General features: G+C 36.2%; 17 protein-coding genes and 1 long non-coding RNA gene across 31 annotated transcripts; 7 read left to right on the top strand and 11 right to left on the bottom strand.

The window, feature by feature from the left end:
* The first annotated feature begins 322 nt into the window (after nt 1-322).
* Nucleotides 323-6,494, top strand: LOC143469862 (villin-1-like). Its single transcript, XM_076967722.1, has 20 exons — nt 323-596; nt 1,034-1,108; nt 1,200-1,278; nt 1,421-1,541; nt 1,707-1,917; nt 2,064-2,168; nt 2,357-2,451; nt 2,597-2,678; nt 2,774-2,875; nt 3,012-3,135; nt 3,346-3,431; nt 3,644-3,784; nt 3,959-4,138; nt 4,249-4,379; nt 4,458-4,634; nt 4,742-4,835; nt 5,089-5,229; nt 5,406-5,591; nt 5,870-6,004; nt 6,108-6,494. Exons 1-20 carry the CDS (start codon nt 519-521, stop codon nt 6,219-6,221), a joined length of 2,457 nt encoding a protein of 818 aa, XP_076823837.1. The 5' UTR covers nt 323-518; the 3' UTR covers nt 6,222-6,494.
* LOC143469864 (uncharacterized) lies at nt 5,998-10,864 on the bottom strand. Of its 5 annotated transcripts, none has more exons than XM_076967728.1 (10): nt 10,506-10,863; nt 10,045-10,127; nt 8,563-8,712; nt 8,227-8,448; nt 8,002-8,155; nt 7,667-7,862; nt 7,271-7,389; nt 7,086-7,198; nt 6,709-6,876; nt 5,998-6,194 (listed from the first exon to the last, which is right to left on the bottom strand). In XM_076967728.1, the coding sequence occupies exons 1-9, from the start codon at nt 10,605-10,607 to the stop codon at nt 6,726-6,728; spliced, it is 1,290 nt and encodes a 429-aa protein (XP_076823843.1). In that variant the 5' UTR covers nt 10,608-10,863; the 3' UTR covers nt 5,998-6,194; nt 6,709-6,725. The 5 variants fall into 5 exon arrangements, with proteins under 5 accessions (XP_076823843.1, XP_076823842.1, XP_076823840.1 ...); XM_076967727.1 differs by lacking the exon at nt 5,998-6,194 and adding an exon at nt 6,410-6,666 and having other exon boundaries at nt 6,755-6,876; nt 8,002-8,143; nt 10,506-10,864; XM_076967725.1 differs by lacking the exon at nt 5,998-6,194 and adding an exon at nt 6,410-6,666 and having other exon boundaries at nt 6,755-6,876; nt 8,227-8,445; nt 10,506-10,864.
* Nucleotides 10,865-18,332: 7,468 nt separating this feature from the next.
* LOC143469860 (uncharacterized) lies at nt 18,333-51,305 on the top strand. 2 transcript variants are annotated; one of them, XM_076967719.1, is made up of 43 exons: nt 18,333-18,546; nt 19,502-19,792; nt 21,846-22,061; nt 22,207-22,271; nt 22,836-23,019; nt 23,450-23,562; nt 24,230-24,325; nt 24,700-24,828; nt 26,215-26,343; nt 27,354-28,633; nt 29,518-30,443; nt 30,575-30,694; nt 34,549-34,642; nt 34,741-34,844; nt 41,829-41,950; nt 42,046-42,161; nt 42,294-42,523; nt 42,719-42,811; nt 42,921-43,028; nt 43,168-43,294; nt 43,498-43,666; nt 43,849-44,030; nt 44,210-44,392; nt 44,479-44,598; nt 44,717-44,848; nt 44,967-45,046; nt 45,175-45,325; nt 45,468-45,592; nt 45,669-45,756; nt 45,924-46,046; nt 46,239-46,396; nt 46,485-46,623; nt 46,783-46,867; nt 46,935-47,079; nt 47,294-47,507; nt 47,701-47,804; nt 47,890-47,944; nt 48,058-48,195; nt 48,400-48,502; nt 48,734-48,952; nt 49,373-49,510; nt 49,723-49,838; nt 49,947-51,305. In XM_076967719.1, the coding sequence occupies exons 1-43, from the start codon at nt 18,449-18,451 to the stop codon at nt 50,178-50,180; spliced, it is 7,842 nt and encodes a 2,613-aa protein (XP_076823834.1). In that variant the 5' UTR covers nt 18,333-18,448; the 3' UTR covers nt 50,181-51,305. The 2 variants fall into 2 exon arrangements, with proteins under 2 accessions (XP_076823834.1, XP_076823835.1); XM_076967720.1 differs by lacking the exon at nt 24,230-24,325.
* A 42-nt stretch (nt 51,306-51,347) lies between these two features.
* LOC143469863 (solute carrier family 35 member F5-like) lies at nt 51,348-54,908 on the bottom strand. The gene is made up of 11 exons (XM_076967723.1): nt 54,420-54,908; nt 54,127-54,285; nt 53,980-54,039; nt 53,731-53,869; nt 53,471-53,601; nt 52,943-53,112; nt 52,686-52,873; nt 52,436-52,595; nt 52,270-52,360; nt 52,020-52,165; nt 51,348-51,913 (listed from the first exon to the last, which is right to left on the bottom strand). The coding sequence occupies exons 1-11, from the start codon at nt 54,570-54,572 to the stop codon at nt 51,847-51,849; spliced, it is 1,464 nt and encodes a 487-aa protein (XP_076823838.1). The 5' UTR covers nt 54,573-54,908; the 3' UTR covers nt 51,348-51,846.
* Nucleotides 54,909-54,946: 38 nt separating this feature from the next.
* Nucleotides 54,947-56,579, bottom strand: LOC143469866 (alpha-tocopherol transfer protein-like). The gene has a single exon (XM_076967729.1). It carries the CDS (start codon nt 56,372-56,374, stop codon nt 55,532-55,534), a length of 843 nt encoding a protein of 280 aa, XP_076823844.1. The 5' UTR covers nt 56,375-56,579; the 3' UTR covers nt 54,947-55,531.
* Nucleotides 56,580-58,892: 2,313 nt separating this feature from the next.
* Nucleotides 58,893-60,764, top strand: LOC143468161 (peptidyl-prolyl cis-trans isomerase FKBP3-like). The gene has a single exon (XM_076965180.1). The coding sequence runs from the start codon at nt 59,803-59,805 to the stop codon at nt 60,463-60,465; it is 663 nt and encodes a 220-aa protein (XP_076821295.1). The 5' UTR covers nt 58,893-59,802; the 3' UTR covers nt 60,466-60,764.
* A 354-nt stretch (nt 60,765-61,118) lies between these two features.
* Nucleotides 61,119-62,973, bottom strand: LOC143468157 (alpha-tocopherol transfer protein-like). Its single transcript, XM_076965177.1, has one exon. It carries the CDS (start codon nt 62,564-62,566, stop codon nt 61,730-61,732), a length of 837 nt encoding a protein of 278 aa, XP_076821292.1. The 5' UTR covers nt 62,567-62,973; the 3' UTR covers nt 61,119-61,729.
* Nucleotides 62,974-63,937: 964 nt separating this feature from the next.
* LOC143468158 (alpha-tocopherol transfer protein-like) lies at nt 63,938-65,691 on the bottom strand. The gene has a single exon (XM_076965178.1). The coding sequence runs from the start codon at nt 65,678-65,680 to the stop codon at nt 64,844-64,846; it is 837 nt and encodes a 278-aa protein (XP_076821293.1). The 5' UTR covers nt 65,681-65,691; the 3' UTR covers nt 63,938-64,843.
* Nucleotides 65,692-65,703: 12 nt separating this feature from the next.
* LOC143468159 (alpha-tocopherol transfer protein-like) lies at nt 65,704-70,689 on the bottom strand. Its single transcript, XM_076965179.1, has one exon. The coding sequence runs from the start codon at nt 67,666-67,668 to the stop codon at nt 66,844-66,846; it is 825 nt and encodes a 274-aa protein (XP_076821294.1). The 5' UTR covers nt 67,669-70,689; the 3' UTR covers nt 65,704-66,843.
* A 3,853-nt stretch (nt 70,690-74,542) lies between these two features.
* Nucleotides 74,543-78,868, top strand: LOC143469654 (uncharacterized). 3 transcript variants are annotated; one of them, XM_076967412.1, is made up of 13 exons: nt 74,543-74,703; nt 75,270-75,426; nt 75,520-75,614; nt 75,763-75,951; nt 76,066-76,160; nt 76,231-76,296; nt 76,726-76,809; nt 77,566-77,622; nt 77,691-77,746; nt 77,843-77,960; nt 78,040-78,088; nt 78,204-78,376; nt 78,730-78,868. In XM_076967412.1, exons 1-13 carry the CDS (start codon nt 74,612-74,614, stop codon nt 78,759-78,761), a joined length of 1,263 nt encoding a protein of 420 aa, XP_076823527.1. In that variant the 5' UTR covers nt 74,543-74,611; the 3' UTR covers nt 78,762-78,868. The 3 variants fall into 3 exon arrangements, with proteins under 3 accessions (XP_076823527.1, XP_076823529.1, XP_076823528.1); XM_076967414.1 differs by lacking the exon at nt 74,543-74,703 and adding an exon at nt 74,791-74,950; XM_076967413.1 differs by lacking the exon at nt 74,543-74,703 and adding an exon at nt 74,963-75,118.
* LOC143469655 (sulfiredoxin-like) lies at nt 78,449-80,671 on the bottom strand. The gene is made up of 4 exons (XM_076967415.1): nt 80,502-80,671; nt 80,067-80,204; nt 79,183-79,280; nt 78,449-79,055 (listed from the first exon to the last, which is right to left on the bottom strand). Exons 1-4 carry the CDS (start codon nt 80,589-80,591, stop codon nt 78,944-78,946), a joined length of 438 nt encoding a protein of 145 aa, XP_076823530.1. The 5' UTR covers nt 80,592-80,671; the 3' UTR covers nt 78,449-78,943.
* A 346-nt stretch (nt 80,672-81,017) lies between these two features.
* Nucleotides 81,018-84,616, top strand: LOC143468280 (uncharacterized). Its single transcript, XR_013118984.1, has 2 exons — nt 81,018-82,501; nt 82,590-84,616. It is a non-coding gene; the product is annotated as an uncharacterized LOC143468280 (long non-coding RNA).
* Nucleotides 84,617-84,620: 4 nt separating this feature from the next.
* On the top strand, nt 84,621-95,114 carry LOC143468279 (tRNA (34-2'-O)-methyltransferase regulator WDR6-like). Of its 2 annotated transcripts, XM_076965393.1 has the most exons (20): nt 84,621-84,780; nt 85,137-85,237; nt 86,543-86,618; nt 88,329-88,419; nt 88,496-88,636; nt 88,734-88,902; nt 89,017-89,182; nt 89,356-89,502; nt 89,955-90,056; nt 90,195-90,392; nt 91,001-91,120; nt 91,276-91,464; nt 91,591-91,757; nt 91,976-92,072; nt 92,206-92,315; nt 92,460-92,648; nt 92,745-92,915; nt 93,064-93,154; nt 93,558-93,647; nt 93,878-95,114. In XM_076965393.1, exons 1-20 carry the CDS (start codon nt 84,711-84,713, stop codon nt 94,429-94,431), a joined length of 3,039 nt encoding a protein of 1,012 aa, XP_076821508.1. In that variant the 5' UTR covers nt 84,621-84,710; the 3' UTR covers nt 94,432-95,114. The 2 variants fall into 2 exon arrangements, with proteins under 2 accessions (XP_076821508.1, XP_076821509.1); XM_076965394.1 differs by lacking the exon at nt 85,137-85,237 and having other exon boundaries at nt 84,647-84,780.
* On the bottom strand, nt 93,512-103,417 carry LOC143468278 (uncharacterized). Of its 4 annotated transcripts, none has more exons than XM_076965389.1 (22): nt 102,542-103,415; nt 101,849-101,957; nt 101,540-101,611; nt 100,959-101,089; nt 100,753-100,853; nt 100,173-100,267; nt 99,845-100,044; nt 99,660-99,769; nt 99,241-99,399; nt 98,907-99,047; nt 98,125-98,250; nt 97,705-97,851; nt 97,419-97,615; nt 97,138-97,335; nt 96,794-97,021; nt 96,456-96,549; nt 95,748-96,134; nt 95,628-95,681; nt 95,067-95,277; nt 94,851-94,990; nt 94,706-94,772; nt 93,512-94,621 (listed from the first exon to the last, which is right to left on the bottom strand). In XM_076965389.1, exons 1-22 carry the CDS (start codon nt 102,730-102,732, stop codon nt 94,390-94,392), a joined length of 3,390 nt encoding a protein of 1,129 aa, XP_076821504.1. In that variant the 5' UTR covers nt 102,733-103,415; the 3' UTR covers nt 93,512-94,389. The 4 variants fall into 4 exon arrangements, with proteins under 4 accessions (XP_076821504.1, XP_076821505.1, XP_076821503.1 ...); XM_076965390.1 differs by having other exon boundaries at nt 95,628-95,672; XM_076965388.1 differs by having other exon boundaries at nt 95,628-96,134; nt 102,542-103,417.
* Nucleotides 103,418-104,250: 833 nt separating this feature from the next.
* On the top strand, nt 104,251-109,957 carry LOC143469748 (noelin-3-like). Its single transcript, XM_076967555.1, has 8 exons — nt 104,251-104,459; nt 106,419-106,574; nt 106,860-106,928; nt 107,409-107,525; nt 107,634-107,806; nt 107,890-108,112; nt 109,172-109,344; nt 109,555-109,957. The coding sequence occupies exons 1-8, from the start codon at nt 104,400-104,402 to the stop codon at nt 109,649-109,651; spliced, it is 1,068 nt and encodes a 355-aa protein (XP_076823670.1). The 5' UTR covers nt 104,251-104,399; the 3' UTR covers nt 109,652-109,957.
* A 1,234-nt stretch (nt 109,958-111,191) lies between these two features.
* LOC143469051 (chitin synthase chs-2-like) lies at nt 111,192-123,583 on the bottom strand. 2 transcript variants are annotated; one of them, XM_076966601.1, is made up of 31 exons: nt 122,881-123,583; nt 121,638-121,794; nt 121,303-121,515; nt 120,957-121,187; nt 120,667-120,772; nt 120,266-120,605; nt 119,966-120,192; nt 119,685-119,871; nt 119,363-119,515; nt 119,049-119,198; nt 118,805-118,978; nt 118,566-118,700; nt 118,000-118,208; nt 117,703-117,909; nt 117,273-117,396; nt 116,993-117,095; nt 116,744-116,911; nt 115,540-115,627; nt 115,250-115,403; nt 115,056-115,146; nt 114,639-114,930; nt 114,051-114,180; nt 113,744-113,849; nt 113,552-113,670; nt 113,339-113,436; nt 113,118-113,257; nt 112,956-113,035; nt 112,650-112,737; nt 112,342-112,481; nt 112,097-112,255; nt 111,192-112,005 (listed from the first exon to the last, which is right to left on the bottom strand). In XM_076966601.1, exons 1-31 carry the CDS (start codon nt 122,952-122,954, stop codon nt 111,726-111,728), a joined length of 4,923 nt encoding a protein of 1,640 aa, XP_076822716.1. In that variant the 5' UTR covers nt 122,955-123,583; the 3' UTR covers nt 111,192-111,725. The 2 variants fall into 2 exon arrangements, with proteins under 2 accessions (XP_076822716.1, XP_076822717.1); XM_076966602.1 differs by lacking the exon at nt 121,638-121,794 and having other exon boundaries at nt 122,881-123,029.
* A 2,628-nt stretch (nt 123,584-126,211) lies between these two features.
* Nucleotides 126,212-127,626, bottom strand: LOC143469520 (uncharacterized). The gene is made up of 3 exons (XM_076967254.1): nt 127,545-127,626; nt 127,266-127,410; nt 126,212-127,102 (listed from the first exon to the last, which is right to left on the bottom strand). The coding sequence occupies exon 3, from the start codon at nt 127,085-127,087 to the stop codon at nt 126,470-126,472; it is 618 nt and encodes a 205-aa protein (XP_076823369.1). The 5' UTR covers nt 127,088-127,102; nt 127,266-127,410; nt 127,545-127,626; the 3' UTR covers nt 126,212-126,469.
* Nucleotides 127,627-128,264: 638 nt separating this feature from the next.
* On the bottom strand, nt 128,265-135,160 carry LOC143469518 (chitin synthase chs-2-like). 2 transcript variants are annotated; one of them, XM_076967250.1, is made up of 22 exons: nt 134,987-135,160; nt 134,759-134,908; nt 134,494-134,613; nt 134,228-134,401; nt 133,942-134,082; nt 133,579-133,784; nt 133,289-133,495; nt 132,894-133,017; nt 132,634-132,736; nt 132,385-132,552; nt 132,111-132,198; nt 131,871-132,024; nt 131,486-131,558; nt 131,200-131,416; nt 130,995-131,124; nt 130,794-130,869; nt 130,618-130,691; nt 130,019-130,116; nt 129,812-129,951; nt 129,632-129,711; nt 129,240-129,356; nt 128,265-129,157 (listed from the first exon to the last, which is right to left on the bottom strand). In XM_076967250.1, the coding sequence occupies exons 1-22, from the start codon at nt 135,040-135,042 to the stop codon at nt 129,037-129,039; spliced, it is 2,817 nt and encodes a 938-aa protein (XP_076823365.1). In that variant the 5' UTR covers nt 135,043-135,160; the 3' UTR covers nt 128,265-129,036. The 2 variants fall into 2 exon arrangements, with proteins under 2 accessions (XP_076823365.1, XP_076823366.1); XM_076967251.1 differs by having other exon boundaries at nt 130,995-131,121.
* Nucleotides 135,161-137,465: the final 2,305 nt, after the last annotated feature.

The following is a 137,465-nucleotide window of genomic DNA, read 5'->3' as shown; positions in this document are numbered from 1 at the left end:
AAAGGGTAGTTGTTGGAAGAAGTACTTATCTTATATATAAGGTATAAGAAACGTCTTTGGTTTTTAAGGGACGATTAAATACACCTTGATGTGCTCGTAGTGTACATTTTCGTTTGGGCCTATTCGCTTTTTGGTACTACAGGTCAGAGTTCGTTTAAAACGTACTGCCGTTATAGAATTGAAAGAGAAATGGAAACATCATCGATGCTAATAACCCACAACCGGATAAGAAAGATCGTATTTCGTTGTGTTTCGCCTTAAAATTCATTTCCTAAATTGAACGCAGGTTTGTTTACTGAATGGGTTCTTTCTTTGGGTATTAGCTGCACCTTAGGATACATGAAAGTTTCCAGCTTTATACAGTAGTTAACATGTAATTATGTATTCAGTGGGTGGTAAAGTTTTTGAAGCGTTTATCTTTGTAGGCCTGACTTGTTCAGATTGTAACTAAAACTTGTCCAGATTTTTGCCTTATCCAGGATAAAAAAAAGTCTTCAATTGATTTTTTGCGCACAATAATGACTACAGCACCTGATAAGGAAGAATTGTTTGAAGGAATTGGACTCTGTAATGGATTGGAAATTTGGAAGCTAGAAGTAACCTTTTTCCATTATTGACATCTTGCTTGCTTTATGCTCTACCTTTTTGGTATCAATAGCTTCGTTATTGTAGTCTTATTAACCATAAACCGTCGACTAACTTAAAAAACTTCAAGAAAATGTAGCCTAGAAATCGAAACGCTTGCTATAAGGTGTCGTTATAGCCTATAAAGCTTACATTTGTTGAAAACTTTTTCCAAGAAGGCTTTTTTCATTGTACACTTAAGTTAGTTGCTATAAAGTTTTTGTAGTTTCGCTCAAACTACTTTGTGTTTCTTCAAAGGTTTTGCAGAAATACTTACAGATTACTTAAGTTTTTTTAAATCTAGGCATGCTTCAACTCAATTTTCACTGAAACTTAATAGGTAAACAAATAGGATATAGAACATCTTTTATAACAAACATTAAACCATTTACGCAACACTTATTTGCAGGAGGACGATATTGTTGAGATTGAAAAAGAACAATATGGAGAATTTTACGATGAAGAGACCTACATATTGTTACATGTAAGCGGAGATATCCAGACTATATATATTTTGTTGGCTTAAAACTAAAGGCCGGCCGTAAACATAAACTGCATTGTACAACTATTTTTAGACGACCACCACATCTTTAGGCTTTACAAAAATGTACCTTCACTACTGGCTTGGAAGTAAATGCGACAAAGAAGCCGAAAGTCAGTTTTATTTTCATCGCAGATCTGTTATTTTTTGCAGTCATTTTGCTGTTGTTTCATTGTTGAAAACACTTGCTGTTTTCCAAATATAGATTAATTTATTCATAATTACAATATTTTGTATCCACTGTACATTACTCAGGGGTCGTGGCGAACTTTTGCGGGGAAATGTCCACCAGTCTGCGCTGTGTTTCTGCAACATACAGGGAGACCCAAAATTGCGAGAGCGACCAGTTTGAGAAATACTTTAAAAATGGGATCGTGTAAGTGCAGTAAAAGACTTAGCTCATGCTCAGTTCTTTGCAACTAAAAGCGTCATACACTTAAATACTCAAGATGAACCTGAGTGAATCTGGGATAATACAGCTTGAACGCTCAGTTACAGAAAACTTACGACAACTTATTAGATATAATCCATAATCTGATAGGTATCTGAACGGAAAAATTCCAGCAAACGAGAATATTGCCAACTATGACGTGAAGCGGTTGTTCCATGTGGAGGGAACTATCCCTGCTCGAGCGACCCAAATAGGATATGATTGGGAAAACTTTTTGATGGATGACGTTTTTATCGTCGATACAGGTCACATAATCATTGTGTGGAAAGGTGACCAGATCACGCGGCGTCAAGGATCAAAGGTCAGTAAATTAAATTGAAACTTATGCGCCTTACATCAAACGCTTTACGTGTGTTCAGGTACCCTACTGTAGAGTAAATACAGACCTATATTATAAGTGATTCTAATTGTACTTCCAAATTTTCTGTTTTCTCCATTTTGATTTAGGCCAGATTAATCGCAAACAATATCAGACGTTCTGAGAGAGAGGGTTTGGCTTATCTTCACACCATTGAAGGTTTTGGTAGCGTTCACGATGTCTCAATTTTAGAGGTAAATTTATCATTTTTACAGTACTTCTGCGCTTTATTACACGGACCGAGGGAGATCGTTAGCGTTAACCAGCGTTTAGAAAATAATTTTTAAATAGCCACTTTATGTCGATAACCTCGGTAGTCAAAACAAATTCGATCATCATATTTTGCATCACGCCACAACTGGCAGTTTTAAAATTGTTGCAGCACTTTCTCGGGCCAAAGCCGGAAGAAGTAAAAACCAGTGAAGTTGTACAAAAATCTTCTGAAACTGAAGAAGATAAGGTTGTCACCATATTTGCGTGAGTAATGCCACACATTTTTTTAAAGTTCTATAAAAATCGATAACACGTTTAAGTGTACAATTTGTGAGCTCTGGTAAATACGCTGTTTATAAATTTGCAGTTGAAGTAAATTTAGTTCTAATTTTTGCTGAAACAAATGCAGATTAAAAAAGGGAGTGGATAATGTGGTTGAGTTAAATGAAGAAGAGTTGCCATCAATGAATAAAAGAAGTCTCATGAAGGATGTAAGATCTTGGAAGTTCTTTTTTACCCTTATTTTGTATGAAATAAACAATGCATTGAGTAGGCCATGTCAAACTGTTTACCATTTACGTTGCAGGAGTGCTACCTATTTGACGTTACGCACCAGAACAAGATCTTTGTTTGGAAAGGGCATGCTTGTGATGACCTCATCAAGGAGTTGCTATGGGACGTCATATTAGTAAGTTTAAAGTTTGATGTATGAATGATCAAACTCAGGAGTATAAACTGTAATTTCTCACATCACATTTCAGGTTTAAAATATCACTTTTAAAAGTAAAATTTTGTGAAGTATTATGCTAATATAACACTTAAAGAACTACATCAATGAAGCGGAACACTCTTTCAATGTCCAAGTGCAAATGCTGGAAGACGGAGGAGAGACAGAAGAGTTTACACAGCTCTTCTGTGATTGGGAAGTGGACGAAGAAGAAGTCACCAGTGGGTATTGTACTTTGAAAAACCATGCAGAGTATTAAGCACAGTTTACATTTTTTATAAATTCGATGACAAGCTAGAATAATGTTGATTGTTAATATAATAAAAATAGATTAAAATTTAAAATAATTGAAAAGTATTGTTTACCATAATTAATTAATCATAACTATAAAAAATGTTTCAAAAAATTCTCATTTGTTCTATAACTTGCAGGTATTTCAAAAATCAAGCGGTTTACACCAAGCGAACCCCGTTTTGACCAACCTTCAATGCCGGGAAATGGAGAAGGAACACTGGAGGTGTTTACTGGTTTTCCTTTGCATGAACTATATTACTATACTCTGCAACTTTAACTCTGAATCTGTTTATATTAAAACTCGACTTTACAAAACGCCTTAACGAACCTTTCAATGTCAACATCAAAATTTATTATCAGAATTATTATAGTTTTGTTTTGAAGGTGTCATAAAGTAACGTTGAATCACAAATAAGCTATGACAACATCTTGCAGGTTTTCCTGTGGGATAAAGGAAGTCTTGTAGCAGTAGACGAGCAAGATTATGGTAAATTTTATAGCCGCGAGTGCTACGTGGTCAGATTTACTTACCAAGATGATAACGAAAGAGAGATGAAGATCATTTACTACTGGGAGGTAAATCAGGAAAATTTTGGCACATATTTCACTTGCTTTTACAACAAAAGTAATATTAGGTCGTTTACTTTTTCTTCAAATTATCAGTTCATTTGTCTTTGAAAAATTCAAAGCATAAAGTTGCAAATTTAGCAAATTAGTAAACGTATAATTTATTGATTTATGCAAACATAGGGTCGTCGCTCTGGTGAAGAGACCCAAGAAAGTGAAGAAAATAAAGATGCTGAGCTTGCACAAAAGAAAGGTGTCAAGATTATTTCTCGTATTGGGGGAATTACCGAATGTAGAGTTGAAATTGGAAGAGAGCCAGCGCATTTTGTCGCATTTTTCAAAGGAAAATTTCGAATTCTAAAGGTATTAAGATTATGCTTGTAAACTAAAAACTACCATAACGCGCAAGACATTTTTTCTGGTTGTTTATGTCTGTGTTGATATTCTCTGCGATCTGTTTTATTGTACATAAGGGGAATGATGCTAAATCTACAGACAGAAGCAACGTTCAACTCCCTAATCCGAACAAAGTACAGGGCGTGTTCCTTTACATAATAAGAGGAACCAACGAATACAATACAAAAGCGGTGCAAGTGCCATGCAAGTAAATGAAGAAGTGAATGACTAATATTGGTCCATATCTGCTGATAAGGGTGAAACTAACATACATACTTGTTTGTAGTTCATCCTCCCTCAACAGTAACTATCCTTTCCTTTGCATTACGCCCACCCGGGCCTTTCTCTGGTTTGGAAAAGGCTGCATCGGAGACCAGAGAAACATGGCCCATCTCATGGCTGAAAACATGGTTGATGAGGAAAAAAGGTCACAGCTGCTGGCTGGAAATGTTGGAGATGAAAAGTTGGTTTTCATATGTGTGCTCTTTTATACATGACCTTACTTGTCCGGGCTTTTTTATTTTGTTAATAATTTTGCAGCGTTTTTATGAAATTGAAATTTACTTGCAGTGTCCTGCTTGTCCTTGAAGAGGGACACGAAACTCCATCGTTCTTTACAGTTTTGCAAGGAAGGAACAAATACATGAACGCCGTTATACCTGTGGTTAGTTAATAAAATGATGACCGAAATGCAACCAATCGCATCGTTGCAATTAATTGTACAAAAAGCTTTTCTCCAACGTTAAACCGGAAAGCTCGGCATTGATACAACTTACATATTTTTGTATGACAACAAATAGTGTTTCAAACCATACATTTTTTTTCGAAAGCTGTAAACAGTTTCGGAGACTGGTATAATAAAGAAACTCGGAATAGTTGTATTATTCAGTATATAGTGAGCAGAACATATTTTTTAGAAACCCGATGTCAAACATCGAGTTCGAACTTTTGAGTGTGACAAGGACAAAGATGGAAAATATCGCTTCCACGAGATACTTGGAATGACTCAAAAAGATATCCGTCATGAAGATCTTTTGCTGTTTGATATCTACGATGAAGTAAAGCCTATGAATTAGTGAAATAAGTCAGATCTGTTTGTCATGTAACAATAAAAATTGTAATAAAATTAGAAAAACGTTGATGTATTGGTAGTGACTGATACAAAATTGATCTTACATTCCAATTAGGACGTTTAAGGGGTGGTCGTACATGTGGTTGTGTATTGATCTTATAGGTCTACATATGGTTGGGAAAGAATGTAGATTCCGAATTTGCGACGGAATGCTTTCAAGTTGCCTTCACTTATCTCAGACGGACTCCGAAACGAAGCGACATGAAAACACCTGTTTTAGTTGTGAAGCAGGGATACGAACCATCTATCTTTACCCGCCTACTTCCTTCCTGGGATAGTGATTTTGAGGTTAAAATGCGAAGTGGTATTATATATGCTCAATATGACAATTTTTGGAGCCCCTTTTAAGAAGTATATAATGCATCTTTGATTTTTGTTGTTGTTTAAAATCGGATATTTGTAGAATATTTCAACTGCAATTACTGTATGTAGTTGTTGCTCTACTATAAGCCTAACACGACAATGCTTGTAAGGCCTATTATTTCCGGTGATGCAAGCAACAAAATATAACAGTGCAGCAAATAACTTCTCTAATATTGGTTAAAATGTCTTTACTGTTCTTTCAGCTTGACGAACCAGATGAACGTTTGCACTCGGGTGACCTGAAACGTCTTGTCACGAACAGGTATGGCCTTCCAACCTACTCGCTGGAAGAGCTGGTTAGCAGTTGCCCCGAAGGCGTCAATCCGCGTAAGAAAGAGGTAAATATTCCCGCATTTATATCTCCACTGGTTATGCATTTTGACAAACCAGGACATCCAAACTTTCTAGGTGATTTTTATAGCGCTTTTTTCTAATTCATAGAAATATCTGTCGGAACAAGATTTTCTCTTAGTCTTCAAACTGACCAGAGAAGATTTCTCGAAAAAGTCTGAGTGGTCACGAAACGAGCTGAAAAAGAAATACAAACTGTTTTAAATCGAAGCTTGCAATAACTTTATCTAAACACGATGCGGAAAATTCAACCGACATCGCGTTTTACCTTTCCTTTACGCTTTTTGCTTGTATAGGTGCTTCGGGTAAACGACTCTTAAGTGCTTTTAATAGCCTATTCCGTTATACGCTCCTAGTTATATAAGGGTTGGGCAAAAGCTTTCCGCTTGCTCATTTTGTGTACTTTTATTGTTATTTAGATAGAATATGGCGTCACTGCAACGTTGTATAAACTTTGAAAATAACCAAAAAACGAGCTATGATAATGGCTTTTGTCTTGAACAGATGCAGTGCTCATAGGACCTGTGTGCACCCACGACTGAGCTTAGTGTAGACTAGATCATGGAAACGCTGCTGTCTGTTTCTTTGTTACTGCGGTAATATGGTGACGTCACGGTATGAGTTGCCATAGCAATGGAGAGGTAATTTGCTGAAAGTTAAGAATGCAAACAAGAGCAAGATTGAGTTTTACCTGCCACGTGGTCTTGGCTAGGGCATGAAAACAATTTTCGTTTTACCTCCAGCTGCTATTGGCGAACCAGGGTCTCTTTTACTGCGTATCGACGGCGATGATCGACGAACGACGACTGGTACCCTCCCCGGGGGTGACATTTTACGAATGATGTTTGATTTCACTTTACTGAAAGATTATAATTAAAGGAGATTTTTAAAAAGATAAGAAGAAAGTGGTACCACAATTATAACCGTGCCTCGTTTTCGTCAAACAAATCAAACAAAAATTCGACAACCCAATTGAAAGTATAATTTTTATCGTTAAAATGTTAGCATTGTTAGAAAAACCCGCAGCCTTAATTCTCAGTTCGTCTTTCAATTTGCGTTTGCACTTACCGAAATCCTACTACAGATGACACAGGAGTACATACTTTGCTCTTTCGCTTTTCATTAACATCAGCACTCTGAGCTTTGCGAGGCCTCGGGCTTCTGCCAACAAGTTTCTTGTTCTAAAACAGTTGTGCAGTTAACTTACTGTATATGCTAAAAAATAAGTTAGAAGAAAGAGAGATTTGAATTACTTTATATGCTTTTTCGTTTTCGTCAAATGGTCGCTGCTTTGAAGATTTAATTATGACCGAATTGACTTCCATCGTAGATTTAGGCAGACTGGTGCAACCACACATCGGTGCAGTGTTCACTGTTGATCACAAGAACCAGAGGTAATTGTATGGTATTGTTTAGTTTTTGCCATTGACAGTGGGGAGAGAAAAGTATGGTGCTGGTCAAAAAAGAAGTTCACTCACAAACAATCAACCAACAGGAAAAAGCGGCAAAGCCCTGAGTGCTTCAAACGTGCAATATGTAAATTACAGTGGTGCTACAACGATGGAAGGTTAGTACGGCCACCAAACCCAGTATTTGTTTTCGGTGAACGGTAGGCTTCACGTCTATGAAATAAAGTACGTAGCCAATACCTGTAGATGAAACAGCATCGCTCCCTTTACTTGGCGCACCTTGGCCACGTGGGGTGCGACTGTACAACACGGGACCGGATGGACAGTTTTCGCTGTAATAAACCACAGGCGGAGACGCTACAGCTGGTTTTCCAGTTGAAGGAGGGCATAACTTTGGCTGTTGGCAAGCGCATTCTCTTGGCGTTTGTGATACGCTCTGACAGGGTAAAGGCAAGGCAAGGCATAAAGTTATTGTATAATTTGATCTTCAAACAAAATGCAAGTACTGCAGTTTATTTAGCGTAAATATGCCTCAGGTTTCATACCTATGCTAATGCAAAATAGAAATTGCATACATTTACCCGGCACTTCCCTTCAGTATGTTGTTTGTTGTTGTTTGATGCTGAAGAACACATATTTAACCGCAGCGCTGTCTGAAGCTTGGTGCCTGTAAGACCACTTGCACGCAACTCTCGGAACTTGCGAATGAGTATGTAACTATAGGAATTTCTACGTCAACGAAAATTGATTATCACGCTGATAGTAGGACTTTTTAACCACGATTCAGACATTAAGACTACCTATATAACTCCATATGTTGCTTGTGATTAAGGTGCGGCTTGAACTGATACTCTATGTCCTTTATCCCGTGAAAGAGCATGGGGAACTTCGAAAAATATCGAATTGGTGGATCGGATGCAGGCCGTCGAGATCGAGGTGACATTCTCAACCCAGCTTCAGCTCCAATACGGTGTGGAGAAAGTAATGCCGACGCGGTAGTGGTTGCAATACATCTAGAACTTCTGCAATGTGAGTATGCGAAATCAAATTCAAAACCTTACAGGACAAGAAATCTGTAAAAATTTGGTAGAACGTTAACATTTTACCAAAAAGAAGAATGCTATCTGGATACTAACTTGCTTTTACGAATTGACAAATTGCTTGCACTTGCGCTAGAAAACTTTTTTCGAGGTTTAGTCCCTGCATTAGCCGAATTCGGCCGTTCAGAAATATCTGCTGCAGTGCATTTGTCTTTCGAAAGCGAAGCGTTGATCAGTCGTAGTGTGCTGAAATTCATTGAAACAGCAATGTCTTAATACTGGGATAATAAACAAGCATGAAAGTGTCCAGCTGTTTAAGCTGCTCGCAATGCATCAAGCAACAATAAACTTAAACTTTGTATGGTGAGTCGTTACGTGGAAATCTAAACACATGCATATCTAAGACTATAGGGGTAACCTAACTTTTTAGCTTGAAATGAGAGCTACTTTTAATAAGCCACATAAAAATAGACTAGTAATGAAAGATTCTTATAATGCAAAATGCTTAAAATAGGCTATTTAATAACGTATAAGCTAGGTTTGTTTTACGTCGGCCTTTAAACTATTTGTCGATTTTGAATTAATATAGCCTAATAGTCGTACCGACGTACGAAACAGCAGAAAAATCTGCTTATGATTACGCCTATAAAATTGAAATACATAAACATAAATCACAACTGTTTATCATCGAAACAATTTCTGAATGGCTAGCCATTGATTTACTTGCTAATGATGCGGCCGACCGGTCGCATTTTTTCATTTTAAAATTGCTGACGACAATAAATACTGTTAAGAATGTAATAAATTACGTAGTAGGTTTGCAAAGTCATCTGTATAGCCATAAAGTGAAAGCTTCGCCGTTTGGATTTCTCCATGAAACTCTAACGTTGATTAGTTGGGTGCTGCGATTCTGCGAAGCACTGCAACTAATTCAAGTGCCATCGTTTTAGGCAATGTAAAATAATAAAGCCTTCAGCATATTGTAGGGGGTAAGGATGATGCTGGGCAATTTTAGCCGAAGGCAGTTTGCGTATGTTTTGCTTCTCAACTTTGTCCTATATCTGTGCTGATTTCTTTAATTTCCAAATTTATTGACAAAAATAAAGAAAACGCTTACTTAATTTGAGAAAACAAAGCCAATACAGTGAGTTTCATTATATTAACTTTTCATACCTCGGCGTTGTTTATCAACAAAACGATCATCGCAAGATTTGGTCAGCTACCACATATGTCAAGTTTAACCACATTATTGTAGGAAAAACAAACGGCTCGTGGAAATGCTGAAGGTGTAAGTCAGAAATTACGTGATTAGTAGGGTGTTTTTCAAAAGGTGGACAAAAGCGAGGCAAATTCATTAATCAGTTAAGTGCTCGCAGGTAAAAACGCAAAATGATGGACATACAAATTTTTATCAAAGGTTATCAACACAAATTAAAACAAAGAGGGCATATTCTTACAAAAGATTATACGAAAATAAAGATTGGCATCACCTTACCTACTGTATATACAGTACTTGTGCAGTCTAATCATGCTGCTGTATTGTGTACCTTGTATATTGTGTACCAAAGTTACCCTTACCTGTATGGCTTGTTCGCAGCGCATATGAGCTCCAATTCATTATCGTGAAGATTATTGCATACATCCCAACCTCTTAGATCCTCCTGAAAAAGTAGTCAATTATAACTTTTGGTCTAAGTTAGTAAGGGTATTTTTAGCATTTTTGTTATATTGATGATTATTATGCGATTTTTTGCGCTCGAAATGAACCAATGACCTTTACCCTTTGATACGCTTTACTGATCACGCATCTCGCTCGGGGGGCGGGTGATACAAACGAAAGAAGCACAGAGCCAGTAAGGTGCGGTAATGGTGAAGTTTGCTCTGCGTTTTTTTCAGTTGAGCTTGAGCTCAGGAGGTTTATTTTTATTACTATGTAGTATACGTTAGGCAGCTATCCGAGGTGCTTACGACATCGGTTTTGAGAGCTTAAATTAAACTAAATTGAGGATACGACTACGAACGTGACATTTAACACTTACTGGTAACTCTCCGATTTTGCCATGAGATGAAAATGCATTAAATAAATCCTTTGATAAGACAGTAGCATAATCTTCATCACTTGTTGACACTTCGTTATCCATCGATATGCTGGTCCGCTGCCGGTGTTGTTCGAAATTTCGAGTCTATTTGCTTACCAGTCGGTCTGCAGCAACACCTCTACCAGAATAGTAAAAGTTAGGCTACCTGTCTGACCTGTATTCAAAGTTACAATCTTACACTACAGATTAACACTTTATTGCTTTTATTCTCTCTTTCATACAAAAGATATTCTGCAAAAGTACTAATGGCGCTTGTAGGTAATAACCAGTCAAGTCAGTAAACAAACTAGAAGTTGCAAGAAACCCACAAACGTTTGCTGTTAAGCTTATTAGCACGTAATGTTTTTTATAGATTCTAAATTTTTTGTTTGATTTGTTGCTAAACTATGGGCAATTGATGACAATCAAACACCAGCAGAATTGAACAATTGTGAAGTCAGAGTCATTATTAGCCCGGTTTTCTTTTTCATACAACTTTGCCATTTGTTTTGTGAGCGACATCGGCAACCAGCCCAAATTGAGCACGATATAATTTAACCTTGTCGTTATTGAACCATTTCAGAGTAACATAGCTTACTTACTTACTTTGACACTTTTGCATTTTTAGCACGTTGCGCATAAATTAATTTCATAGATTTGAAACATTGCGTAATTATCGAAGTGTTTGCTTTAGTTTGTTGTAGGCTTGCAATAATCATGGTTAAACCGGTTTGTTGCCTGGTATGCGTGAAGTGACCGAATATACACAGCAAAAATGAAGTTTTTGCCGTTTTGTCTTGGTTTGATATTGAAATTTTCCCCGGATTCTACCTCATGAAGCAGTGTTGGTATTTTCTTACTTGTAGTTATTGCTCGCAAATCGCATTTTTAACTAACTCACACTACACCAAATCACGTTTTCGACGACGCCTGCAGCTTTTTCATTGCGATGGTTTATACTGATTTACATTTAAAAAATAGTTGCTCAATATTTTAAGTGTTTGAACAATTTTAAAGTGCGATTTGGTACGTTCTACTGACTGATAAAAACGTTTGCCCAACGTGATTGGCGTGCTTCGCAAATCACGTTTTAAGCGCACTCAATCGGGGATTTCTGTTTATCAATTGTTAGAAGGTATTCAAAACAAGAATAGTTTGCCACAAACGTGATACACAATAATAGTGGTTTGTTGGAATAGTACTTCGTTGCCCAGGACAGCTGGTTCGTTTGATTAAGATTGATAAGCAGACTAAACATTTAATATTGATAAAATACTTTTTCACTATTGCCAATTGTTGAAACGAAACATTAATACCAAATCGTCAAAACGTAATTTTAACGTGTACAGCCGTTTTGTAAAATTTTTACAGTATTAGTTTCCTAATCACGATTTTCCTTTATCGGCTGTTTACTTTAAAAGCCATGTCTTTACCGCGTAAAGTAGCTCAACTGATATCCATAACAACAAAGCTATTGAAGAAAAGCACTCAAACACATTCTGTCCTCCCATCAGTTGCCAGTCAGTTTTTAACAGCAAACATATGGTCGAGTTTATGTGCTACGTGACTAGCTGTAGCCTAATGTTAAAACTAGGTTTCATGTCGCTGACGATAATGTCAAACATGTCTTGTCACTCACCCATTTTTTTACACAAGAGTGCTTTATTTTAGAAGTGATAACGTCATTTACTGAATTTGGTTTGAAATTTAAAGTAAAAGTGAAAGTAAAGTAAAAGTGATGACATAATGTGATGATTGTTATTGTCATCCACTACCACGCTTGCTATTGAGCGAATTTCAAACTGCATTATAATCTGGCCTTTATGTAGGGAACATATTGGGGATTACGTAATAAACGCCTACCGAAATGCCCTTAATGATGGCGTTCAAGTGAATTACAGCCCAAAATGATTCATAAAGCATCTGTTGGTACGATGGACGATCAATTTTTCATAAGCGGTGGTAACGGGCGATGTGAACAAGCAATTGGTTTATAAATACCAAGATAGTGTTTCTTTACTTTTCTCTCATGGTATTAGCCTGCTGTAAAGTTTTTATTTGCAATGTGTACTATTTTCTTTTTTTGGAGTAACTTTTATTACTTAGAAGTTAGAACTACTGCATGGTGTGGTACCAGTATATAGTTTCACTGAATTTGTAAAAAATACTTTTAGAAAGCGACTGTTTCACCGAAGTAGGTCACGCAGCAAAGTGAGATTAAAATGAAACTGTAGAAAGCTTAGAATTTTTAGACTTTTTTATCTCGTAAAGTAGTGACAGTCTTATGAAAATTATCACTACAGTTGTCAATATAAAGTACAACGTACGTAAGTAACAACAAAAACCATCAACCATCAAGCTGAATATTGTTGCTCATATCATTCATTGTGATACTGTGCACAACAGCGTAATTACTGTTTACATCACTTTCGCATCGAATTTAACATTTAACGGACGGTAGTCAGACAGACGTCACGACATGGCAGTCTAAGGTCTGATGTGTATTTTACCTGAGTCAAGCTAGTCAACAGCGTCTGGCGAACACAACGACGACCACCAACAAACAAGTGAAAATACAAAAAAATGCCACTTTACTTTTGTATAGGTAGCGAACAGTGTTCGCCATGCTTTATTCGCTAGCTTGATGCAGGTGTGGATTTTGTATAAACGTTTCTTCGCTTTTTCACCGAGTTTGCAATACAGTGGTCAGTAGTCACGCTCTACTTCAGGTTTCACGTGGCCAACACCGCTTCAGGATTAAGTGAAAAGTCAATTTTTGTCGATGTGTTTGCATAGGGAGGATGTGCTCTTGTTGGATATAGGTCAACTTGCTTGCCAGGAATACACGGATAGGCGCCATTAAATTGCTTGCTTCCGTTTCAACGGGTGGCGCTGAGTGCTTAATTTTCCGATGAAGAAATTTGTGATGTCAAGTTTTCAAATTGCAGGTTTTATTCACACAAGCCCATATAGTCATATACCGAGTTCTTTTGGCAAATTATGGTCGTTTTCATTTTTGTATCTATGCACATTTGCTTTGACTTAGCTGTTGGTTGTGGTACACGCCGAGATAAGTTCTTTCTATTGGTTAGCTTAGGTCAGGTTAGCGTTAATAATGTAGGCTATAATTTTTTAAAAAGAAACGTAGGGTTGAAGTTTTCAAGAAACGTGGCCTTCAGTTTCTCAAATTTGGACCTAAAGTTTTCAGTTTAAGTTTTTTCAGAGTTTCTTAATTCATTTATACATTAGCTTGTTTAAACTAAAGTTCATTGCGCAATGACCGAAATAGCCGTTTTCAGTTAGGAATTTGAGTTTACAGCCAAATTCGGATTTACAGTTATACAATTTAATTCTTGTCACATTTAAAACCACCAAAAAAATCTTTTGTGCGAGTAAGAAGTAACAAACAAGAAAAGTTTGGAGTTGCCCAATACAGGGCAAAAGTTTCTTTGCTGTCCGGAAAGAAGCCTTTATATTGTCTTGTAAAGGTTTTCTTACAAAAATGCCTGTGCTTTGGTAAAGAATATATTTAACAGGCATTTATAGGCAGCAGTAGTGTTGCCAGAATGCAAAAGCAACATCTTTCATTCGGGTGAAGTATACAAATATATCATTTGCACGCTCATCTGAAGGCATGAATGGAAAGAACTGAATTGTGACGTAATAATCGTGCTCGATTCTGATTCTGATTTGGGCTTGTATTCGTATGCCCGTTGCTTGTCTGTTATTTTACTTGGCTGTATAGTGTAATATGCTATCAAATTGGATACCAAACAGCCCCTTAGCAACTTGTACCATAACAGACTGCTGCGTTACGACTTGCAGCGATAAGACTTGCCAATATGTGGCACGGATGGCTTAAAGCTCTACATTTAGTGAACCCTTAAACATGTCAAGTGCCTATTGAGTTGAAGCGGTACATTTGAAAGACTTTCACTCCCAAGAATGGCATTTACATCAGGCATTTGTCGCTGACTTGTGGGAACGCGAGACGTGTCTGTTCTCGTTATAAGAAGACTATTTTTGTATCATGTAATTATTATTGTGTCATGCTATATATTTAAAGAAGCTTTTAATGCAAATTGTAGTGTGGTGACTTTTTTATCTGCTGGTTGTTTATCATGGAACTGGAGATAACTCTACGTTGTATTGTTTGTGAAATTGTTGGTTTAAAGCTAAGGCAGGGGCATAAAACGTTTTTGAGCTCGTGTTATACAGTAGTTAACCCTAAAGCTCGTTTGTTTCTGTTTTCCACTTTCCATCTGACGTTGACGAACGACATTTATACGAGGTATCAGAGATCAAATGAGTTTATGGCCCAATGATTTGTGACGTACCATATGACGCGAAACGTTGACCAGCTTAAAAAATTGATGTGCCTTTCAGACGATTTCTGGTCCAAGGAAGAGAAACAGAGCTTTGTTGAATAGACATTTCAGTGCTTGTCGCGTGTGGATCAGCCTCGTTTGTCTCGGTTTTGTAAATCCCTAAGCGCGTTGATCAGCTGATTTCGAGCGCTTTTTGTTGTTTTTTTTCTACAGCCTTGAGGAGAAAATGGTTCTGACGTTTCGTTTGTGTTAGTGATCATGCGCTGTTGATGATTTACTAAGTATGCCTTGGTCTGAATTTCTAACGAGGGTTTTCGTCGCGGAGAGTAAACCCCAGATTTTTCACTCACTCCATTTAGTCCAAGTATAAGTCAGAGCTAGAAGTGTGTCATTAGTACAGTATTCAGTGCGTTTGAGTGTTTAAGACTTTGAAACAGTTAAAACCAATAATCCGATTCGCAGGAAGATTACTTTGTCAAATAGGTTCTATTAATGAGCAATTTGTTATTACCGGTTACAATGACTTGTAATTGCGCCAACGTGCACATTAAAGTTAAACTCTGCCATTCTTGTTGATCACCGTCTTTGGAGGAGATTACAATGGCCATTTATTTCGTAACACTCCTGTAGGCCTTGTGATCGGGAGAATTTTAATTGACCTGCCACTTTAGTGGCGCCCGAAGCGACTTAAGAATAGAATCATGTGTCCAACTCTTTTTACCAAATCATGTGTGGAATAACACCCTGGCGATAGCCTTGGCTGCCAGAGTCGTGTTTTATTGCCTAGAGATGTACTGGCATTACCGACCTGTAGCTAGCGTTGCTTGGTATCTCAGAACAGGATGATTTTACAAAATTATGCAGTAGAGCCTGTGTGTAAAATGTGCGAATGTGACGGGAGAGTTTGTCGCCAAAATATATACTAACCAGTTAACCACTCTGACAGAACAGACAGATTACCCCCTTTTAGTGTGTCAGATGCTTACAGAATGATGATTGCTTTCGTTTTTCACTAAGCTACGGTTCACTAGGGAATTGGCACCTGTGTTTGTTAATAAGCTTGAGCAGCTAATTGTAGGCTATGGCTATAGCTTAGTTCAGCTAAGTCTTGTCAGTTGTATGAGCCGTTTAAATAGATTGTTGATTGTTCTTAAATAGATGTAGGCGTAAATGTTCATTTTTTCGCGCTCAAATCTGCGTTTCGGTTGGTTTCAAACTTGTTTGCATAGGTGGCTGAATAACGCGTGTGGCAGCTAATATGGACGGATACTGTGGTCTTACAGCGATCAAGATCAAACTAAAGGTGGTTCACGTTATTAGCTGCTCGCCCTACTAACTTCAAATCTTTTCACGTTCAGACGTTTCGTGTATCAATTTCGAGGCGGTGCTATACATCTGAGTTGTTCCAGGCGGATCACATTTCTGTTGTAAATTCTAACGTAATTGTTCTCAACACGTGTTATTTTGAAAGATGATTCCACCGCCACCGGCGCATGTGGAACACTATTATGAATAATGTACCTACTTTTCTCAGCATGCCTGTACCTTAAGAACTTCTTGAAGGAGTTAGTTGCGTTTGCAGCATCGATGAATTACGCAGTAAAAGTTATCACCGGAAGCTTAAAAAGGAGTAGAAACGTCATTAGGAAATAGGAATCATTGTTGATTTTTTGCTTAGTGTCATTTTTTATTCGTAAGATTGCTAGGTTACATGGTAGTTTTTGGATTATTTATCGTAGCTATGTGTTACTTTTATTCATAGCGATACTTGGTTTGAAAACGTTGAGCAAACCTTCCATTCATATCGCTGGTCGGCGATATTCGCTGCATCTGTTGTTTTTCCTTGCGCAGTCATAAATATGCTTCAGCTTTTGTGAGGATTGCGAGCTTTTTGCCGACGGTGTAAATTCATCTTCAGTTGTAACTTGGATAGCTTCGATCAATTTTGCAGCCAGCTGTCTTTTTCATAAATAAAACATGGCACATTGGAACACTTGTACAGCGGTCTGCCCAATCAACTTTTTAAATGGATACGTCGGCACCGTGTGAACCCAAACACAAGCACCTATTGGTGTCATGTTGACGTATTGTTTTCGGGTTATATTAGGAAGGGTCAATCCCAAAGGCTTTGAACAGAAATTCAGCAAAACATGTTTTCTGTGTCGGTTATTACCGGTTAGATTTTATGTATCAATTTAAATTTGTAATTTAAATCTGACTTCCCTTTTCATCTTCCGGCTATATTATAGAAAAGGGCTGTATAATTTTCCTTGCTCAAGGGTTTTGTTATCAAGGCATACAGTAACGTTATTGAAGGTAATTATTATCTACCAACGTACTGTGGCATTAAGTTAATTTAATGAATTTAATACACTTGAAGCATCGCAGAATTGCCTCTTATAATCATTAATGGAGCGTTCAACGACGTGGGGGTATTTGTTTCTCAGCACTCAGTAGAGTGCAACATGGCATAGCTTTAACGAATAACCACGATGTGAGAATTTTTAGCGAAATATTGAGTGTGGTCATTGTAACAATACAAAAGAGATAATCCTGCTTCTAGAAAGGGAGAAACATTTAAGTCAAGTTTATGCTTGTTAGCTATGTTAGGTTTTTATTGTCAGTCTTTCAACCCTATGTACATACAGTATAGTGATTTGTTTGGTAGCGCTGGCAGATTTGCCAAAGTCCAGTCATAAAGCTTGATTGGATATACTTGGATGTTGTTTATCTGTACAAGTGATTTCCGAGTTATTTTGATAGCATGGACGCTTGATCGTTAAGAAATAGCACGAAGTCATGATATGTATAAACTTTGATTTGAAACTATTTGGGATTTAAAACCGTTTTTCTTTGTCTACAATGTAGAACAGGTCACTACTGTTTGAGTTTTATATGAGTATTGAAAGATGATTAGTAGAAAGTTTACAGTAGAACTTTCTCTATTCCACTTGAATAGAAAATATGTCTAGTGCTCTACTACGTAGTAACCGTGTTATTTTACTTACATCTAGCTGTACAAACATATCTTGTATCGACAAACACAACTACGAGTTATCCATCACAAGGACGATGAAAGCCATATACTGGTCAACAGACGTTTTACATAGTCTATGGTCTATTAATATTATTATTATATATATATTATTATATTATAGACTAACTAAACCATTGCTTTATGCTCTTAGTGCAGAAGACAATTTTGCTAGTTTTCGTAGGTAGTGCCTTTTAATAAATCGTTAAAAAGTTGACTGCATGTCTCAATCCTGCGAACGTATATTTTCACGTTCATATAAACGTCGCACCACATATCTTTATTTGCTTGCCTGGGAGACGCTGTTGTATAATCGTGGCACCGTAGTTGTCTGAGGCAGTTGTCTTGTTACCGGAAAAAAGTTATGCTTCGTTTGACAATGACCAGGTCATATTTATTGAAGTTAATTAAAAGCGCTCAATCTTGTCTTTGTTATTTCGTTCCTACAGGACCAAAACACGTAAAATTTTAGTATGACGAAATTGTAAGGATACATACAAGCTTCATACAGGCCAGAAGTGTTCCTAAATGATTCCGAAATCATGATACGAGCTGGCTCTTATTCTACTTCTGTGAAGCATCTGGATGGAAGGGAGGATTTTTCAAGGAATGGACTTCGGTCCTCCCAGAGATCTATCAGGTATGACGTCAGCGTGATGTTTTTACCAATACAACAAGATACATTTAGTTGATGTCGGTCATGGCGTACGATACAGCACAATAATTGTGTCCAATTTTCCTAAAAATGCTAAAGTGAATGCTGTAAAACTGTCAATATATACATTTATTCTCATAGTCATAACATAATCACTCGTACCAGGAAATAACGGGCTTGACCTCTTTACCGATAATCATGTTCCCTGTCACATTCGTACTTCCAGCCAACAGCATTGTTTAAGTTCGAGATTGCAATTCGTAGATTTCGGGATAGCGTCATGTGGTATATTGTCATTTACGGAAATACCTTTTCGGGAAAGCGTTATTTATAGACCACGAAATACAAGAATTGTATTTAATTACTTCAAAGGAAATTGAGAAGGGAAACATGCTTTGTTTTCACGTAATGGTGGTTTACACTTGTTAATTATTCCAATTTAACCAAATAAAGATCAATCGCTCATGACGAAATATTATCCAGTACAATCTTGATAAAGACACCTCATACCATTGTAAAGTATCAGCTTCGCACCTTTCTGTCAAGTCCCATATGCGTTTGTTTGCACGTTGCTGTGCTGTTGCCTTTGTGAACAATGCGAGCACATTAAGCCGTTCACGTCTTTTAAGAGATTCGGAGTAAAATTATGTCAATAATCGTCTGACAAAGAAAATATTTGCCTCTGGTTCCCTCTAAGCAATTTCATTTGCGCAAGGGCCTGTCATTAAACGCGTTTGTCATAAAAACGTTAGGTTAGATGGCTTTAGTTTCGACTTTCACTAAGATTAGTGGAGCCCAACGGGTTTATCGTTGCGGTATATTCCGTAAAGCATAGATGGCTAAGTTATTTAGAACAAATTTTAGATTTCATTTTTTGATTGATTTAACCCTAGGAGAAAGTTTAATAGTACATCTCGTTGAATTGTGTTATACCTTAAAGGACTCCTGGGAAAGAGAACGTGGCAAGCCAAGACCTTACCGACATGCAGAAGTCTGATAAGAAAACAACCACCAAGATGGGAGACTCTAAGAAATCCGATAAGAAGTCGGAAACGAAGATTGAGATAGCCAGTAAGGCAAAGAACAAATTTCTTGACAATCTCTCACGCTTTCAGAGGGAAACGAAGTCGAACAACTCCAAATCCTCATCATTTCAAAGATCCTACCGTAAAGATCCATATCCTGCTGAAGAAGCGCAGCAGCCAATGTCTAACTTTCGAAGATCGTACAGGTATTAGCATGCATTGTTAAAGATTACCTTAAAAATAAATGGTGATTGTCAAATGTTTGTTTTGAACATTTACGTTTACGTACACAGCATACATGATCGAGTGGGTTATAAATAATTTAGTATCACGATTTCTTTTGGTAGTATTAGTACGTTAAACGGCTGTATGTCAATTCAAACGTGCTGTTTGAATGCTTTGTTTTTCGAAGGTCTTAAAATGTTTCTTAAAAATGGTGTGTATATGTAATACTTTCATACGAGAAGTGCTGTTGTGCAGGTCAAGGGGTCGTGTCTGTCTTCTTTAAGTTTTATTTAATGATGTTGTTTCTTTTATAAGGACGTCATAGTGTCTTTAATTTAGAGACCAATAAAATCCTTGGGCTAGCTATTGCCTGAGTATAGGAACAACTATTTGTTCATTTCGTTTGGTGCGCTTTCGTAAATTAGGCATTGGAAGATATTGCTCTTCATTGAGGAGTTTGTCATCTGGCTAATGGTATACGCTTACAACCTGTGCCTCGTAAAGTGTTTCAAATGACTAAAATTAGTCATTTAATGTTGTGAGTTACGCAATTTCCCGAGAGTTGAACGTGGTTTCACTTCAGTGCGTGCTGTAATCTGATCACTGATTTACTTCGAGATCGAAAGCCCACGTTTGCCACCAAATACAAATAAGTCTATTGGCGTCAATAATTCAAACAACAAAGTCTGTGAATCAAGCTCGATTAATAATTAATTGAACATACCTGTACAAAGCAGGTTTGTTTTCTACTTTTTGTATTTCGCGGTACACACAAATTAGATGAAAACAGGACAACGGAACACCGTATTATTGAAGTAGAACAAAGTGGTAATTTATTTTTATAAATAACATGTATAGTTATAAGATAAACACCCAACCTAGAACCTACGATTTTTTTTAGAACCTACTCACCTTAGTCGTAGATTTTCACTGTATAGCCAAGAAAATTCTTCAAAACTACTAACAGCCGCATTTAAGATGCTTTAAGAGGGAAAAGGCTTCTTTATTTACTGCTTCACGCGCATTGATGCCGGTCAAAACGCTTATGGATTAATAACGCAGCATAATGTCCAACACCAAAACTTCACATCAAAATTTGGGTCAAACGTTTGCAACGAGCCAACGATCCTTCTCTAGCATTTTACCACATTTATAATTTGTTTTCCGCTATTGTTTTTATTGTTGTCATAAACTTGACACCAGGCCTTGGAATCGTCTCTCCATGCCCTCAATTCTTTAGGCTTCCTCCTACATTGTTTCCCACAAATATGGTGATCATATAGAAAGAAGACAATTACTTCTACTCAATATAAAACAAAACTATTGCTTATTTTAACACTACTGTTAAACACTACTACTGAAATATTTTTACATGGACTGTTTTTGAAATTTTGAAATTTTGAAAAATGTTGGACTGCAGGCAGGATGACTTTCAAGCTAATGTTCGTTTTAAATATTGTATTTTAACCAAAGCACGGGTCGGTTCGCTGGATGATTTTCTACTGTGTTGTGAGAGCGTGGGGGAGAAATATTTGATATTTTAGTCATGTGGGTCATGTGCCGATGAAGGTAACAGTCACATCGTATTTTGTGGGCTTCATGCCAAAGTTGGCGGCGTTTCTAACTTGATTATTATTAACATCTTAATTATTTGCGGCGCACCTGCAAATATTTTACGGCACACGAGTACACGGTTTTGAAAACCACTGCTATAGTCTAATAATATAATGTCTCAATATCAACAGTATATATATTTCAAACTGACTTTTACTGTTGAATTGTTGCAAATTGCAGATGTTGCATTTTCTTTTACATCTGTTGCTTGCCTTGCTTAACAGCTGCAGGGAATATGAATTATTTAGTTTCCCATGTGTAAGCATGCAGTTGAAATTTTAAATTTCTCTGAAATGAAATTGTCAAAAAGTACACTCTTTCTTTAAAGGTTCAGCATAAGTCTATACATAAATCGTGCAATGTCCTCAACCGGGTATCTGTGACAAGCTTTAATTTCTGTTCCACAATGTATATTTTTAGGGTGCCATCAACGACCCGGCAGCCCAAGGGTCAGAGCCGCTCCCTCCGGCAATCACTGAGGAAGGAACGAATCAGTGACAGCATCGCGAAATTTGAAAGACAATCATCACAGGACGCATTACGTTCTCAACGTCGAGAAACCAATCGGGATGAACTTAAGTCTTCTCTACCGCCATCTGGTGCTGGGAAGATTGCTGATGATGGCTCTAAAACCAGGTATTCTTTCTATACGGTTAAAAAGTAAACTTTTTTGTTTGTTAAACTGTCATGTTATTGTTTTAAGTTTTTTGGCGATGCGTTTTCTATATGCCTTTAATATAGTGGTTATGCCTAATGTGCTTATGATTTTAATATTCGAAAGGACTGATATAGTTGGATCAAAAACGTCTTCTGAAAACTTGGAAACTACCTCGCCATCAGATTCATGTAAGCTGAGTTTGTAGATATGTACAGCTAACAGGTTACGTAACTATCCCATATAATATATGGTAGTATAACTCGGGGAGAGCTTAAATTGCTTTTTTATACCAAATCGTTGCAAGAATGGCGACAACTGCAGAGAACTTCATAATTTATTGAATACTGACATGTTTCGGACCTTAAACTGGTCCTTCCTCGGAGTTCGGACCCCAGTGTTTGTTTTCGTGTTGCGCTACCTGTGGTACAATCTTATCTCTGTGGATGATGTGTTTTCTCGTTTATCACACCTTGTCCTTTATATACTGTACTTAGTGCATTCAGCGACTTACTCTAAGGAAGGACAAGTTTAAGGTCCGAAACATGCCAGTATTCAATAAATTATGAAGTTCTCTGCACTTGTCGCCATTCTTGCAACGATTTGATATAATATATGGTGTATAGTATCCTGTAATCCTATACTAATTCAAGAAGTGTTAAATCCTGGAGTAATCTATAATGATTTGGTATATGCAACACATTGCAATTACCCTATATGGCGATTGCAGTCTGTTACGCTTTATGACATCACAGTTGCAAGTTCAACGCCAGCGGGTTCACCTGAAAATTCTGGTGATACAAGTTCTATTCCAAGCTTGCAACGCAAACAGTCACGTGCCGAGATGGCTGTTGAAAGACACAAGGAGCGCATGCGCAAAGCATCGACATCTTCACCCACTTCTGCATTCACAAGCAAACCGCCCATGACAGTTACAAAGTAAGTAGTATTTGTTTGAAGACCAAATAAAACTTTGGTCATAAATCACGGGTCATTTACGGACTGTAGAAAGCCTATTTCTGTAAACATTTTAAGTGGAGAATGATGTTCGTTACAGTTATAGTTAGTGATAAACATGCAGTGATAGTTTGTTGCGCGTCTTTCGCATTCGTGGTCTTTCAATATCACGTGTATTGGGTTGGCATCTTAAAGGAGATCTGACGACAATTACAATAAAAGTTCGCTTTTGAGCTTGTTCGAACAAAGTTTGTCCTGCCCACCTGGTATTTACGTTCCTATTGTTTTCATTCAAGTTACTGGACAAAGTTTTGGTTACCAACCGCCATAACTTAAATCTCATTCATTCTTCTGTGACTTGCGGTCGCTGTGTCAAATGTAACAACCTTATTCATATGTAAGTTTTGCTTAGATCGAGGCATCGGCATGGCAGTACGGATCCAACACTGGACGTTACAAGTCCAACAAAACTCACCGAACACAGGGACGACAAACCACCCAGTGGATCTCATAGAACAAGAGACGGTATGTTTGCGTTGTGCATGCGCTTTGCGTATTTCGAACTAATGCAGTTGTCAAGAAAATTGGTATGGCATTTTGGCATGTTATAATAGTACGTGCTTGTCCCATGTTGTCTGATGACTTGTCTATTCATAGTCTTTGTTTGGCTCGTTTGTTAACTTGTCTTTAGACTATTACTGCGTCTTTACTTACTCTAGCTTAAAAGTTGATTTTTGATAACGAAAACGATTGGTAATAATCCTGGTGTTGTTTCTAATCAAAGCGTAACTCGAAGTGGACCGCCGGGTAATTGAGTGGGAAAAATCTCTGCTTGCCTTGTTAAAACCAGCTTCGTTTAAAGTGGGGTCACGATGTTTTTTTCTTCAATTACAAGCCGATGTCTTGTATTAGAAGGAACACTTCACTGTTTGCATTATGTATAAGAGTTTCAAATAATTAACATAAAGACGTAAAATGTAAGTTAATAGTTGAATGAATTTAGAAGTTGCCCAAAAATTCATAACTAGGCTTTCCGCTTTCCATCAGTTCCAGGCTTTCTACTTTTCAACTTCAGCCAATTGTAACGAACTACGAAATTTTAAACTTTCCCGTGCTTTAACATTCCTCTGCATTTTGCCTCCTTTGCTTATCTGGTCTGTGCCCTTTCCAACCTTCTCTTGATCTTATTCAGACAATTTGCCTAGCATGGAAATGATTGACGACGAATGGCTCAATTTTATGGATCCTTCTTTAAAAATGGTCATCGATTCGTTAACAGCAGTTGAAGGTGTTAGCATGCTTATAGATTCATAAATCAACACAAGCATGTCAATATTGTGCAACTGACCTCTCCTGGTCAATTGTAATAACTGCGTGTGTTTGACATTGCACTTGAAGCATGTGCGAGTTTCTTTTAGCACGGTCTTGAATATTTTTTATATCACAAACATTGTTTTGCATGGATTAGCGACATTTTTCTTCCGTATTTAGGCTATTGTCACACTCATGATTGTCCGATACGGGGCGGTGTTGAGCAAAGCGAGATTTTTTAAGCTGAGAAAATGCATGTGTTTGAAACTCACCAAGTTTTGTTCACACACATGAGCACTTCAGTTTATTCAAGTTCAGTTTCACTTTAACTAACTGCATTTAATTTTGAAGATGTACCTAGAACACGCTCCAGGAAATCACCTACAATATCCAACAAACAGGACCTTCCCACTGTGGAGCCTGTGCCAGTTACAGAAGGCGCGTCACTTGATGTGACAACGGGTACACCAAAGTCACCGGGTAAAGCATATTCATGTTTCATTAATACATTAATAATGTTATCATTTTTCTGAAGTTCCTTGTAATGGTAACATCGTATATATTTTTGGCCCGAATTATATACAGCGGAAATCCGCTATAATTATTATGGTATCAGTTTTACCGACATTGGACAATTAAAACTTTGTATAAACTCGAATGGTTCACTTCAGCTCGGAGTTAATGAATTTTCGCTACAATTGTGGCAAAGAGTGCATTTCTATATATTGGCAAGACTGTTTTTACGTCGTTGACGTATGCCAAACGACTTCACGGTCATATTTTATTTATGATTAGGCCATTACTAATTCAAGTTTTTCGCACACAAAATGTGGTGTCACGGTGGCGATAGTAATTTTATATCTTATGGTGGCAGAATCAGTTAGAAAAGGTTCTTTCTAAAATGTGCTTATAATCGGCCAAAAACCGATTTCAGTCGAAGGTTAATTAGTCTTTTGTGATGTCAGATCTTTTAAATCTTTTGTCTAGTCTTTTCTAAACTTCCACAAGTGTCATTATGACATCTAAGTACGCCCTCATTTCAATTAAGCGCCGCTACAGTATTTTTAACATAGCGCCAAGTTAGCGTTTCAAAGTGATGGTTAACTCTTTCGGTTACTCAAGCATAAACAGGAATATTTGGTAAATGGTTCTCTTACCAGATTTCGAAACAGAAGTGACAGATTTAAAAACAAACCTACTTAGTTTTAGCGTTAGCATCGTATAATCATTGATAGATTACGCTAACCTTTCCTTTTTAGCCAAAATCTGGCTTTGCTTAGTGTTACGCAAATAAATTGCAGCGTTTAAGACATTTTTTTATACTTGAAGCGTTAAATAAGAAGGCAGACTACATTAAAGGGTTAATATTTTTCATATTTGTTGGTTTTTGCCAACGTAATGTGATTTGTAAATAGCCGAAGCTCGTAATGACATAATCACCGTGCTTCTGGCTCTCATGATTACTGTACATTTAAGTGCGATCACGTATGCTTTGCCACACACAAACACACAGTAGCAATACTTAATAAATAGGTTCAGAATAGGTTTGCTGACTTTGAAATAGATTACTGTCTAGGCTTAAGTCAACATAGACGTGAATAACCAGCGCCGACTATTCATCATTCAAATTGTAACGGAAGACTTATCTTGCATAACCTATAACGTAACGTGGTTACAGCAGTAAAACTGAAATCAAGTGACAAGAATTATATTTTTACAGCACACAGTTTAACTTAAGTACTCATTAAACCGGTTTTAGAGCCTGTTGGCCAGTCGTTACTTTATTGAGTCAAGAGCGCAGAAGCGCCGTCTGTTTCAACCTTGTAAGACAAAATTGAGCCTGACTCATAGGCGTGATCTATGTAGACTTGGACGAAAATACATTTTCGCATGTGGATATAAAATCCCCAGCCATAACGCGCAAGTCTGCTGCAAAGCACGGATACAAGCGAGTCCGGACAGCTGCAGCCACACCAATTTCTAACAACCATAACGGTAAGTAATTTAATGTACAAATGTGTCGGGTTTGAAAGCAACCGAACTTCAGGTAGAAAGGCCGTAGCATTTGCGTTATATATTTTATCTAAATATCCTGTACTTTATTATAATATTTCATTGTCATATTTATTGTCATAATTTGAATTTCGGCAATTTCTTCCGATTATCGTGTTGAAGTTTTTGTTTCTCGAGCAGAAGTGCTATCGGCTATTGTTACATTATACCTGTTTAAGACAATCGATGGCTTATTCTTAATGACGCAGCGAACAACCTTTCCGATATTATAACCGTAACCCAATAGCTTACACTTCTGGAAGTCCCGTATATTGCGAGGTATAATAAAGGATTTCGTGTCATAATGATATCACCCAGACGAAGAATGTTGTTGTTTACGTGGTTCCATGTCTTTTGTGCCGCACCTACTGTGTCGGTGTACACTGTACAGTCACATAAGCTCTATTTTTGTCTGATTGATCGTAATAAGCTTCTATTGGTCCTCAATTGCAGCAACGTCATAGTCATTGGTTATCAGTAGGCGTAGCTTTACCGTATACGTCCACCAACAGACAAAATGTTTTATACATAAGGCCGTCAACATCATCGTCGCCCGATACCAGCTGTAATTTGCGGTGTGCTTCCATAAAAGCCCTTGCCAGTACATTATCTTGTTTTGTTGGTGTGGCTTTCTTGACGACGGGTTTGTTTTGGTTAAACGGCTTACGTGACATGCGAATAGGCCTCTGTTTGTTTACCATTATTAAGATTTCTCTTGTATCGTTTACGTTTCCTTTCCAGTTACGCGTCTGTTTGACCCCTGTTTGTAACCTTACGCTTTTCAGTTTTTACTAATCTATTTCTGAGCCCTGCTGCGGTTTTGCTTATACAGTATTCAGGCCAACAGTTCACGGCGTATCATAGCATGTTCATTCATTAATATTAAATCTTGTTCAAGTTTCGTGTTCTACACAGGCTAAGGATCGTTGACGTAATTTACTTGTATGTTTTAGCTACTACTGCGACCGCCACAGCGGGCGAGACTGGTGATTCATCGTCATTTTCCAAAAAGCATCATCATTCGGATGATGTAAGGCCCGCGGAAATCGAAGGGTTGTTTCAACCGCTCAGTGACATAGCTGAGCCTGAGCGCTTCGTGATTTCTAACGACTTCCAAACGCAAAAAGCTGGGTTGAAGGCAACCTCAAAAGCCGACCTTGTTATCTCATTACCTCCCGCGGTCAGCAAGAGCAGTCACACCGGTTTGAATGAAAAAGATATTTCATTGAAACAAGGTCAGCCAAGCCCTCCCATTCAGACTGTAAAAGAGAACGGCCTGTACGACAACGTAACCAGATCGACTAGCCAACTACCAGAAGAGCTAGCGGACGGTTCTATAGTCACAAAAAGACGTTCGCGAAGACGCAAGCGCGCAGAAGCAAACGGTGCTGATTCCGACATTAACTACAACGCCGACGAAGCCATCAACACGTTCAGGCGTTTGTCCGAGGAAATAGAAACTATCAAGAACCGTGGATTTAGGCAGAGCCTGGCAGACAGCAGCAATCGCAAAAGCATCATCGCAACCACAACGCCGAGTTCATCTCAAGTTGAATCCACTTTGGACACCAAGGGAAGTCCAGCGGATGTCATACCAGAAATAGAGCTCCCCGAGTCAATGGTAATATCTCTTGCTTCGAGCAAACCAGTAACAGGAAGTAGTTTGTCAACCGGAAATACGTCACAATCAAGAGAAAAAAGCAAAGGGGAGAGCGCAGCGCCTACCCAGTTAGCTCACATACGCAACAAAGAAGTAGAAAAGTTCGAGCCTAAACAAATCTGTACTGAAAAAACGAAGAAAAGCGCCGACACCGCTTTAAATTCCCCAATTGAGCCTGTTACTGTATCGATTCCAGAGAGTACGAAAACAGCTGAACCCGGCGTAACTGGAACAACCGATTTTTCTCAGCCCTTTTCGTCTGAAATAGACTACTGTCCCGAAAGTCTTATTATTACTGCTCATGTACCAGCAGCAACACCTGTTCCGAAGAAAACCGTAGAAGACGAGGGCCAGCACGAAACGAAAGAAATGTCTGTAGTGGCTAAACCTATTTCAACCCAAAACAGCGGATTTTCAAAGTTTCGCCGCTTATCTCAAGCGCAGCGTAAGGAGAGACTCAGGCAAGCTGTACTTAAGTACAGAGCGGATTCATCTTCATCTGATAACGATTCGATCTTTTCTGATGCTGACAGCGATGGGAGTGATATTGACGTGGCTTGGCTCGAGGACGGGGTAAGTTATGACTACCTTTGTGTTGTGCTCTTTATGTGTGTTACTCATACGAACCGGTATCTTTATGACGTAGACTGTAAAGTCAACTTTATATTCATTCTATTAGGTGATAATTTGCTAAAATTGATTTGCTTTTAAGTCCTGTTTTGTTTGTTATATTTTGTTATAATGAAAAGCTTTTTCATCAAAACAACCCTACACGACTGAGTTTGATGCCCTGTACAGTAGTCAGTATAGGCCATACTCATACACTCTTCGTGCTTCAAATTAGGTAAACACAGGACGTAAATAAACCTAGCTTGGTGTGGGTACCGTTGTTAATTACTTCCTGGCATTACCTATGATGACAAAATTACGATGATGCTACAATCAGTGACATGTTTTATTGTCGTTTTTATGGGTTCTTCGAATGAATTAAGCAGGAAATTATGTAATCCTTACTAAATCAAAACAGTGCTTACTTAAGCATTATCACTTTTACACACCTTCGCTGATCACATTTTAGCAACGTATTTAATTTCACCACTGGGCTATTTTTCATTCATTTTCTGTCACTTTATGTGAGCGTGCTCTACTTTAGATAGATTTCAACATCGTGTCATATCACGTTTAATTCGGACATTCAGAAAATGTCTGACTTGGTAGCTACACGTATAATGTAGTTCAATTCGTCATGTGATGCGTTTTGTGCTGACTGACTAGCTAGAGCTTACATAACATCACTTCCCTGATTATTCCAGTCCACGTTGACAGTATTATGTTGCATGAACGGTTTTCTCAAATTTTCGCTTCCTGATTTATCAGTTAACGTCAAGGGCCACTTGTTTTAGCCATCTTTGTCAATCACCGCCCTTGGACGCTCACATCTTCCTGTTGTTTTACAGGCGAGCGACACCTCTTCCTCTTCGGCTTCCAAAGGCAAGAAAACGTTGCCTTCGTCTACTTCCCTATCTACAAAGGAGCGCAGCCACGTCCGTGATGACGCCATCGCTTCGTCATCGAAGTCGAACACCAATAACAACGCGTCTACGTTGCACGACACCCCTAAAGTCGGAAACATGAAGGCAATTTGGGAGACCAAATCGGAGGAGAAACGAAAACCAGTCCGCTCTTCATCTCCTCCAAATGATCTTATTGAGATTCGGGGTAAGGTCGGGGAAACGAAAGCGGCCTGGGGCTCCCAAACCACCCCCGATTCAACCCCGGTAAAAGAACGTCGTCACACGTCGTTCGAGGAAGAGAGTCGAGATGAAGATGCAAAATCGGAGAGTAATGATGCTGATACTCCGAGCGTGGGATCGATGCGCTCATTGTGGGAGAATAAGAAAACGAAGAAATTGACCGGATATGACGCAAAGAAGGATGGTGCTTTCGATCCCCAAACAATGGGTCGATTGCATGGGGCAAAGGCACTTTTTCGAAATCTTGGAAAACGAAACGGGGATGATTTTGAATCACCTCGGAGAAGCAATCTTGAACTTTCGTCTAAAAGCGACACTACCAGCGTCAGCAATGTAAAGGATGTGTTTGAGAGCAAGGCACATTCTCCGGTGGTGACCCCTAAGCGGACACCATCAAAACTCCCCAGTAAACCCGAAACCCCCGTGAAAACCCCAACCAACGGCCACGGCGTGGATGACGCTTTCGAGTCCGAGGAGAGTTTGTCCGATGTACCCACAATATCGTCTACGTCATCCTCTGATGACGAAGAACCAGCACCTGCCGAACCACAAGTAAACAACATGCGAGCAATGTGGGAAAGGAAGACAAGCCAGAGAAGGCAGGAGCGCCCAGAAGTAACAAGAAAAGTGTAAGTGTTCGGTCATAGAAAATGTGCCGTTTTCGCTTCTATAAGATTTCTTCTAAGATCCTTTATAGTCTTGCTATGTACTTGCAGGACATAGGCCAGGGTGCCCAGTTAACTGAATTTTTTTATTCCAGGTCGCTTCAGGATCTAATTAAGGAAAGCGTCGCAACCGTCGAACCGGATTTAGCCAATGTACATGAAGCTGAAGACGTCTTGGATAAGCAAGCGACAGACGACGAAGATGAAGACGAAAGGTAGATAGAAAAGATACTAACACTAACATTGTTAGTCAGGTTTAGTTAGACAGTTGAGGGTCTCGCGGATTAGTCTATTATATATCTCATGCGTTTTCGTACTTTTTTGCTGCCATATCTTTTGTGCAAACGAGTTGTTTTTGTTTTCCGCTGCGTCATCGTGATTTCAGTTGAACTTTGACCTTTTCCATACTCAAGTCGTCATCATGCAAGCTTAAAGACGTCTGAGGAATAGTAAAACGACTATTTCATCCTCTATGTTTGTAATGGAAAACTCCACTGGTTCTGTACAGCATGTCACGTGTTTCAGGCGTGCGACAGCGCATTTCAGCCAGTTTTCTTATTAACAAATCCGGGATTTGTTTTTAAATTTATTCAAAATTATTTGAAATCCCCCGCTTCTAAAACCTCTACCGGAAACTGACTGGCCGTCATTCAACACAATCCATTTGTCGTATAACCTTATTTTCAAAAACATAAAGAACGGAATAGCTAAGCAATGATATGCTTTGCATATTTATCATGTACATATTGCCTGTATTAACCGCTATGCCATCCCACCGAAAACTTACGTTTCAATGCAATTTACACGCATTATGTTACTACTTACTGTTTTTCAAGTTACTTCATTGTCGTATTGTACAAGTTATTACGTGGCAGGCCCGTATAGTGTACAGGCTTGTGACATCGCTTTCACAACGCTATAATCACTTAACCGTTTCCGCATCACGTTTTCGAAGCAGACTTTGACTCATTAATTGAGAGATATGAAAATACGACCTCGTTGCTTTTAACATATATAGGTAGAAGATACCTAATTTTTGTCTTGTCTAATCTCCAGTTTAGAACCTTTCAAATTGCTAACATTTTTATAACACGTTGTGCAAAAGTCAACATACATATTGAAAACTACATAACTAGCCCGATGGCCAATATGTACAGTGTATACATACTTTGTTATAGAAGTGATGTCTGCAGTTGCTGTAATCGTGCTTTTCTAGCCTTTTAGCCCCAACATATTTTGACTGGCAGTGTTATACCTATAATTCTACATGATACTATGATTATTTTTAGATTTCAACGATATTCGTAGTGGGTGCAATCATCTGTTCTTCACTTAACTAATTTTCCATGTAAATTACAAAATCAGGTAGTTTTCTGTGAACGAAAGTCACTTTTTCTGTTAATTTTCATCACTTTGCTTTTCGATGTGCGTTTGTTTTTTCATCAATTCCCATTCCTACCTTTGAATTGTGACCAAACCAAAATCCTGCAAAACATTCTTTCGTCGCCCAGTCTACAAATATGTCCAGGAATGCTTGTAAACCCGGAAATGAACGTCAAAACATTCTCACAGCAAGTGCGGCTTGGAATTGAAAATTCCACATTACATCAGTTTCCTTGTTAAGTGTTACAAATTACTATACTTGTGAATTAATTGAGTATTGTTGTTCAGTACGCGTTCCATTGTGATAATCACTATTTAGATTGTTCGTAGCTTCAAATCCAATCAAATTGCTATTTTTTTTAATGTGCAGTTCTGTTTTCGTTCGCTCTATGCTAAATAGTTTCAGTGTCGTTCGCTTGTTGTTACATCCAACTACAGTATGTCATACAATAAAAAAGAACCAACGGTCTTGCTTACGACACTACTTGAATGCGTAGAAAGACAGGCGACAGGATAAGTTGAGGTTACGGTAATGTATTCAACATGGTTTGGCTTAATATAATGTAAACTTTGAAGTTGGGCATTTTCCGTTTGTACCTTAATTTTGACTTGTTTGCTCCCTAGCGGGTGGACGTATACCTGTGCTAACCGCTTGGTAGCGCTAACGAGATGCTTAACCGGTTGACTTTTTACGGTGGAACAGAAAAGCTGCATGGTTTTGAAAGCTAAACAATTGATTGTTGCATTAAATAAAAGGCGTTTTCATGATATTTTAAAGTCTACAAACGCCTAAGCGAACATCAGTCGCCAGCGGAGCAAATTCACGAGCCAGTAGGCTCAGGGTTGAAATCGATCTTGCTGCTGTTGGTAAAGCTTGAATGGCGCAAAGGTTAGCGCGATTGACTCCTACGTTATGAGTTGTAAGGTTTGATTCTGACACGAGTTTGAAAGTTTTATCTGGCTTGAATTGTTATGAGTTTTTATAACAAGGTAGTGCCACAGCACACGCAGCAAGAGCATATTTTTGCGTAGATATCTGAAATCCTGGGTTTACACGAACTAACCAGATTCAAAAAGTAAAACATCCATCAGTCAAGATGTCGAAGCTGTGCTGGATGAGATGTTACTAAAGGCACTGCAAAGCTTTGGGAAGAGGCTTCAAATTAGTGTTTGGGAAGAGGGGCGTCATGTGCATGCGCGATATTATTTTTTTAAATCTAATAAGCCGTGTACATGTCAAGATGGCATGAAAATACTTTCCGTTTAACGCACCTACCAATTATCTTTAAATTACATTGAGTTGTTCAGTTTTCAAGAAATGCGTTTTTTTAGCTCTACCCCATATTATGAGCTTTTAGCTCTTTACCATGGTATACACGATATCTTGATCTTGGCCATCTCTTAGTAAACCCGATGAAGCAAGCTTATGCTTGCGAAGACATTTTAAAAATATCTTCTAGTTAGATAATGTTGGAAACGCATTTTGTTGTGCAGTTGTACAATGTCAACAGTCTACAATGGTCAAGCCTGGCCATAAAGCTTTTAAAAAACCGTAATATGTGCTAAGATGAAAAGCACGGAACCTAGACCTAGAGATGCCGCATTGAAAGCTTTTAATTTCACGCTTTAAATTGCCATAAGAATGGTATACAGTTTCCTAAACGCCATAAAAGTGGTCCTGTTACATTGTAATGAAGTTCGCTCCATTCCTATTCTTTTGTTCATACGACATCGACACACCAGTTTGCTCGTTGCGTTGTCAAATCTTGTCATATACCTCTTGTTTGCCTTGCTCGCAACCAATGTTAGATGAGCGGTACTATGGTCAAAATTGTCATTGATAATTAATTAAGCAATTGATGTTAAAAGCGCTTGGGTTCGTATAACATAGATGTATCTTAACTTTACGGTTTGTTTGGGTGTAGAGCACTGATAGCACATACTGTAGCTTATAAGTTGACAGAACAGCATTAAATTTGATTTTGCGTAATTGATAGTCGATCTGCTCAAACTAAGACTTCGTAACACTTCTGGAAGATTTAGCTGATTTGCTTAAGGAGTTCGACTGAAATGGCGACATAACTAACCTATTAAGATTTGAGGAAGTGTTAAACATGATGGAAACTTACCATAAGAATATAACAGCCTTCCTTACAACCAAGGCGTTCCCCTTAACCCGTATCTTTACATTATCAATAGCTCTCGTGTGTTGATGAGGAAGTTTCTACAGATTTAAGAGCGGTTTGATATCGACAATTATTTGAGAAGCAAACACGAAATACCATGTTTAAACTGATCGCGGATGTGATCTATTATTATCTGTCTGTGCGCTATGGCCAACATGACAAACAATAAAAAATCTAAAGTTTTAGCCTTTTGTGGTTTAAAAAAAATAAACGCCAAAGTGGATAAAGACTAGACCTAATGCATTTTCACTGTGTCAGCTGTACTGCTATAGGGCTTCTTTAATCAATACACAAAATACTAAAAATCTTTGGTGCAGAACAAAAATTGTATTTTTGGTAATAAATTGTAAAAAGAAACGATGGACGATACAACACAAATACCAGTTGCACTTACCAGGCATGTGGGTTGATTTTGCATGAAACAGTTTATTTTGCACAATATTGTTAAGGAAATCAGCAGTATTCTGTTCGATGCTCTAAACTTTCAATTTTAATTTCAGTCCACCTGCAGTTCAAGATCAAGACGAACTTCCGCCAGCAAACGTTTCTGTGTTCAAAAAACCAGCAAAGCCATCACAAAAGTCAGCTATACAGGTGAGGTGCATGAATTTCCACATCGACAGAATAATGAAAGCATTGTTTTAAAGTGTTTAGTGTTTACCAAAACCTATGACGAAAATTGTCAATTTTAGAGTAAAATTTCGGCCCGAAAGAAGAAACGCACTCAACGATCGATGACGCAACCAATCACGGGTGATGACGTCACTACTGCAAAGGAACGAGTTCGTGAACAAACGTAAGTCTCTTGCTTCTTAATCATAAAATAAAATGTGTCCAACACAGCTAAAACATGGCCCCAAACATAACCACTTTGGCTGGGTAACTTTATTTACCTATTTCGCGTATAACTAACGTAATTGCTACCAGCCATTGTTGGTAGTGATCCCACCGAATCCTTTAACAACCACTCTTATTGTGACACCTTTTCCAAATATTGAAACCTGATACCTCGTCGTCGGTATCGCGACTGTTTTCAAACACTTCAGATCAACATAGATAAAGATATGACACTGAAGTGTGTGAGACTGAATTAGGGTTTAGGTGTGGGCTAAGCGAGCAAGCACGTAATCCTGATACTGTGCGTCGTGCAAGGCGCTCAAATTTCTCATGTTTCTACGTTTGCAATGTTTTAATTAGACTGACCTAATTGTAACTCGTCAAGTAACGGGGCTCAATTGAAAAACTTCATGGCGGTATCAAATAAATTCATTCGGGTTCGTAAACTGTATTTGCCAAAGTACTGTATGTGCCCCTGGTAACAACAAAACCCTGATTAAATCCAGCAAAGTCTTTATACATTTATGCTTTCTACTGTTAAATGTTTCCAACAGTGAATGATTTAACGGTGTTTTATTTTCGCCAATCATACCCAACGCTTTGTTGTAATGACGTAATGCGCTCTTCAAAGCACTTGTTCAATGACAAGCGATTATATGGGGTCGTTAACACAAAGCACTTTTTACACCCTCCTCGCTTAAGGTGACGTAACAGGCCAAATATAGGACCCTCTCGCTAGATGTAAAAGTTAAGAGAAGTGTTTTCCACGGTTCAGTTGGCTTTTCCTGTGCATATTATTAAATTTGGTCAACTTTTATAGCACTATGTTAGTGTCAGCGTATGTTAAAATCACATTGTCTGTGAATTTATGGTATCGCTGTTGTAAAACGTACGTTGGTAAACTTTCTCCCCTTCGCTGTTGTCACTCGATCTTGTTATAGCTACCCATTTTGTTAGTTATTAGTGCTGGCGTTGTAAATAGATTTTGGAAACTCAACTGTCGTTTGTTCCCATTAACCAGTGCAAGTTACCCCGATGAAGCACTGTATTTACATTTGTATATGAGCTCGCATTGTCCTACAATCGCTCACGTGGAGTACCATTTTAAGTCACGTGGTATCATTTGAATCTGTTTGTACTGCGCCATCGAAACCCACACACTTGGGACAAGGGGCCTATTTAGTCCGTGTTTTAGGTGTTGTGGAGGATGTCGTATTATGCGCCGGAAGCATTGGGTTATGAATATATTATATTAAGCAGACAGTTGCAGCTTCATGTATTGTACTTCAAGTAACGTACAGATCAACGTATAGATCAGTTTTCAGAAATCACCCACGACGTTTGGTGTGTGTTTAAAAAGTACTGTTGATCATAAATGAAAAGCCTCAGACACTATAGTGTCAAATTTTGCTCTAGGTTTTACAACATGCTGCACTTTCCAGAAGGTGCCATGTTATACTTAATCGGCCCGATTGAAGCAAGGTGTGCGGTGTTGTCATTGCCTGTCAGTCCGTGACTGCTAGTTTAGCTGAAAACTTTTAATAAGCGTAAAACTTTTCCGTGTTTACCAGGGACGTGGCACAGCGATGCCGCAGCATTCAGCAATAAGACGCTCAGCTTCCAACCCGGGATGTTTGTGTTTAATCAGTATATTGAAGGCAGAATCTACCCTGGGTCACAATAACTTCAGCGTTATGGTGTAACAGATTTACGTATTAATAAGTTAGCCCCCCAAAGTTTTAGATTCTTTTTGTCTTACTCTAAAACGTGGGCAAACAATCTGACGCAGATTCATGTGAACAATGAACGTTGCATATGATTTGGCTTCTTCAATGCTTTAGAGCTCCAACACAAAGCATTACTGGATATGCTTCGTGGTCAAGGTGAAGTGATAGCTCAAACTTCGCAACTCGACTTTCTCACCAGTCTTGTTATCGTGGTTCGTGACTAATTTTAATTATCTGCCAAATGCAACTTAATACGGCGTAAACCAAAACACTCGACCCTTTATAAAAGAGACAAGAGTGAGTCACAAGGTAGCACCGTCCTTAATCCTTAACTGAAGATCATTTCGTTAATCGTTTCGGCAGAGCTGGTTAAGTGGACTCTCTTTTGCGTGTATTTTGGTTTTAAAAATAAACGCTTTCGTCATCCACAGACTTTGTTATGACTAACGTCACCCATATTTGTAAACAATGTTTATAGCCTGGTATAGTGTCATGTTTTATAGGGTCAGCATTTATAGAAATTGACAGATATCGCATTTAATTGGCTCCTTGAAGGTGAAACTATAGATAAGAAGGCGTATATTTTCTTTAGAATGATATTTACCAACCAACATATGACAGGTTGGAATACAAGCCACAACCAACTGTAAATGGAATTGGTTCGTTTTAAGAAATTAGCGATCACATAATACCAGCGAAAGTAGGAACCGTTTATATGAGACAGCGTTTGATGACGAAAATTAGATTAAAGATTAGACGATCAGTTACCGTTGTTAACTTTCAATTCAAACACTATAAAGTAGACATGCTTGTAAAGTATAATGTACCAGAGCAGAAAACGTAATGCAATCTATCACGTTAACCGAAGTTCGTTATTTCGAAGTGAAATGCTCGCCTTCTGCGGTTTAATTAACAAAATTTGGTGCCAGCACGGTCGTGTTTTCATTTCCCAGTTTGCCGGACAGAGCTTTGTATTTGTATTGGTTTAGTTTAGGTTGACCTTGCGTTACGGTTTGCAATATATTGATGCAATCCAGGGCTATCGAAATATTTTGTTTAACCTTGTCAGCAAATGCTTAATGTGTACACAAGCCTACAGACCCAGGTAGCCCCGAGGGATCGTGTTACGGAGTAATAATTTCTTTCAGCTGTCACTACCTGCCTTTCAGCTGATGATATTAAACGTGCAGCTTTAGGGTAGCATCAGCTATTCCCAATGAACCACACTTTAAGTCCGTTTTTAAAGAATACAATCGTTTATTGAGAGTCTTTTTTTTTAATGTGTCTGCAGTTTGCAAAGTGAATCACGCAAACGATTAGCAAGAGGAAAACGCTGTGATTCAGGCGGTAAGCTGTAAGTGCAATATTACCATTTACTCTGAGCTTGCTTGGTCTTGCGACACCCATGCTTATACGTTTACGTATTACATTGCGCATGACATTTGCTATTGATAGCGCCAGGTGTGCAGGTTAGACTTCAATCGACTTCCACCAATTGATAAGTTGTGCAAGGGCAGTAACTAATCTTACCGAACGCTAGCAAATTCTTACAGATTTCGTTCGCACCGAAAGATTACTTGCGCTAGTATCACTGCAATGAGTAATTAAAAGAAGTATACAAGTTACTTATGCACGCATGTAAACTTGTGTTGTTTTTGAATGTTTGGCGAACCATTGCACTACGGTTCATCGGCGAAATTCTTAGTCTTGTCTTGAAATTGCTGTAAAGTTATGTTTCGAGAGAGACCCTTTGGACACTTTTTCTATTTTTTGACTTACCTTGACAATAATTACCAGTGGCTTGTGTCAAACACAATTTTCTTGTACGTGGCGCCAGTTAGTTGTTTATGAATTTAAGTACAATAAGCTTTTATCGAAACAACTGTTTTGATGTTGTAATTGAATTATGTTTAAGGAGGGCTTCGTCTGCTAATAAAGGCAATCAGTGTCTCTCAGATGACAACTTCGCTTATGTCAGAAAGGGCTTTTAAACCACAGTAGTTGTTGTTATGTTACAGCTATTTTATTTAAGTTAGAAAAAGTTTAGAAGGGACTTGTGTCGCCGTACATACGCTTTACGTAACTTTAATGTAACTTTGACGAAGGTTAGCTTCATTTAAACTGTTGCTTATGAAACCAGGATAGTTTACTTCAAATCTTGAAAGGCGCCCATATAATTTCATCAAAGAAACAAGATTAAAGCGAGAACAAGATCAAAAATATACGACCATCAAGGAAAGCAATAAGACCAAGAGCATATTTAGGGTTGTTTAGTATGGAAAAGATACAATAGTTTATTGCTTTGATGGTTTTATTCAGGCTATTTCAACTTATTCCAGTGAAGTTACAGTATTATTATATTCTTGATCGAGAAAACGCGTCTTCATCTTTGAGCTGATGGACAAGACTAGTTTTGGTTGGGGGCGTCGTTGTAAGTTAGTGGGTGCTATATAGCAGAAAAGCTCTTCATCAGGTCGTCACAGAAACGTTTTGTTTGGTTACGCCCCGTTGATGACACAGATCGTTAAATCTATCATGCTTCGATATGACTTTATGTGACAGCGTCTGATTCGTGGAACTCCAACGACGATATTGATAAAAAAACAAACAAACGACGCTTTTTGCAATCGAGTTACGTCGATAAACGGTAAAAACACTTTTGCAATGTTTTTCAGTTATCTTTCCGCTTTCCAGTGAACTAAATACCCTTTTTCTAATAATAAACTTAGCGAATAAACGTACGTTACCATGAACGATTGATGCTTCGCAACCAGATACGTAATGAGCAACGTACGTTTATCCACACTTGTTTACCGACTGTATTTACCGTTTACAAAATAGCTACCTGTGAATCACGTCAGTTTTCGAAAACCGTAAAATCATGTTTTTTCCGTCACACCATTTTAGATTTTCCCGACGCCGTGGAAGGAATCTAATAATATAATAGTGGGACCATCGGCATCCATTTAAGCTTGTTATGTTATTTGATTAAAGCTAACTCTTCAGTGTCAACTGAACGCGCCTTAAAAGCACTCGAAAGCGCAAACATAAACTTCCTCGTATATCATTATTTATCGCTTCTCAACTTATTGTATATACTTGTTAATATCACTATAAGCTATTGTTAATGTTTTGGGTCGAAGAATATGCGATTGAAAATATGTTCTCATTTTATCGTGTAATATCCAGATATTGAATCTGCCGATATGACATTGGTGAATAGCCGGATGGCCTGGTCGACTTCCTGCCTAATATGATCGACTTCAGTATTATAAGTTTACGTGTTTTTCTTTTATGGCCTATGGCGTGTTTGTTTTCGAAAATCTTATCGACAGCGGATGTAGGCACTTTTACGAACTTTTTTCGTTGCATCACGGACGCTTGTGAATTTTTGAAAAATTCTTTCAATATTATTTCCATCGATAATGAGTTGCGGTTGAGATTAGATGTTAGTCCCATTGCCGACATGTACGATCATTTAGATTTTAGACGATTACAAAAAGTGGCGTTTTTACCACAGATTATAGATTTACATACTTTCCTGATATAATAAGTACACTACGAAGGTTATTTTCGTGTTGATGGCATGATAGCCAGGTGCTTAGTTTTAGTGCCAGCTATTGAAACAGTAAGAAACGTTTTGATTCATGTTGATGCTGCGTTGTTGTACCAGTATCAGAAAAATCTACTCAGACAGACGTAGCACAATTTTGATTTCTAAATTACATAATTTTGCGTGCTGCGTAGAATTACGCAATAGTGGCAGCGCAGGATACTTTTACGACCAAGCGTAATAGCATAGTTCACCTAATTGTCAATATGAGTTTAGTTACATCAAGTGCAGCATTCTCACTATAGTTGTAGTTTGTACTCAAGTTAGGCTTTCTAATCCCAAAAGAATGACAAATTTTATTGGCGCAAGGCGTGTCAGCCAAGCTTAATTAGATATTCTGGTTGCAGTCTTGAACTCACTTGTCCCTTGTACCATAAATAGCGTGAAATTTTGCAAGAAAAAAGTTCTTGTTCGTCTGTCGAATTGCTCTAGTAGCTCTTCTCATAGACGGAAAGTGAAGCAGACACGTTTGAACTTGAGAATTATGATGAGTTTAAATAATGGTTTTAAACCATTTATAATCCTTGTGGAACTTGTTGCATGCTTGTATCAGATTTTGCTTTAAAACTGCTGTAATGGAATGATTTGAATTTGCCTTAATTGCTCTCACTGGTGACAAAAACCAATGAATAATTGAAGAATATAGGATCGTAGAAAACGCAGGTAACGATTTCATTTTTACCTTTGCGCAATTTACGACTTTACGTCTCTCTAGCAAATTTGTGTTTTTAAGTTATGCAACTTTCATGGAGCTGTTTGTGCTTATTACAGTTCTTGGTATTTAGAACTTCTATTCTGGCGCCCAAAATGTAAGTTGTAGTTAGGTTGTAGAGCTTCACATAGGCTTGATTAGTCGGGCTAGTATATTAGAAACACTAGAATCCAGCTGGCTAGCAATGTATAAATATGTGTATGGGGCTAAGCTATTACTTAAATGGCACTTTAACGTGTGTAATACACTCAATTTTTATATAAGCAACTGTAGAGACCTCATTTCGAAAGAATAAGAATAAGAAACTCTGGTGTTGGTTCGACATACGTTAAGAAACTTTTTTCGTTTGTTATTTGCGCAGTGTTTGTTGCGCGGGTTTTAAATACGACATGTATAAAATTGTCTTACTATGTTCATAAGTTTGCAGTAAACACCAAAGGACGTGAATGGGAATCAACTGAATGTAGCTAATTTGGCTTTAATTTGGTGGACTTTGATTAAAAAAATTTCATACTGTATCTTGACAATAATTCAAAAAGCTCTGTGAAAAACTTTAATATGAAATTTGTGCCTAAAACTAGCAGCCAAGTAACTAAACGCTTTAACACAAAGTTTTTTTTAATAAAAGATATGTGTTTTGTGTTGTTAATTGTTACGCTTTTTGTAGTTTTTATGCTTTAGAATAGTAAAGCCCTTTTTCTGTAGACAACGAAGCTGCCATTGATGGGCTGATAGTTAGTGACAACTTTGCAAGCTTTACTGCTGTGATACAGCAAATTAACTTTATAGCCTAGGTTATTATTGTTATTATTATAGAATAATTATTATTATTTATCAATTATAACAATGCAAACCATCGCGTTTAAAGTTAACGATGGCGTGCTATGGTAGGGCGACACAAGATAATAAAGAGAATAAAAACGAGGAAGAGGAGGAGAAACCGCTGTCATTCGCAGATCGTCTTACTTTCTTTAACCAGCTTGTTTCAAAAGCACCACCAAGTCCAGCACGAAGTAAGACCCTTTGCATAAACATGCTCAAAAGGGGTTACCTTTTTAACCCCCCCTGTCATTCGTGTTTTGTAACATTAATTGATACATTATTGTAGAATCTTCCGGAAGGTCCCGGAATTCATTGAAACGCTTCCAAACCCAGCCAGTAGATCGCGAAACCTTAGAAGAAGCTCAGAAGCAATACCAGGAAAAGAAAGAAGATCTATCACATGTAAGGCATGGTTTTTCTGCATAACATTGTTATATTACATATGTCTATATTTATTGTATCGGTTTTGGAACAAAGTTTCACGACGTTTTCTCTTTTGTCAAAATGTAGTTTACTAATATGCGTGCTTTACAGCTAAAAAAATCGTCCTCGATCACTGAGCTCGCTGAGGAAGACAGTGAGCAACAAAAAGACATTTCATCTACAACTGAAATTCCAACTGCTCGGCCCACTCGATTATCGATTGACAGTTATCCCGCCATCAGAGAACGTATTTCAGTCGGGGAAGTTCCCGAAGATGAGACATTAAAAGCTCTGTCGAGTGAAAACGAAAAAAAAGTTGGAAAATTATCCCCAGTTGTTACGTAAGTATTGGACAAATTTCAATGCATAATCCTATACGGAATTTACAATCTAGTTCAAAATTGTATACTATAACACAGTGCATTGTGGAATGATAGTTTTATACAACTACATTTCATAACGAAATAATATTTTCTCTGGTAATGATACTATTTTCGATTTTCAGCATTTAATTTTTTAATTCTTATTTTAATCAGGAGGAAATTTAGCCAGGATAAAAGCGAAATTCCGCCTTCCCCATCGTCGCGGAGACGTTCAAGAAGTCCGGACGTTCGTCCACTCTCCTCAGAGTAAGACTTGTCCGCACTCTGTCTGACTTGCTTTGCAATCACTAACACTTTCCTTTGTTTTCACTGACTTGACTCTTCCTTGATTGGTTTTTGTCGAAACTTATTACAGGCGAAGAATCTCAGACTGCTCTTCTGTGTCCTTGTGCTCAAGTGAAGGCTCAGACATGGGCAAGAACAGAGAAACCGAAATCAAAGCAACTGGTTCGATTCATGACAGGTGTGATCTAAGATCATGAAATTCAAAAAAATTCCGAAAATTCAGTAAATGAGAGTGAATTTTAACCTTGAAGTATGTTTTGAGTTTTCTGTTAAGTAATGCGTTTGATTTTGAAAAGTTGATATCTTTTTCTACTTAGATTGAAACGGCTCAACAAGAACCAGGAGGAAGGATGGAAGAAGAGAATAAAAGAAGAAAGGAAGACTGTCAAGTCATCACTGGGGGATCGGATGGTGCTGCTCCAGGAAAACGAAGAGAAATGGAAGGTAAAATAATAAGATTTCAGAAATTGAATTCAAGTCACGGTAATTCAAGAATAAATCAAGAAGCCAAAACATCGTATTATAGAGTTTTGTTATTTTCTTCATTTTGAAAAATATTTGATTAGTTATCGGTAGTTCTCAATTGGTTGGTAACTAAACATGTATGACAAGTTAATATTTTTAAATTTTCAAATAATTTTTTGCAGAAAAATAAACAGTCCGATCCCAAAGAGGTCCGAGCATCAGCGGTGAGTAAAGCTGGAATCAGCGATCGCCTCAACTCAATCATGTCCAACTCAGAGAACTGGAAGAATAAAACAGGACAACAGAACGATGCCTCGCAGTTCACTGTTCAGGCAAAGATCGCGAAGAAGGGTAACATTTTTGTTTTAATTTAATGTTTGTCAAAATATTATGATAATTCGAAGTTGTTAGGAACATTTCAGTATTCAGTTGGTATCTGTTTTATGAAACAATTATTAAACAGAATAAGCTAAGAAGTAAACGTTAATATTAATTACACATCAAAAATAATCACTCGAATGTTAATGCTGTAGACGGGCAGAAGTTGATTCCCATTGTTCCATCACCATCCATGAGGAGGAGAGTCCTCCCTGTGCCTGTTGTCGAGCAGCCGGCGGTTACCATCGATGACGTCAAACATGACGCACCAGGCTTGAACAAATTGTCTGAGGTGTTGAAACTTTCACAGAAAGGTCTTGAACCAGAAGTGATTAAGGTTAGTAATAGAGATTATTTCTGATTTGGTAGAATTTTAATATTTTCTGGTGTTCGGACCTGAAAAGTAACCATTGAGATTTGATAGCTGTCTGTTTACTTTAGTCTGGATGCTCTCTGCACTGTTTAACATTTATCCTAATACTTTTACTTTGCCGTTTTCTTGTCAATCACGAACAGACGACTGAAGAGTCAACTACTGAAATACCTGATCTTGTGGATGAAGATTTCAAGAACTTTTTTGCCTCTGAAATTGAACCTCTGAAGCTAAATGGAGATGCAAATGGACACTTTGATCCGGAAGAATCTGAATCTCATGAAGTCCTGGAATGGTTAGATGACGAGGAAACTCACCACAACAAAGTAAAACAAATCAACCCTCATACCATTTCCTGTAAAATAGCTACGGGGCTTAGGTTATTTGAAAAATTGTTGGTTTTAAATTTTAGCGGAATGCGGTATTGAATGACATCGGTCGTTTGAAAGCGAGCGTTAAAAGGAACACAACTCGGAACAAACGATCCACTCGAAATCCTGTCAAAGCTCTCGCTGCACGAGCAGATATAAAGGTAAACGCTATCTCCAGTCCAGGTTCAACTCACTGTTTTAACTTAACATTAAGTCCAGTTGACTTGGCAAATTGTAATATGCTTAACAGCACTTTTTGACAAAAAATCTTCTGTTCAGCAATCATACACCGAGCAACGGTCAAACGTGACCAAGCTTGAGCAGCAGAGGATTGCGAGCAAGTTTGGCCACGGAGCCAACTTCACAGCTGCAGCACTGGCAGGTCTTGCTAATAAAGCTGACTTTAGCAAGGTATAAAAATTTCCCTGCTGACAGTCAATGTTTTAACATATTAAGTGTATGTAGTTCCGCCTCAGTTACCTTGCTTTGAACATCATGTTATTTGCGTTTTCGACTTTTCTATTTTAAGGTGAGTCTGCGAAGCACCAAGAAACAGCCAGCATTTACCGCCGGTGATCTGCAGCCCTGGAAAGATAAAATGTTGCTTAGGTTTGTCAAAACCTTGTTATAAGAAATAACAGTAGTTACGCACTGCCGTACTGACTAACAGCTGCCGCCTGCGTGAAAGTTAATTTCGGTAGATGCATATTTTGACAATATTCTTGGTTCCTTCGCAGAGTGAAAGGGCGCCGACATGTTCAAACAAGACTTGTCGAGCCCGTCAGTAAATCCTTGAACAGCGGTGACGCGTTTCTTCTCATTCTGCCTGACAAACTATTTGCTTGGTTTGGCGAATTCAGCAACGTTATAGAGAAAGCAAAAGTACAGGTTTGTATCGATATTTGAGTATCCAAATACACGTCGCATTGGTTTTTGCTGAAAGGGTCATAGAAGTTAAAATTTCGGTTCGCGAATACCTTTATCTTAGCTGTTAAGAAGTATTCGAACGATCTTTATTTTTTAACTCCAGGAAATTGCTGACTACATCATCCACAAAGGTGATCTCGGAAGCAAAGCAACATCACTTACCACAATTAACGAAGAAGCTTCGTCCAAAGTCACGGCGAGAGAATTTTGGAATTATCTTGGTGGCAAGTAAGACCGCCTATGACGTGGATATTGTTCGTCCTTTATTTGCCGATGTTGAAACCATCCCAATGTTTTCTTTCAGGTCAGAGTATGATCCATCCGGCGGAACTGACGAGGATGAATTGTTTGAAGTCAACGCAGAAGCCACTATAAAGACGTATAAGCTGGAGGTAGTGCCACTTACATTATCGTTCAGAACTTCATTGGTTTCTTAACAACTAACTATCACAGTTTACGTAGATAACTGTCAGTAGTTGTTACAAACCTGCCAATCACACATTTCGAAAATAGTAAAATAACAGCGGTATGTTGAAGATCTTTTACCTATGTTTTGAAGGATTCCAAACTTGTTCCATACAAACAATCGTGGGGCAAGTTACCCACCATGGGACAGCTTGCGACAACTGACACTTACGTCTTCGATTTTGGCGCCGAGATGTACATTTGGCAAGGAAAAGAGGTGGGGAGGGATTTGTTGTTTAGTTCACTGATTAATTATTATCATTTAGTGATGACTTGTACAAATTTGTCAAATCACTAATTATAAAATTAGTCGTGTTTAATACTTTTATCAGCAAAGTAACTTGCAGGTCTAGTAATATAATAAGAATATAGATATGTCAAATACTTTCTCCTTTGTCCGCAACTTTAGGTTTCGTTCGAAAATCGCCAGCTAGCCGTGAAACTTTCCCGTGCTTTGTGGGATCAAGGTTACGACTACACTGAGCTCGGTTTTTGCCCATTTGTCTCTTCTCACCAAAGCGAAACCAACCTTAAGGGATCAAGACCTGAATGGGGCTTGTTTGCAAGGTAAAGATTTTCTTATTGTCATATACCTTACTACAAACCGAATGAAAATTTATCAACCTGCAAACTCACAAACCTTCACCTTTACCAGGGTCAACGAAAATCTGGAAACTGCCCTGGTGCAAGAAAAATTTGAAGATTGGTCGAACATCCATCGTGAAATCGGTGACAATGAAGAAGTTTTGAAAGAAACGTCGAGAGGACATATCGCGTCTGAGATGAAAATCAAGGTAACATGATTTCCGATGTAAAACATTCCATAAACACTAAACACAAATAACTGGACATTTTAACTCATATTTTACGAAAATTCGTCAGCTGCGACTACTGAAGACATGAAGATTTCTTTTATATTTATATTTAATCAATGATTTTATTTTATGCGTCAGACCAATATGCAACCTGACCTGACACCTTGCGATATACAAGTAATGCGAAAAGAACATGCTGAACCCTTGCCGCTTGTCTTAGAAGGTAAAAACTAATTCAAACTAAGTTTTAATTGCTATGTAACTAAGCTAAAGAATCGTTTTATCAACAGGTCACAATATTAGAAAGGGTCACGGTCATATATACGATGACGACGGTAGAGGCTTATTGGTGGTCACCAGCTCTGTAAGTGTCTGGCATGCTACAGACAAAGCCATGGAGCCCCTTGATGACGAAAACAAAGGAGTTTTCCACAGGTAAAAGGCGACAGATAAACGACGGCTTTTGATAGTTATTGCTGATCCATTAACCAGAACGATTAATGTGGAATTCAAATTAAGGTTTTGCGTTACTTTTGTGATATGTGATATATGAACGTGATATTTCAAACAGTTTTGTAAAATTTTGGGTTGTATTGCTTTGAAACAAGCAGTGTCAAATGCTTTGTTATTGCAAACTCTTGTTTTACAGGGGTGGAACATACGTCGTTAGATGGCGCTATGTAGTATCAAGTACAGGGCGGTGGTCAGCTGAGAAATCGAAGACAACCGGAGATTTGAAGAGCGTTCCAAACGGCCGGGAACGAACTGCTTACTTCTTATGGACCGGCCGTGACTCGACTGTGAACGAAAAAGGAGCATCTGCACTTATGGCCACCGAAATAGACAAAGAAGTCGGGCAACAGGTACATACTTTTAAACTCTCCTTGAATACTAAGACCTACACTTTGTCCGTAGACAACGCGCACAACGATAAACTATCCCTAGCTTACATTCGGCGAAAAATGTTTCAGCAATCGAAACTCTAACACAATAGAAATCGTGATTGGAAACTACGGTTTTCAACTCATACTTTACCATTTTTCTTTTTATGTAAAGATCATTGTATCAGAAAGCAAAGAACCTCCAGCTATACGCCAGTGTTTCAACGGCGGCATGATAGTCATGGATGGGAAGAAGGGATCCAGGGAAGGATTCTATAGGTAGGTGCTTGCTTTTAACACATTAGCAACATATTTATTATTTAAGTATATAAAAGCCGTACATTTCATCACAATTCTCTTCCAGCTGGAAGTTATACAGCGTACGAGGAACAAGCGAAGAGGAAGTCGCCCTCCACCAGGTATACTCAGACTTGTATCCGCTTTCTGTTATTGTAGTAGATACATTGTATATTTAAAAATATCGTAAAGAGCAAATTTTGGTCATTAAACACAACTGTTATCATGCTCAAAGGTTCCATGTACATCTGCGTCTCTCAGATCGCGAGGATCATTTGTGGCACTGAGTGCTCGAACTGCAAACATTGCCGTATGGCATGGCTGCAAGTCGCCTGCTAATGTTAGGAAAATAGCAGAGCACGCTGCAGAACAGGTACATTTTCAGCTCTATTTTAAACGTCTGTTGTGTTAGAAATTCAAAGTCTTTATTAAACTTTGAACGCTCTGGACTCAGCATGTTGTGAGTTATATTCAGACATGTTGCTTATACTCATTGTTTTCAAACGAGTGACGACTCAAAACAGACTAGGTCTATAGGGAGAACTTTATATCTTATTCTGGCCTATGCTTTCCGCAGCTGAAAGAGCAGAAAAAGCCTTGCCTTGGATTCCGACTAACTTGTAAGTCGGTGAATGTGAGCACATGCGAGGAAGGGAAAGAAAACGACCACATTCACGAAGGTTAGTTGAACAAAAAAATGCAGACAGCAAAACTGTTTTCGGTTATCCGGAAGTTTATTCCCATCGGAATTGATTAAATCTCATCGCAGTCGTTATTGTTTTGCAATCCCGGACTAGAAATCGAAACCTATTACCTGCTACTACTATCAGCATAGTGGTCCCGTTTCTTGTAATTTTATATCATCAAATCTTGACGTTTCACTTCGTAACATTACAACGTATAATTTACAGCACTTGGTCGTATACGGCGCAGCAAATATTTGGACTTGCTCGACGCGAAATCAAAACTAGAATCGAGCAATTTACCCCGTGCGTGGAATCTACTTTCTTCAGCCGACAAATTCGTTGCCCGAGAGCTCCATCCATTGGACGATACGTTCGACGAAAGCGAAGAGAGACTCTCCTGCTTCCCATATGTGCAAGAGCAGTTGAACGATTTGGATAAACCTGGTAGATACTTTGGTATAATTAACATTGCGATTAGTTGAAGAAAAGTTGTTTAACTGCACGAAATCGACAACACCAAGACAGTCCGACACGACAAACTGTAACTATACAATGGTCTTGAGTCTTGACTCTTCATACAACTGGTGACAATTCTTCGCCCCGTAAGTCACATAGTCGTATGTCTTGCAGCTCAGCAAGTAATGCATTTTCCTTGATGTATTGCTGATCATGTTATTTTTACGTTTCGACGTTAACTGCTTGGCATAGAAGTAAGGCAACAATACGAATGCGGAAATAAAAACTATGCTACATACAAACCGGTTATCAATTATTCTGCGAGATACTGCGAACTGTGAAATGTAGCTATTTACTTTTATTAAAAGGCTTTTATTTAAAAAAGTTTTTATTAAAATCTTGTATTAGCTTTGGTACTTGTCGAAAGCTGTGAAGGCGTGTACTTATGGCAAGGGTTACCCGGTGAAGAACTGAAAGGTTCAGCTAAACGACAAACTGACATAAACAGACGACTTGCAATGGAAACCACCGTTAACTATTGTAAAGGTACGTAACCTGCATTCGAATGTATTGTAATTTCCTAGTTGCTTGATACTGTCGTGCTACTGAGAGCAACAGGAAAGCAAATCTTTGAAATAGACATTAGTCTTGTCAAATGCACGCTGTGAAACTATTTTCTAACACATACATAATTGTTAAACTGTGAATATCAATTAATTATTCCTGAACCGCACCATTGTGCAACGTTGCATTGACAGAATACCGAACCGCTTGTACTCCTACTCTTATCAACGAGCAGCATGAGCCGTTAGAGTTTATAAATGCATTTCCAAGCTGGAAAGATCCTGAAGCAAAGATCCCGTTCGAAGAAAAGGTGATTATGAAAAGAAAAATCGACTTGCTTTATTTTAAGTGTCTGCTCTACGACATACCTGTAAGGACGTGCGTAATATTTTACATTTTCTCTTCCTTTTTTTTATAGCGAGCGAAGAAGCCTCTCCCAATCAAAGACGCCCTGGCCACCTTCACTAGATTGACCTATACTTTGGAGGAGTTACGCGCCTCCCCGCTCCCAGAAGGCGTTGATCCGAATCATTTGGAAACTTATCTCTCCGCCAAAGATTTTATTGATCTTTTTGAAATATCCAAAGAGGAATTTTACGGTTTACCTCCATGGAAGCAACAAAATCTCAGAAAAGAGAAAGAGTTATTTTAGTCACGTTGCTTGCCATTTCTCTCTCCAGAAAAAAGCTAACTGTTGCATTGTAACTGGCTTGCGTAGAATTTACTGTTTTTCGTTTCTCTTTGCACCTTTTGTTGCATATAGGCCTGCTGTACAGCGTTAATCCTCACTACTGCCGTTCATTGTTCCTCCATCAGTCCCATCACAGCATGCAGTTCCCAAAAGACTGGTTTAATGCTATCTAAACATACAACTTGTCGGCCATTTTAACATATTGTCGTCGTCACTATTGTTGCTTTTGCAACTTAGAATTGGACTTCAATTGTTCTCTTATAGGAAAATGTTTTCTTTTCTTTGTTTAGCACTTTCGTAATATTTGCTGTAATACATTACAGTATGTTTGTGCAAGTTGGCCTTGTTGATGCTGGATAATGGTTATTACTGTAATTGTTTGAATGTGTTTTGTTTGCACTAAAGTTGGTAAGGGCATCGCAGCGTTTCTATTTAGTAACTTTGACTTTACAAGATTCTTGGTGTGAGTCATGCATCAACCCTTTCAGTGCCTATTACGTATATCTCCACTGCGCTATATTTAGTTGACGTCAATGTCATTTATCCGACATGGAATGGACATCTGATATAAATGCTCATTTATTTCTTGATCCCTGAACATCAGGGAGCCAAAAACTGCCTTAAAGCCACTTTTGTTCTTGACAGTTTTGTTCTTTCTTGCACTTCATGAGAAATACCATTTGCTTTTAGGACAATACTTGTTGTGAGGGTATATGACAACTTTTCTAGTTAATACTCAGCAGTCTCTGGAGTTTAACCTTCAGTAGGAATGCTTTCTTGTTCAATATGATCAAGACGACTTATAAAATCTGTTATGTACATTGTGCCAGTGTTGCTGAGCGCAATATTCGACGGAATTTTGATAAGTCTGAAAAACAACGGTGTAAATCTCGAGACTCTACTGTAAGTATATTTTCGTATTTTTACGTTGTTAACGGACAGTTATTTTGTGCAATCATTGAAAGCTAGTTTAGTTGTTGCACATAACTGTTACTTGGACTTGGTGATTTGCATACTGTTTGCTGCATTCTATATATTCTGCCTTGTACTGTGCGATTACCAATAAAGTATTTTTCAAAACCTGAACCATGAATTCTCATCGTCATGCGGAAAATGTCACATCGTCTGTCTCAGTACACAATTCGCGTGTATTGGCGGCATAAGCAAAAAAGTACACTAGAGATACATCGTATACAAATGCAGTCAAAAGGCATTGGTTAATGTATCATACAAATGCTAATAAAATGGGCAAAGAAACGCAACATGTACTGTGTCTTAAACCACTAAAATGAATAAAAATTATAACACTTCACTACATACTCCATTACACATCACTTGTCGATGATAAACTGTCCAGATAAATATGTTGTAATAAGAATACACACGCAACTGCAGAAAGAAAAATAGTAATAACTTCTAAATACAGTACAGTATATAAAATTGTAAAGCAAAAAAGCGTCATACAATCACGACAGTGATTTACCAATACATAAAGTTGCTGGTATAGTTACAGCCCAAAAGTAAAATATATGAGTTCGTAACAAATAAATAATGGTATCGTTGAAAGTTTTCCAACTTTTTTGTGAAGTCTATGAGAAATTAACACCAAACACAAACAAAAAATGTTTCATGTTTCAGAATCATGATTGAACTGAGTTAAAGGTATTTCTTGTTCATTTCGACATTCTTTTTTTCTAGATAAATGCAACTAAGTTAAGACAATAAAATCAATTTTAACCTCAATATTTCATGTGCACAGTACACACCGGTTTCACAAATAAATTGCACAAAAGTCCTCACTTTTTTCTGCAACAACAGCAAAAACACTTCTTAACACATGTCCATACAGGATCATTTTTTGGATTTCGGTGTGATAGATACGCAACTATAATAAAAGCTAAAAATACTGGTCCAACTCCAACGTAGAACAACCACGAGTAGTGAGCCTGCACAGATAAATAAGTCCAAATATAAAGGTTGCTGCTGTATATTCACTTCAAACGTCACAATATGCTCACTTTACTTTTTCATACAATAAACATTTGCTCACTTTTCTAAATATTATGTCGACCAGAATGCTTAGTGGAAGTGTTAGGCTCAGAGACATGGTACCTATCAGTGAAGTGGTGGCCATGCATCCCCTGTTTCAAGAATATACTTTACTTCCATTCACAACACTCAAAAACCAATAACATTTCGAACACAAATATCCTTACCAAAGCCACAAAAGCTCAGAAATCACAGTTCCTATAAGCCCATTTATAACTAACACAATTGCTGGGTATTTGTCTGGCAGCTGAAATTTTTCAATAGAAAGGTAATGCAATGCCACCATCCCTGGCCACAACAATGAGAAGGAAAAGAGTCCAACAAAACCTTTTTCAAAACAAAGCAATGTTTCAGGAATGCATATCTTACGGTATATTGTATGGAAATATTCCAATAACACAATGACAACGGACATACCGAAAAACATCGGAACACTTAGCTGACCCTCTGGACCTACTGACTTTTTGAGGAAGACAAGGTACAGAGCATAACAAAATGCTCCAAGAAGAGACCACATTGCACCAGAGACCACGTTGTCTGAGGTTACAAGTTTTTCGGGATCAGAATCTTCCGCACCTAACGTCACCAGAACAACTCCACCAAATCTAAAAATGATTTAAAGTCAAAAGTCCTTCAAGAAAAATAAGATTTGTGCTACTGGCTAAAAAACTTACGATACTAAAACAGCAAGAAACTTAGATAAGGTCATCTTGTCAATAGGGCCCGCGGGAAACATGGCAGCAAGAATTAAGGTAAATATTCCAGATGTTGATGACAGTATGTTAACCACTGCAACTTCGGCAACAGCTAATGCCTCTTGGTATGAAACATTGCCCAAAAAAAACTAAACAAAATATTTGTTTTAATTTGTTTGCTGTAGCAGTGTATACAGTAGGCTTCTATTGGTTTACCACAATGCCCTGGCTTAGGTAGTTGAACAAAAAGTTTATGTTATTTACACACAGTATTGCTACCCGCTCAGTTAAGTCTAGGAAAGCAAATAAAGAACACAAGCAGATAAAGGGTGTAAGTTACAAAGAAATGGCGATTTAAAGAATGCATGTTACGGTGCACTAGCGCAGTGCTGTATGTTACAATCACACAAACAGTCTACCACCATGAATAGGATAGAAGACGTCATGTTCAATTTTCCTTTTTATAAAAACGACATCACACTGATTGCAGTTAAAAAAATATCTTACAATTGCAGTAAATATGAAGCTTATTCTGATAACTTGCGGCAGAGTTAAATTTCCTTTTTTAACTTTGCTTAAAAACTTGGCACGTAAAGCAGCAGCGTAATTCATTCGAGCAATCTGAGCTTCATCTGTATCTGCGAAATATAACTTATCACTTGACCATAATACCATCATTAAGTCAGGCTGGTAAAGAACAAAAACAGATAAAAATCTTATAAGTATTGCCACAGAGTCTAGTATATTTAAACATTTTGATTAATTACCTTCAAGATGTTTCACTTCCATAAGATGGTTAAACTTGACATGATTACCCTGGATTGGGGACTTGCATTTCTCACTGTCACTGCAACTTTCCCGTTCTGAAGCAGAAGGAATTTTGGCAGGAACATAAATCGACTCACTCTACAAAGCGTATGTATTTAATTAAGCTCGAAGGTTGACACCCAAAAAATACAAACATACCACAAACTGGCAACAGATACAAGCATACAAACTTTAATGTGAATAACTACCAGTGAATTTCTTGATGAGTATTCCCCATCATCAGTGTCCTCAGTGTCGGTTTCACCAACCTGATAATAATATAACAAAAACGCTAAAATATAACATATTACACCGGTAATACCTAGGACAGAATATAAAGTTTCAGATGTTGTTACCGGCTGGTATTGTCCAGGATAATCATCACAGGCACAGCTGATGCACTTCCGCCTCCACGGTGCATAGAATATGAATCCCAACAAATATATGGAGAACATGGATGTTTTAATGTAGGTGCTCATGTAGGGCTTGTCATACTTAAAGTCTTTGAACAAATACTACAAAAACACAATAAAAGACAGTTTAAATTTTTCTTAGTTAAAGTCAGGTTTATGATGAACTATTACATTATTTTAAAGTATATATCAACACACAGATATCACAATAATGTAAATTGAAAGCATAGAAGTACCCTTGATGCTTCAGATGAAGAAACCCATATGACATCAACTAAAAGTAGGGCTATAATTCCAAATGCAAATTTTGTATTCTTTTTCTGCTTTGCAATTAATGGCTGTTTTACAGCTTGATTATTTATATTAGCACTGTCACCTTCGTCATTCATATTTCTTAAGAAACATGATAAACCTGAATTTGAGCAAATCAATATACTGTTTACTGTAGGTTGTTACAAACAACATCATAATTTTAGTATAAAATTTTCTAAAATTAAATCTGAACTTATAGGCAGTGACACACAAAAATATATGCAAAGCATTTGAATACACCTTATGGTTTTGCACAGTTTAATTATGATTTTGTTTTAAACATACTATATATATATAATATTTGAACATCTTAATTCAATATTGCATCAGCCCTATCTTAAATAAAGTTATACTGAATTATATTGTCAAAAGCACAGTTGAGTAATATTACTATTTATTACAATTACAGGAACTATTACAGGAACAATTATAGGAACTATTTATTACAATTACAGTGCTCATAATAAAAAGCTTCAAAAACAAAATTACGTTACATTACTTGCATAATCCAAAACAGGAATGTAAATATAGAAGAGCATGAATGTAAAACTAAAATGAATGTCAACTGGATATTGACACACACAAGTATGGGTGTTGGCTTTTGCTGTAATAAAAGGTTGTACTATAGCTACTTAATAACATAATTTTTAAAATCTGAACCTCTCAGGCTGAACCTCTAATCAAAATGTGTTTACTAAATAGTCCCACATTAAAGCAATCAAAGTGCTTTTATTATATACTTAAGTTGTCTTACATCATAGATATTTCATGCAAAATGCCTAATAAGACAAACAAAATGCTTGCTGGGGATAAAACGTGCCGAAGTAATCAGATTGTCGAACAACAAAACGTCGAATTAATATATAAATTCAAAATCTGAATTACAGAATATAAAAATGTACAAAATTTTGTCAGGACAGACAAAAATGTGACAAATTAAAAAAAACGAATTAGGCAAGTTCTACTGTATACACTGCATGATATAGTCATAAAAAAAGTAAACCTGGTTTCTCATAAATCACCAAGAGACAGTATTTTACAATGCCGTGTCCTGGGGCATATCTTCCATCAGAGTTTCACCCCAAAGCTTGGCTAAGCCATCTGGATCAGGCCCAGTACCATCAAGATATGGTGGCAAAATTGAAGGATCAATAAACTCATGAATTCCCTTGAAATTAGTTCCATGAAGATGAATACGATCCAATAGCTTCTTTTTCAAGAAGGGTCTAACTATCGCCATAATGACATCATAAAATGTGCCTTCATTAACCACATGAGATTCTTTGTATCGCATTGGCATAGCTTCCTGCCACACTTTTGTCATCTTCCCCAAAGCCAACGGTGATATTTTAGTAAAAAATGTCATATTAAAGTTTTCTAAATCTTTAATAGTAGCAATGCCATTAATCTGAATTGCTTCATCCTCTAGCAATTTTTCCATTGAAAAAACACCATAAGCCATAAAATCATAAATGTCCATATCCTTGTCAATCAAGCCATGTCTTGACAACATAACAGCAGCTCCATTTTTAGCAACTCCAGGTAACATCATCATCACTTCTTTCTCAATAATAGGAGTAAGAACAGCTGGGTTGTTCACTTTTCCAAAAACTTCCTTGAATTCTTTTTTCACATTGTGATAGTTTTGCAATACGGTCAAAGCTTTTTTTTGATTAAACTTTTTCGCTCTCAAAAATCTAAGAAAAAATTCATCATCCTCCCGAACCAGAGGTCCAAACTTTTCTGCATCATAATTGTTTCTTAATTCGTCAATAGCTTGAAGGCGCTTCTCATTGTCACGTGGCTCATTCAACTCTTTGACAGCTTTTTCAAGTAGCTCTGGGCTCAGTGTGCATTCATATCTTTTGATACAAGACATTTTAAATGCTTATACTGTAGTTAGATATACAAACTACAGAATTAGCTTACACCTAGCTTGTAGTGCAGCCAAATTTTAGAGTACCGTACATTATCAGTCTACTTTATTACGGATAGAAAAGTTTATTAAAAAAGTTTCTAGTCAATTCTGAAGTTACAATTCATATCAACACTGCATGTTATTGTGTTGTCAAATGTAATATGAGTATTAGTTACTATTAGATGTCAAGGGGGATTGTGTGTTGCAAAAGCAAAGCCCGACTATCTGACATAAAAAATATTTGTGATTGTGCAAAAGATTTGTTGTAATATCCCAATATAAGTGAGTAGTTTGGCAGTAGGCACAATCTTTTATGTAGAAGTACCAGTATACAGACTTCAAAATTTTTTTTAAGTGGTATACAACTAGTGTTGCATGTAAACTGTTATTTATACATTTACCTAATTTATATACCATACAGTCATAACTTTGCTTGCAGCAAAGAAAACTTATATCACAACTTGTGCATGCTTTACAAATAAAAATTTGTGTTTCTTTTCAGTGTTTAGTAAATTGGAATCGCAAAGTTTCGTTTTTGTACAATGACTGCCACTATAATTTTATCAGAAAAAAAACTTTTCTGTAGCAATGTAGAATTTTTTTAAGAAATGTTAGGCCTATCCTTGGGTTGTCTTATTAACGCAAGGTAAAAATAAAAGAGAGAGAGAATTTATTTTGCTCATCAAATCAGACCTAATAAACAAATTACAGAAATTAGCAAACATTAATTGTTGCTTAGCGTGGGGCGGCTGAAGAACTTGTGGTCATCGAAGTCTATTCTATATCAATCAAAGTCTATTCCCATATTCTATGACAAATCAAACTAAAAAGGCTTTCCTATAGCCTATTTGCATAAAATAAATATTATAATAATAAAAGGTACAAAATAAATAGCCTATATATAACGAATGTTACAAGAACATTCACCTCAATAGCACTTCACCTGCAGCAATTAAGATCTCAAATGTTTAGTAAACGATAGCAAAGCGCTTTTGGAAAACATCAGCTTCCTGTGCAACAATCGTTCTTCTGATTATGATGATGGTGCCTGTCAAAATCACAAATCAGCTACTGCATGACGTCACCAATGGCTGGGTGCTATATCCGCCATCAAGCGCAGGGTGCTACTAAAACCAGCAGGCTACAATTGGTGACATCACGAAAAAACTTTGGTATGTGTTCATTAAAAAAGTGCTACGAAGTCAGAGTGATTGAGTAGCTGATTACTGATTTGGAGAAGCAGCCTGGTCGTAATCAAAAGAAAGGTTGTTTTAGTTGTACAGCAGTCTGATGTTTTCCAATAGCATCCTTTTATCGTTTACAACTTGATTAGCAGGCTCCTGTAGGTAATGTGAAACGCTAGGCTACTGTTGTATTGTATTGTTCATTATTCGCCATTGACTGTGTGAAGCGAAAAAATAAACACCAGGGTGTGATTGCTCTAGTAGAACTTCGTTATTGAATGCTCCTGAAAACTGGACAGCTTATTGTTTGTTTATATGAAGGGGTTTTCATTCATTCACTTTTGCCTTAAATGTGGAAGCAAAATTGTGCTGACGGTGGTGGTTGTTGTCGCAAACATATAAACTATAATAGGGGGGCAGTACCGCGGTACTATAGTGTCGAATTACTGTACCGCTGTACTTGTTTAGTACCGATACCGGTACCGTCGGTACTTTTGAAAAAAAGTGATGAATCTCTGTATCGAATTACTTATTTCAAGAAATTTCAGTCGGTCCCGGTACCCGGTACTTTTCATGTGATTATTTCAAAATTTTAACAAGTATGTTTTCAAATATACATGTTAATTAATCTTTATTACTAATTTTAGCAACTGTTGATCTTTTTTAATCGAGAAACGTCAAGTAAAATTGCGAACGATGAACGTCACATATGTTTTAACCTGAAGTAACCTTTACCGCGGCCGCAAATATTGCATTTGCTGTAGCATCTTTTACAAAAAAAAATACCGAATAGTATTTTTTTAAATAATACCGAATACTCGAACCGTCTGTACATTTTTTGCTAAGTATCGGTACCGTTACGACGGTACTTTCAAAGTACCGACTGCCCACCTCTGTAAACAATACTGAAATAGCGATGAAATTTACCACAATTCAGTCAGGCAAATGGAACCGACCTGTGTTTTGTTTGGTACGTAAACATAAATTAACCTATCCTCACCTACATAACCAAGACCAATTTTAAAAAATATTATATTTCAAAAATTAATGCACGCTTTTCTTGAAATTCACATGAGCCACTCTCTCTGTTGAAAAACTAAACAGCTGTTGATTATGTGACCAACAGCAGCCTGTCAGTGACTGAGCAGCAAGCAGTAGCAGGCTGTTTTTAACAATAGCGCCCGCTCTTTTGTTTACGACCCTCATCGATGGTAGAGATGAGTGCTTTTGGTGAGACCAGGTGGCCAGGAGCGGCAAGCGCGAGATAAAAGTAGCAAGTTCAGTTCATTTGGGGTCATCATCTCTGTATCGACTGGACTCGCCTGGCAACACTGCAGACCGAATGATTGAAAAATATGAAGCGCAACTTATAACTTTTTTGAAAAAAGCATGTGTTTCTCGTGGAGGCAATGACATTGTGTTTGAACATCTTAACTAAATGAATCAGTACCAACGTTATGAAGTTACAGAGTTATAGACTAAGCACTTAGCCAAGTTTAAATCTGCAAAGATTGTGCCTACTTAGTCTGCACTGTCTTAGTAGATTTCAATACCATACCAAGAGGATGGTGCCAAAAAAACTACCAGTAGGCTACCCTGTCTGCGTGTTGAGTTGTTGGTAATGCTTGCTCCTGTTCAGTAGCCTAGTCCTGATAAACAGATTCCGAATTATGATAATATTTAAATTTGAAAACCAAATAAATGTGTTTATCGCAACTTGCATAAAGGATTGTGAAACCAAATTATAATGTTTGATATATAATTATAATGCTTAATCTTTACAAATGCAAATTTTCCTTGAAAACTAAAAAAAGTCTTTGACTTTTAGCATTATGAGCTACCAGCTGGACTGCAGAGTATGGCCACTTTCAGCAAGATCTTAGGTGCAACAAACAATTAAAAATGACAAGTGTGGTGTGTAAAGATCCTCGGACACAATGAAAGTTTGACTTATTCAGACTTTAAATCAAGTGCACAAAAGTTCTGTCCAAGTCATTAAGTGCTAAATAATGCGCTATAAGACCGGCACTGAAGCTCATGAGAAGCAGTCCGAGTTCAAGTATGCCAAGCTCTGTGGCCTGGGCTATCAGTACACTGCAATCTGTTTCTTTAAATGCTTCATGTGTGTCCAACAGTGGTTGAATTTAAAAATTGCTGAAAATCCTCATTAATTGTTTTATAAATACAAGTAATATAGCCTAAATTATGGCAGAAATTGATCGACCTTGGGACGATGCCACAATTGCCTCTGAGCAAGTTGGGAAGAAAGACGTTATCCAATTCCTTCAAGCAAATGCTGCTCAGCGATTTTTAGCCGATCAGAAGTTGCAGGGTAGTTTGAAGAATGTCGTGAAAACTTCCAAAAAGGATAATCTTGTAAAGGCATACAATGAAATGTTTGCCAAGAAAGCTTTCAAGGGATCAGAATACGATGTACCAATGGAAAATGTTTCAACTGCAACTGCTGCTTTGACTTTGGGTGAAAAGAAACAAAAAAAAGTTGAAGAAATTGAAGTTGAAATTCCAAGATACAAGAAGACTGTTTTAAAAAAGGGGGACAAAGCAAATTTTCCAAAGAGGGGTGATAAAGTTGTTTGCTACTATGTAGGAAAATTGGCAGATGGCACTGTGTTTGATAGTCTACAACCAGGATCTAAGCGTAAAAAAAACCAGCCTCTGTCTTTCAAGGTAGGAAAAGGCAATGTGATTAAAGGATGGGATGAAGCTTTGCTAACCATGAGTGTTGGAGAAAAGGCAGAAATTGTTATTGAACCTGAATGGGCTTACGGTAGGCATGGTAAACCGGAAGCTAAAATTCCTTCAAATGCTACACTAACTTTTGAAGTTGACTTGCTTCGTATTGATTAATTGAACATTGATTTTTGCGAAATCATAATGTGCACTGCCAATCTTATAAGTCTTGCTCTGAAAATTGCAGTTTTTATGTAGTGCTTTATATGATACTTTTGTTAAAGTGTGTCAGTTTAAAGCAGTTTGCATTCTGCTAATCTACTTGCTGAGTTTTTAACCAGGCTATAATAACTTGTGGTGGACCATAAAATTATGCAAACATCAAAGTGTCTCAAACTTTAGTATATCATGGTTTAGAACATTTCCTGGCAATAATATTATCTTCACTCGGTGGTGGTAAATGTTGGTCAAAACTCTTTCTGTCTCATTGTTTTAGGCAAGAGAAGTAATGTTGCAAGAGTTAGCGACAATTGCAATCAATCAGGATAATTTAGTATCCTTAACATTTTAAATACTTAATATATCATTTTGCAGCCAGTTAATCCGAAATTCCCAAATACTATGTGATATTTATGATGACGTGGCCTTGTGACTAGAACATCAGCCTTACATGCGGCAGGTCTAGTGTTCGCCTCCAGGGCAGGTTGTACCAAGACTCAAAATTGGCGCGCATACAGTTGGAGCAAGACATGCAATGCATAAAGCTACCAGTTGATTAGCCACCTGCTATAGCTTTGTCTATGTGGTCTCAACACAGATAGTCATAGGAATTTTGACTTCAAACGATGTTTTATTATGCGTTAAGTGCAGAATAAGGAAAATATATATATACTAATATGTGTCATTTAATCAATCAAATCAAAATCTCCATCGCTCTGTGAAAAACAGACAATTTGTTTTAAAGCAGTGAATAATTACAAAGTAATGCATATATGTCTTTAAATAAAATATAGATACGACAATGGTACTGGGACGGGAAAACTTGAGTGAGCATCTGTCATTACAATAGCTGCAAGGCATAAACGTTAAAGTTTTGTGCATCAGGAAAAAGGTGGTTAAAAGTAAATCTTATATTGTTATCATTAAAGTTTCCAAAAAATTGAGAAACATGTATGATTTATAATCGACCTATGGACGGTGTATGATGCAGTTTTCGACAATTTGTTTTAAATATTTACCTACAGATATAGATTTGTACATTTCTACCATAACACCTGAATATGCAATTCTCCTACAGTAAGACAAGTAAAATGTAACTAGCTTTTTAATGTTAACTAAGTCATTCAAACATGAATTCACAGAAAAGGAACTAATTTCAACGAGGATTTTTGCTATATACACACCTTACATTCAAAGAGCATACTTGTCATTTTAAATTTTTCTACAAAGCAGTGTCCTTGGTCCAGTCTTCGGTTAGTTTCTCAATCCACCACTTTCCTGTACTTTCACCATCTGGACCTGTTCCACCTAACTCTGGTGGTAAGACTGCTTGGTCGACAAACTCATGGAGACTATTTATTTTAGAACCATGAGTGTGAATGCGGTCAATAATCTTCTGCTTGAGAAAAGGTTTAAATAAGGCAAGTATAATATCGTAAACCTTTCCTTCGTTCAGGATATGAACTGCCTTAAAACGAAGCGGCATTGCATCCTGCCATATTGAATTCATGCGAGCTAGTGCAATTGGTGATATTTTGAACAGCATGCTAATACTGAAGTGCTCCAAATCTTCAACAGATGCCAAACCATTAATTTGACATGCCTCACTTTCCAACATCTTCTCAATGGTCAAAACACTGTATGCCATAAGGTCATAGATATCAATTTCTCTATCGAGCATACCTGGCCGGTACCACATAATGCCAGCTCCATCCTTAGCTTGGCCTTGAAATGTTAATATAACATGGCTATTGATGAGAGGCTCCAACACTGCTGGATTGTGAACTTTGTCAAATATTTGATGAAATTCTTTTTTAACTGAATGATAGTTCTGTAGAACTGTTAACGCTTTTTTCTGGTTGAACTTTTTGGCTCTCAGAAAGCGAAGTATAAAACCATCATCATCTCTGATCAATGGACCATATTTCTCTGCATTGTAACTGTTTTTCAATTCATCGATAGCTTTGAGACGTTCAGCATTGTCACGAGGCTCATGTAATTCAGTGACAGCTTTTTCCAGAAGCTCTGGGCTTAATGTGCATTCATATCTAGTTGTCATTTTAATTTTAAGTGAACTGCATAAGAAACACAGTAATAAATTACTAGCAAAACACACTTAAATGTATCACAAAAAAAGCTAATTATCTATCCAGGCATAAAGAAAAATATATAATCACACAAAGCTTAATTACCAAAAGCAGGCTGTGGCTTTCAGTACACAAATATATATATATATTAGAAACAACCATTTGCTACATGGAAATTATTTGAAAACAGACACAGTTTGCTAAAATTTGAAGAAATAGTTACCACCAACAAAACGGCATTATACAAACAATATGCATAGTTAAACTGGAAATAGGAATTTCATAAAGCACTATGATTTATTTTGCATGGCTTTATTAATTAATACAAAAAACAAACTTTTAGTATTTTTTCATCCAATGTTTGTTTAATCTGCAAAAGCTCCATACATTTAAAACTTCATTCTTGATATTAGAATATTATAATTCATGCAGTAATATATATATAAGGTTGTATTGCATAGTATATATAATATAGTTTAATTAATCCAAACATAACAACAACCACAGTTCATATTTATTTGTCCTAGCTAGGGTTGGATTATCCGGATAACGGTTAACCGATTAACCGCAGTTTTTTTTTCTATCTGATATCCGGATATAATTCTGCCGGTTAACCGGCTAAAAGAGTATCGTTGCTAATGCGTTTTACACTTTTTAGTAAGTTTGAACATTCTTTGTTACGTAGAGGCTGACTCCCGCTGAGCGCAATTAAACCTTTGTTCACACTTCTATTGTCTTATACTTTCAACTACGGTACTCGTAAAATGCACCAGTGAAATTTACTATCACGTTACAAAGAAAGCATAATGAATGATTCTTTTAATAGAAGACTGCATTCTCATGGCAAGGTAAATTAAGTCTGTGAAGTGTCAGTTGAAAAGCTTTGACTACAACCTAGTTTGAAGTGACTAAATTTAAGAGATGGAATTTCAACGTTTCAAACGACCTGCCAACCTTCAGACTCTCTATGAAGTGCTGCTTACTATTCAGCCCACTTCTGTGGAAGCAGAAAGAGCATTCAGTGCATGTGGAATCTGTTACAAAACTCCGGTCCCGTCTACAGGATTCCACAATTGATGCATTGTGCTTTATAAAGAGGGCGTTGCAAAAGCAGTGAACATTAAATTTGCGTGATTTTTCTCTTATTCGCTCGTACTGCGCGTGTACGTAGATCTACAATAAAACTGTGTAATGATTTTACAATCCATTTTTCATGCAAACCTCGTGAATTCGATTGTCTCACTTAGCAGTTATTATCCGGTTAACCAATTAGATTAATTCCAAATATACGGATATATCCGTTATCCGGATAGTAAAAATTATTGATATCCGAACTAACCCTAGTCCTAGCAGGTTCCACAAAAAATTCCTATGGGCCATATAACACTTAAAAATCAGTTTTTTTGACTTTATTGCATTTTTAAAGATAGGCAGTTGTGGTACAAAGTTTTATTTCTCAGGCCTAAAAATATATCCTAGCTTTGCTATCCCCTAAAAACATGCAAACATTTAAATAGCCAAAAAAAGGAAAAATATTTGCAAACTTTGACAAGGCTAAACAAGTATGTATCTGGTAAGCCATGTGATTTTTACCCCAGTTTAATACCTACAATCACTTGCATATGTTGCTTTGTCAACAGGAGTTATCCTTGGTTGTAATAAATATTTCAAAATGATTGATTACGGCATTTTGAATAACTTCTTCGACTATTGCTGTTTCTGTACCATTTTCTGCAAACAATGCATTTATTTCTAGCGACAAAAAACGCTTGCTTGAGTTCAAAGTGCCGTTGTTATTGAAAGAACAAAAACAAAGAGTTAATGAGCTGTACAAACTAAGTGGCAAGACAAGTGAATCGTGCTTGAATACTAGTGGACTGAGGAATTGTTTTCTTAACTTTTTCACAAAAAGAAATGTTGACGTTAACTTGACCTAAAAAAATTATTTTGGGTGATTTGACACTGCACTTGTAAAGCACAATCAGGCAGTCGTGTTGGAAAGTTTCAGGCGACACCTCTCTGATCAACGAACCACACATATAGCATAACCTCTGTATTAAACCAACTATTGCCATTATGCAATCTAACGATTACATATACTACAACTCCCTACCAGTAAAGGAATTAATGTTAAATTGCTTGTGTCATACAATCAAACAGTACAAACGAAAATTGAAAAGTACATAACTTGTTACAACATTGGTTACACACCTCATATTTATTTAACTGCACTTGCCATTTTGAGAATTTTACAAAGCTGTGTCTTTGGTCCAGTCTTCGGTTAGTTTCTCAATCCACCACTTTCCTGTACTTTCACCATCTGGACCTGTTCCACCTAACTCTGGTGGTAAGACTGCTTGGTCGACAAACTCATGGAGACCATTTACATCAGAGCCGTGTGTGTGAATGCGGTCAATGATCTTTTGCTTGAGGAAAGGTTTACACAAATTGAATAGAACATCATAAACTTTTCCTTCGTTCAACAAATGTATGGACTTGAAGCGAAGAGGCATCGCATCCTGCCATATTGAGTTCATGCGAGCTAGTGCAAATGGTGAGATTTTCAAAATAACCCCTATGTTAAAATTCTCCAAATCCTCAATATCATGCAAACCATTAATTTGACATGCCTCGCTTTCCAACAACTTTTCTATGACCAAGATACTGTATGCCATAAGATCATACATGTCAATATTTTTGTCCAACAAACCCATACGAACCCACAAACAACTTGCTCCATCTTTGGCCAGACCTTCTAATGTTAAAACAACTTGGCTATTGATGAGAGGCTGCAGAATTATTGGATTATTTACTTTGATAAATAGTTCGCAAAACTCTTTTTGAATAGCATGATAGTTCTGTAGAACTGTTAATGCTTTTTTCTGGTTGAACTTTTTGGCTCTCAGAAAGCGAAGTATAAAACCATCATCATCTCTGATCAATGGACCATATTTCTCTGCATTGTAACTGTTTCTCAATTCATCGATAGCTTTGAGACGTTCAGCATTGTCACGAGGCTCATTTAGTTCAGTGACAGCTTTTTCCAGAAGCTCTGGGCTTAATGTGCATTCATATCTAGCTGTCATTTTATTTTTAAAATAGCTGCATATCTGACACAATCAAAAATTAAATAGTCACAATTTTCTTGACTAACTTTGAAACAATCCACGTTAAATAAACTTTGTTAATAATAACAAATATATAGGTATACTTTTTATTACATACTATACATCATTCGTGCATGGTGCAGGCATTTATTAACAAGTAGCAAGTGAAAGCAAACAAAAAAGAAAAGGTATATGCTTAGTACATAAGACTGCGGCTAAACAGGCAAGTAATTTATTAACTGGAAACAAATATTTACTCATGTGAAAAATATAAATCGGCAAGTACATCAATCAGCATTACACCTGTGCCAAGCTACGATGGGCAAATGGCTGTGTTTCAAAAGTCCACATACAGGTAAATATGCGGCACATCAGGATAAATGACAAACAAAAGTAAAAAAATTTTTTAAACCCACACAAAAAAATAGGACAGGGCGAATAACATGTTTTTGTTTGACTAGCTAGGTTGTAACACAACACTCACTACTTATTAGTTACAATACTGACAAGAAAAATGCTTTTATTATTTTCAGTATATGACCATAGTGCAAAACTCGAGGTCGGTCAAATATTTTTGTCTTTTAATATGATACTAGTTACCAATACAACTACACGTAAATATTCCGCAACCTTGTTGTTTTTAATAATTAATCAATGAAAGGTAAAAGATATTTGTATTTGTATCGAATGAAGCATAAAACACTGATTAAAGATCACACCCAGTGAAACACTATTAAATTATTATTTATGAATGGAAGAATTTACACTGTGATACCTCTCATGGAATGACAAGTGCAATTACATTAAAAAGTTGAAGTCATCATATAAACAAAAAATACCAATTTCATATAATAACTTGTATATACTTTGTGCGAATCTCAAAACAAAATCTCAAATGCAAATTTAATCTAATTTCAGAATAAAAACATCTGAATCAAAAGTAAAGAAAAATAAGCAAACCATAAATTGACAATCCTAAGCTGCATTTATTGTCTAATTTCATAATTTTACAGCTACAGAAGGAGTAAATGATTATAGACACATAAGCACCTGGCACAGGCACACGAAAAAATATAACTTACCAACAGTGTTTTCAATCTATTACATCTTTGACTGTCCAATAATGAAATTACTACTTAAAATTATTCTGGTTTCTGCCAGTTTTCTTGAACCTTATTTACCCATGTAGTAGCAGCAGTTTTCATATCTGGCCCAGTACCTTGAAATTCAGGTGGTAGTAAGGCTGGATCTACCTCAGCATGCAAGTCAGTATAGTCTTTCCCACACAATTTAATACGTTTTTTCAATTTTTTCTTCATAAACGGTTTAAAAATTGTAAACACAAAATCAAACACTCTGCCCTCATTAAATAGGTACACATTTTTAATGCGAACAGGCATGGAATCCTGCCAAAGCAGATTGAACTTTCGTGCCCCTTTTAAAGGCATTTGAAACACAGGACGTAAGCTCATTTCTCCACAATCGTCTACAGTTAGGTTTCCACAGATTTGATACTCTTCATCTTCTAGCATTTGTTCCACATATAATATACCACATGCCATTAACTGATACATAGAAATGTTCTGTCCATATCGTGGCCGATATATAAGAATGCCTTGACCATTCCTTGACTTTCCGTTAACTGCATACATGAAACCAGTTTCCATCACTTCTTTGAGACATTGAGGTTCTTCAACCATGGAAAACACTTCACGAAATTCCTTTCTAATGGAGTGATAATTTTGCAAAACCTGTAAAGCCCTTTCCTGATTAAATTTTCTTGCTCTAAGAAAACGTAACAGAAATGCGTCATCACATCGAATGAGGTCTCCATATTTTGAAGTGTCGAAACTTTCTCGTAAAGTATCAATTGCCTGTAATCTTTCTGCATTATCCAGAGGTTCATTGAGTTCTTTTGCTGCTTTTTGTAGCAAGTCATCACCAAGAGAACATTGATACCTTGCCATTATTTCACAGACTTGTATGTATCTAACCTAAAGTGAAGGTACGAGATTGGCAGAAATTGTTAAACAACCTGACTTGAAGAAAGCACTAGGCTAACGAACAAGCTGAAACAAAGCACCCTAAATACCGTAGAATCCGCTGAATATGACCACTAACCGTTTGATATGACCAATTTGATACTATCCCGAAATTTGCCATATTAAATTCTCTGTTTACTGTGACCAGTCTTCGGATACTATGATCATTTTAGCCATCTTTTTCAGATTTTCTTTGCTCAATTTTTCGTGTCAGTTATGAAACTTGAAAGTGACAATTGTATCACATGTATTCTCAATGCACCTAATGACATTCACTTTAATGTTGCTGTTTATGAAAATGACATAAATGATGAATTCAATGTTTTTTGTCAGTTTGTGCATAACGGCATCAAGCTATCGATCTTGGTGTGATTAAATGATATAGTTTCAGTTGTTGTAACCATACGGATATTATGACCAAACAGTTCTGGTACCAAGGACATCATAATAAGCGGAGTCTACTGTACTTGGAATGGTATGCAGAGTTGATAACCCATAATGAGTTAAACCCAGACATGGGTAACTGCTATTGTAAAAAGAGCATTGCTCACGCTGATCAAAAAAAAAGAGCGTGGCTCGTGCTCACATTATTCTATAAAGAAAAGAACGTATTAGTTTTGTCACTCACACTCCCATTATTTTTGGTAATTAAACAATATTTCCACTCCGGCGCATCTTAGGACACCAACCGCATTCTTATGTTGCAAACATCAAATGGGCATTGCAAAATGTGTGTCTAATTTTGGTCACGCTTGCCACAAATGAGTAATAGGCAACTAGAGTATTAAGAGCCTTTTAGAATTGAAGATGCCTATGTTCAACAATTTAATATTCTTCACTTTCAAAGAGTGTTAAATGTAATGAGCAATAATTAAAAAACTTACGTAACAAAGCTGCTGTTATGAACATTTGGTACATATTACGTATGTTTTATTGTTTTATGTACACAAAGCCTCAAAAACTATCTTTTTATCTGTATGTATTCGCCGTGTAGACGTAATTGAAACGCGTGCAATATCTGCACTTGGCTCATGGCACACAGTGCCATTTTCCAAAACCGGGCAATTGCAGATTGTAATGTGACAAAATAACCGTCCTTTGATAACTATTGCTACGACCATAAGGGCAGTGACACTGCTAAACTTTGCTTATTGTATTGTAGTCTCTTAAACAAAGTGGTTATCTGGCTCAGGTTGTAAGTTCTCACACTTCTCTGGCCCAGCGTGAAAAACGTTTGGTGACACCTGCAGTAGACATTTAGCGATAATCTACCCACGACACTCTGAAACTAAAGTACCGTATTTACTTGTTTGTAAGCCGCGCTTGATTGTAAGCCGCCCTTGTTTGTAAGCCACATGTGATAGTGTTAAAAATTTAATGTAAGCCGCCCTTGAAGGTAAGCCGCATATACCAACTGTTTACACGCAAAGCTGAAACTGTTTAAAGGTTTATTTAACTTTCACGCTCATTATTGTCATTGTAAGCCGCCTGTAAAAAAATGTAAGCCGCCTTTGATTGTAAGTCGCCCTTGAATTTAAGCCGCAAACATGATGAAAAAAATAACTTTGTAAGCCGCGGCTTACAATCAAGTAAATACGGTAATGTAATGTCTGAAGATCTGGATGCTTTGTAGCAATAAATCTACAAAGTGAGAAAGTGACTCTTTTACCGACAACCGTTTACTGAATTTGAAAAATGATTATATGATAACAGGCAGTTTCCAACGATAGGGTTACAAGTATTGTTATTGCGAGAGGGAAGCTTTGCCTAATGGTTATGTAAGGGCTAGCATACTAGACCTTTATATTAAAGAAAATGAAAAACTCAGCAATATACTTGTAATTATTTTCATTTGAATGATGGGAAATTATGAAAATGAAGTGTTTGAGAGTTATGCCTTAAATGCTTGCAATATAAAAAAATAATCAAAGTGGGTCGACAATTTCCATTGTAAAGATCTAAAAAACTTTGCGACCCAAAAAAATGACAGGCGTAATTCGTAAAGGGTCTATTACACCTTGTATGGACGATAAAAACTGTGGCGTGGCGAAGAAGCAAATATTGTTTTGCACCTGGTGTAAATATCAGCTTCAACCTTTCTTAGTGTGGCACCAAAAAATGTCACAAGAATGACGAAAAATAAACAATATCATACAATAAAATACAAATACTGCAAGTGCAGTGAAATTCCTTTTCGGCCTTAACTTTCATCTCTTGACAGTGACAAGACATCTAGTATACAAGTGCACATACACAAGATGCGTTTGTATGCTATTAGTCCCCAGGTACTCAAATTTTGATGTCATCTGCTTACTGTGTACACTTGTATACCAGACTGCAGAGTATGGAAGTTTTCGCCAAGATCTCGGGTTTGCAAAAGCAAAATTCCGGGGTACAAGGAAGCAGCTGGTGTATACTGCGACTTGTCGCCCAAGGCTGCCCAGCGTTTGTGCGGACAAGGTGCGGCCATATACAATACAAATAAGGTAAAAAATCATTGTTTACCGTACTTTGTTTTGGATATATCGGTTTTACACACTAATGTTGCAGTATAAATCGGAGCAAAAGTTTGTATCTCCTTTTTCCTGGAGATGCTGGCTTGTCCTGGTGTACAATGGCGTTACTCTGCAGTCTGGCTTGTATACTAGAACTCAAAGATTGATCTTAGAATTGGCTCCATTTCTTAAAATATAAATTAAATGCGGTAAAAAATTGTAGAGTTTTAATACATAATTAGCAGGCCCTATCTCGTTTACACCACTACCATTGTAGCCTAGTGCTTAACGCGATAAACGAAATATCAGAAAGTTCTGCGCTAGAAACTATCTAACAAAAAATGGTAACGCAGCAAACATTGTGTATATACGGATTAACACATATAGTATAGGTAACGCAATGTGACAGTTTAAAAGTAGCCTAATTACCTTTACTTAAATGTTAACACAAGACAGACAACCACAAAAATCTGTTTTGGAAGTGGAGACAAAAAATTATAAATATGGCAGGTGTTTCCCCAGAGAAAAAATCAGTCGTGGTCATAGACATCGCAATCTAAAGTGTCACATTTTGAAGTAGGCTAATTTTTGCATGTACAATGTGTATGATTGTAACTTTGTTGTAGATATCAACACAGGTGGGTAGTATCTTGGTACTATAGTAACGAATTACTGTACCGCGGTACTTTTTAGTACCGATATCGGTACCGTCCATACATTTGAAAAAATACCGAATCTCTGTGCCGAATTACTTTTTTTAAGAAATTTCAGTCGGTCCCGGTACTCGATACTTTTCAAGTAATAACTTCAAAATTGTAACAAGTATGCCGAGGTGGGCAGTCGGTACTTTGGAAGTACTGTCGGGAACGGTACCGGTACTTGAAAAAATGTACCGATAGTTCTGGTATCCGGTACTGTTTTAAAAAATTAGTTCGGTACTTTGTCGGTAGGTCTACTTCGTCGGTAGGCCTACTCCGTACCGGTACTTTTCGTGTAAAAGATGCTGCAGCAAATGCAATATTTGCCGCTATTATGCCTCAATAAAGGTTACTCCAAGTCAAAGCGTATAAGACGTTTCTCGTTCGCAATTTTACTTGACATTTCTCGATTAAAAAAGATCAACAGATGCTACAATTGCTATTAGGGATTAATTAACATGTGTTTTTGAACACCTACTTGTTAAAATTTTGAACTAATTACACGAAAAGTACCGAGCACCGGGACTAACTGATATTTCCTGAAAAAAGTGTAAGAAGCTAGCATGGCCACTAAACCCATAATTAATTAAATCCAAAAAGCATAAGTTCAAAGAAGCATAAGTAAGCTGAAGAGCAGGTGGTGTGTTCAAGTAACAGATGAATGAAAATTGCTTCAATGCTGTACATCAGTGGATGTGAAAATAAAATCAATAGTAAAAGAAATACCATTATGGCAAGAGCCGGTTTCTGGAGGCCATAACACTAATGAAGGGCGTTGTTGATGAGCTCGAGTTTATACAGCAAAAATGCACATTAATGATAATCGTTGGAAGATGTGATGACATTGCTGCTTGTTGCATACTACATTTTTCTCGTATAACGCCTCGGACTAAAGTCTTTATAGTTTACAAAACTTTTATAGTTTAAATGATTCCTTATAATTTGTACTTGCTTTCCTCGGAAAATGTCACCACGATAAAAAAGCGTTTTGTACAGTATAAAAATATACACAAGATGCCACATAATGGTTTGGAGTTTCTGCATTTTCATTGCATGTAAGTTAAGAAAAACAAGTTTTGGTATAAAAGAATTTTTATATTGCCGAATTAAACTCTACCTAATCACTTCTAGCAGCTTCAGTCTTCAAAGAAGAGCTCATGCTTTAAAAAGAAAATGCAATGTATTGTAGCCTATTGTTCCTTTATCGCATTTTACTGTGCGGAGCAATAGTTGGGATGCTAACCGTTGTAGCACAATAAAACACATGCTCACGAACAGTTAACGAGCAGGAAAAAGTGGCAAAGCCCAAGGATTTAAAGCAAACAAGATAGCAATAATTCAATTGAGCTATAATATGGTAGGTTAGCATGGCCACCAAACTCTCAAAATAATTCGTAGGTTTAACGAATTTAAGGTTAGAATAACACAAACCACGAAACAACTACACTGTTGGAAGATGTAGAGGACATGTTCCCTAACATTAAAAACACACATATTAAAAGCCAAAATAAATACAGTCGACTCCGCTTAATTCGGACACTTTGGTTCCGCTCACTTTTGGTCGAATTAAGCGGAGAAACGGCTTTGTCCGAATTAAGCGGAAAATCGATTGTTCATTTCATGGTCATGCGTAAAGGCAAACAACGCATTTAAAATACTGTAGTGTTGCGTAATAAATGAATTGCACCTGCGCTATACTGCAGTAATTGGCACTGATCGCATAAAACGCACAAGAGTACGAGTAAATGAGTACCATAAAACGCACATTCTGAGCCGCTTCCTCTCTGTCTGTAAACCTCGTCCACGAAGCATAGTCTCTTCACGTACTTGTTCACGCAGATTTGCATCATTTTTCTGCCAATCTTGCAAAGTACGTTTTGATATCTCCACCAACGCAACTAACTGCCGAACTGTCAAGGAAGCGTCGTCATTTTTATCTTCGTTTACTTTAGTGAGCAATTTCACTTTTTCTTCTAAACTTTTCTGTACCATTCTGTTCTACAAGATGGTCGCAATGGTACCGAAGTAAAAGCGACTATGAAGCTGGCACGGCGTTATATGAATTCATTGTCGATTGTTACCGCATCAATCGTCATTGTTTCACCATAATCACTCATAATGCAACTGCATCTTGTGTTAAAACCAACCAAGTACTGTTTATTGTTTCATAACCTAATGATGTAACGATAGGAATTGTGAACCTGTGTCCGAATTAAGCGGAGAATTGTCCGAATTAACGGGAGTTTTTTTACGTTCAATTTTTACTTTTGTTCCGTTCCCGAGCATTTTGGCCGAATAAAGCGGTTGTCCGGGCTATCCGGTGTCCGAATTAAGCGGATTCGACTGTATATAAAGTAACATGGTTAGATTAAAATGACAATGAATATCTTAAGCACACAACAAATGGATGTTTAAAGAATGAGCTCATTTCAAACAATACGTAGTAGTATTGGCTACGACAATTGCAGGTATAAGTCTACATTTTGTAACTTATAACATAATCATCAAGTACAAAACCAGTTTCGGATAACAGCAGTCAAGTAATCCTTCTTCAAAGCGTAGATTTTTACAGGTTAGCAAGCATATAGAATTAAATAAATGCTTACTGCTAGCATTATAATTTATGAAAGAAAATGATATGTTTGGATTGGACAGTTTGCTGTTAACCAATGAGAAAAAGGAAAGTAAATCGTTCTTTGTCCACATAGATGTTCGTTTATTCGTTGTTACGTATCAGATATTGTTTTTATGTAAAATGGCGTATGTAATCATGTTGTAGGGATTGATCTTGCTTGCCACTTGATTATAACAAAGGCAATGCGGCTGACTCACAACATCTCGGAGGCTACAGTGTAATCGATCGTAAAAGACTTTTGGGAGAAAGCATGCAGTTAACCACACTAAAAACAGCTTTTAGGACGAGAATAATGCTTATACAATAAAGCCATAAATCTAAGCATGTCAGACGTTGCATAAGAATATGCTTACAGGATAAGGTTAAAGGTTGCAATGGAATCAATACTATTCAATAGGCCTATATTCTTTTGTAGTACGCATGAAACCGAGGATATTACGACCACTGGGCTATGAGCTAGCCTAATCGGTACCAGTAATTGCCGTAAAGATACGAATGCTTCAGTAGTACCAAGTAGGCTACTGGCAAATGTTAGATTTTTGTGTCGCATATTAACATTAACGGCAATTAATCGCCCAACATCAGATTTTTCCACTCAAAAGGTTTGTAGCTACACAAAAATTATTACAACTGCACCATACTCGATTCAAACATCAACCATGTTAATATCTTATTGTGACGGCGTAATCGAGCATCCCATTAGTTGCACATTTACCAAATATTTTTGGTAATAAGTGTTTTACAACCCCATATTTATAAAAGAAAACTTCGGTGCAGCCTACTAACGGACAACCATTTGATGAATTTTTGGAGTTGACCATCACTTTAATTTAACCAAATCGCTCGCTATGTTAATTGTAACAAACAATGCGCCCGTAAGAAATCACGGTTTGGAACCAGCTTTAATAAAGACCAACAGCAGAAATTAATTTTTAATCAACTTGATTTTCCAAAATTTTTTGTATGGTGATTTTGAAGCCACGTTAAAAAAAACGAACGCATATGTTTTTTTCGAACGCATCAAGTTGTTGATTACAACAATGACTTCCATTTTAAGCAAAGTGCGAGGCGCGAGTTTTGAAAGAACAAAGTGTGTTGCACGTGGACAAGCAAGGATGGAAAAGCTGCGCAGGTAAACGAAGTGCTAATTACTTGACGATCAAAACAGCTAATTGGACGGATTTTGTATTTTGAAATTAAACGCAGACACCATCCGGTTTGACTTAACAACGTGTGCCTTTAATTCAGAAATAAGAAGTCATCAGCGTTTGACCGCTTCAATTAATTATTAATGTGGTGTTTATGCTAGGAAAAAATAGACTTTAAGCAAAGTTTGAAAATGGCAACAAAAAGCAAGGTCTATAATAGACATATTACCGGTAATGAAAATGTTTTGACTTCGCGGCATTTAACCATGTATTCTGGTAACTAAGCAACGCCAATAGGCCCTGAGGCTGGATAAAACGCGTAGCTGTTACTTGGTTTGAACGAAATTGTCTTCCGATGGACATCAATAATAACAGCTTTCTTTTGTTTAAAAACAGCAGGTTGATGAAAATACTTCAATTATATCAGCCAATTTAGTAACTACTAAGTTTGGTTTTATTACATACATGCTTTCCTTGAAGTTATAAAGAAAACTAAGAGACTGAGATTAATTAAAACTGGAGTATCATTCATTCTTTCCTTTTTAAATAGAAAACGAATAAACACATCATTGGAGCAACTCCGTACACTTTTGCCATACTCTGTTAATATGAAGAAAGATATGGCTTCTCTTTTAGAACAAACTGTGGAGTACATAAATATTATGCATACAGTTCTCAATGAAGACAAACCTGCTTGCTTAAATAAGGTACTGCAGTGAATAATGCTCAAGTCCTTGCTAAAAAGCTGATGTATTTAATTGATACTCTTCTTGATACATAAAAAAATTTCTTTTCTCCAGGTATATCTTGCTTATCGACAAAAAACAGATGAAATTGAAAGTTTCCATAAAACATTTAAGAAGTCTATGCCTAAAAGAATGAAGACGGATTTGGGGTATGCCATGTCAATAATTATCCAGTATTTTTTGTCATTTTAGTCTTTATGGTAAAAGTAATTGTTAGGAATTATTTTTTTCTTAAGTCTGCTTCATAGCTCACCGCATTTTTTATAACATTATAAAATGAACATATTGCTATTGCAGCTGCTCTTGGTCTCAGCCCTGCCATCACAGTTACCCTGGACCAATCATCCCTGATATTGACATTGATCCATATCTGAAACATTCCTGTTCGACTTCCAGCTATTATGATCAAGCCCCACCAAGAATTAACGCATGGCAGCCACCTCAAAGAGTTTCAGATTCTTTTCTTCAAAATCAACCCTGCTTCAGGTCCACACTTTATTTTAGTACATTACTCCTAGCTCTGATTTCTAATATTTTGCATTAAATGTTTTCATATTTTGGTTATGTGTTCCAACTTTACTCCAATCAATTTTTATATAGTGGTCAAAATCAAAATCAGTTTCTCTCCATACAACACCATTCTATGAACCCAAGAGCACCGTACTATACGACTTGTAATATCCCAACAAAGCAATGTAAGGAAGTGCAAAAAAAGGAAATCATAATATGATCATCTGCTTAACTCGTAATATATTCCTTTTTCAGTGGAAGTAGGTACGTTGCTTGAGAGTACTCCAGGAAGCAGTAGTTATACGGAACAACAAGAAACTGGTACGCTTGTCTGAGATGTGCTAGTCCTAACTTTGTTTATTGGTGTGAATTTCCAAGTAGTTCCACATCTGCAATATGCACCAATTTTGTTAGAGCCACTTTGCATCCTAGACGACTGCTGTGAAAAGTGACTAAATAAAATAAATAAAAAATAAAACATAATAAAAAATAATAATAAAACGATGTACAATAAAGTTTCTAACATTAAGTTGCCGAAAAAGAGTAGTCAAATTTTCTGGACTAACCTGTTCAAAATTAAATAGAGATCAAAATTAATTAAATCAAAATTGATTTAAAAGAAATTTCCCGAAACGTATGCATTTTACAAGTAATATTACTTGTGCAATGAGTTTCTGCAGTCGTTGGATTATAATTATTATTTTGTATTGTGTTTTCTGGAGTTTGTATTATAGTACCTATTGTTTACAGGAAAAACAAATATCGTAGCGAAAATAAATCCTTGGCAATCTGCAAATTCTTTTACATTGCAAAAAGAAATGCCATTTTACGATGGTAAGTCAATTTAGAATTTAACTTATTAGCAGTTACTGTATTTTGGTTTGAAATTATAAGATTTACTTTGTAATGTGTTGGAAAACTTAACTGAATCAATAGAATTAGCGAAAGCAGTTGTTCAACGGATACGATTTTTTTAAATTACCAAAATGCTTTCATTCATGAGATGTGTTTCACGAAAAAATGCAAGTTGCAATGATTTTTATTAATTTGGTTAAAAACAATTTAGAATCATTTTGTAATTATGATTTATTGGAAAATGTAATTTTAAGTCTAACATATCTTTGATAGTTTAGGTGACATAATAGCATAATAGACTAAAGTTACGATTTTCTTGGTTTAACTGATGGATGGGCGATAGATGGGTACATTTTTTTTATGATGTACAATTAATGATTTTTAGAGTGACTTAGAAATAAAAAGCGCCTTTTGCGCCCTGGGCAGGCAACGATAAGTTAACCGAAGCTTCGAAAAAAGTAGCTTAGTGTTAACTTCAGTTGTTTTCATGTCGTCTAGAAGATGAAGACTGCAGCAGAACTTACTAAACATGAAAAGGTCCATGCAGACGTATTTTAAGCGTTTGCATAGACGAAACTGATTACGTATTAATTGCTACTTGTACCAATATTGATTCGTAATTCTTTGTCGGCGAAATAGGCTCCGTTATGCAAAATTTTCTGCAGTTACTTGATCCGTTGCCAAATAACAAATTTTTGCAGCTCCATAGCGCATTTGATTTTGTTCGTATTGCAGAGAACAATAACTCAACTGACTGCTGTGAGGGGCCTGCAACAAATTCGCCTCATTCTGGTCGGTGATTTGGTAATATTGATAAGTGATTTTTTAAGGTTGAATTTTAAAGATTGCCCTTGGCTCAGATTTGAAAGAAGAAAAAAATTCACAAGCTGCAGTGGCCGTCTCTTCAGTTACACAGGTAGAAAATATGAATATATTTATAAAATATGTAAAGTTTTAATAAATTTCCTTGTAGTTGCAGTTATCAGTTTAGTATGTTGTTGTTAACTTGAAGATACCAGCAATTACGACAAAGTATGACGAAAGTACTAGCATTCAAAATGCTACTTGCGACATTACTAATGTTGCCTTGGCTACAGGTATCCTCAAGTCCCAGCCAAGTCCAAAAACAGGTTTGAAGTTTAAGTAAAAAAGGCAACGTTCTTACCACATTATTAGGTCCAATATATCATCTTTTTATGTTTCATTTAGACACACATGGCTCTCCTGAGATATACTTTACAGGTGGCCACAGCTGCAGGTTTGTGTGTACCTGTTTCAATCTACAATTTCCTATGACAAATGTGTATTTAAGCAGGGTACTACGCAACTTGTGTTGCATGTTTGGTCAATTATTGTTTAACTTTCTTTTATAGTGCAAGTGCTAATCCTTATCCAGCTATTAGCTCATGGATGACGTCATGTCCACTTCCATCAATGAGTTTAAACCAGAATTTTCAAGTGGTAACATCTCACCCACCAACTTCATGTGAAGCAATAGCAACTTCTGAAAACACTTCAAGCACTTTTACATTTACCCACAACACAGGTAGCTTTCTGTAGTTTATGTTACTTACCTGTGGCTTTACATGATGAGTGATGACACACAGTTAAGTAAAAATGCAGTTTTTCCTTTCATTTTAATATGGGTAATTTTTTTTGTAAAATAACAAAAAAAATTTGTAAATTTACACCAAAGTTACTGAAATTTGATAATAAAACAGCATGATTCACTTGTTGCAATGCCTGCCAGACAAGCCTCAACAACATTACTATTTGTGTTTTTGTATGCTAAAAGTATAGCAATTGCAGTTACGTACATCTTCGCCAAGCAATAAAATACAAATAGAATCACATTAATAACCCAATGATTGTTGTAACCAAGTGTTAAATATTTTTCAGATCTAAGTGTGGTAAGCCATGATGGAAAATGACAATGCAATGTATACAACGTTGATGAAACTTTTCTTCCAACACTACATTTGTTTTGATTGCTCTTTTTGTTTTTGCTAATTTCTGTTGCATTTGCCGTTTCTTTTGCTGGGTTATGGTTAACCCAAGTCTCTGAGTTATACTTAGATAGGTTTCGTTTTTTCCTGGTTGACGCACTTTGTTTTCACTTCAGGTCTGGTGCCGATGAGCCAAGATATGTTTGCAGTGATTCAACAGTTGAACTTATTAGTTTCACTTTAATATTTTCACGCTTTAATCTCACGTGTGCCTCATATCTGTAACAGAATTAGAATTTAGTTATTCTAGCACAGGTATATTTCCATTTTGTTATTAAAATAAACATAACCCAAAGAAACTTTCTGACCTTTCAATGATTATTAATTTTTATAACTGTGCTTTTACCTGTGACATCCCCCAAAAGAGAAATAATAGTTTCCACCTTCTCTTCCTTGAATCCATAGCACATCAATGGGCGGAACCTGTTGCTCCGTATTTGGATTCTGAAGATGCAAGCTGGTCAAAACAATTTCCACAAAGTATGACATACAGTCTTGTAAAAGCTCAAAGAAAAATGTACTATAGAATAGAAATATAATCGATGGTGAAGTGATTCTTTTAGACGCATTTTCCAAAGACTGGATTTGAGTAAAATGTCCAAAGTATCTCAACTTGACTCTATGTTATGACAGATGTGACAGCATAAAGATACAAATTCAGATCAATTCAATTCATAAAATTACCAGATTCAGCTTGCAGCATCTTTAGTAAAAACAAATTTCACCTACATTTGGGCATCATCAGTCTGATAAATTGAATTAAAAATAACCAAAATAACTGAAAATTAAAGAACCAAAATTAATAAACTAATGAAAAACTATATATACTATATCTGCTAGCAAAGTTAACAGTTGCATCCCGCTCAAACAAGAGTGGGAAATGAAACAGCTTCAAAAACTTGATGCGATACTTTGTGATTTTTTTTCTAAAATATACTGAATTTTGTCTGGATGTGTATGTTTTAATGAATTCATCCATTACAATGCTTTGAATTGAACTGACCCAAGTAGGCTCAAATATGAGACAGCCATTATATATAATAACTAAACACAATGCAGAGTGTGGCATAAGCAAACTTTTTAAAATTAAAGGCCTGTACTTAAGTTAAAATTCAAATTGACTAATTGATTAGATATCCACTTGACTCAAGTTGAAAATGACTTGGTTGCAACTCAGCAAAGAAATGTTTAACATGCTATTCTATTAAGCAGTAATTCCAAACGAAATACCTCCAATGTGTCCATCAGTGATTTAACCTTATTTTCATCCAGTTCTGGTGGAAGAGGTCGAGTTACATATTTAATAGGCATCGTGTAAAACTCCTTCACATGATCACTATGAATGCTTACCATATTTTTTTCATCATCCTAAAAAATACCAAAATTCCAATATTTTTTAAGTGCATATGGGAACAGGAGGCGGATACAAACTCTTGAAAAAATTAATCGTGTTTTGGTACCAAAACCACGCCCTTCATTGATTAGGTTGACATCATGTATGGGAGTTAAATCGGTTACTACTTTACCTGTTAAAGTGAAATTTATAATACAGAAACGCAAAAAGCAGAAATCGCAACCGCTATTTTGTGTTCGAGTCCATTAACGCAAAACATGTATCAGTTTAACAATAACAATTAATAACTTATCATTATTTCATAGCTTTACCTTAAACGCCATATTCATCCCAGAAACACAAGAAAACGCCTTCAAAGGAAAAACAAGACTTAATTTGTAACTAGTTAAAAGTCGATTCATTAAAACTTTAGCTAATCCATCTTTATGCGCCAATGGTTTTTCCAAAGTATTGAAAACAAGAATGTTACTTTTTGATAACCTGTCTCAGAATGTATACTACTTAATCAGCTGTTTCTCTATAGAAATCTGATAAAATGTAGTTTGTTTTTTTCTGTCGACTTTCATTAAACGTTTTACTTTAAGGTGCATAAAATATTTGTCATCATGCACAACATCAATAAGGCATCAATCTAAGAGGTACAACAGATGGTATTTGTTTTTATCAAACCTCTTTTTTTCGGTTTGCATTTAGTTTTGGTGTCACCTTTTCTAAGTCTCTATAATTTTAAGTTCAGCACCACGCGTTGGGGAAATTCCCCAAATCATTCTCGACTTCTCATGGATTCCAAAATGAGACCGAGCTGATTGATTCCTGAGGTTCGGAGTTTGACTGTCTGAGGGCCTACGCGGCTATGCATACTTTCTGAAGTCGGCCTCCTTTGTAGGTTTTGTAGTTTGTACCGGAAAACACTAAGTTGGTAACTGTACTGAAGGACCTGACTCGCATGCTTTTGTGAGGGAATAAAACATGCTTTAAGAGAATGTAAGGTTATGATTTCCTACCTACTGGTTATCTCTTGGGGGATTCGTGGGCCTCAATATCGTGCCCTCTTTTGGTCACAGAAAAAGAAATTCGTGGTGTCCCTGGACTTCTTTTGTGCGGTTTTATTTAACCATCCATTTGTTGTGCAGATCTTTGCTTATGGTTATGACTCTTGTTTTAAGCCGCGCGAAGAAGGCATTACGGTGGTGTAATGGTTAAATTTTGGGCTTGTATGTTATAGGCCTCGAATTCGATTGTTGCCGCTGTTTTAATTTCTTTTTGTTTAAATTTATTTTTAATTTAATTTAGTTATGAGAGGTGAGAGTTTTGGTCGGAAGGGATTAGTGTTAAATTAATTTGGACTTTGAAAAAAAAATGTGATTTTTAATTGAAAAATGGTGTTTATTTCAATTCACAGGCTAACTTAGTAATTTAATCACGAGAAGTGAGAGTATGAGTCAGAGGGGATTAGTTCTAGGTTAATTTACACTTTGGAAAAATTAGTACGTAGTTTTAAGTTGAAATTAGCATACATTTCAATTTACTGACTAGCGTAATTGCCATTTACCGTATTCGTATTTTCTTACTTCGGTAAACGGCGCCAATAAAACCGTCTACTTCACCCGCCACCATTTTCCAAAGTAAGAAAATACCAATTGCGTAACCAGCTAGCCGTTTGTCGAAGTAACTTTTTCTAAATTTGGTAATCGGCTGCCGGTGAAATAGATGCTGCCTTAATAAATTTGAGTATTTTATACTTTTGCACTCCAAGTTGAAGGCTTGAATGGGAAGGAGTTATGAGTTAATAGAAAAGAAATTATGACAAACTAGTTCCTCAATACTCGATCCTGATATGGGAGTGCAAAAATAAAGGAGACCCAGCTATTCATTGTCACTGAAATTAAGCAATGTCACTTCACGTATTTTATTTCGATTGTTAATGCCTGTGTTTTTAATGTTAGGAAACATGTCCTTTACATTTCCCAATACTGTACTTGTTTCGTTGTTTGTAATATTTGGTGTAAATTTGGTAAACGTAGAAACTATTTTGTGGGACAGGGCCTGGGTTCCACTTGTAATTTGTGGTAATTATCAGTCTAATCTTGAAGGTTGGTTGTGGGGTTCCGGAAGAGTTATGCCATTTGCAATTCCAAAGGTTTGCAGATAACCCCAAAATCATCACGATGACTGTAACTTTTGTATGACAAATATTGCAAAGTATCGCAAGATCAAGTGAAGAAGAGCACTGACTTATCCAAGTATACCTTCATCCATCGCACCTGTTCGTCACAGTGAAACTTTACCAGTTCCAAATCCACCACCAAATGTAAGTATTTTTCTGTTTAACAGTAACCTACATGCTGTGTATTTTTGACCCATATTCTACATCTTATGCTTTGTATTTGTTATTTTAGTTTGAACTTAACGCCGAATGTGAAGAATTGACATCAAGTGCAAATTCAGACACTGATTCTCAATACACACAAGCAATGAATTCAGAACCTCATTTTCCATCTAAAAGGGAAGTAGACAATTTAATAAGCGATCTCAGGCTAATGAAATCCGAAGAAATAATATTAAACGAGTTGAATTTCCTCGGTGATGATTAAAAAAAGTATCTGGCTAACTGCCTACAAGGAAAGGCACTTGTTCTTCTATATTTATTTTGATGTACTTCACAACCTGTGCTATTACAAAGATGCGAATGGTTTGTTTAATTAAGCTGGAATAGAACATGACCTTGCTCAGAGGTGACTTTTTATTGACAGCTCCAGCAAAAACTTAAAGCAGTTTTACTTCACTTATCTGTCGATTTCTCTTGCTTGAAACTCAATATGATTAAAAAAAAGACTATGAAATTGTCAAACTTCCTAAAATAAACTGTTCTTAATTTAATCGGTACATTCTGTATATTACGTAGTAAATTTACGATGTTAGATTTTTTGGTTGGTTTGTCAGGTGATTATACCAAATACTCATGTTTTCTTTGCTTGTAGAACAGCAGAGCTGATAGAGAGCACTACAATAAAATTCAGTGGCAGCTAAAGGAAGAACTAATGGCAGAAAGCTAAAATGTCATCAAGGAGCTACTTGTAAGCCGGGAAAAATTTTGTTATCACCTCTTGATAAATTTAAGTTTAGCAAAGAAATTTGTTAAAGCTTTGGATTACAAAGAAGAAACTTTTCAAGAAGTCAGGGAAATGTTTCCAAAATTGTTAGATGCCAAACTAAAAGGAGAATATTTGTTGCCATGGAGGAAAAATGACTGAAACAGAAAGAAATGTGTGGCAAGCATTTCCAGGTATACTTGACAGCTTTTTAGGAATCAATAAAGATCAAAGTCACAAAGAAATAGTGAAGAATCTTATTACCAGCTACAAGGAGATGGGATCTTGCACGTCTTTAAAACTGTAGTAAATTTTTGGGGATTTAGGGAGGAATATGGTGAGATGTTTCATTTCACCGAGATATTCAACCAATAGAAAGAAAGTATCAGCACACTGCAATGATGGGTGGTTACATCTGGTTTTTGATAAGAGTAGATACTTGTTGTTATAAAAGAAAAGCTCGTTCAACAGTTTAATTTTGAAGTTCTTCATTCTCTCAAAATAGTGTGTTTTGTTATGTTTGGGAGTTATGATTAGCGAAGTGCTGTTTAATTGTGACTTTTGTATTCAAATAAACCCAAACTTTATGTCATGCCAACGTAATGCTTTTAATGTATATAAAGATTAGGGTAAACACTCATTCTGATACCCCGGTAAAGTGACGCACGCAACAACTTTTTGTACCAGTGGAATCTAACACTTCATACAAAATTTCTAGTAGGATTGTCTATTTGTATAAACCATTGCATATACAGTACTTTAACAGTTACGTACTGTAGTTGTTTTTGACCCATTTCTGTTTTTTCACTGTGACATCAAGTTTTTTGTTAGTTTGTGCATTTCTAAAGTAACCTTTTTTAAATAAATACAGTAAATTTTATTGTCTTGTGATTTCATTTCAGTGACGGTGATGATTGATTGATGATGATGATAATCCATTTTTTGTTAAACCAGCCTGAAATGTTTGATAGGACCAACTCATTTTTATAGTAGTATTTTAAAACTGTATGTCGAGTGGAACTTTTCTCGATTGGGTTAACTTTGTTTTGTCAATATCTTGAGATTATCTTGTTTTTACTTGTTCTCTGATCATTGCAGTTCAGCGTTTGTCAACTTTTCCCTATATTCCAGTTTAACTTGTTAAAATGTATATTTGTAATTCTATCCTAGTAAGCCTTTGATTTTCTAGAGTTGTCGTTAATTTTGCACTGAAGAATTATGCTAATTTATGGCATTACTGTTCTTTTTAGTAGATCTTGTTTCTGTTAAATGCTGCACTGAGTTTTTGTGTTGGTATATATTTCGTAATCTGTCAAATATTTGGTTTTTTACAGGCAGTAGTTTTATTGAAGATTTTAATCTTGCTTAAATGTATGAAAATAGTCTATTTCTGGGATAACACAAGATAAATATATAGTATGCTGCATCATGCTTTTGGTGGTATATCAGCACTTGCCTGTTACAGCTGTAAAACTCACTGGAGACTGGCTTTTTGCTGGTAAGTTTGTTACATTAATCAAAAATGTGGGTAAATTTTGAAAGCTGCTCATTACCCTAAGTTCATTTTAAGTTAGCAAAGGCTAACATTTTAGTGTTTACTGTTCAAACTTTTACTTGGGGCTAACATCCCAGAGCGGAAGGTTAAAAAGGTTGTTGTTTAACAGCATAAGGTATAAGTTACTTTAATACAGCCACTATAACCAGCATATTCGTTTAGATTTGTGCAGATAAAGTCATTTTTGAGTCATTGTTATTATGTTGCTGTGTAGTTTGAGATCACTGTTATCATTCCACAAATTTTTCTTAAACATATTGTCCATTTGTGAAGCTGTTAAATGTTGTGATATTTTTTAGCTGAAGGTGGGAAAATAAAGGTATTTCATGTCAACAAATCATCAAAAGACGCTTTTAAAACAGTCACTGCTTTCAAAAAATCAGTGATTCATGGATTTCAGGTGCAGTAAAACCCGCTTTATAGAGCATTGGTTTTTAAGGCAAACCACTTTTTAGAGCAGTTTCAACTGATATGGAATGAATGATGCTTTTCCTTTTTTAAAATCTTTGCTTAATAAAGCAGTGCAAGCACTGCTAATTAGAGCAACTTGACACATGTCAACACTTATTTGTCACGAAAAGTGGTCCCTGTTCTTAAAGCATGATCACGCTGTGGACTACCCAACCAAATGCAAAGTCAAATAGTTAAAAATTGACCTTTTTTTCTGAACACTAGTAGAAGCAGGAACGTACAGTACAGTAAATACAGAAAATGACAATAAAACGCTGTTATTTCAAATCATGGGTGATTACCCTTTTATACACCCACTTTTGCATTGAAAAGGTGTACCAAATCGTGTTTATGGATCCTAGCCAAAGCCGAACATTTGCAAAAGAGAACTGATTTATTTTAGCAAATCATTCAATCTAGTATTGCAAGTATTTCTATCGCAAAAACTATTGAAACGGTGCTTATAAACCGAGGCTTATATAATTAAAGAAAAACGTTGTTCAATAGTTAAAACTTATATATACTAAATTGTAACTTGCAAAAGAAAGGTACATAAATGTCATACTTTGATTTCCTGTTACGTACAGTAGAGTACGTACATACTTAACAGAGAAAAATTCTGCTTATGAGAGCAAATTTTGCTTTTCCAGAGGGTGCTCTATTAAGTGTTGTTTACAGTATAACTAATACTGTATTTTACGTTGCAGTTTTTCTAAGAAATTTTCGAACAGCAGGTGATAGATTATACTGTTGTAAAGTTTAAATTGTACTGTATTATACATACAAGCATGTCAGTATTTATACATGTTTTGGATAATATACCTTTCTCCATATAAATTAGTGATTCTCATTCATGTTCTTTAAACGTCCTTCTACACTCTTCATTTATTTTGAAAACTAAAATTTAACCTGATTATTTAACAAATATGTTCATATATATTAATATCTATATTTGGATATCTTAAAAAATAGTGGCACCAGATTTTAATCTTTTAAAAAATTAAAATCAAACCCATTAATATATACCATCTCAAACTAAAATCGCATTAAATCAAAGCTAATTTTTTTCACTTCCTATGAAAATTTGCTTTTATTGCAGATGCTTTGTATAAATTGTCCTGCCAATGCTGAGACAATTTTTAACAAGCAATAACCAATCTGGTGCTTTCCCCTAAAAAATCCAATCTTTGAAGTTGGCTTTCATGTTAAAAAAAGTTAAAAATTGTTGTAGATTATTTTATTTTGTATAATGTAGGACTTCAAGTTTTGCGGTAAAAGTTATATTACTGCGCACGGTGGGAAGGAGATCTGCTCGCTAGAAATCACAGAAGGTATTGAAATGAATGTTAGTGTATTTGTATTCCTGTATGTATACTCACAGGTGCTGACTTTCATTTTTGCACGGTGTGGTGGTGGCATGGCAACTTGCTGTCATCAACTCGAAAAAACTTTCCAGCCAAGTTTTAGTTTGACTGTTCACATGCTTTCTATTAATCGTGTTTTTTACGTTAAAGTAAATAATTGCCATGTTGATAGCTGAATATTCAGAAAACTTTATTATGTATGCATTTTCATTTAAATTTCAAGTTGTTGCCTATTTTCTAGGTTAGATTTTTTGACGGTTTGCGTTTTAGTATGTTTTTAAGATCAACGTGGCATATTAGCCAGCTCATGTTTTTTCTTGCAACGAAAATTTTGTGTCGTAAAGATTATTATACAAGACAACTGTTTTCCATTACTTGGACATTATTCAAAATTTTTGCATAGAACTTTACAATTGTTAGCGATGCTAAAATGTTCCATGTAAATGCATCTGAGACAATTAAGACAAAACAAACGCTCAAGACGTGTTTAATTTTACTAATTGTTTTTCTTAATACCTCATGAAATTTAATAGACAACAGCTTTAGATTGCAGGTGGTTGACATCAGGGCTGACAATATGATGCAAAGTTTGCAGTCGACCAACAAACGTTTGCCTACGTATCCACCACCGGTCAATTAATTGTAGGTAGTAAGCCAAAGTCGCAAGTTAACTAAATTGAGTACGTTTGTCTTTTTTCCTGAATTTTTTAGCAATATGGCATGCTTAGTTGCGTTGTATGAGAGGAAATTTAATTGAAGCTCGCCCAAACCTTGTTTATATTGAAATGAATGTTTGACAAGGTCGAAAACTCAAGCGAGACAGTTCAAAATGATGTCATGAATCATAATTAAACTAAATGATAACACCTTAATCTTTTTGTAAAGGACATTACCGTATTGAATCGGTTACAGTGACTTAAGGAATATTGACCTGAGCACTATTTATCGTATGTGTCGAGTTTGGATTACTTCAGGTCAAGCTCGCATGTAACTTCATCTTAGAACATTTTACACTTTACGGCTTGAAACTTTGCCGAAGTCTTTAGAAACCTATTCTTTAAAAAACAATAGTAAATCTTTTGTTTTACTTTTTTATTTGTGACAGTCACTACTGTTGTTTACTTTGTAGTAAATTTTGAACATCGAATCATTCTCGAATCAACTTTCTTTATGAAAAGTTTGGCGTGAAAACGAAAACAGTATAAAAGTGGTCCCAAGAAACAGTGCACATTTGACACAATCATCCGCCTGACACAAACAAAGATATTCACTGCTAGCTAGCCAAAAGTTATATGGCTTGGCCTAAATAAAATACAGGTAGTAGTAGTTATGTGTTACCTTAGCCTCCCCGGAAAACAGTTTACTTGATGCTACACAAGATTTGTTTGTGTCAAAACCAGTGCACCGTTTTGATCTACGCTTTATGTTATCTCATGGCAAAGAGTACTTTTACTCATGTGAGCATGGCCACTCTATAACCCTGTAAGTCAGCACCTATATGTTTACTTACTCTTCGAATTGTTTTTAATAAATAGGGTTTTGTAAATATTCTTATTTTTATTTGTTGCATTAAGGTGCATCTTTTATACGTCATTTTTGGGTGTCAATTGTCAATATTTTTGTTTTTTATGAAAAACAGAACTGTTTTAATTACTTTTTTTCTCCATGATGTCATAGATACCAAGGATGATTTGAGCCTTACAGTTGTGGTGGATAATCGCCATGAATTTGACGACTGGATTCTAGATATTGCATGTATCAGCACCAGGTAAATATCATACCATTAGAATTTTACGAATTTTGATATAAAACTAAATGGTTAATGTAAGTTTCTTTTTTTATAGCTTTAATCAGATGAATTTGGCAGTTGCGCTTGCACACAATTCTGTTGTTCTCTACGATTGGTGCAGAAATCAAATTCTGAAAGAAGTTCACTGTGTTGAGAAATGCATTCTCTATTCAGCCCATTTTGTAACTCACAAATGGTGAGTGGTCAATAACAACAAGTAATAAAATTGTGTTATTGAAATTATGTGAAGCAGTAATAAATCCTAATTGTCATACTTTTTGTTTGAACTTTAGTGACAATGTATGGGACAACTTGGTGCTGTGTGCTGGGACTGTGTTTAATCAGATCGTGTTGTGGAAACCATGTAGCAAGGCAAATGAAGAGCAAAGGGTAGATGTCTTGGAAAGAATATGTGGCCATAACGGTGTTATTTTTGATATTTCATACGACACTACATTTGATGTGAGTAATAAACAAACAGGAGTCTTGCTCAGTAGTCTTTGAACAAATTTAATTATCAAGTTGCTACATTATTAAGTTGTTCATTTTTCAACACATAACTTTTCTTGCATACAGCTTTTATTCAGTGCCTCTGATGATCGCAGTATAAGAGTTTGGAGGTGTCCTGCCTTGGGAAAGTCGTTTACTCATAATTTTGCAACAGATCACTCAAAAACCATATGTTTGGGTGTTATGTATGGACATGAAGCTAGAGTATGGAACATGAAATGTTATGTAAAAGGTACGAAAAGGTCAAAAAATGAGTTTGATAGTTTAGTAACTTTCTTTAGAAACAAAATCTCTATTAAAATTGTACATGTTTGTAGCATTAAGATTTTCTTGGTTTGACAAATGAATATAAAATCTTCTATCAATATTACTCTACCTATTGGTATAATGTATTTGGTATTGCAGATAAAGAAAAATATGTTGTAAGTATTGCTGAGGATGGACTTTGTATCATTTGGAAACTGATGTTTTGCAAGGATGAACTGACGTCAACAGTAGTTAAAAAAACTGATTTTCATGCAAATCTTCTAAGCCTCAGTCTTGATGACACTGGTAATTTGCTTTTATTCAACCTAATAAACCTTTTAAGGATACGTGCAGGAGTAAAACTTAGATGGTTGCAAACCAGTTCATGGTTTCTGCCACTCCGTTTGTAAAGCACAAAAAAACAATTTTCGAAATATTACTCTTTAAACGATTTCTGTTTTTATAGTTTCCAGTAGCACAACATTGGGGTGCCACTCAAAAACATAACACTAACAATGAAAGCTCATTTAATTTAACTCTCAGTAACTCAAAATTTTGAATAATTCGAAGAAACACAAATGATAGTATGATAGTCTTTGTCTTCGGATTGAAGAAAGTCTTTGCATGACTTAAATGTCATATATGTATACCGACTACCAGTCAGTGTAGCTTCTGCTTAAACATGTCCCTTCTACCTGAAGCTATTTAAATGTATTGCACAGTAATGCCATATTTATATCACAGTTAATTTTATACAGGAAAATATGCCATTGGTGGCTTTGATGGATCAGTTCGTGTATTTAATTTTGATTTGCATTTGCTACCTATACATTCACGTTCCGTTTTTGAATTTGACAAAGGTAATGCTATAATATGTCGCATGAATATGTGTAACTGTGCTTTGTTTTACTAATCAATTGCCAAAGTTCTTCTATTACTATTATATATGACTTGGAATTTATTTAGCTTAGGATATTGAATTTTTGAATTTTGTTAAGAAACTTGGGGTGTTGCGAAGACAATAAAGTTACTCACCAGAAATGGTTTTGCATGCTTGGTTCATACGGATACTGGCTGTCTCTTATTGCACAAAGGAAACCACTGGCAATTGCTTCAACAGAACACTGAGTATGGTTCATATGCAATAATGACTGTAGACGGAATGGAAAAATATGTTGCAATTGGCAACACAAAAGGTATATCTGTTATTTGTGAGCAATAATTATGTATAATTGCAAGAGATTGGCAGATATGAAACCAAGCTTGAATCGATTCACCGAATATTTTGTGAGTGGAAGATTTGGGTGAATATAGCACAATACTTATAAATTCATCAACTTCAGTAAAAAATGACAATGCAACTTGGTGGCCTTGTTTAAGTAGGGACAGGTCATTTAGTTTGTCAACTTGTCGTCAATCGCCACTTAATTATGTTTTCTGAATCAAAGCAAATTCTATAACAATTATTTCATGTTTTAAGCCAAATTGGCAGCGTATTGATGAAATTTTATTGTTTGATATTGATGCGAATTAATTCAAGATATATTCATGTCGACCTACATGATCGTATACATCATAAGTTCATGTTTACATAAACTTAACCAATATTTCTCGTGACGCTTCCTTAACGGTGACCTATATTTAGGTATAAATTATAAGTGCGCACCGAGATATATAGGCAGCAAAGTGCATTTTCCACTTAAAGTTTAAATGGCTGGTCATACTTGTGGCATGTAGTACTACATTAATTAATTATCAAATGCTAATAAGAAAGATGCAGAAATCACTAAAAGCTGTATTTCAGGTTCTATAAAGGTATTGCAATTAAAGGACGATCACACGATTTTCTCAACTGCAGAACTTTCAGAATTTAATAATAAAGTTCTGAGCATAACTTGGTACCAAGATTACCTGTTTGCATCAGGTAATTGCCTTGTATTACTATTGTTATTGAACAGGTTTTATTATTATGCAGTAAGTTTCAGTCGTTTGATGCTTATGTTGATAGGATGTTTGATGTAATTCGATCAAGGTTTTCATAATACACAAGAAACTATATTAAAATATTACATGATTTAGGGCCGGATGGCACTGTAAATATATATACGGTTCGTGTTGTGAATGGCGAGTTATCTGTTAAGCAGTGCGTGAGCTTTACTTTGCCGCAAGCAAAACACAGATGGCATACGGCCACACTAATTCTCAGTTTTGAGCCCATTCAGCTTATATGTGGTGATAGGCGGGGTTCTATTCATCATTTTGTTGAAGGTACGACGCGTTTTATTTTTTCATTGAAAGACTTTTGATATATTTATTGCTGCAAATCATTCAATGTTTATATTGCTTTCGGTTTTATGCTCTCTTGACCAGCTCTGAATTTGTATATCATGGCAGGCACAAGTAACCCAGTGAACACTTGTCATGGTGTTCATGGAAAGCTTGGTGTCACTTCTCTGCAGCAAGCCGGTCGGCTGATAATTAGTACAGGAAGAGATGGTCACTGGAGGCAATGGAGAGTTGATGATGAGCTCAGGCTCTTACGGAAACATCGTACAGCACAAGTATGTTGTGTTGTGGGGTGTGCTTGTAATTTCTGCTGTATGGGCTCCAAAAGACAAAAATTTGCATGTGATGCAAAATGCCTTGCGGCAGAAAATATATGCCTTTAAAACCATCACCATTATTGCGTGTTAATCAAAGAGGGAATATATGATTAGTTGATTACATTACTTTAAAAGGTATTTATACTTAGCCGTGTTGTCATGGATAAATGCTTTAGGGAATGGAGTGGCTTGAAGGATCATGTTTGATAGATCACAAAACTTATATTTATGGTTTCCATGGAAATAAGTTTCTGGTTTGGAGTAAGCAATCAAGTGAGAACTTCTTTATCGGACCATTTTTGGTGTTGCTTAAAATACTATTTGTTAACATCAAATAAACATAAATTCAAAAATTAATTTTGCTGTCATTTTTTATTTGAAAACATGTTTTTGCTTGTTTGGTTAGGAGATGAATTATTTTCTGTTCTCTGTGGTGGTGGTCACAGATCATGGGACTTCTCTCCTGTTCAATCGAAATTTGTTTTCCTCAAAGCTGGACGGCTCAATATTGTTGATGTAACTTTTAAAGCCACTCTGTTACTTCTAGGACTTTTCCACCTTGTTGTGGCACTGCCAATTTCTGCAAACTTCCTGCATTTATTAGCGAAAAAAAGTAGAATCTTAGTGCTATGCCTGTTACTCACTATTCTGTTCTTACAGATTCCTTACCCAATACTGAGTGAATCTATTATCAACTATAGTCTTCATAGCCAACAAATCAATTTTGTTTGTCATTTGATGTGCATGGAACATGACAATGAATCTACCCATATACTTGCTACATCAGGGGAAGACACCAAAGTGATACTGTCAGCTTGTATTACTAAAACTACCACAAAAGAATCAATGGTGGATTAGAGTTTTTGTTTTTCTTTGTTATCATACTTCTAACTTACTTTTTGGGAAATCTTTTACTTCACTTGCCTAAATTTGCTTCGCTTTTAGCTTAAGGTTCTACAGGTTATTGATGATCATTTGTCAAATGTGAGAGCCATGGACACATTGACTATTGCTGAAAAGGACTCTTGTAAGCAAGTGATGCTTTTTACTGTGGGAGGTCGTGCTTCATTAAATATATACATGATAACTGTGTGGAAAAACACAGAGTTAGAAAATGTATGTTTAACTGCACAATCATTGTTTGCCATTCATGAGGTCTATGCATTTATTTGCATGAAATACTGACAGTATAAGATACTGTTTCTATCTCTTGAAATGATTGCTAAACTTTAATCTAAAATTTAATTAAAACATTGTCTTATAGTCATGCGACGTGGATCACCTCGCTTCTTTTGAAAGAAATATTTCCTTATCAGTTGAAATGAGATTTATGTCTATAGCAGCATGGGAAAATGGTAGGTCTATTTGTTTTTATAAAATTGACATTTAAAACTGTCTGATTAGTAGTAAATTGCAAGCATGAGTATGCGTAGAAACACATTGTTGTACTTCATCGTTATGCAAATCTTAATAAAATCTGATAAACTTTTATGAAAAGTTGTTATTTTTACACATGAAAACCTGGATGATGTATGACGATGTGCAAGTCTTTCAAAGCGTTTGGCACATATTTAAGCAATAAACACTGAACAGTCATATGCTTTTGGTACAAATCTCACAACTAATATGTTGTACCAATCTCAACTCTGTGTTAACACTTACAATAATCTATTAATGGCTGCAATGGTAAAATACTTTAGTTTGCTAGTTACTTTTTTATGTGAATGATATGGTTTATTTCAAGTGATTTATGTGCAGATGAAAATGGTGAATGCATGGTGGTTGGCTGCTCGGATGGAAAATTACGTCGTTTAGCCAGAACAGATACAAACAGTATTGAGATAATAAGTAAGAAAATAGTGCAAAGTGATAGAAATGAAATGTTTACAGTGCATGACAGTAACTTTAAAAAGTAAAAAATAAAACATAAATAGTGTTGCAGTAGAATCAAAACAATATTGGTTAATACTGTATATAAATCTGAAAAAAAGCAAATGTGTCATATCATTTTGGTAATTCTATGGTGAATAAGTAAAAAACTTTTAATTGGCATTTAATAAAATGTGTATTGATTTCAGATGAATCTGAAGAGTATCAAAATTGCTTTCTAACAGTCAAAAAAATGAAGAATATCATTGTGGGTGGATCAACTGATGGGAACTTATATCTTATGCAAACACAAATGAAGAAAATAGCATCGTACAAATGTCACCAATCTGGAATCAATGCCATCGCATGCTGCAGTCTTATACTTCAGAAAATTACCTACTATTTCTTTGCAACGGGTGGTGACGACAATGCAATCAACCTGATGTTGTGCTGCTGTGACACAAATATAAGAAATGTATCATCATTTAAAATTTCTAGTGCGCATTCAGGACAAATCACCGGCCTTCATTTGGAACATTTGGAGTCAGAATTAACTTTGGTGTCCACTTCAATAGATCAGAGATTGATCAGATGGTGCATAATGATCTCTTCTGATTTTAGTATAACATGTGAGCAAATATCGTGTACACTTATACAAGTTGCAGATGTGTCCGGTATGGATGTGTATCGTGGGAACTATTTCATTTGTGGACAAGGGTTGTCACTCTGCATCACCATGACTGAGAATTGTCCGATGAGGTGAATGTCGTTTGTCTTCTTGAAACAAATTCGATTTAAATGGTGACGCATTCCTTGGGGGACTGCTGGCCGGTGACAGTTTGGAACCATCGTTCAAGATATAAGCTTGTGTTGCTTTTGGAGCGTTTTGAAATAATGAAACTTGATTCTCGTTTACACGACGATGATAGGCTGAAGCAGCATGGTTTGAACTCCTGAAATTCACACAATTGTTTTTTTGGTTATTTAGGAAAAAACTTGGCTTTTTCTTTAAATTCTGCCTGTCTACTATTACTCACATTATGTGTCTTGAAGAATTGTGTCGAAGATCAAGCTGAGTCAGAGATTCTAAGCGATTTTGCTGTCCTGTAAAAAATATATAACTTATGGTCGAAATAGTAATCTCTATAGCTGATATCATTTTTCTACGTTTCTGACACTAACCAGATTTGGGTAAATGCAATGGTTGTGTCCGAAGTTGTGTTGGGATAAATTTGTACTTGTTTTTCTCAGCACCAGCAGGCAAATTTGACAGCCATGTTTCAGCAACGATTGGTGACTCTTGTCGAAATGTTTTTATTGGTCTGAAAATATAAAATTTTTTAGTTCACCCAAAACTTTTATTTATGGAGAGCGGTTGTATTTTCTGTACAAGTATACCTGTGTGCACCCTTAAAGGTTCTATAATTCAATGGAGCAAGTCCCTGAGATTTTTTCTTGCTTTTTGATGACTGTGTAGTATATGTATCATGGTCTGACCAGTAGCCTTTCGATGGAGTTTTTAATCTTGCAGTTGGACTTTTTAACGCATCAAAATTCATAGTGTAATCATATGTTGGTTTATTGTTGGCTTGGTGTGATGAAATGAGTTCTAAAAAGAGACAAAATCAGAACGTTCCTTGTATTATTTTGTACAAATGGTACTACCATCATAATGTGGTACTATCATGGCAAGTCTCCCATAAAGACGTCCATAATTAAATTCTATATGGGAACAAAATCAAAAATATTGGAATAAGATCACGAGATTGAATAAGACCAAGACCATATTTATTTCAGTACGGAAAAGGTACGAGAACTTATTGCTTATATGGTATTGTTCGGAGCATTTTGAACTTATCCATTGAAGGTATTATTGAATTTTGATATAAAACCATGTCCACTCTCATATATACTTTATAACGATTTTTTACAAAAAAATTTGATGCACAACAAACATACCAATTTGTGCCAGGGGTTGCAGCTTGTGCATGACATCTAAGGCACCTAATAAAACTACACACGTAATAATAAATAAATTTTGAAAATTAAGTAAGCATGACAAGTCACAGTAAATGTCACCTCTTGCTTCTGAACTTTCATGATCAGTGTCGTTTTCATGAGAAGAATCTGAACTGTTTGGTGAAGGCGGTTTCCTTGGCGCCCTTTTTCGAATGAGCAGTTGCCTTTCCCTGCGCTGCTTTACATCTGGCTTGGTTGCTGGTTGAATGGTGTCAGAATTGTGGGCCGCTGTTGGGAGTTTTAATAAACTTGACCTAGGAACAACCTTGCCAGTGATCAAGCTTATGAAAGATTTTTCGTTTTCTAATGCTTCAGGTTTAGAATTAGGCTTGTTTTTTGGCTTGGGAAATAATTGCTTCCTTAAAATTTGATGTGGCTGAGTTTCGCTGTTCAATGAAAACATCTCATTCCATGATATTGGCTCGATTGATACCTTATTTTGATACCCTGCAAGTATATAACATACAGTTACTTATATATTTGATGTGTATATATTTGCAACATTTAATTTAGTTTTTGGACTTGAAATGGTTAGAATCACCATTTTAAAAAGTACGTAACATTTGATTGACTGATTTTCATTCAATCCTTTTATTTTTTATTATTGTTGCGATGACAATGAAAACAGTGCTAATTATGGAAGTAGAAGCACTAAGCGTTAATGAATAAAAATATGACAAAAAGCTGTTCAAAGCAAGTATGAAACAGGTGGTGTAGGCGACATAGGTTGACCACTATACCTAAATTGTCTTCATGAATTTACAATACCTGTAGGTTTTGTTTTTAAGGGATACTCAGATTTTGCTTTCGAAAGAAACATGGATTTGTTTCCAGCAGATCGTCCTACGGGTTGAATATCAATCTGAATAAGAATACTTTTTCAATTGATTTTGAATTATTGTTGTGGGCCGCAAATTTGGTAGAGTCTGTTAGTATCGGGCATAGTACAGCATAGTTTCATGGCTGACAATAATGGAGTAATACTCAGCATGCCACATCAAGCAGTTAGTGGTTAATAGTTAAATGTTCATATCGCTACGTTTAATACAGATCTTTCCTTATTTCAATAATTTTAGCTAATATGTAAACAATATGTCAAGAAAAACCTTTATTGGGGCTGCTGTTTGGTTTTCTGTTACTGTTCTCACTGGTGCTGCAGTGAGCACCGCCATATTTGATGATTTCCTTGTGTCACTTCCTGTTGATTCAGTATATGTTATGAACATTTGGTGGTCTTGGGCCCATGAGCTGTCATGATTCTTATTATGATGATATTTTAATGAATGTTCTGATGTACTTGAAACAGATGATGACGGTCTAATCAAATTACGTTTCTGTAAAAAAGATTTTTCACATCACACTTTGTCAGTTGTTATTGGCTATTGACCTAGCCATCGAGTGTATGCTAAGCAAGCTACAACAAGCAAAAATATCTTTTCCATTTTCCCACCTTTTGCTTTCGTTTTGGTTGAACATTTGTATGCTGCGGTTTAGGTTTCTCTGGAAATTTTTCTGTTTGAAATTCCTTTGCTTTAAATGAATGTGTTTTCAAGGCATGACGGCCAGGTTCATTTTGGGTTTTATCTTTGGGGGTTCTTTTTTTTGTTGGTTCACTTTCACATTTACCTTCGCTAGTTATTGCACAAACCTGGAAAAATTACATGGTAATTTGAAATTCCTTCAAATACATGTTGAGCCACAAAAGTTATTGGTGCTACTTCACCATCTTACCGTAAATGAATAATCTCTGTCGGGAATGAGGTTTGTTGCATAGAAGCTTTTATCAGTCCCTGAGTATATAACTTCCTTATTAGCAAGAAGCTCATAACGAAAAAAACGGCCAAGTGGCATGCTAGGAGGGTTCCATGTTATGTGGACTTCATTTCGACCAATAACAGTAACAGAAGGTCGTTCTGGAGCATGTGCACCTGAATAACAAATTCAGGAAAATGAATTACTTGCTGAACTATTTATCACACAACCAACAGATGGATTTATTTCCCTTAGCACTGCTCACCTAATTCTTCAGTCCGGATGTTTAGTGTGGCTTTGTCACCAGGTCCCTTACTGGTGTTTGCACATACATGTATGATGTAGTTTGTGGCTGGTTGTAATCTTCCAAGTATGTATGAAAGGTCATATGTAGTGTCAACCACCTTGTCACCTAAATATTTGACCTAAGTAGTTGTGTTGTTTTTTACAATATTTATGTAATTTTCTGTTGAAAATAATTCATATATACATATTGTCATTTTCATATTTGTTTTTTGTAGAATTAAGATATAATATTGAAACTGTCATCTTTTATAACTGTGTGCACACTGTATGGTTCACAGAATTTTTCCCAGTGGAAGATATATCATACACTTCAAAGCATCTGATTCAATAAACTGGAGTTTATGTGGTGATAGTCAGCATTCAACCCATGTAAACATACCTACTAATATACTATAACCTCGCAATGTTCCATTTGGGTGCTCAGGTAAATTCCAGCTGAATCTTATTTGACTATGAGTTGTACCAATTACTCGTAAATTGCATGGTGCTGATGGATATCCTTCTTCTGAATTTCACATACATAGAACATTAACAACATTATGAAAACAAAATTCAGCGTTTTAACTAAACTTATTGTTTAAAAGATGTATTTTTGTATATCATTGCAAAATAAACAATCCAATTCTTTTATCCTAAGATAATAAAGACGTGGTTGGTAACAACTCCACAAACATTGATACAGACAACTACAAAGAAATTTATATGCTTGGGGAGTGCTTGATTTGATAACCATAGCAGCAGCTTTTTGGATAAAAGTCTATTTAATCATCCCACAAGTTATACAAAGGTCGTAAAATTCTAAACGGTTTGACCAAAAAGAAATGTTGACTTAAGATAGGCTTCATTGGTTACAAAATATATTATGCTGCAAAAGACTCTCTCAGCAGATAAGTCTTTCTAATTGGATTGATAAGAAACATGCTTGGGCTTGTAATTTTCACCCAACTTCGATAAGATTCTTTTGTGTTCGCTCTTTGGGCAATCGAAGCATTGTTGGTCACAATTAAAGCCCACTAGTAGCCATCTTAACAAAGTTTAATGGTTTTGTTCTGATTCTTATTTTTTAAATCTCATTTCGTATTTTTCATTTATTGGTGTTTAAATTTCAAGACTTTGATTTACACTTCCCACTTAGAACAATAAAGTTGTAAACATACATACCAGTGCACACTTCTACAATTTCACTAAATGGGCTTTCTTCTCCAACTGTTGACAAACGAAGTTTCAAGCAATAGTTCGTGTTCGGACTTAAATTCTGCAATTCAGTTTTGGTATCTTTTCCTTTGTACACAACTTTTGATCCTGTAAATGTTGAGTATGCTGTGGGTACTATATACTTTTGCAAGTGTTTTTACCATTTGTAGAATTGAATCCAAATTGTAATGATGCAATAGCAGATGAAAGAAAATTAATATGTCACAACACTAGGTGCTAATGATTTTCCAAGCCAGATAATGTCCGCTAAGCATGTTTATAACTGAAATACTGTGATTACCATCAAAGAGCTTGTATGTTATATTTAGATCCTTATTTGTTTCCACTTTTTCCCATGTTACTATCACAGAATTTTGGTTAGATACTTTTACAGATGGTGGCTGTGGAGCATCAAACCTTTTCAGCTGTGTTATTGTCTTTTTGATCTCATCGTTCAATTCTAAACCAGCACAAACAGTTAGCAGATAAATTACATTAATCTGCTGATAAGACTTCTAAAAGTTTTTGTAAAACAAAGAGAAAGAGCTTTATGCTTTATTGCAGAAGTTATTTACTAATCTCAATAAAACCAGCAAGAGACTATAAAAAAAAGTTGGAATGAACGTTTTATGACTAAAATGCTTGTCTATTCAAATATAATAATTGATCATCATGAAACATTTTCCTTTTGTACAGGTACTTGAAATCGATGACCAGTACCTTTGGTGTTATTTGGTTTCTGGTAGCATTTCTTTAAAGCTTCAGTGACTTCAGAATTCTCCCGCAACCTGAGGACTCCTCTACGATGACTTGATATGGTTCGCAAAGTCCTATATATATTGGAGCAGTTTGGTATATTGTACTACTAAGTTTTTATGATCGGCGTTAAACTTATAATGACTTACATTGCTGCAAACCATGCTGCCTCAATATCTTCATCATTAGCTAACAGCATGAGTAGTCTGTTTGTAACATCATTGAATGCACTGTTATTTAAGATGCGGTAATTTCCATCTGTGTCAGCTGCCAAGCAGCTCACAGCAAAGCAAGCATTTTTTGCACTTCCAGTATCTCCTTTTGTTAGCATACGACATAATGTAGCGACCTAAATACATCAAATAGCACCGAATTTAGACAAGGTCTGTCTAGCATCAATAGCATCGAATTTAGACAAGGTCTGTCTATATAAATAGCTATAGTCCATTCACAAAGTTAGCTAGTATTTCTACAAACCATTTTTTCAGTTTCTGGGCAATTTAAAAGCCGTTCTTTTCCTGGAGACATGTCAAGCAATCGCCCAACGGCAAAGGCTGCATTCATGCCACGTCCTTAAACATAAGACATTTAGAAGTTTAGTTCTTTTAATTGTAATCAATTTACAGTAAAAGGATCAATTACCATAGATTGTTGGGCCTTTTGTGCTTAGGTACTTATTGGTTTAGCTGTGTTGATGAATCAGTGACCATCGTTTCGAAAAATTTACAGAAACATATTTTTTTTTAGGTTGTGAAGTATTATTTTAGGACATAGAATTGTTGGCACAAAGAAAGATTTACTTATTGCAAAACCTTATATAAAACGAAAATTGCCTCATTACCTCCCATTTGCTAATAGTCTGTTTAGTGTGAGATATGTTTTTGTTTTAAACAAAAGATGGAATGAGACATACTGGGAAATACACACTAAGGCAATTGTCTTGGTATACTGTTTCAAAGAAAGCAGACTTATCGAAGCCTATGAATTGTTAAAATACTAATTAAGATGTGTCAAAAGCTGAGTAAAAACACAATCACATTATACGTATCCATATTACCAGCAGCATCATTGCCCAGTGAAAACACAAGCTTTGTTAAGATGTGAGATGAGTTATCGTGGTTTAACACTGTCAGGCAGCCTTCTTCTGATATTGTTAACCTATAAGATAAAACATTAATGCAACACTTGTTAATAATTTAAAACATTAACAAAACATATTCTAATAAAACAGGGCATTTGGTTAAAAAGCTCAAAATATTCTACCTGGCAAGTACAAGTGCTGCATTTGATGCAGTCCATGTATTTTCATATGATAATAAATTGGTAATACTTGAAACAGTATCATTAATGCATGCTTGTCTGAGCATCCATGATCGACCTTCATTGGTTTCCGCCTTGAAATTAAGAGAAAGTGTTGTGTCAATTGATTGCAATATTTCACACTAAAAATTCTTGCAATCGATAAGAAAAAAATGTTATCTGGTTAAACAACAAATGCTCCATTTATATTATGCTTTTCTGATTTGGTTTTTTTCTCTTTCTAGGCAAAATTATTAGCTAGTTTGAAATTGATCTTCCTAAATTTCTCTATTGTTAGCCTCCTTTATCACAATATCATTGAGTATAAAAGAAATAATTAAGGCCATGTCCTAGCTAAATAAACAAAGTTTCACACAATTCAAATTTGTCATTTATTCAAGCAGCTGCCTTTGTAAAATATTGTGAAGTAATACAAAATTGTAAAGGCTAAGCCAGGCAACATAACTTGTTACCAAACAAGGATATGGTTACAATGTCATAAGTAGATAAACTATCTGTTTGGTAGTGATTGTTCCACTTTTTACCAAAGTCCCAAGGGTTCCAGCTGCATTCATTACACATTCCGAGTCTTCTTCTGTAAGCATGCGAGTGAGGTCCTATAAGCATGAAATAATTGTGCAGTTTTATATCAAAATAAATAAAAATACAGTAGGTTTTAGTAAACATTTTTTTTGCTTTGGATTTTGTTTTATTTGTATATCAATTGTCATTACATAGGCCTAAAGCCAATTTTGACAATTTAATTTAAATTAAGCTTTGTGAATCTAATCATAATTTCTTTAAAGAATTTAGGAAAGTATGATAGAAAGTTGTATTTTTCAGTAAATTCTTACTTTTATAATTGCCAAAGATTTTTTCCCTCTAATGATAGATAACACTCGATGTGAACCGAGCTCTGTCTCTGCCAGGCTTCCAATAACATATGACGCATTGCTTGCAATTCTTAATACATAAAACAACAATGATTAAAATACCACGTTAGGCATTTGAACCAAGTTGTTGCCATCCTATAACATTTTGCAATAAGTCATACTTTATAATATCATATCACAAACTTTTTAATAGCATAGTTACACACTTTCTTCAAGCTATTGAAAGTATTATCAGTGTAAAACATACTTCTGACCTTATGTCTAACCATGTAGAAATGGTATGAAAACATGTAAAATGGTTTGAGCAAAACGTTAGTAAACAGTTTAAAGTGGTAGAGTAAACATCTGCTGTTGTTTCAACAAACAAGCGTGATAACTCATTGATTTGTGAGTTACAAGACAACTTATTAGACACCAATTAGGTCTCGTGACTTATAACGTACTTTTCTCTGCTATATAAGCATTGTATTGTTTGTTTTTATATAAACATTGTTATTTATAATATATTGTATATATATATTTGATTCATAGTATCTTGTTATCAACTGAAGAAACTTGAAGTCTTGTCCCACTCAGTGCGTGCAGCAGTAGTGCAATGAAGTCTAATGTGTAAGTTTGACAGATATTGTTAAAAGCACAAATCGTTTATTTCACCTTAAGTCTTCGGATGATAAAAGTGTGACCAAGGACCACAGAAAATCTTCGCTTCCAGAATCACCCAGAAAGTTGTAAATTGTTCTTTCTTTTTTGTTATTAATATCCTCCACAAGTTGATCAAGACATTTTTGCTGTATGGCAATGTCTCCTGATAGTATATCTTCAAAATAATTTTTAGCTACCGACATTTTTTTTGCATCTGAAGCACTGGCATTGTGCAATGCTTGATAGCAATCACTTTGTATACTCAAGTCCTCGTTTGGAATTAAGCTGTAAATAGGAATTTCATTTTTTAACTAAATTACAAATTTTAATGTGGCCATGTTTAATTATTACTACAGCTTCACTATGCAGAACTGGCAGACTCTTGTTCTAAGTAATACTAACTTTGTTACAAACCTACTAGTAAAGACTAGACCTACAGTTTTTTCTGTTCTTATAAGTTGAAAGCAAGATCAGCCAACTTTTGAGACATATCACTATTATTTTACACATAGCCTACACATAACGTTCATGTAAATCTTTACTTAGGTATTATCATTTTCGCTTGTGTGATGTTTTTGCTTTTGTTTATACTACCAAAGATTGGCCACACAGAAGTCCCTCGCGTAGGCTACACGACATACAACCAGCAAAAATTGTTAACTAAACCTCAGAAAGCCTCATCTACTCATTACATTTCAACAGACGAGGTCCACATGTTATGCACAATAGACTGAACACAAAGAAACCTTCTTCAAGCCAAACACTCTAGGTACAAGATCGTAAATATACCGACCACGATAACACGCTTTTATACTTAACAAGTGATAGTGCTTTTTACTCTTAGCTTGTGTTTACTATGACGACATCTCGTTGTCTTGAGCGCCTCTGCGTGGATGTGTCAAATGTAGCTGTACAGTATTCTCACACTTTCCTCTTTGAATATAGCCTGGAAAAAGTCTTAGGCTATATCTTAACAATCGGTTGTATTTTAATCGTGAAATCTATTTATCGTCCGTGTGTATGGCGTTTATAAACGGCGTTATATTTGATTAATTAATTATTATCATTGTTTTCAGGTTGTTTTGAAGATAAAGGAGTTGAAAAAACACATTTTTCGAATTTTTTCAGTTGATGTTATCGCTTTACCCTAAAGTATTCTTGCGATCTAACGGTACGTAAAAATACAATTTTTATTGGAACAAATACATTTAATTAGATAAAATTACACTATTTGCGAAAGACTAATGGTTAAACAATTTACTGGTTGTAATTTTACGTAGGTTGATTAGCCTACTGTGTGTTGTGAAAACACTGTGCGTAGTTTGTCAGGAAATTAGACTAACCACTAAATTGAGACTATTCTGTGTGACACACAAACCAAAGTTCCTCGATGCGGTAAGAATTACCGGTAATGTTTGCGCTTAACAGCAGCTAGACTATCTAAATTTAATCACATGACCTTTGAAAACGTTATTTTGTGTTGAACTTGCTCTGTTCATAATATATTATGTTTGCCACCAGGCATAATTTCAATTACAAAATGTGCTCAGCTGGAGAATTAATTCTTTTTAATTATTATCTCTTCTTGTAATCTGCCCTGACGAAGCTCACCCGTATGGGTTTGTGAAACGTTGGTTCATAAAAGAATTAATTCACCAGCTGAGCACCTTTTGTTATTGCTCTGTACATGTTCAACTAGTTATTGCCGCCGGCAACTAGTCTCAGAGTCGACATTACAATCAGTCAGCATTGAACCGTCATAGGTAACTGTGATTCTTTTTGTAATGAATAGACTGGGCAAATTGAAAGCAGAAGTTAGCATGTAAAGATATTCTATTTTAATAATTTGTGCTGCTCTGGTAACTAAAACATGGGAAAGAAAGTGCTTACTTTCAATGTTTTCCAGTTCAAGCGAAGCCCTTCTAAAAAGGTAAAAGAGTTCGATTTTCTTAGCCTGTTTTTATTGTCGATCAAAATCAGCTTGCTTTGGAGTTCATAGGCCTAATAAAGACGCAGTTAAATGTTGAAATTGATTTTAGATCAATATTTCAAATTCTATCCTTACAATCATGTGAAAATGCCGTGTTTTGTATTAGACAATCTATACATGTAACAAAAGCGAAAAGAATTGACCTTGCAAAGCTTTTCTAAGCTGTCGTTTTTTAGGCATTTGTTAGGTTAGTTACAATATCAAGAACTATTGAATTATTTTCGCTGTACTCATATGCTGTGACCATATCACTGTGCTTTTAAACCGCTTAAAACACTTGTTTGAAAGGTTCTTGTCACTTGCAATAAATTACTAGCCGGGTATTGTCTTGTGGAAGATTTACGTTATGCCTACGGCGTTATAGTTAGAATCATCTTGCTGGTTAGCCCAAACGTATGTTAAAGGAATTCGGTCTAATTCTGTTACATCTATTCTTTATCTTCTATGTACAGTAGGTTTCCGTCTTGTTGCTTAACCTTAATCACAGTAGGACGAAAACTGTTAATCATGTACAAAATAATGATTATTTCAAAGGTGTCGGTGAAAATACTTTCAGTCACCTCTTGTTATGTGTAAAGGTGTTCTACTCGTATCTTTTCCATTGTTTGGTGCTTCATGTTTCGCTACAGTGGCGTTTGTATAAGATCACGGGGCAATGTGTTTCAACGCGATACGAAAAGTGTTTTGATTGCGAAAGAAGGATAAATGCCGATAAGCATCTGCGCAGATACTTAGTGTGTTACTTGGTTTGTTTTGCGCAAACCTCGAACTAGCGACGTTTTTAACTTTGTTATAATATGTCGTCATCCACCAGTAAGAGGCTTACAATCCTGATTAATTCGCTGTAGCATTTTAAAAGCATTTTCAAAATGTGCAATGCTAGTTTGAACGTGCTTGTGGCGCACCCAGTTCATTGCCAATAACATCAGATTGCTAACTTCAATAGGTTAATGTTCAAAGTAACAATGACCACTGACAAGAAAATTGTTAAGCAATATGCACCAACATAAAACTAAGCCTGCCTTTGCTGGTAGTATAATTTTCAATGGTTGTTGTACGCAGAGTTTTGCACTAGTGTGTAGAGCGTACACCAGATCCAGTGTTTATCGTTTTCATTTCATGCTGGACACCAATGTTGCCAGGTTAAAACACAAAATAAACTGTCGATGTTAAAGAATTAATTAACTGTTTTTCGTACATGCCCCAGGGCAAACTTCACTCCTGAATTTTAGAGTATAATCTTTGGGGGTTCTAGTCGTCTAGAATTAGTTTTTTAGAGCGCTTCACAGGACATTGCCATTTATATTCTTTTTAAATACTTGGCTGGCCTTCAGCTGTTTGTGTTTACACCCGAGTACTCCGCTTGAATGTTGTCACGCCCCTCTTTGGGAAACGACGGCTCCACCATAAAACATACTAGATTTTGACAAATTTTGACGTCTTTGTTGAGATAATTGCATTTTGATTGTACACGTCATGGCGTGTTTTGTCTTTTATCATTCTTTAGTTTTTATTTAAGCATGTGATTTCATATTTTACTTTCATGTTTTTGTTTTCGCAACTTTATGTGTTGTTGGTCTTGCGTGCAATTGTATAACTACTTGCAATCTTTCCTAAGTGGTGCTTATTTTATTACCTGTATAATTATGTTTAACTGTATTGTTGTTGTAATACAGTATACTAAGGTAATTAAATTGTAATTTTAACAACCTTTAACCAAGTCTATTGATGACATTAGGGACTATCTATCATTCGTTTTGAGATAAGGTTAGAAAAAAAGCTTAACCTTTGAAGCTAGTTTTGAAGGCCAAAGCCAACATCGGTTTAACGGCCACAAGCTATATTTAAAAAGTCAAGACTAGATGTATACATTTCTTTAATGAAAATATTTTTATGTAGACCAGCGTGATATCCTTTTCGCTTGGAGTGATTGTGATGGTTATGTACTGTGTAGCATCAATGGTTGTCACTCAACGCAAAATGACGCGAATATCGTTTGACAGATTTGAAGTTATAAATATGGAATCAAGATATGTTACAAACAACTTGCGCACGGTAAGCACGCACGACAAGTTACCGGTTGTATTGTCTTGCGTCGTTTTGAAAATTTTCTACGACTTTTTGTTGGATATTGTCTTACCATATACACAATAAATTTAACGTTTAGTTTTTGTGCAAGGTGCTTTTTTCATTGCTTTTGAGAAGAAGTCGGGTCGCTTGGATACTATGCTTCATATTATTTTAAGCTTTAAGTTTAAGCAGTTATTGTTTTTATACAGAAGTTTACAGCTAATTAGTAGCAATGAAAAAGTAAAATTATTTTTTTTGTGTACCATACAGAAAAGCGAAAAGAATCAATACCTCATTCACAGTTCACCTATACCACTTCATCGGTCGCTGAAAGCAAGCGTAAGATCGCATTATTTTTGATATTTTTGTATTTGGAATAATAGCTAGTTATTGGCCAAATTGTTTTAGATATGTAAAATTTATAGTGCCCACAAATGGCCTTTTCAAGGGAATCACGACAAGGTTGGGTCACTCATACAAACCTGTCGCACGCAAAAACTGTTAGCACTTAGCCTTGCTAGAGAGTATTTTAACTGTTCCAGAAATGAATAAGTCTTACGTGGTAGGCCGAGATTGATAATAATGGGTTGACGTATAGGAAAGATTCATGATTCTATTTGCAAACGTATGGCTTTTGCAATAAACATGACGTATAAAGCGGCTAAAGCCTGTCATTCTGGCTAAATATTGTATTTGGTTTGTTTGTGCAAAACGTCTGAAGTTTGTAGCTGGAGAGAGTGCATGCGTAAAATCTACAACACTAGTTTGATAGAAGTGTTTCAATACAGTAGTTGACAAAGCATAATTTTTGATCCACAGATTCGGAATAATACCTTTAACGATTTACCAAAACCGCAAAATTCACTTTATATATCCGATGTGAGAAAACCGGTTATTTTCAGGCACATGTCGCATCCACTGGGGGCTTGGATGAAGGTACATTTTATGTAACCAAAAAATAATCGATTACCAACAAATATGTAAAAGCTTTGTGAGAAGATGTTGGATGATTTTGCAGAAGTTTAATATTGGGCTCCTTTCCAGGATCCTGCATCAAATTCAGGAAAAATATATGTCATGGAAAATTTTTTTAGCAACAACGTTATCCAACAGTACCAAAACGAAACCGATCCTACAGTGAATCGTGAGTACAAGTTACCTTACAACTGGGGCGGAACAGGACACGTGGTGCTAGATGACTGCATTTATTACAGCAAGTAAGCCAGCAGCAAGGTGTTATATGCATGCTACTATGACCTTGCTTGGTGAGGTTTTGATACTTTTTCATTCTGCACTTCAGGTATAACTCAAACATACTAATTAAATATGAATTCAAAGAAGAAAGAACAATAATACAACGGGAACTTCCTGATGCCGGTTTCGGCAACCAATGCCCGTATAAGTGGGGTGGCAGCACGGATATTGATTTTGCCATAGACCAAACCGGTCTGTGGGTAATTTATTCGACCAAAGCTAATCGTTGGAATATAGTCATCAGTCAAATGGACTCTAATACGTTAGAGGTAATCTGAAGTTATATGACAACTTTTTAACCAAATCTTCACTATGAAGTGCGTAAGTTATGCAAGTTAGTTATGGAGTTAGTAAGTTATGGTACTTCACTTTTAAATGTTTGGTTTGTGGAAACCAAATTGTAACTACTTTTTCTTGCTTCGCTGCAACTGATCGGAAATTGGTAATTTATTTTCGATATCTTTTTCGCTTCTGTGCTGATAGTTGGTAACGTGAAATACAGAATTTCGAAGCGCTGGTTGTTTTCTTAACGGTGAATCGCATAAATCAATAAACTGCAATCTCCCAATGATCTGCATTTCTAAACAAACATCGATCACGGAATCGCAACATTCTTCTCTCTAAAGTATGAACACACGCTTTGATTAAATCAACCACGGGTCACGTGCACGCTTCGCTCCGCCCACAGTCACAAAACGAAGCTCTTTCTCATCGCAAGATACCTCAGAGGAGAACTTTGCTCCCGAAAAATGCAGTTAAATTGCAGGAATATGCGCGCATTTTGTGGGCCTGGTAGAGAAGTTAGCACAAGTGAGAATACTAACAGAAGTTGCCGCTTACTGGACTCCTCGCAAATACAAACGTGCTCTAGTATGTTTTAAATTGGTGCTTGTAGGCTGCCTGTGTTTTACGTTTTGTAACCGTTAATTGGTAATTGCTGTTTTTATTACATACAGATAATAATCGGATATATTGCCAAAATAAATTTGACTATTTGAAGTTTTCGTTATGAAATTATGTACGCCATTTTCAATTTATTTTGGTGACTATATTCGTCCGTCCTCGTTTCAACAAGTAATACAATCATAAACTTTTGCAAATATTGCAACAAGTAACTTTCGCCTATTTCTTTGCAACAATCCGAATGCATGGTTTTGATTAACTTTAGAATCATTTAAGATTCGTATAAGGACTTATTTAGAATAACATTTGTTTAAAATTTTCTTGTTGTACTTGCGTAAGAGCTGAGCATGATTTTTCTGCTATAAGTTGCATTTTTAAATCTTATTACATTTTCTGCTTTACTGTAAATCGTTTAATCGTTACAGATCCTTAAAACGTGGAAAACCAAAATTCCAAAGCGTTCTGTGGGAAACGCTTTTATAGCGAACGCCGTGTTATATGCGATTCAACGTCATGATAGTTCCACCACCCGTCTACATATAGCGTTTGACTCCGCTACCAACAAAACCTTTAAACCAAACTTACCAATTTTTCTCAAGTAAGTTTTAGAATGTAAGCTACTATATACCATTGTAGAAAAAAATAATGCAAGATTCCAAAACAATTTTCTGTTTTTGAACAATTACATTTACCCTTTTATTCTCCGTTGTAGTTGTTTTGTTGTTTTTTTTTTTCTGAGCCAGAGATACCCAGCCTTGGGAAATATTGAATCAAAAGTTGAGATGCAAAGTTTATTTGATAATTTCAGGTATCATTATCTAACCATGCTTGACTACAACCACAAGGAAAGGAAATTTTACGCCTATGATAAAGGATACCTGGTCACATACGATGTTACCTTCTGATGACTTCTCCAGCTCTTCAAACTTCAAGCAGTTTTTATTTTGATGGAACGCCAAGGGGCAGGCTTGATTGGTTTTGCGTTTCCGATCAATTGATTGCGCTTGTTGATCTTGGTCTTTTGGTCTGAGTGGTATTGTCATGATATGCAGCAAAAGAAGGGTTTGTAGTGCGTGGCAAGGACAGGTGCGAAAAACCCCAGATTTTGCTTGAGCAATACCTTATTATAAATTCATAGATTTGTTTTATTTATTACCCGTGACTTTATTTTTATACTTTACATAATAAACAACGTAACTTATGCAATGTAACATTTTTGACATCAAAAATGTAAATTGAGTTAGCTTAAAGACAAGTTGGTGATAATGTTGCTATGGCCTGATTCTCTCCGACCTTTAGCATACAAAATGAAAACAAGCTCATATATTGTTGGAAGTGCGCGGTAGCGATTGCCCCTGTCCAGTTAATGTTATAATGTATAGACTCTATACATATATGCATACTCTATACTCTACTCTATACTATAGAGTATTTTGAAAAACAGCTTAGGTCAAAATTTAATCGGTTCAGTTACTAGTAACTGGAACACCATAAAGATTTATACCTAAGTGCAAGTGTTATAGAAAAGGTGGGATCAAAACACTGGCTGACCCTGCCAAAAACAATTCGGGTCCTAAATGACGTATCCTAATTTGAGTTAGGCAATAAAATCAGCATCAGAGACCATTATCATATGGTCTGCACTGTGCACACCATCTTTTCTGTTGAAGACGAACAAAAGTTTTTAGTGTTTAGCAGCTATAACCCATAAGTGGCTATTAACCGAATAGAAATCTCAAGCCCTATATCTAACAGGTAAACCACACAAGTGACACGGAAAGCGTAAGATCGCTACAGTGAGCTATAACATAAGTCGGCTAAGATCACTTCGCTACAGCGAACAAAATGTCATAAAATATTAAGCGACATTCTTGGAATAACTGATTCTACTAGTCCAGTAAACATACTTGTGGGTCGGTTGAAGCATAATCCGAGTTTCTGCATTCACTTCTAATAATTGCTTCAAAGCCCTTTTCGTCTTGAAATATGCATTTTATAGCGTATATGGTCCAGTGCAGCGTACAAAACTGACATATGCTACGTAGCCTACGTGTAACTTTACGTAACCCCGTTTATTTAATTGAATGGTTATTTATTTTACTACAACCCTTGAAGTCATAACGTTAGCAGACTTAAGTAGCTTCGCAATTTAATTTCAGCATTAGGCTTTAGGCTTTAGAGATCCGCCTATAGTAATCATAAAGCATTGGAACAAAATATAATTAAGTAAGTTACAGTTTATCATAACTATTTTACAATATAAGGAGAAAAAATTTACTAGTAAAAAACAGTAGCACAATAGAAGTATTTTGAGATTGGGGACTGCTGCACGGTAAAATTGATAAAGGTTTAGTCTGTTTCTTTATCTTTCTGATTGGCAGCCGTTGCTAAAATGAGCTCTTGAAAGACTGAAGCATACTTAGCATTGCGCGATAAATTGATTGATTCCGCATGAGGCAATATTTTATTCTACTTGTGATTGCGCCATGGTTAATACTGTATAAACATACTAAAAATGTAATAAGCTTATAAGAGAACTTGATCTACCGGTGCCAAAAGATTGATTATATACACCATTAGGATACCCTACTAGAGACATTAGATAAGGACGACCTGTGTAACTGCAATGCTCGCATTTTATGCATAAAATCGGTAACTTAAATTAAGGTGTAACGGACGAGTCTGGTCCGAAAGCACCATAGTTGCTAATGGCCTTAGATGTATGCCATTAATACACCAATCTACAGTAGTTACGAGAAACTGGTTAATTTTACGTCATTGCATGTTGCTATATTACAGAGTTAATGCTTTTAAGATTATTTTGTGCCATTTCTGTATACTTGTACATGATACTATTCTATGTGATATTAGGTCTACTGTAATATTAAAGTAACGTGCATTACAATCGTCTCGCCAAAGCGCAATGGTATACTATATAGTATATAGCAACAGTGTTCGTTTTAAACATTTGGTTTGGAGTTATAGAGAAGTGTTTCCATTTTCATTTCCGTTGTCACTTGTTTCCGCAAATCGAACTCCTCCAGATTTTGGATCATTTGATGGCTGAAGGTGCACTTGCGCTTTGTGCATGCGCTTGTCCATTAGCTCATCCAAAGCTTTTCCGAACGCAAAGTTCTTGGTCCCTGTACTATTAGGGATAAGACCGTTCTGCGAAGACGCATCGCTACTAAAATGCTCCATTTCGATCGCTGTACTTAATTTTGGTTGCCTGATATCGTCGGTGCCGGTAGGTGTGTACCTAAATGAAAAAGTTCATTTGATAACAATCATAGGGTCAAGACCATTTTTTTGCATGGACATCGCGTGTTTGTAGAAATTGTAAGTCGTACTTGTCTTTCGTTGTTGCAAATAGTCTATTGGCAGGGTTGTTTACAGCTTTTGGTATTGTCTGGTAAGCATTGTCAGAAAAACTATCAGTGTCCGATGAATCGCATTCACCTGGTTCAACTCCAATGGTGTCATAAGTAGGATTATCTTCACCGAGATCACTGCAAGAAAATAACGCTTAAATGTGTTGGTCGTATTATTATTTTAAAATGTAAGCATACATGAGCTGCTCATTCTAATCTTATACCTTTGTCTATGGAAGGTGAAGTTGTTTCCTTCAGGAGGATTGCCCAGTCCCATGTCAGGATCATGCTGGCCGCTTCCTCTAATTCTGCCGTTTTGTTTCGCTTTGGCTTTGAATTTTTCTTGCCTATCTCTAACTTCAATCTAAAATTTATATGAAAGTCTAGCATACGTGAAGAAAGATCTCCATTACATTGGTAAAACATAGAAATTTTGCAGTCGCTGATTTAGCATAAATGTTATGTTCTTCTTTTAAATGACGATTACGGAAGTACTTAACATCGTGATATCTTATTTTGTTAAATGGCATACATCTTTGTTTGATACATTCTTTATTCCATGTCTAGCGTCGTTCCATTCGAGTGAAGTAACTGCGAGAAGATGAAGCGCGGTTGACCATCTGCAGTAACAAAATAAGACTTTTGATAAATTTCCGAAACTTTGACAACTTAAAATGAAGCATGTCAAGTATTAACTTTTTACTTGAAATTGAAGTTCGTATTGGATATAGCTTACAGATGCTTAAGTTTCTCATGTCTGTTTCAGAGTTTATTAATCGTATGCATTTTCCTCTTTTTGCATTAAAACTCTAAAACATAGATTACATACAATGCATACCTATGCATTAACATGCATGAAAACTGGATGAGCAAGATGATAAGGAAGAATATCAAGAATGCGAATTGTACCGGGTTCACCTGCAACATCACAGAAATATCAATACAACAAGTATTTAGCAACATGCCCTTATTAAGTTTAAATGTCAAAAGTTTTGTGTACTTCAAGTCTGGCTCCTGCGATGTAGAATACTATGGCAATGTCAGTGATAGTCAACTGTAGTGCAAAGTTCAAGATTAGCCAAAGCGCATTGGCGAGAAAGTATGCTCCCGTCATTTTGTTCCTCAGGTCAATCAGGTTTGCTGGTAAAATCCATTGAAGTAAGATATCACGTACAAGTTGATTTTATTTTACATCAATTGATGTTTTTATTATACACTTACATTTTATTCTTGCTTTTTCTGCTTTGTCCTCTACGAGTGGATATAGATACTTCTCTATGAGATACTTCCAGAAATCTCTTTCGTCGTTGTCCAAGTACCTAATGAAGCAAATATCATGTTTTATTTCTTGATCATCTTTTATTTACATTTCCATGCACGTTACCGATCTTTATTTTATAAGATAACACCTTGTTCTAATTGCTCTATACTTACTCGATCACACCATCTTCGAGCGGACCCTCAATGAGCCAGTAAAGCATTTCTTCTTCCTCTTCCTGCATCCGATCCAAATCGACGTTTTCATCGAAGTCGTCGTCACTGAAAGCATCCTCCTGACGAATATTACCACGTTTAATTTAAAATCTTTGTTACGTTGCAACTGTAAGTAGTTATGAGTGATTTTACCTCTGCTCTTAATTCATCCGTCAGTTGCCTGGCAGATTCGGACATAGTTCTCGAAGTTTCTGGTACGTGTTGTTGTGTACTCCTCCTGGAAAATCTTCGTCGTTGACTGCAACATTGTGTTCGCATATGGATTAATATTTGGAATAGTATACGCTGAATCCCCTGTTTTATTATCTTGGGACGTTAACAACGCCTTTGTTAGTAACTTAAATTTTGAAGTATATGTTCATTTATTTTAGGAATTAATTTAAGTAATACAGGTAATACAAGTAATACAAGTAATACAAGTTTCGTGCAATTCTCTGACCTTGAGATTCTCCTTAGCCTTGAAGTTGATATACTCTCTTGTCCTGGTCCCATTTTGGAGCTAATCCTTCGAAGCTGTGACAGTGACATTCGGTGGCTTAAGCGTCGTTCAATCTCTTCTGGCTCTAATCCTGTTTGTGCAAAAACAATTTATTTAACATGTTCAAACCCTACACCACCACATTCAAACCAGTTTGAAAAACTGCAGAAAGTTACTGCGTTCTAAATTGTTCTTAAAATTTGTTTTCTGTGCTTTGGTATAGTATTTTCTTTCCAGAAACAACAAAACCTTTTGCCACGCAGCATGCTTTATCGGTTTATCCCGTCAGGGAATTTAAAAAAGGAATCAACTGATGGCGCTCGTTCGCAATTTTCTCCAAAACTTTTCACAAAATGAAAATCTAAACTTTGAAAGTCTTATATGGTGATACCAATTTCTTTCTTTTTTATCCGTATAAATGCTATTATTATTACTGTATTATTATTATCATGATTATTTTCATTATTATTATTTTTACTACTGTTTTTGTTTTGCTAACTCGCTACAGTAACTTTGTTGCAGAAGAAATTTGTTCTGATTCATAGTTACCGGAAATTTGTTGGACTTTGGCTGCACTGTACTTTTTGTAAGTTGATTGACGGCCTTGCATGTTTTGCAGGGTTGGACGACGACGTATCGATGGTTTGTGCGATGGCTGTCGCTGCAACGGTTGCGGTGGAGGTTGTTGTGGCACTGGTTGGTAGGCCGGTGTAGGTTGAATACAGAAAGCGCACTGACACACATAGCCCAGACCGCAACTGTAGTACCCTTCGGCGGTCTTGGGTGCATCGTAGACACTGCCTCCAAACTGCATATTTTTGCCTGGTTTCTGTGAAACGTTCTGCAAAAATGATACCGTGCTTAGCGTGAAACGAATGAATATTGGGGCTTTAATTTTGCCATATGAAGAACACAGTGAAGTCATGCCGATGATTATTTCTATTATGAGTACTTTCATATGCCAACCTCGAGAGCTTGTTGATTTGTTTCGTCAGGATCTGGGCCAACCTTCTTTGTTTCTCTTGTACCCCACGATACGTTGTTCATATTGGTCAAGCTGAAAGATACAACATTTTACCCATTTTTTCAAGTAGCCTACCAAGCAATAACAATGTAATAAGCACAGTGAAGAAGGTGAGTTATTTGCTAGTATTGCTCACCTATATACCATGAGAAAGATGAAAGCAGATGGAACACAAAGATAGTAGAGGATTCCGTGAAGCAAACACATCATCTCTTGTGGGTGTAAAATTCCAGTCAGTCCGTATAATCCAATCAACAATATCATGAACAAATTGTTGGGGGAAAATAACACTGAAATGTAACAAACCGGTTTAGTTGTCCAAATTCCGAATATTTTGTAGATTGTTTCACATCAACCAGTTTCAATGTGTGATTTGATGAAAATAATTGGTTGATAAAAGTTAAATATTTTGTCTTATCACTTCACCATCAGTTGCCATTGATCCTATCACTCCCACTATAACAGCCATCATCACCAAGGCATAGATTATCGTAAGGATTCCCGCAACCGCCACCTAAGTTTAAAATAAAATTAATTTTACAATGCAGCAAGGGAGATTATGTCAACATTTTCTGTGCAAGCGTTACGAAGCTGGCAAAAAAAAGTTGGTTCTATTTGCTACTGCTCGTAAACAACAATGGAATGTTGCTGACCTACTGGAAGGCTACATTATTTTTTTGCTTATGCTTTCACAAAACAATTTCTGGCTTATGTAAGTCACGTTATCAAAGGCTTGTACGTCTTGTTGGGCCACGCCTATGTAAATATCACCTACGTTTGTTTTGACGTAATATGATATACTTCTGCAGACATCCGATGTTATAAACGAGTTAATAATGTCAATTGCTATAAAGTAGCCCGCTACAGATTTTTAGTGCTGAGTTAGCATAAGAACGATAGTCCAACGAAACCGCTGTGCTTAGTTGGAAGTTTTGTGTTCTTTTGTTCGTCTCTGAAAAGATTGTGGTTTCTCTCAGGCTCTACTTGGGCATTGTGGCATTTTTATAGTTGTGGAATTGATTGAACTCCAATCACACAACTTTCGGTTTGGCGGCTATATTTAGCACCTTCTTTATTGAAAAAACGTTTGAATTAAAGTTCTTGCGTCAACATCCCAAGCCCCGATCTATAATCTAATATCCTTGTGCTTTGGGTAATTCTATTTAGGTGGAGCATGTAACGTACGGCAGGATTTTAATATCGCCACAACATGGTAGCTCGTAGCATAATTTATATGATGTTGAATCTAGATGTAAAACCTGGTGCAAAACATTTTTTAACGTTGCTATTATGAAAATTTTGTCAATATCAAACAGATTTATGACTTTACGGCGTGCTTTATTGACTTTTAACAAACTTTATTGCGTCACATAAATTAGTTTCACATCACTTGTTTAAACATTTTACGCAAGTTATTTAAATATGAATACAGGCTGCTAGCTTTTCGAAGGGCGTCTGGTCTACCAATGATTGATAAGGTCAACACCTTGATTCTGGGAATGCACGTATCTATTTTCTCCTCGATTCATGTCTCATGACGAGCATTTTAATTAAATTATTGAAAGTCGCATTTGTTTAAACGTTCGGGAAGATGCTGAACAGAATGGAGTTACACATCGCCCTGTTTTACCTGTGTGTTAGCTGACGTTGTGTAACACAGAATGATGAAAATGATGACTGGTATTAATGACACCAACAAGGCAACAGGAGCAGTCCACCTAAAAACGTACTGATAAGCCCCCTGTACAATCATCACAACGGTAGCTGGACCAAGAATTGACGAAGCCATGAGTCCAACCTGAAAATACATATTTAAAGATAAAAGAGACACTTTCGTGAATTTACTCCCATTCAACCTTTCCCGAAATATACGACATACCTGATATGAAATGTAACCCCAGGAAATATATTTGTTGTTTTTCACAGCTAGGCTGGCGTCCAGCAGGATGTCAAAAATGTTTGCCATAGTAGATGGGCCCCATCTTTTAATATTAATGCAAAGATAAAGTGTATTGTATTGTTTATTTTTCGCCATTAACTGTCCGAAGTAAAAGTTAGGGTGCTAACCGTTGTAGTTACAGCGCAATAAAACACATGCTCATGAACAAATAACGAGCAGTGATGTCACAAAGTTCTGTACTGAATCGGTACAAATTTACCTCCTTCTCTGATTGTAAAATTCCTTGAAATCCTCGGGAGCAAACGTAAATGAATCTGACGCAGCGCTGTACTCGATTCTCCATCCTTGTTTCAAAAGTAGAGTGCACAGCCAACGATCTTCTCCTATTACGAAAAGCAAATTGGCAGTGACGCACTTTCGCAAACATTAAAAAGTTTGTCGACAAACACGTGAAATTGCGCTGTGATCGTGAAATGTCGCAAAGTATCACAAACTCTCTTTCCGTGACGACATAACTAAAAGTTTAATATACAGATATAAAAAATGTTAGTCCAAGTTAAACATGCTGTCTTTTCTTTATTGGTTTTTACGATTTTAGCTTTACTTTACTGTGGCAAACCGTAAAATTTTATTTGCGTATAACTGTTTGGTTTTCAGTTATTTCGCTGAGCGATTTTGCTTTATTTTACCTTGATCCCACTGCACGTAATGAATGGCCTCCGTTGCTTTTGTCGTATACTTGTTCATCACATTAACATCAACCAAAGCCTCTCCTCGAAACATACTAAAACATCCAGGGCTACAAAGCACACAGCCTAATACGTGTTCTGCCGTTTTTTGAAGCCAGTGACCCACCGCGTATTCAAATTTTTGAAACCAAACAACGGGTCCGGAACCTAGACATAAACCGACGCGTTAGTCGCAAAATAACTTTTATCAAGATTATCTTTTTTGTTATCGGCATATGCATTTTTATTGGTCAGTACCTGTTGGATGGATTCTTCCACATGCGGCGCCAACGTCAGGATTTCTTTTCATTCGATCAAGCAAAAGTAACACGGCGTTAGGTTGAAAATCTACATCCCCATCAAGAGCTAATAAAAACACATCCTCAAGCTTGTAGGCTTTCTTTTCTGCTTGGAGGTAGCCCAGTACGTAGTACATGTACATACATTGTGACCAGCGCTTTCTATGCCTGTGAACAACACGTAAGCCGTTAAAAATACATTTATTTTGACTGGAAAATTGGACATTCTTTTTTGCTCTTCATAGCGCACCGTCATCAATTGCTTAATGGACAAAAATCTTTCAACACAAAAATGCGTTTGATTCAATTGTGATTAATTATTGTCATCAAACTCTTCACTTGATAACGGCATAAAAAATCGACGTGTTACTTAAGATTTTTTATTAGTACTTTGGACACGAATTAATAACAAATAACCTTATAACCGGGCAACGGTGAACTCTGCTATTTACAGCAAGGTTATAGCGTCACGACTGCTTCTTGTTAACAACATATCTACAAGCGAGGGCTACTTTGTAAACAAACCTTATCTTTTCTTTGTCTTTGAGGTGTACCACCATGAGATTTCCATATGGCAAAATGAACTCTAACCTTCCTCCATAAGGAGTGGGAAAAATGATTGGTGAAGGAAGATCGTATCCTTTTCCCAATTCCACTTTGCTAGACAAGAAGACATATCGTTGAAAAATTCATTTTAAAGCGGATTTGCCACGCATTTGTTATACATTGTACTCTATAATTTGCGAAGAAGCTAAACAATTTACTTCGCTGCGACCGGAATTAGTTCACACAGTTGATGGACCCATTTGTTTGTCTTTATTTCGGAATTGTCAGGAGTTCTTTCCATTGCGTCATCAAACATGACATGCACTTGAAAGTTGTAAAAATCATCGTCTGTTTGCGAGAAAGCTCTTCTACTGCCCTGATCTTTATCAAGTCTGTGTAAAAGTTCTTGTTATAAAGTTGACCCTTGCAATGCTCAAAAATATTCTTATGATTGATGTTTACCTCATAATTGAAGTCAAAATTTGCGTCATTTCCTGTTCCGTTTCATGCCACATAGTCGCGCACAAAAAAAGCTGAGGTACAAATTTCGAAGTGCGCTTGACTGTAAAGCGTCGCGACATTTTACGACGTGAACTTCCTCTGTTGGAAGATCTGAACAGTTCAGTTAAGTTTAGAGAGAGCAATCTTTAACAATATGTAGGGATCCACCTAACGATTACATTTTAATCAGCGCTCCTTTTTAAAATTGTATATTACTTATACGACTTGCAGTTGATAAAAATCACTGTGTAGGCTAGTTACGCATAAAACATCACCTTTCTGATTTTGCACTCTGCTTTTTTTCTTCTTCTGCTTCCTTCTTTTTGCGATTTTCTGTGTAGAGTTGTTCCCACTGACGTCGATTTAGCATGAGAACTTGATCGATTAATGGCCCTCCGTACAGAGGTTTTACAAATAAAACTTCCATTCTGCCAGATGTTACATGCAATTTCAAACAGTCTTACTTGCCCTACCCTTAGTCAGTCAGTTTATACCAGAAACAAATAACTTTTTATGTCAAGTTTATCGTGCTATATGTTCCACGAATACGCAGGCATACTCTTAAATTGTCTGCCAATAGAAATTCATCAGCCTTACCTTTCCAAACGATTCTGTTTAGGAAACCAAAGAAATAAGGTAATCAACACGAGAGCCCCCCAACCCAAAGCAAGTCCTACAATCACTAGTGCTATTGAGTAACCAATGGCGTCTCTTTCAAAAATTACATTATTCCAATCCAAATAATATCCGATAGAATCTATTCTTCTGAAGGTATAATCGAGACCTGTACAAAAAATATAATTTTCATTTATTCTGGACAAGGTTGTGCACAAATAGTAAATAACATGAGTCTATTGGCGTCTATCAAACGTACTCACCGACATATTTAAGCAAGGAAATGGAAGATGGGTCAACGAACTGACTTTTGTAAACGCCAAGAGCTGAAGAAAATGCTGCTAACGTTGGAGTAACTAACATAAGGGGAAAAGTGTAGGATTCTCTCTGGACCAAGGTCAGGCAAGACACACGCCCAAAAAAGAAAGCAGCAAAAGAAGTACACACTTGAGTGGCAAATACGTACCACAACTGTTGAACGATTCTTGTTCTAAATAAAACGTGGTATCGCGTTAAAGTTAATGTTTTTCAAAATATAATATGTTGGTACAATTTATCTTCACCTTGTTATGGAGCGTCCTCCACCATTGCTAAGAAGGCTGATAATTTTGTTGTAACGAATCGTCGAATATGGAACGTTTTGGGCGCCAGATAAACTTCCCTGGGGCACTTTTGTGTTAACATAATCGCTTATATACGTATCGTTTTCGAGTACGACAAAAACGAGAAACGTCATTCCGACCAGCACCAGACACTTCATCAGGGAGAATACAAACGATGTTTTAAACCGGTTGTCATCCAACTTGTTGTGTAAGTTGATTGCATTTACTTTAAAATTTGTGGTAAACTCAAAGTCGCAGGTGACAAAGTTTTCCCAGTATCGAAGTGATGTCAGTATGATACCTATATTCACATAAGACATTTTAAGCTTATTGCTATCGGTTGCATACGATTGTAAACTTACCAAAAAATGCCCATAAGTAGGTGCTGCTTGCTTCCAGAAATTTAAACCAGTTGGGCTGTGCAAAAAAGCATGCAAAGCAACAAATCAGGCCACCAACTTGCAGAACCTGTTCAAATCGATAAAGAAATTTTAATTTTCAAAATAAATCTTTCAATATCTGGTTGATGTACAGTTACCGCATATAAAGTAGCTTTTTGGAAACTATTCTTCTAACTTAACAGCCATTTACTGAACTTCAAAAATCGACTTAAACAGCATATAGCCCTATACGAACTCTTTAGTGACCCTACCGCTGCCAGTACAGCAAATGCGAGGTGTTTATGACGGCTGTAAGTTCTTGACGGGGATGATTTTCCTGTACTGTGTGTTACAGACACGGTTTTAGCATGCACATGAACAAAAGCCGGGATGATTCCGACCAAAGGCATCATAAGCAGAGCAAGGGTGACATCCAGATATGGCAAAACTTTTATGATCAAGATAGATTCCCCGATTGCGTGGAGAAACTCCCATAGACCACCCTACAATGTAATAAGGTTAATGTTGTGGTGTAATGTTGCTTCACCTTAAGTGGCACTTGAACGTGCCAATCATAATGAGTTGCGATATATCAGGCCATATATATATATAATTTACCCAAAGGTAGGTGCTCCATTCACAACTGCCTTCTTTCTTCATTATAATTCTGTATAAACTGTACATCATGGTCAACACTTCGGGGAACAAAAGCATTATTAGAACGATGATGTATGACCATGCTCGTATGACGTCATGCTCAAGGGCTGTTGTTTCGTCATTCGTTTTCTGTTGGTATGGTTTCGCACTATTGACCAAGATCATAAGACATGCCTGCATGGATTCGTTAAAAGCGTAAATGGTGGAAGAAGATGTTGTGAATTCTTGCAAAATCACGATTTTAAAGAATATTTTGATATGTTTGAGTTGTGTGACGATTATAAGATAACCTTTACCTTACTGACAAGCGCTCCAGCCAAGAGCAAGCCGCCGAATATTAAATAAGAAGAAAGCTTAAGCAGCTTTTGAAAGAATTTCAGCACAGTGCTTGTCGTTCTTGATTCATCTTCGGGTGGCTCAGTTGTGAACTGGTCGTATAGAGGTATTTTTTCTCTATAGACGGCAAATAATCAGCGCATGTTACACAAATAATTAATCCAATCAATATAAAAATTGTAAATATCCATACATTATAGGGAGATCTGACCCTGCACTTTGTACTATGTAGAGGTAAGTCAGGAATCATTTGAGAAAAGGTTAATTACGCTGATATGTTATACTGATATGTCTTACAGCTGCTTACTTTGCTGGTGTTGTAAAAAGTTTTTTCATGTTAGCTAAATTCATTATAAAACTAATTAAATTTTTCATATTTAAGCGTCAGGTGATTTCTGATGCCTCCCGCTATCGCATGACATACCAGGTTTGGACCTGCTCATTGTTTGTTTTGTGCGTCTGTCGTCTGTGCTTTGTCGTCTTGTACAAAAATAGGGGAGCTACGAGAGCGTAGAACAGTTTGTCGACGAAATTAATTTGGGCGACAGAGTAATGCATTGTTGCGAAATGAGCAGTAGAGGTACCAAGATTCGGAAGTAAATACAAAAATTGATGTATATACAATTTTGTATGCTATACGTATAGTAAGACGTATACCTACAGTATTTTCACAGCATCACAGTATTTTCATTTTTGCTTCACGATGAATATCTTAAATTTGTATCTAATTGGCCATGATACATGTCAATGGATTTTAATAGTGTTACAAACAGAACGTATTACGGTGTTGCTAAAAACGTAATTTATCGGTTTGTTATGCACTGCTACAAACCCATATTGTACACACTAATGGCGACTTTGGCAAACATCGTTAAAATGGAATGAACGCGAGTAAACAGTTTGATTATTTTCATTATTTTGTAATAATAGCTAGATCAAAAGCATCTAAACTCACTGCTGTGTCCTCAAAGAACAAAGTATTTGTGGAAAACAATTAAGTAGCACGCCGAAATAATAAGAATAGTATCTGCGTAGTTTCCTGTTTCGATACTAAATATTAGGATTTTAAATTCAAAGCAAACTTTAGTTTATTTGTAATGTTAATTAGTAAGCAGATTAGATTTTACTGGCATGATTAAAATTGTTTAAGTTAGCGTTAGTAAATGTTTGTAACAAAGAAATATAAATAAACTTTTTACATACATCAATTCTTCTTGCTCGTAAAAGTCATCGTCAATGTAATCGTCTGATATCGGTTTCATTCCCGGTCCTTCCATATCGTCTGTAATTTTATCTCATTTTCAAAATCTCACCAACATTCAACACATAAACAAGAGATATGCAAAGGACTCTCGAGATGTTTGCGCCATCCAACTTATATGAAAGGGGTTAACGATTAACTAAATCGTTGCTACCTTTTTCTCATTCCTATTTGAGGAAAGTGTTTTCTCAACCAGTTGTCATTCTCCTTTTTATGACAGAACGAGCTATGTGATTTAATATACGTCATCAGTCAAACGCGTTCGTAAAATGCAACATCACGTTTGTTCGCAATTCGTGGCGGATAGCTATTTAATGTAAGTGCTGCTGACTTTAGACAATCAGACAATGCTTGGCGCCCTTATCCTTTCCTAATAAACTCATAACTGGTGAAGTAGTGAACATGAATCTCTTGCGCTAACGCTAACGCCAATTAACAACTTTTGTCCACGTATGTGTACGTGCATATAAAAACTTTGCAAATGTTTCGCTTGATATTTTCAATTAATTAATCCTACATTTGCTTTTCATTCTATTAATGTAGAATAGTCACTCAGTAAATAATAGTTTAATCAATCATTTGTAAATATTCAGTGTTGTATTCACACACGCAAAACCTACGTAGCCTATACCGTTATCATTAACAGCGACCATTCTTCAGCTTTCCACTTTCCCAAATTTCACGATAATTCTACAATAGCCCAGTTTCTTTTAAATGCCATGACATGTTTTGATGATTAGTCATTGAGGGCTTTGTACGTTTAAGTGTCACAGCGTACCGTACGTGGTCATGTTATTCATATTTATAAGCTACGTGGAGCTTTATTTATTTTGAATCCTTTTACTTGTCTCCTTCTTGAAAAGTTTGGCACTTACGTGTTTATTGCTTGGTCTTACTTTACAAGGAGGTAGTAATTGTTAGTACGTTCTACGACCCGAGCTATTTCAAGTGATAATGGTGGTTTCTATCTGTCGTCAGCTTAATAATCGAAAGCTGTTCCCCATGGTGTAATTGTAAATACGGTGAAAACCTGTTTTTTTTTCATGGCGATTTTCTCAAAGCAACAAGTTTCGTATCTTACAGCAGTATACCTGGAGGCTCGAGATTCGAGTTGTAAAAAACTTGCAACGCGAATTGATATGAAAATTTTCAATATTTCGCAAGTGCTATTTTCTATTTCGTGTTAGCTTGACGCAATTGGTGTTCTAGGGCTAACTGGTCAGATTTCGTTGAGAAGATAGTTATTTCATTTTCTGACATCTAAGTTATCTGAGTTTCAGACAGTTTTTTTTGCCATCTATTAGTACACCTTATCAAGCAAGCTGATGCTTGTGTGAAAGCTTTTGCAGAGAAATTAAAATAAAAGTTAACCCTAAAGTGCCATCCTATATCCTTTTCATTTTACTATATGCTAGTTATTTGATTATACTCATGCACAATCTACTCGTCTATTAATCATTTGTGGCAGATGTGACTAAAAAAACTCTTCAGCATCGGATTTCATGAAATTCCTAACATTTACAACAAATAAAGATAAGCAATATTGTTAGGCTACAGTTAAACACAAGTTTTGCAATGCAAATATGGAACATACGAATGCGATTGGTTCTCGAAAATGCGCCAGAGTGAAAATATTTCCTAATTGCCAAAAGAGTGGAAGCTTGAATGGCAAAACGAGCGAGCTCGTTTTCTCAGATGAACGAAACCAAGAACGAAACTTTTGTTTTCAATGACGAGTGAGAGTGTGAGCGACGTTCTTTTGAAAGAGCGGTTTTCCAGCTCTGCTTATACGATCTATAAGATACATGTAGAAGAACAGTTACTTAACCGAATATATTTGAAACAAATCCCAATAAATGCTTGCCAATATACTCTACTTGGGCGTATCCGCAAAACTGTATTCCTGTATGAATGAGCACTTAGGCTAATAATAACGTTGGTAAATTAAGTAACACATAAATGTCAACAATATTCAAGATAACTTGTGCTATAATGCAATGTGAATAAAAAGAATTTGGCTCTATGTTCTTCGTTTTAATAGTTTTTGTGTCGCCAATGACAAAAATGTTTTTTCAGCAGTTTTTCGGCAAACATGATAAGTGATATGTTAATTTCTGTACCATAGGTATTCGATTTGTGGTTTAGTCTGTAGGTTTGTTTCTACAGAATATGCGCACAGTGTTTTGTAAGGTGTTTAGAGAAACCAAAACGGTCTCTAAGATTTTCCCAATGGACTCTCAAAATATACTTTTGCTAACGATATTAACAATATTTCGATATTTCCGCTTTTCAAACTTTCTTAGTGATCACTAGAGTCAAACCTTAAAAAAACACTGTATGTGCATGTTTAATTTTATCTTACGAACTGGTGTGGCAACCTTCTTTTGAACGGCACTTAGCTTGGATCTTTGAAACTGTAACTATCTTACGTTAGTCAACTTTTTTGGTTACTCCAACTACTGTTGTCCACATCTTGCATTATGCTTTTATCTGTAGTGTCTGTTACACCTCACACAACAACAAACGCTTAGTCCCGGAATATTTTTACTATCTTTTCGGATGTTTTTCTCATCAAATTGACGGCGAGTTAAAAGCAAGGTTTGCTCCATCAAAACCCCACTCAAAATAACTTTTACGAATAAAACGTTATTTCTGAAATATATCTTCTAAGCTAAACCAATTGTCAAAGAAGTAGCTATATGAAGATGAAACAACAAGTGTGTGCTTTGGTAATTCCAGCCTTTTTTCTGGTTCCATTTCCACGGCACTGTTTGTGTTATTTAGAGTTTGCATGGTTAATCAGTATTTTTTAACGTTTGGTTTTGGCAATTGCTAAGACATTTTAGGAAACGGCGACTTTTAAAAAACAATTGCACCCTGCTTAGCGCTCACTGCAGTAGTGCGCGGAAAAACACTATACACTTTAAACACTTTCAATAACAAATTTTCCAACGCTGCTTGCTTTTACTTCAGTTAGTACGTTGATATTTATTCTGTGTTTACCCAGGAGATGCCAAGGATAGTATACGGAAACAGCGTTGTTAAAACCTTTCCAAGCATACAAGATGGCACAAAGGCTTACATCTCATTTCTGGTGTTTTCGATATATTGCTGTGTCGAGTCGTTCTTTTCAAATTATTCACTCATACACTTTTTCTCGGTGTTTAATAAAGTACTCACTTTAAGCAAATAATGTAAGTTATGCATTTTCTAGTTGCAGCTGGCAGATGCTACTTACTGTCACACGCAAAACATTAAATGAAAGACAAATCATTAACTATTAACATATTTGTTTATTAACAAATTACAAGCAATATAAAATATCAGTAATCTTTGAAAACTTCGCTAGCTACGCAAACAAAAATGTTTTACACTAATAATCTTTCAATATGATCGATAACTACAGTATATATACACTTTCAGTATAAAGTGTAATTATTACGTCTCCGTGTAGCCAACTCCTAAAAGGCTAATATATTACAGAGTTGCTCCGAAAGAATTAACTTACAGAGGAAAGTTCTTCTTCTGTGCTTACTTATGAAGTTGATAAGCAACCGTGAACCAATGCTGTCCTTGAGCTGAATTTGTGCTATTTACAATTGCGATACGTAATTTTGAAGATCCGGTGAACTCACTTTCAAGTTGAAAATTTTTTATGTGATCTTGTACGCCCTCGCGGAAGATGTTGCTAGAAAGTGTTCCATGAAACCACGTCATAGGAACACTTTCATCTGAATATTCAAGACCATGATAGTGATGAAGAAGAAACAAAATTTCTTTGTTTAGCAAGGGTTTGGCTACATCAGGTTGTTCTGAAAAGTCTCTATCAAGATATTTGAGGCTCAGCATTTGGTTTTGATTTTCAATCCAATCTTTACTATAACTCGGATCTTTGATTTTACACGTTGCCCAATCCTCTCCACGTTTTGCAGCTTTATGTATTGCCCAAGCAGCATATACAGCGATGTATCCACAGGAACTACCGACTTGAGTACTTCGGATAGTTCGACGAACTTTAATTCCTCGCCTTGTAAGCCACATAGCGGTTCTTTTGCTCTCATCGCTACCAAGAAAATCAATTACACGTCCTCTTCCTGATATTTTACTTAATTGAACATGTTTGCGAGGAATGCTTATTTCTGGTGCCATACTTTCTGAAGATTCCTGCCAAAGAAACAGATGAGAAGCAGTGTTATGCTTTGAAGTGTTTAATGTTTTGAAAACAAACCAATGCAATTATAGTTTTAAAATTTCGGCTCACATATTTTTCTTCGTCTTGTGTTTAGCTTAAAATCATAGTTATAACTATAAGATAAAGGCCACTTACAATTTCTTCGTGTGTCCAAGCTGATTGAATTGATTGGTCCGAATCGTCTTGTTCTATTTTATTTCGTCTCCCTAATGTATACTTTCTCAGTTTGTCCCACAAGGATTTTGGGGATTTTCCGTTCTCGTCGTTATCGTGATAAAAGCTACGCGGTCAGTATATATTTTTTGTCAACGTTTGCTGTGGCTATAGATACCGTTAACACATATATCTGTAAATACTGTATACCTATGATTACGTGTTTTTGTCACAAAGATTTAAAACTACTTTAAGGCTCACTGTGGTGTAGTGTGGCTTCTGTTAAGTCGTCTGGGTGGTTTTCTAGCATTTTGAGAACTCACTTCTTCTGTCAAGATACTTGAGTTTGGGTTTTCTAGTTTGAGATAAAAGAGAAACAATTACTCAATATATTTTAATAATGAGTGACTGAGAAAAATATTTTATCTAATCCTTTATTTGGCAAAAAATTAAAACCGAACACACGGTAACTTTAATCGTAATTGGCGTTTACTTTTCCTCTCTTGTTCCAGTGCAAATAATAATGTTTCATGACTTTTTGACGTTAGAAAATTTTATACAAGACTTATGTCAGCAACTACTGGTAACGAAGGCGTAACTCATATTTTGTTTTCGATTTGTATCTACCGACGTGAAGTTAGTAAAACCGATTACCTGCTTACATTTTATAGTCTATGAACCACTTAATTTACGAATAAACAAAGAAATAACTAAATACAAAGTATAGTTATTGTAGCCAACTTCGTACGCGGATAAGTAACTACTATAAACAAGAACTAGCTTAAAAGTAACCAACTGCACTGAAATGACTGAGTATCTATGTTGAGAATAAAAATTCATTATCAATTTTCATTTGTAAAGCTAAAGAGTTGAAAACTTGCTGGAATATATTAACATGTTGAAATTTGGAATTTGCACAAATGTGCAAAACGCAATCTGCCAATGCCAAATCTTCAAACAACTCGTCTTGAGACGTTTTGAGGTATTTGAATTTTTGACGTCATAATTCAGATAAAATCCAGACATTTTCTCTAAATTCATAATTCATTTGTATTATTACTGAACCAATTTTAAAACAATTAACAATTTTATTTTCAGTAGAATTGTTTGGTGCAGCTGTCCACTTTAACTAGTTACTTTAATTAGGTAACCAGCAGAGATGGATAGGAAAGAGTCTCCGACTTAACACAAGTCTGACTCAAGTCAAGTATTTATAAAAAATGTAGCCGAATTTTTTAGTTTTATTGATTTCAGTTAAATTAACAGCATCGGTAGATTGGATGTGAATTAATAAAAAGTTATCTTAAAGTTGTGAAAATGTTTTATGCTTTTTTTCTATTTTATTTTGTTAAACACCTTTTCAAAATGAATGAATGTGTTACACTGAACAAAATGAATACAATTATGTTGTGAATATATGATATACCGCTTATAAAAATAAACATAGCCTATAAAACAGAAAACTCAAAAATTAGTAGTGACTTCCTATGTGCAGTGACTTGGACGTGATTTGAGGAACACTTGTTTTTATATTACCGATGCCCAGTTAGCCAGTCAATCATATACAACTGACATATCCCATGTACTATTTTCTACTTGTTTTTACTTTATGGGACACCTGATATTCCTTCTTATATTGCGTAGAGAAAAAGAAGCATTTTGGTATGTGGCATTTGTGAGTTTCGTGTTTTTATTTCTGATCTTTCTCTATTGAATACTATTACTGTATTTTACTGTAATTCAGAAATAGAAATTAAAGTGAAAAACCTTGATGTTGTTGGTTGCTTGGTCCAGCGATGTCTTCAGTGCAGCATGCAATGTCTAAATCATTTTCAAAAGTTGGGTTATAGTATCTTGCATGAGTTGTCGTTGGACTGTAAAAAGAAATGAAAGAAAGTAAAGTAGTAGTAAAATTATAAATTGAAAACATGAACTTTTTATAAAAATGGAAGAAACCTCGCTGTTGTGGGTATGCCTTCGTGGGTATGCCTCGCTGTTGTGGGTATTGTGATTTCCTTTTCATTTCCAGTGTAGAGTTTTGTTTTTGATAGTAAATGCACTCCTGTTGACCATCTAAGTCACAGTCATAGACAAATTTTTCAAAGATTCAACACTTATAAAAGTTTATCTTAATGTTTATATTTTTGAATTGAGTTTACCATTTGACAAGGTTATAGTAATAAAAGAAACCTTTCATTAATGTGTGTCAATAACACTGTCAGGTATCTTTGTTCGGAAGATACTATGTCAAAAAATTCAGCAACTGAAGTTATGTTGTTTCCCCAGTTTCTTTAACTATATTTAATGTACAAAAATTTCTTTTTTATAGTTTGTGTACAAAAACATACCTATGCAAGAGCATGCAGGTGAACTGAATCAGTAAAATGATGAAAAAGAATACAAGGAAGGCAAACTGAATTGGATTCACCTAAAAGTACAAGCGAGAATTACTTCGTAAAAAGGTATTTATTATAATTTACAATTTTAAAAATTCTATATTTATGCTTCCAACTCTTAGCCGGACTCACTGTATTTTTAGTACTTCCGATGTAAAACACTATGGCAACGTCGGTAATGGACAATTGTAAAGCGAAGTTTAAGACAAGCCAAAGAGCGTTAATCATGATGTAAGCTGCCGACATCCGGTTGCGAAGATCCTTTAAATTTCCTGTGTTAAAGTTCACCATCATGAAACATAATTTCCATGAAACAAAGTGTTTGCCGTACTTGTATACCTGCTATTTCCTGTTTTTTATTCTTGTTTTCTTTAAGAGGTTCCAGGTACTTCTTGATAAGTTTTTGCCAAAACAGTCTTTCATTGTTATCAATTGACCTGTAATATTTGTTCGTTACATGGCCAATATACGTGAATGCAGCAAGCTACGTTGTTAACAGAAAGCATGCAAAAATTTTCAAAGCACGACGGTTGAAATAAATTGGCCACTTGTATAAATAAAACTACTATTGTTACTGTTGCAAGTGTTATTTTACTATCTTTTATTCAAGCACATTGTCGTGCCCAAAGTTGTAAACAAGCTGTATTGCGGGCCTTTGCGCTCAGCTCTGGAGGAGGTTTTTAGCATTCCGCTCGCATGCGCATTCGTGTAAAGAAAGTTTCAATGTAAATGTGGCAGAGCGTGAGTATAAATTCAGGCTTAATTTTTTGTTCAAACTTAAGCTCGAACTCGACCGGAGTCGACTTACAACTCTGGTCGTGCCATACACTTGACAACAAACTTCAAACTATTTGCTTTGTACTGACCCAAAAAGGGTTCGAAACGTTGGACAGAAACAGTTTCGTATTCAACTGAAAAAAACTCTTTTTCCTACTTACTTTTCTTCTGCAAATTCCAGTGCTCCTACTCTTAGCCACGAAAACTTATTGCCGTTTTCATCAACGCATGTTTCCTGAAAAAGCATACAACATATAAAGCTACTATACTAAGAACATATATTATACTGCGGATTATACACAGCCTAAAACTTACAGAAGTTGAACATCAAATTTACCTTGATCAGTTGCACAGACTCTATTTCGTTAGCTACTTCTGCATCAGCCTGATTTTTCACATCTTCGTTTTGATGCCTGCAGTGCAAACAGCAAACACACAAGTTTTCCCGATATGACAAAAAACAGTGCCAGAAACTGGATTTATTTAGATGTCGAATTGCAACAACCATTAATTGCAACATTTTATGCAAACTTCATACTTGTCTTCCAAAATTTTACGTAGTTGTGACGGAGAAAGGTGATCAGAATCTATTTCCAGCTCACGAGCAGTTTTAAATAGTTCTGCATTCGACATGTTACTTATGCTTTGTAACTGGTTGTTACTACCTGCTTGTAAAAGAGGACAACGAATGAATGCAGAAAACTATATCAACTAAACTTATGCATTGTCTTTCTCCATTATACCTCCTGCACCAAGTGCAGCAGATGTTGGCTGGCTTTCAACTGGCGTTGTTAAATTTTGCTGAGTAGTTGGAGCTGGTTGGGAATCGTCATCCTTCGGTTTAATACAGCAATAGCATTCACAGATATTCCCGATTTTGCACTTGTGAGAGTCTTCGGTAGTATTTGAACTTTTCGTGTGGGTAGCCTTTGAGTTTTTGTTGCTATCTGGGTTGTTTTCCTTTAGAAAATTGTTACGAATTTATTGTATTACCCAATGAAATATATGTGGTTTTGAATTGAAACTTACCGGCTTGGCTTCGGGTTGTGAATACGATTTTACTTCTCTTGTACCCCATGACACGTTGTCCATGTTGGTCAAGCTAAATGAACGTGTGGCAAATTTTAGTTTACTCATGTTAAACACTACACCTTGTTATCTAGTACCGCTTTCAAATAGTTTAACATGTACCTTGCAAAATGTTTCGAAAAACTAGCTTTACATAAGACAAGATTTAGGCTTAGCATACGAGTTCATACAACGCATAATTTAATTTGTCAAATTTGTTTTAGTTTTCAATCACTTTAAGTTTGGTCGTTTTTAATATTTGAATAATTTGCTAATTCGTTTGATTTGAGTTTTGCAAAAGCTGGACTTACGGACAAGTTTATGTGTGTTAATTGCATTGCCACACCTGTATATCATGAGAAAGATGAAAGCAGATGGAACGCAGAGATAGTATAAAATTCCATGGACCAAACACATCATCTCTTGCGGATGAAGAAGCCCAGTGAGTCCATATATTGCCAAAAGTAACAACATGAAGAGGTTGTTAGGATCCAAAATTACTGTTGAAAAAAAAAATTGTTTCAGACAGTTATCCGTGTAACGCCTTTTATTTTTTTCAATGTTTTTGCAATTGTTTCTCACGTACTTCCACTTGCCATGGAACCAATCACTCCGACTATCACAGCCATCATTACCAGAGCATATATTATGGTGAGGATTTCAGCTATCACAACCTTGAAATTAAAATAGGAAGTTCGTTACGCTTTATGTATACCAACAAGATTTTGAGTTGCTCATTCAAAATCCATCTTTATTCAGATAAACACTAAAGAGTCGAAAGGCTCGGCTAATGGACTATTCCTGTAAAGGCTTATACAACCGGTAATATTTGTTTTTCTCATTTGTTTATTACCGCTTACCTGTACATCCGCGCTGACCGTGAAACAAATTATTACAAAAAAAACCACTGGTACAAGAGACACTAATAAAGACAGGGTTAATGACCAGTTGAAGACGTACTGATATGCTCCTTGTACAACCATTATAACCGTAGCTGGTCCGAGCAAAGAAGCTACCATCAAAGCAATCTGAACAACAGTGTTATGTCATATAACCTTTGAAGCCTTTTTGTGCAATAAGTTCCGGTATGGTTTGCTTAAATACTGTACCTGGTAGATTATGTAACCCCACGAAACGTACTGATTCTTTTTTACAACAAGGCTTGCATCACGTAGAACATCAATGACGTTAGCCATCGTGGAAGGACTCCACCTATATTATTGACATAAGATACTGACCCATAGCCAAGTAGCTACCGTTTCTTTAAAAGCTGCACGTAATAGCTATTTTTTAAAAGTCCGTTGAACATAGGCTATATGCTTTTATGAAAGTTATTATGGTTCAGTTTTGCATGTTATGTTTTATCTACCGCCTTCTTTGGTTGTAGAACTCTTTGAAGTCTTCTGGAGCAAAAGTGTACGAGTCCGATGCTGCGCAGTACTCAATTTTCCAACCTTGTTTAAGAAGTAAAGTGCACAGCCAGCGATCTTCACCTTCATAACATACCGTATGATATAGAAAAAATTAACTAAAAAATGCAAATATTCTTATAGTGATTTGTAGTTTGTTGTACTTTACTCGAATAAGGCCTGTGAAAAAACGTAACATGTACACAATATATACACACTATTATATGCAACGATTTGCATTGGTATATGCTGATGTGATTATATTCATTTTGCCGCATTGTATTTTTAACGTTTGCAATGTTTTAATAAATTCTGGGTTAATAAATTTCTTTGTGCTAAGCTGCAGTAGGCCTACCTTGGTCCCATTGAATGTAATGAATGTCTTTACTCGGTGGTGTAGTGTATGTGCTCATAACGTTTTCATCAACCAGAGCTTGACCGCGGAACAGGCTGAAACATCCCGGACTACAGAACACGCAACCAAGCACATGCTCAGCGGTTTTTTGAAGCCAGTGACCCACTGCATATTCGAATTTTTGAAACCAGACCACCGGACCTGACCCTGCAGTAAATAATGGTTTGTTATATCATAAGCAACAATGTATCGGATGACGTCGTTTTTAGTTAAAAATAAAGAAATTAAACCTATAGGATGAATTCTTCCACACGCGGCTCCAACGTCATTATTTTTTTTCATCCTATCCACTAAAAGTGAAACTGCTTCCGGCTGAAAATCAACATCACCGTCAAGAGCGAGTAGAAATATCTCATCAAGGTTCCAATTTTCAGTCGTGCATCGATATCCCAATATGTAGTACATGTACATGCACTGTGACCATCTTTTTCGGTGGCTGAACATTTAAAAAACCAAACAAATTGAACTGACTAAGTTTAAGGGTAGGTGTTGACAGGCTTAATGAAACTTTCGAGATAAAATTTGCATTTAGTCTTGAGGTTAATGCAGTTTCGGGCTTGTATTTTGGAAAACTATTTTTTGTTTACTCTTACCGTATCTTTTCTTTATCTTTAAGATGAACCACCAACTTGTTCTGAAAACAGGGAAGTGTAAACACAATTTTTCCCCCGTACGGTGTCGCATAAATAATCGGAAAGGAATCGAAGTTATCATCAAGCTCTTCGATCGCTTTTCTATAAAATGCGATAATATCATTACTTGGAATAAGTTGTTTACAGGATAGCTCATTCACATATTTTTACTGCGTGAGCATCTATATGAAAAATAGTTTCAATATGTACAATATTTTAAGCTTCATTCTTTTCATCCAGAACTTACTTGGCTGCCACTGGAATTAGTTTGCAAAACATTCGAACCCAGTTGTTAATTTCTGGAGTGCAACCATCTGTGTATGTCATTGCGTCATCAAACATAATGTGCACTTCGAAATTGTAGTAGTCCTCTTCACGTGTTTGCCGATTTGCTCTCAGTGTCACTTGGTCTTTGTCCAACCTATGTTTTAGATTTTTTACAAACGTATCTTCGTGTATGTAAGGTATCAAATTACTTCGACCAACATCATCACGGTATCACGGTTGGTTCACCTCATGATGGACGTTAACATCTGCGTCATTTCCTGCTCTGTTTCGTGCCACATAGTTGCACAGAGAAATATTTGTGGAACAAAACTTGCTGAACGGTGGTTTGATTGGGCAAGGTCATTCCTATTGATGTGAAATTGTTTTGCAAAAATCGAATTATGTTCAGTAAATTGATAACCTTTGAAGCGTTTAACACTTTTTTATAAGATCTATAATGCTATGAAACCTGACAATGTTTAGGTTATTTGGATTTATTTTAAAAATATACCTTTGACAGCGAATCCTTCTGCTGTCGGCTGTTCTGTTCTGCAGTCTTTCTCTTTGCATAAACTCTTTTTCGTCTTTTCGGCGATTCAAAAGTAATATTTGATCAATCAAAACACCGCTATAAATTGCCTTTACGAATAAAATCTCCATTCTGCACAAGCATAACAATGCAAAGTGTAAGTTTAGCAAGCAAACAAAATAAAATGTTCATCTATACTATACATGTTACCTTTTAAGTCGTGTCTTTTCCGTGTGACGCCATAGATAAAGGGTAAGCAAAACCATGCCTGCCCACCCTAAGAGCAGCCCGACTAAACTAAGTATTATTACGGTTTCGTTCTTAAACTCTGCATTGTTCCAATCCAAATAGTATGACAGAGAGTTTTCACAATGATGTGATTTGTCCAGGTAATCCAAACCTAGGCACATGATTGAGTTTTATAAATAAATGGATATACTGTGGTTCATCGCCACACTACTGAAAGTAAGTTCTTTTTTACCTGCAAAAAAGAGTAGTCCTACACATTGTTTCTCTTTTGCATAAAGTTGCTTACGGACACACAAAGCAGCAGAAACCGCAGTTAGGACCGGAGTAACCAGTATAAGAGGAAAGGTAAAGGATCCTGGTTGAATCATTGTCATGCAAGATAGTCGTCCGAAAAAGAAAGCAAGTGTAGAGCAACCGGCCTGAGTCAAGAAAACATACCAGAGATGCTCGATGATGATTTTGGATTCCCTGTGTAAAGATAAAAATTAGCCTTGGGATGTTATTGTCTGAGTTCAGGCAGAGAAGGTTAGTCGGTACTTTGAAAGTACCGTCAGTAACGGTATCGGTACCGGTACTTGGCAAAAAATGTTCAGACGGTTCTGGTATTTGGTACTATTTTAAAAAAAGTAGTTTGGTATTTTGTCTGTACTCAGTACCGGTACTTTTTGTGTAAAAAATTCTGCTGTAAATGCAATGTTTGCCGATATTATGCTCCCGATAAAACTTACTCCAGGCCAAAACATATGCGACGTTAATTGCTTCCAATTTTACATGACATTTTCCAATTAAAAAGATTAACCAATGCTAAAATTAGTATTAAGGATTATATATAACATGTATTTTTGAAAACATACTCGTTAAAATTATGAAATATTTACGCGAAAAGTACCGAGTACCGGGACTGACTGAAATATCTTGAAACAAGTAATTCAGTATTGAGGTTCGGTACTTTTTTTTCAAAAGTACCGACGGTACTGGTATTGATACTGAAAAAGTTCTGCGGTACAGTAATTTGGTACTGTAGTACCGCAGTACTGCCCACCAATAGAGTTGAGTATGACTTAAACAGAACTACTGGGTTAATTATAGTTCCAAGAAAAATTTATAGACACACTAAGTCTATGAGTTGAGACTAAAGTTAGTGAGAAGAATGGCAAATTACACATTTTTGCGTAAAAGATACATTTAATGTACGAACCGATTTGCTATCTTGATAAAAGGTATAACAATGTTTAAGTTAAGTAAACAATTACACGTCCAAGGAAGGGTTTTTATATGGCAATGCCCCAACAGTCAATCCTTTTCTGTAGTGCAATTTTTTTACTTGACCTAAATATATTTTACTTGGTGATTTTTGGTGGTGACTTCCCGCATTGTCCTGTCAGGAGGGCCGTAATGAAGTTTTCTTCACCCTTATTGTAGGTCGAAAATGTTGTTTTTTCTACCACGCCTAAGATCAAGAAAGTCATTCCAGTTATCACCAAGCATTTCATTAAGGAAAAAATAAAAGAGGTTGAAAATCTGTGGTCGTCTAATTTATTGCGCAAGTTTTTCATGGGCGTATGGAAGGACTCAATATAAACGAAGTTTTCCCAAAACCGCACAGAAGAAAGTAAGATACCTGTAAACACATTTCAATGAATTTATTGTGTAAGGCCAATTGCCATTTCAACTTTTATTTATAAATTTTTAAACAATGAACAATAAATTACCAACGAAGGTCCACACATATGTATTACTTTCCTTCAGAAATGAAAATTCATTTGACGACAGGCAAGCGAAGACTGATACTAAGCCACCCACTTGAAGTATCTGTTAAACACAGCAAGTTTTTGCCCGTTATAAAAACTGAGCCCGATGTTTCAATTTCGTGACTGGGAAAGCTTGTTACAATGGTTCCTTTTACCTTTGTTGTTTTTTAACTTTGCCGTAGGTCATATTGTTAAGGGAACACAATTTATCAATCTTTAATCAAAGACACACATAATTACTACACATCGCATAAATTTTCGTATAATCCGACGTCAGAATTCTTTCAGCGATGATTGTATAGCATTCTTTTGGTAAAGACGTTTTCAAGTAATTGCGATCATTTTTAATATAAGCTAAAAATTAGTTAAAAATGTTTAATGTATGCATAAGAAGACTCACTGTTTATAACCACAATAACAGCAAGATCACAGTATGCAGGCCAAAATTTTATCAAATGCTTGAGCTTTAATTTTATTTAAAAAAATAAAGCATATCGACGCAATGACAAAAGTAAGTAGCCATAAACGTCGTTATGCATGCGGCAACAATCAAATTGCAAAGTTACACGAATGAAATCAGACGATTGCAAACAATGTTAATTTGTTTGCGTTTCTCGACAAGTTTAATTTTTTTTGACGAAAACAGTATAATGATTTTTATGTAGCCTACATTCGCAGCACCGTTATTT

This window comes from Clavelina lepadiformis, chromosome 8, assembly GCF_947623445.1.
Source record: "Clavelina lepadiformis chromosome 8, kaClaLepa1.1, whole genome shotgun sequence".
Taxonomy (NCBI): Eukaryota; Metazoa; Chordata; class Ascidiacea; order Aplousobranchia; family Clavelinidae; genus Clavelina; species Clavelina lepadiformis.
The sequence above is the reverse complement of the archived record's forward strand: the minus strand, read 5'-3'. Positions and strand labels throughout refer to the sequence as shown.

What these genes read in the sequence shown, in the direction of transcription:
- LOC143469864 (XM_076967724.1), bottom strand. Translation starts at nt 10,607, where the DNA reads ATGGATAACGAAGTGTCAACAAGTGATGAAGATTATGCTACTGTCTTA. An exon ending in AAAACGAAAAAGCATATAAA is followed by an intron (nt 7,199 to 7,270) that starts GTAATTCAAATC and finishes CAACTGTTTTAG; the next exon opens with AACAAGAAACTTGTTGGCAG. An exon ending in TTCGCCAATAGCAGCTGGAG is followed by an intron (nt 6,667 to 6,754) that starts GTAAAACGAAAA and finishes CTTAACTTTCAG; the next exon opens with CAAATTACCTCTCCATTGCT.
- LOC143468157 (XM_076965177.1), bottom strand. Translation starts at nt 62,566, where the DNA reads ATGACAACTAGATATGAATGCACATTAAGCCCAGAGCTTCTGGAAAAA.
- LOC143468158 (XM_076965178.1), bottom strand. Translation starts at nt 65,680, where the DNA reads ATGACAGCTAGATATGAATGCACATTAAGCCCAGAGCTTCTGGAAAAA.
- LOC143469866 (XM_076967729.1), bottom strand. Translation starts at nt 56,374, where the DNA reads ATGTCTTGTATCAAAAGATATGAATGCACACTGAGCCCAGAGCTACTT.
- LOC143469860 (XM_076967719.1), top strand. Translation starts at nt 18,449, where the DNA reads ATGATACGAGCTGGCTCTTATTCTACTTCTGTGAAGCATCTGGATGGA. An exon ending in CACAAAAGTCAGCTATACAG is followed by an intron (nt 34,643 to 34,740) that starts GTGAGGTGCATG and finishes TGTCAATTTTAG; the next exon opens with AGTAAAATTTCGGCCCGAAA. An exon ending in CTGCACGAGCAGATATAAAG is followed by an intron (nt 44,599 to 44,716) that starts GTAAACGCTATC and finishes TCTTCTGTTCAG; the next exon opens with CAATCATACACCGAGCAACG.
- LOC143468279 (XM_076965393.1), top strand. Translation starts at nt 84,711, where the DNA reads ATGCTTTTGGTGGTATATCAGCACTTGCCTGTTACAGCTGTAAAACTC. An exon ending in TGGAGACTGGCTTTTTGCTG is followed by an intron (nt 84,781 to 85,136) that starts GTAAGTTTGTTA and finishes GATATTTTTTAG; the next exon opens with CTGAAGGTGGGAAAATAAAG. An exon ending in CGTTTTTGAATTTGACAAAG is followed by an intron (nt 90,057 to 90,194) that starts GTAATGCTATAA and finishes AATTTTGTTAAG; the next exon opens with AAACTTGGGGTGTTGCGAAG.
- LOC143469051 (XM_076966601.1), bottom strand. Translation starts at nt 122,954, where the DNA reads ATGGAAGGACCGGGAATGAAACCGATATCAGACGATTACATTGACGAT. An exon ending in CATTTGCTGTACTGGCAGCG is followed by an intron (nt 120,773 to 120,956) that starts GTAGGGTCACTA and finishes CGATTTGAACAG; the next exon opens with GTTCTGCAAGTTGGTGGCCT. An exon ending in TCGCAGGAGCCAGACTTGAA is followed by an intron (nt 113,036 to 113,117) that starts GTACACAAAACT and finishes GTGATGTTGCAG; the next exon opens with GTGAACCCGGTACAATTCGC.
- LOC143468278 (XM_076965388.1), bottom strand. Translation starts at nt 102,732, where the DNA reads ATGTCGGTAGCTAAAAATTATTTTGAAGATATACTATCAGGAGACATT. An exon ending in GCCCAGAAACTGAAAAAATG is followed by an intron (nt 100,045 to 100,172) that starts GTTTGTAGAAAT and finishes TGATGTATTTAG; the next exon opens with GTCGCTACATTATGTCGTAT. An exon ending in AATTGTAGAAGTGTGCACTG is followed by an intron (nt 98,251 to 98,906) that starts GTATGTATGTTT and finishes TGTGAAATTCAG; the next exon opens with AAGAAGGATATCCATCAGCA.
- LOC143469518 (XM_076967250.1), bottom strand. Translation starts at nt 135,042, where the DNA reads ATGGTTTTGCTTACCCTTTATCTATGGCGTCACACGGAAAAGACACGA. An exon ending in GAAAAGACACGACTTAAAAG is followed by an intron (nt 134,909 to 134,986) that starts GTAACATGTATA and finishes ATGCTTGTGCAG; the next exon opens with AATGGAGATTTTATTCGTAA. An exon ending in TGGAAGAATTCATCCTATAG is followed by an intron (nt 133,496 to 133,578) that starts GTTTAATTTCTT and finishes TATTTACTGCAG; the next exon opens with GGTCAGGTCCGGTGGTCTGG.
- LOC143468159 (XM_076965179.1), bottom strand. Translation starts at nt 67,668, where the DNA reads ATGGCAAGGTATCAATGTTCTCTTGGTGATGACTTGCTACAAAAAGCA.
- LOC143469520 (XM_076967254.1), bottom strand. Translation starts at nt 127,087, where the DNA reads ATGGCACCAGAAATAAGCATTCCTCGCAAACATGTTCAATTAAGTAAA.
- LOC143469748 (XM_076967555.1), top strand. Translation starts at nt 104,400, where the DNA reads ATGGGAAAGAAAGTGCTTACTTTCAATGTTTTCCAGTTCAAGCGAAGC. An exon ending in AGCGAAGCCCTTCTAAAAAG is followed by an intron (nt 104,460 to 106,418) that starts GTAAAAGAGTTC and finishes ATTTTTATGTAG; the next exon opens with ACCAGCGTGATATCCTTTTC. An exon ending in GACTGCATTTATTACAGCAA is followed by an intron (nt 107,807 to 107,889) that starts GTAAGCCAGCAG and finishes TCTGCACTTCAG; the next exon opens with GTATAACTCAAACATACTAA.
- LOC143468161 (XM_076965180.1), top strand. Translation starts at nt 59,803, where the DNA reads ATGGCAGAAATTGATCGACCTTGGGACGATGCCACAATTGCCTCTGAG.
- LOC143469654 (XM_076967412.1), top strand. Translation starts at nt 74,612, where the DNA reads ATGACTTCCATTTTAAGCAAAGTGCGAGGCGCGAGTTTTGAAAGAACA. An exon ending in AGAAATGCCATTTTACGATG is followed by an intron (nt 76,810 to 77,565) that starts GTAAGTCAATTT and finishes TTCGTATTGCAG; the next exon opens with AGAACAATAACTCAACTGAC. An exon ending in ACAGGTGGCCACAGCTGCAG is followed by an intron (nt 78,089 to 78,203) that starts GTTTGTGTGTAC and finishes TTTCTTTTATAG; the next exon opens with TGCAAGTGCTAATCCTTATC.
- LOC143469863 (XM_076967723.1), bottom strand. Translation starts at nt 54,572, where the DNA reads ATGAATGACGAAGGTGACAGTGCTAATATAAATAATCAAGCTGTAAAA. An exon ending in AAGTGTTCCGATGTTTTTCG is followed by an intron (nt 52,596 to 52,685) that starts GTATGTCCGTTG and finishes GTTTTGAAAAAG; the next exon opens with GTTTTGTTGGACTCTTTTCC. An exon ending in TCGACATAATATTTAGAAAA is followed by an intron (nt 52,166 to 52,269) that starts GTGAGCAAATGT and finishes TTATCTGTGCAG; the next exon opens with GCTCACTACTCGTGGTTGTT.
- LOC143469655 (XM_076967415.1), bottom strand. Translation starts at nt 80,591, where the DNA reads ATGAATCGACTTTTAACTAGTTACAAATTAAGTCTTGTTTTTCCTTTG. An exon ending in GGATGAATATGGCGTTTAAG is followed by an intron (nt 80,205 to 80,501) that starts GTAAAGCTATGA and finishes GGTATTTTTTAG; the next exon opens with GATGATGAAAAAAATATGGT. An exon ending in TCTTTTGGGGGATGTCACAG is followed by an intron (nt 79,056 to 79,182) that starts GTAAAAGCACAG and finishes ATTCTGTTACAG; the next exon opens with ATATGAGGCACACGTGAGAT.
- LOC143469862 (XM_076967722.1), top strand. Translation starts at nt 519, where the DNA reads ATGACTACAGCACCTGATAAGGAAGAATTGTTTGAAGGAATTGGACTC. An exon ending in TGGAAATTTGGAAGCTAGAA is followed by an intron (nt 597 to 1,033) that starts GTAACCTTTTTC and finishes ACTTATTTGCAG; the next exon opens with GAGGACGATATTGTTGAGAT. An exon ending in ATGCGACAAAGAAGCCGAAA is followed by an intron (nt 1,279 to 1,420) that starts GTCAGTTTTATT and finishes TACATTACTCAG; the next exon opens with GGGTCGTGGCGAACTTTTGC.